The 122,200-nt window shown below is 37.6% G+C and overlaps 3 protein-coding genes and 1 long non-coding RNA gene across 5 annotated transcripts; 1 reads left to right on the top strand and 3 right to left on the bottom strand.

Moving 5' to 3' along the window:
• Window positions 1–1,031: 1,031 nt before the first annotated feature.
• LOC124636157 lies at window positions 1,032–9,614 on the bottom strand. Its single transcript, XM_047172094.1, has 5 exons — window positions 9,602–9,614; window positions 8,082–8,236; window positions 3,778–3,930; window positions 2,671–2,833; window positions 1,032–1,237 (listed from the first exon to the last, which is right to left on the bottom strand). The coding sequence occupies exons 2-5, from the start codon at window positions 8,157–8,159 to the stop codon at window positions 1,119–1,121; spliced, it is 513 nt and encodes a 170-aa protein (XP_047028050.1). The 5' UTR covers window positions 8,160–8,236; window positions 9,602–9,614; the 3' UTR covers window positions 1,032–1,118.
• A 1,044-nt stretch (window positions 9,615–10,658) lies between these two features.
• LOC124636158 lies at window positions 10,659–16,510 on the bottom strand. Its single transcript, XR_006985102.1, has 3 exons — window positions 16,498–16,510; window positions 14,978–15,132; window positions 10,659–10,826 (listed from the first exon to the last, which is right to left on the bottom strand). It is a non-coding gene; the product is annotated as an uncharacterized LOC124636158 (long non-coding RNA).
• Window positions 16,511–16,553: 43 nt separating this feature from the next.
• LOC124636156 lies at window positions 16,554–33,749 on the top strand. 2 transcript variants are annotated; one of them, XM_047172093.1, is made up of 8 exons: window positions 16,629–16,875; window positions 17,427–17,594; window positions 17,917–18,076; window positions 18,409–19,320; window positions 24,153–24,267; window positions 25,611–25,796; window positions 29,045–29,198; window positions 31,106–33,749. In XM_047172093.1, the coding sequence occupies exons 5-8, from the start codon at window positions 24,187–24,189 to the stop codon at window positions 31,198–31,200; spliced, it is 516 nt and encodes a 171-aa protein (XP_047028049.1). In that variant the 5' UTR covers window positions 16,629–16,875; window positions 17,427–17,594; window positions 17,917–18,076; window positions 18,409–19,320; window positions 24,153–24,186; the 3' UTR covers window positions 31,201–33,749. The 2 variants fall into 2 exon arrangements, with proteins under 2 accessions (XP_047028048.1, XP_047028049.1); XM_047172092.1 differs by lacking the exons at window positions 24,153–24,267; window positions 25,611–25,796; window positions 29,045–29,198; window positions 31,106–33,749 and having other exon boundaries at window positions 16,554–16,875; window positions 18,409–18,878.
• A 2,700-nt stretch (window positions 33,750–36,449) lies between these two features.
• On the bottom strand, window positions 36,450–116,206 carry LOC124636566 (visual system homeobox 2-like). Its single transcript, XM_047172702.1, has 9 exons — window positions 115,673–116,206; window positions 97,482–97,535; window positions 89,523–89,543; window positions 83,598–83,688; window positions 82,932–83,058; window positions 52,075–52,258; window positions 38,699–38,829; window positions 37,858–38,040; window positions 36,450–37,413 (listed from the first exon to the last, which is right to left on the bottom strand). The coding sequence occupies exons 1-9, from the start codon at window positions 115,956–115,958 to the stop codon at window positions 37,273–37,275; spliced, it is 1,218 nt and encodes a 405-aa protein (XP_047028658.1). The 5' UTR covers window positions 115,959–116,206; the 3' UTR covers window positions 36,450–37,272.
• Between the last annotated feature and the right edge of the window lie 5,994 nt (window positions 116,207–122,200).

The raw sequence follows: 122,200 nt of genomic DNA, 5'->3' as shown, positions 1-122,200 counted from the left end.
CTGATGTGCCGACAACTTACCTAGATTTAGCTATTGTACCTCTACACTATTTTTATACTTGTAAGCTTATTCGTTATCTACGATAGTATTGTAGTAAAAATAGAGAGTATATGTTAAAGTTATTCTGTAACTATTGTAAATATTTGCTTAACAATTTATGGTTTTAGATATGACGGACTCGGGATTACTAATATTATTAAGCTGCCTATCTATATAGGGTTTTCATAAAACCACCACAATCATTATTTATAGAGCTTTCTATTTATAGCCTTTTTCAGTCAGCAGCAGTCGGATATTGTTTTAAGACTTGGTTACTTTTTAATAATATCGTCGCAAATTTTACCGTCAAAATTTATCTAAAAATATAAATAATAATATATGTGCACTTACTCACCATACTGCACGCACTACATGTCACAACTTTCTGCGCATCACCCTCGTCGTCTTATATTTATAATATATTGCTTGGTGTGCGCCATTGTGGTGAAAAGCGCGCAATTTTCCGCGCGGCGCGCACACGACGTTTAATTGTTCCCCCGCGTGTCTGCGCAACTTTGACGTAACGTTACTGAATGAAGCTTTGTTCTTTTGTCTGGTGATGATGCTGCTGATAGGGTTAAGTAGACCGTCTTCATTTAGAAGGAGGAGATTAAGCGAGTACGCAATTCCTCTAATGTAGTGCCTCTTTCTAAAGTAATTTAATTAACTAAGTATTGCAATGGTTGTGTGGCTTGTATAGTTTGGAAAGACAATAGTTATGACACTGAACAAAACCAAGACATTGAATTTAAAAAATGCTTTAAAAGGAACCACTACAGATGAAAAACTGTTACTGAAAAGAGTCACAGAATTGTAACCGTTGTGATAGCTTATTGCTTCAAACTGCGTAGGTAAACAAACATCTGGAGGCTTATTTATTTCTAGACAGGTATTATCCATATTATTCCCAGTATCTTAGTATCCTTGTCATCAATCATTTCAAGCATATTCCTCCCAAATACTCTCAATAAAAAAATAAAAAACCAAAAAGCTTCCTATAAAAATATAATTTAATTAATAACTAATTAAACATAAATAGTGTTAACATTAAAGCCTATAAGTCTATATTCGAATCGTCTCTATACATAGTAGTACTGCGTCTTCGCGTGCCGCAGCATGTGCTTGTTCGCCCAGTAGTTCTCCAGCACCAGCTCCTGTCTTCTGCTGTTCACGACCACCGCGAAGTATAGCAGGAGAGCTGAAAATAGAGAAATGATACTTTAGATTCTGATATATTTATGATACGTTTTACGAATGTTATAATTAGGAACTCAGGTCATGAAGAAAATACCTTTGTATTTGTTAAGAATATAAAAAATCTGCCTTGGATTTGGTTATTCGATTGTGCTATAGCCTGTTAAGCTATCATTGTCTCAAAATTTTGAACGATATAAGAGGCACAAGCGAAAATAAATTAACTAAGACACTGGTCAAGAGAGCCTTTTTAAACTCAACTCTCTTTTTCTAATACTCAAAAGAAAATAGTAATACGATTCTTATGAAGAAGACATTGCATTTTTTGAACATCACAGAAAAAAAAATTACATCACAGGAAAAAAAAGAAAACCGCTGTCGGTATTACTGGGGAGGAATTTACGAAATCTTACAAAATCTCAACTTTTGGACTTAATCTACACTTTAATTTACACAAGTTCATTGACCTCACGTCTACACTTACACCAAGAAGTGTCTTATCGTAACAATAGTTAAGTACCGACATTGTTTGAGGTTATGCTCGGTGCGTTCGAAACTGGCGTGAAATGGCGACGCTGCCTGCATTTCTATTGTAATTGTGGTCGCCCTTTCTTATCTGCACATTGTTGTACACAAAAAAATAATGTACAACCTAACTACTAGTATGTCACGCCCTGGGATGATTGCGGTTAAGCAATGGTGAAAGATGTTTAGAAAATTGGGTCCTTTCCTAAGCGGTGAGGAGACACTTTTGTTTGAATATCATGTAGTGTAAGCAAGACTTCTCTGATTTAAGGATGGGATATCATCATGTGGGTACTTTTCTCGCTCTGGAGCGTAAGAAGGTGTACGAGTCTTACCATGACTTACCGTCCATTTGACTTTCAGTATACGGGACTGTAGTAGGTAACTTGTATTGTCTACTATATGAATAGTCCATATTTTTTTCTTTCAAATGCGGCTCTATGGTCAAGTTAGGATGCATTTATCAGTTAATGTCATTTTAAAATATCTAGACATAGTTAGTTTTTTAGAAAGACATAATTTACTTGCATGATAAATTGATTGTGTAGGATCGATTCGATCGATCGATTCGATCACATTTTAAAATAATGTTAGCTGCTTAATCGGGGAATCCACATTATCTACAGAGCAATGACATTCATAACAATTATTGAATTCAATGATACCTACTAAATGTCATATTCATTTCTGCGTTATAAGTCGTAAGAGTATATCATCCATGAATTAGGTAATCGAAAATGTAAAATAAGTGGTTCAGCGACCAAAAGATAGTCAATGTCCAGTATTTACTTTTAATTACCATTCAAGAATGATCAACATTTTGATGACGATTGCCTATTGTAAAATGCAAAAACGGATTCACACCAACAAACTCACCAGCTACACATACAGACAAACACACATAACTCTCACCTGAATAAACAAAATACACGGATATAACAGCACTGGCTTCGGTGATGGTGTCGACGTCTCTGTTGAAGGTGAGCAGCACCATTCCGGCCACCGTCAGCACCAGCAGCACCAGCCCCTTCCACCACGCCACCACCAGCCACGGCCACGTGAACTGCGGCTTGCGCTGGAAACATGTGTGAAGGCTTTAGATAAACAGCTCGTGGAATGTGGTATTTTTTGGAAGGTATTGAGGAGGGCCTTTATGCAAGACATCAGACACAAGCCGGTATCTGAAGTTTCAAAAAATGTCAGTGAAAAGCTAATGTTGATTTTGCGAAAGTGAAATTCTCATATAGCAAAAAACAAAAATGTTCGGTTGAGCTGTACATGCATGCGAGCAAAATGTCGTCTATAATAATTGAGATGTGCTAAGGGAATTAGGAATCTCTGTAACTCAACCGAATTTTTAAGCAGTTTTGTTTGCAATTACTAGACTAGACCAGAAACTCAGTAACAAGCCAAACAAAGTGATTTGTATAACTGGCATGAAAATAAATCTTTGCCATTCACACTACTGTAAATAAATAGAACAATACCTATAGTGTCGATACAAACAAATAACATCGTCAGCCGTAGGATTACAAATACTTGAGATAACGTAATGCCACACCTTCTTATAATCACTATGCTTACTACATTATGAAGATTGTGCAAAATATTAGTTCCTTTTGATATTCTAGTTAGGTACAAGTTATTTCTGATATGCAATCTTGTAGATAAACTCATTTTTAATTAGATTTGATGAAGTAAGAATGCTAAATCCAACTTAATAAGGTTATCATGTTTTGATATTTATTTCAGCAGATCAGTTTAAAGGACAATTTAACTTTCAGATTATCTGGTAAACCACCACTTCCTTTTCTTAAGCTTGACTTTGATTTCAATCCAATTACGATCGATTTCTATAACCGAACTATCCGTTGCTGTGCGATTAGAGATTGAATTTTGAACTAGCTCCATCAAACTGCAATCTCTAATCGCCAAGTATTTTCTATACTTGGCGATCCACCGTTAAACAGTTGTAACTATAACATCACAAAATTAAATCAACAATCATAAATTCCTTACCTTAAAAGCGCCATGTATAAGCAGGCTGCCTATAAATATCTCCACCACGGCCAGTACAGCCAGGGTCGCGTAGAAGATGAGCCGGGTCTGCGGGAGGGACTCGCTCATCACGGCGAGGGGCGCATAGATCAGCACCGCGCATACTGACAGCGCCTGTGAGAGAAGACTGGTTAGTAGACACTTCAGCTGTTTGTATGAGATAGTAGCTTGTTTGTTTGTTTGGATAAGGATTAAAGTACTTATTGATAATGGGTCTGATGTCTAGTCGTGAGCTGTGTTCAGTTGGTACCAGAATGTTTTATATAATGAAAATATGCGGATTTTATTGCCCGTTCTTCTCCATAGGAAAGGAAGCTATGAGTTATACTCTACAGTAGGCACTTTACTAAAGGTAAACAAAATCATAGGACAATGAAATGCAGCTAAAATGAAATACCTACTGTTAATAATACCAATGACGTAATCGATTGAATCATTATTTTAAGCAGTACAAATGATTTTTTTTGTTTCTACCCTTAATTTAAAGCTAAAAGTATAGGCATTCAAACGAGACCATAAACATTTACTGTAAATATTGTATCTTTCCCAATCGTTGTATTTGTATAGCGCAAGGGGTGATTCCATTTTTTGCTCGCGAGTGTATATTTGCGTAAAAATCCATATCAAGATAGTTTACCCTTAGAAAGTTTGCTACTCAAACGGATTTTATGTTCGCCTCCTGGTTCTAAGGTAAGTACTGGCTTATTGATTTCCAGCCAAATCGGTTTAGCCGTTCTTAGGATATAAATGATGTAACTCACGGCCAGTTTCTTCATCAAAAGATAAAGTTAAAGTAATGTCTAAAGTAAAAGTAACGGTCAAATTCATTATTTTCAAGGCTAAAGTGACAGCAAAACTAATAGAAAAATTGAATTTGACCGTTACTTTTACTTTAGACATTACTTTGACTTTAACTTTGGCTTTAACTTTTAATGAAGAAACTGGCTGTTAGTATTACAAAGTCAAGTCATATTTTTTTTTGGCAGTGGGAAAATCCTCATAGACTTCCCTCCACCTGGGGTCGGTGGAGGGGGTGTGCCAGACTCTTACCGGCTAAAAACCCACCCAGTGTTGCCTTCTATTACTTACCTATTGTCGAGGGCACGGGTATCGCCAAAGCATTCTTCCGCACCCCCGACAGGTATTGGCCCGCCAGATGTTCAAAGGCGAAGTCAAGTGATATTATACGCCTCAGAGTAATCAAAGATAGACTTAAAGTAAAATTAAAATAGTTTTAAGTAGTTGGTAAGAATACATAGCACGCGTATCAGTTTTTTTTTGTTTAAAGCGTAATTAAAATTAGTGACACATTAAAACCTTGAAAAACCAAAGTTCAGAGTCAAAATGTTAGTCGTTTATTAGTTTTTTGACTTCATTCTTATCTCCCTCTTGTTATATACGTCAGAAAAGATAGCATATGGCACTTAGTTTAGTTTACCCAGTATATGAGCTGGAATTAGATCATAAGGAAGTGCTCTCCTTTGTAAAGTAAATGATCTCGATGGGTCATTGTGAAAACAAACGTAAACAAACATTATGTCACGCCTTTAGTACCACATTCCATTAGGACATTCCTTTTCGTTAAGAACGCAAGTGAGTCCTATAAGAAAAGGAAAAAGATGTTGGGTTTATATCAAAGGAAATGCCATCATTTCCTATATAATGATTTGAAATTACGATTCGTCATTCGACGTTTTGCATTAAGTTCAGGTAAAGTAAGAGTAGTTTTTCAAAAAACGATACATATTTACTACATTTTTCAGACTCGTTGTATTTCAAAGATGTTTCCAAAAAGCCTAAATATATCTCACAAGCAGGATACATTGTTTACAAGACGAAACAATGCTACATAGTACGCTACATAGTAGCATTGTTTCGTCAAACAAACACAAATGCAATGGTATCAAATAGATAGGTAATCAATAATATATTTTCTTTACGCTACCTACGAATGAAATCAAAATAAAACCTGCAATCCTACTAACCTCGCACAAACCAGAAGCTAGATCCTTCTAGATCACCTTCGCTAAAGGTTAAGGGTCTAGCGATCACACTGTGGTTTATTACTAGCTATTACTAAGTAGCACACGTGATGCACTGGGTAATAACGTTTGTAATTAGTGGCTTATCAGACGCTTGTGTCTACAATCAATTTATTCCTGCACAGTTTAGTAATGCTATCTTTCACACTTACACCTTATGGGTACTTAAAATCTTGACTACCTATATTATTTTCACACTTAGGTATGAAATTCATTGCTGATGAATCAATTGTCTGTCTGTGTGTCTGTTGTTATTAAATAGCGTAAATAAAAACGATTATTTCATGAAGTTACTGAAGAATTTGTTTGCTTGAAAATGGCTCACTGAAAGAATTTGAATTGAATTGCTATTATGATTTAACAGAGAAAAATAAATAAATATTTACATGATCAGTTGTCTGACGGAATTCGAGCTCTAGTAATGAGAGAATCAGTGAAAGAATCGAATACCAATTAGAATGATTAACCTAAGACTTAGGACGCAATTAACTTCATATCACGTTATTTTATGATCTAATTATCGTCTTACGCAGTTAATAGAAAGTGTGAGATCAGCACTTAATATAATTGAGGAAGTTATAAAGGACATCTTATATCTAGATGAACGCCATATTTGGTCATGTTTACGATCGTACTGGTGATATGTAGTTATTTTACACTAATGGCTGTTTCAAATGGTCATGTTCTATCTGATTGGCTATTGCCATTAATCTTTAAGTTAAAACTCTATTCAAGTAGGTACTTTAGGTTTGCGATTTTCTCATTAAGAGCTCCCTGCAAAGTTTTAGTGGGCCGATAGTTGGGGGCTGATAAATCACTATGGAGATTAATAATGGTAGAATGCATATAAAACGATTAAATATTAAGTCGGCATCAAATCGACTGAAAACTACTAATATTATAAAGCTGAAGAGTTTGTTTGTTTGTTTGAACGCGCTTATCTCAGGAACCACTGGTCCGATTTGAAAAATTCTTTCAGTATTAGGTAGCCCATTTATCGAGGAAGGCTATAGGCTACTTTTTATCCGGGTTCGTGCCGAGGTTCCCACGGGATGCGGGTGAAACCGCTGGCACGAGCTAGTAAAATATATTTTCCAATCATCGCGTTGTTTGACCGCTGACTGTTTAGTCCGCAGTGTACGGGTACCACCATTTAATACTTGAATGTCCTCGAGTTTTACTATTTATATGTTTGTCGATAACGTAACAATATTGATTCATATAGGTATTGTTGTTTATAGCATACCGTTAACTTGTAAAATTGCGCAAACAATAACTGTTATCTGGTTCCAGTATTCGCGTTAAACTCACTCCCAATCGGTACTTGACTCATGTTCCGAGAACTTATGTATGTATCGATTGTTAATATTTTATCGATATTATTTTTTCCTCTACTACTTACTCAGGAAGTAAAGAATTATAGTCTTTTGTTGTGAAGCGACTTTTAAATGACTTTTAATTATCTGCTTATGCACTAAGTAGCTAGCGCGTTAAATCAGGTGCGATAATTATATTTTTTGGTATTCACGTGGATTATCCGCATGCAGAATTGATGCACCCTAATGCACCCTGATGCACCCCTGCATAAAGACTTTGCCATGATCTATACTAATATGATCAAGTTGAAGAGTTAATTATTTATTTGCTTGCTTGAGCTCGCTAATCTTAGGAGGTACTGAAACGATTAGTACTTTTTTTTCAATGTTAGATAGTCCAGTTATCGAGAAAGGCTACATATGATCACGCTAAGACCAATAGGAGCGGAGCACCGATGAAGAATATTTCAAAATCGGAGGATTTTAGACAGTAGCACGTGGACGAGGTCGCGGACGAACGCTAGTTTCACGAATAAAACTGGAGCATTAAAAAACAAAAGAAAACTATTGTATTTTAGATTTACAAACGTCAAGTTGTTAATTAATCACGTCTAATTTTAGTCGCACTTAGCATAATTAGTTCTAGATAATGACTGAATTACACATATCTATGCAATCATTGCTTTAAATAGTCTGCAAGTCTACATATAACTTGGACAACACAAACAAGTAAACCTTCATACCGTATCCATTGAGGTACCAATATATCGTCCAAGAAATCTTTATGGATAAAAATATAGCAGACACCAACTTCCAATGAAAGATTCCTTCATAAGAAACATAAACACTGATTTATATCACTTAACCAGCAAGTAATGCTAGTTTAACTTCACACTTGGATACTAACTGTGTACACTATGCCGATGATCTTGGTTCCCAGCTCGAGGCTGAAGCAGCAGCAACAGTTGTCCACATCCAGACACATGTTTGTTTACTAATTAATCGAGTTAATATTATAATTAAGTGACAATTGTCCGTGTCGTGTGGCCGGCGCCGCTCGTACTCGCGAACTGATTAGATTCCCTTAACTCGCACTATCTGCCGCGTAGGGTGTGAGGACCAATTATGAGTAGTGTGTTAATCTTTGCACATACTATAAATGTTAAGTTGTAAATGGAATTTACGTTGAAATGTGAGTTTGCACTTTTTGGGGAATTTTAGTGTTATGCTGAATTCTTGCATAGATTTTTCAACTATTAGTAAGGTGTCTTGCCGAAATAGATATGTGAGTAGTCGCAATTTCACCTGCCTATCATATTTAATTAGATAACTGTGCTTCGTATATGAATTAACATCTTAAGGTTCCTTTTCACTAAACAAAAACTCGAGCGCTCTCCCTACAGAATTCAGCTAGTGAGATAAGCACAGGTACATAACGTAAGGTTACTGTATACTTACTGACTCACAAGCGCCGGTCTAAAATAATTATTTAAACATTTATCCTAATGCACAGAAGTAGCAAGAATTATGCAGACATAAAAATAAGTAGGTATCTATATACTTAGAGGGGTCCTACATCCGAAGAAGGACATACATAAAGGATTGTGAAGATGACGAGGAAGTAAATCTTATAAGATTTACAAAGAAAATCTCGCTTTATTCATCTTAGCAGTTTGTTAGTGTTTACTCATCATATCAGCAAGGTCATGCCTAGCACAGGTTAAGGTTGCTACGTCTACTGGTTGCATAACTTGTGACGTCTGACACAAGAGTGAGGATGCAAGGGTTCTGACAGCCGACACCACGAATTACTGCAGCGCTACTCCTTAATAAGGAAGTCACACAAATCGTCAGTTTACAAGTGGGTCTCTAGGTAAAACGGAACTCAGGAATTGCATGCAACTGCACTCGTTTTGACGAATCCGAGTAATGTGTCATGCACTATGTAGTAGTACTGGTTATCGAGATGTATTTTCTTGTAGATTGATTCTGTTATCGATAAAAAATCTGTATGTTGTAAGTCTACGAGTACGTCTGTCGTATTGTTAACACTCTGCGAAGGCCGGAGAAGGACACTTAAAATTTATTTGGGTTTCGGAAGTTTTTCTTGGAGATGTGGTTTAAGACTAGTCTTGTGTATTTCACACATTCTGTGGCAGTCAAATACAAATATTCAACATTCAGGTACTCTAATTGCTTATCTGGTATGCTGCCGATAACAGAACACTTTGGTTGCTTTGGTCATCAGTGATAAAATAGTCATTAAACTGCAATTACGTAGGTGCTTCCCGCGACCTTTTGTTTTTTGTTTTATATTACGCATGAGATAAATTGTTAAACAAAGCTGAAGATTTATTAATTTACGTTTTATTTAAGACAGTACCTAACTTGATCCGGACTTTAGAAAACACTTCTATAGGTTGTGACATCGGAAGAGCACGGAAACGATTGCGAACACCCTAAAACTTATCGATAATCGCTCAACTCAACAATAATTAGTACAAATTGGACAATGCGAGATATCGAATCAGGTACGCAACCGGCAACAGTAGTACCGCGATGCATCGTTATCAGTCGCGAAATCATGGCCGCGATACAACAACATTATAGTGATAAGGCACCCTTGACGCCGAGCGAACGTGATCGCTAACATTCATAATAGCCAGTAATAGCCACACGGATGGTTTATAAATAAATCTCCAAAACTCGTTACGCTAAACAGAGATGGGTGTGCCCATGATCGATAAATGCTGCTACTGCGCCACTCTACACACGGGAACTTTGATAATTGGATACGTTTACTCAGTAAGTCCTTTTTTTATTGTTATAATCCCATTTTGACAGTTTCAGATTAACGATACAGTTTTCTTTGGCAATGTTTGTTTCCATTTTCTTTATTATATTATAACATAAATTCCTGCCATTAGAATGATTCTGTAAGTGTAAATATTACCTCAGATAGTGCATAGTATAAACGTGGCTCATCTTATTATTCATAATACTCTGACGTAAAAGTCGTAAACTGAAGAATTTCAAGGTAACATTTTCCTAGCGCCTGATGTTTTTCCCATTGTTTATCACACGTGAAACAGTTATTGCTATACTTTAAATGAAAGGAATAGAAAACAAAAGAGAAGCTATATAACGCTATAACCTGGTTTATTTATTATTCAAATACTTAGTTTTAATGGTAACTTTGACTTAAAGTCAATGGAATGAAATGGCATTATTGGTTTGAGTGACCGCGGTACACAAAGGATAAATACAGAGACCAAACGAACAAAGAAAGAGCTAGCTTAAGCAGCCACCTAATCTACTTAATTCCATTACTAAACACACACCTTCTATCCGTTGCTGTGCGATTAGAGATTGAATTTTGAACTAGCTCCATCAAACTGCAATCTCTAATCGCCAAGTATTTTCTATACTTGGCGATCCACCGTTAAACAGTTGTAACTATAACATCACAAAATTAAATCAACAATCATAAATTCCTTACCTTAAAAGCGCCATGTATAAGCAGGCTGCCTATAAATATCTCCACCACGGCCAGTACAGCCAGGGTCGCGTAGAAGATGAGCCGGGTCTGCGGGAGGGACTCGCTCATCACGGCGAGGGGCGCATAGATCAGCACCGCGCATACTGACAGCGCCTGTGAGAGAAGACTGGTTAGTAGACACTTCAGCTGTTTGTATGAGATAGTAGCTTGTTTGTTTGTTTGGATAAGGATTAAAGTACTTATTGATAATGGGTCTGATGTCTAGTCGTGAGCTGTGTTCAGTTGGTACCAGAATGTTTTATATAATGAAAATATGCGGATTTTATTGCCCGTTCTTCTCCATAGGAAAGGAAGCTATGAGTTATACTCTACAGTAGGCACTTTACTAAAGGTAAACAAAATCATAGGACAATGAAATGCAGCTAAAATGAAATACCTACTGTTAATAATACCAATGACGTAATCGATTGAATCATTATTTTAAGCAGTACAAATGATTTTTTTTGTTTCTACCCTTAATTTAAAGCTAAAAGTATAGGCATTCAAACGAGACCATAAACATTTACTGTAAATATTGTATCTTTCCCAATCGTTGTATTTGTATAGCGCAAGGGGTGATTCCATTTTTTGCTCGCGAGTGTATATTTGCGTAAAAATCCATATCAAGATAGTTTACCCTTAGAAAGTTTGCTACTCAAACGGATTTTATGTTCGCCTCCTGGTTCTAAGGTAAGTACTGGCTTATTGATTTCCAGCCAAATCGGTTTAGCCGTTCTTAGGATATAAATGATGTAACTCACGGCCAGTTTCTTCATCAAAAGATAAAGTTAAAGTAATGTCTAAAGTAAAAGTAACGGTCAAATTCATTATTTTCAAGGCTAAAGTGACAGCAAAACTAATAGAAAAATTGAATTTGACCGTTACTTTTACTTTAGACATTACTTTGACTTTAACTTTGGCTTTAACTTTTAATGAAGAAACTGGCTGTTAGTATTACAAAGTCAAGTCATATTTTTTTTTGGCAGTGGGAAAATCCTCATAGACTTCCCTCCACCTGGGGTCGGTGGAGGGGGTGTGCCAGACTCTTACCGGCTAAAAACCCACCCAGTGTTGCCTTCTATTACTTACCTATTGTCGAGGGCACGGGTATCGCCAAAGCATTCTTCCGCACCCCCGACAGGTATTGGCCCGCCAGATGTTCAAAGGCGAAGTCAAGTGATATTATACGCCTCAGAGTAATCAAAGATAGACTTAAAGTAAAATTAAAATAGTTTTAAGTAGTTGGTAAGAATACATAGCACGCGTATCAGTTTTTTTTTGTTTAAAGCGTAATTAAAATTAGTGACACATTAAAACCTTGAAAAACCAAAGTTCAGAGTCAAAATGTTAGTCGTTTATTAGTTTTTTGACTTCATTCTTATCTCCCTCTTGTTATATACGTCAGAAAAGATAGCATATGGCACTTAGTTTAGTTTACCCAGTATATGAGCTGGAATTAGATCATAAGGAAGTGCTCTCCTTTGTAAAGTAAATGATCTCGATGGGTCATTGTGAAAACAAACGTAAACAAACATTATGTCACGCCTTTAGTACCACATTCCATTAGGACATTCCTTTTCGTTAAGAACGCAAGTGAGTCCTATAAGAAAAGGAAAAAGATGTTGGGTTTATATCAAAGGAAATGCCATCATTTCCTATATAATGATTTGAAATTACGATTCGTCATTCGACGTTTTGCATTAAGTTCAGGTAAAGTAAGAGTAGTTTTTCAAAAAACGATACATATTTACTACATTTTTCAGACTCGTTGTATTTCAAAGATGTTTCCAAAAAGCCTAAATATATCTCACAAGCAGGATACATTGTTTACAAGACGAAACAATGCTACATAGTACGCTACATAGTAGCATTGTTTCGTCAAACAAACACAAATGCAATGGTATCAAATAGATAGGTAATCAATAATATATTTTCTTTACGCTACCTACGAATGAAATCAAAATAAAACCTGCAATCCTACTAACCTCGCACAAACCAGAAGCTAGATCCTTCTAGATCACCTTCGCTAAAGGTTAAGGGTCTAGCGATCACACTGTGGTTTATTACTAGCTATTACTAAGTAGCACACGTGATGCACTGGGTAATAACGTTTGTAATTAGTGGCTTATCAGACGCTTGTGTCTACAATCAATTTATTCCTGCACAGTTTAGTAATGCTATCTTTCACACTTACACCTTATGGGTACTTAAAATCTTGACTACCTATATTATTTTCACACTTAGGTATGAAATTCATTGCTGATGAATCAATTGTCTGTCTGTGTGTCTGTTGTTATTAAATAGCGTAAATAAAAACGATTATTTCATGAAGTTACTGAAGAATTTGTTTGCTTGAAAATGGCTCACTGAAAGAATTTGAATTGAATTGCTATTATGATTTAACAGAGAAAAATAAATAAATATTTACATGATCAGTTGTCTGACGGAATTCGAGCTCTAGTAATGAGAGAATCAGTGAAAGAATCGAATACCAATTAGAATGATTAACCTAAGACTTAGGACGCAATTAACTTCATATCACGTTATTTTATGATCTAATTATCGTCTTACGCAGTTAATAGAAAGTGTGAGATCAGCACTTAATATAATTGAGGAAGTTATAAAGGACATCTTATATCTAGATGAACGCCATATTTGGTCATGTTTACGATCGTACTGGTGATATGTAGTTATTTTACACTAATGGCTGTTTCAAATGGTCATGTTCTATCTGATTGGCTATTGCCATTAATCTTTAAGTTAAAACTCTATTCAAGTAGGTACTTTAGGTTTGCGATTTTCTCATTAAGAGCTCCCTGCAAAGTTTTAGTGGGCCGATAGTTGGGGGCTGATAAATCACTATGGAGATTAATAATGGTAGAATGCATATAAAACGATTAAATATTAAGTCGGCATCAAATCGACTGAAAACTACTAATATTATAAAGCTGAAGAGTTTGTTTGTTTGTTTGAACGCGCTTATCTCAGGAACCACTGGTCCGATTTGAAAAATTCTTTCAGTATTAGGTAGCCCATTTATCGAGGAAGGCTATAGGCTACTTTTTATCCGGGTTCGTGCCGAGGTTCCCACGGGATGCGGGTGAAACCGCTGGCACGAGCTAGTAAAATATATTTTCCAATCATCGCGTTGTTTGACCGCTGACTGTTTAGTCCGCAGTGTACGGGTACCACCATTTAATACTTGAATGTCCTCGAGTTTTACTATTTATATGTTTGTCGATAACGTAACAATATTGATTCATATAGGTATTGTTGTTTATAGCATACCGTTAACTTGTAAAATTGCGCAAACAATAACTGTTATCTGGTTCCAGTATTCGCGTTAAACTCACTCCCAATCGGTACTTGACTCATGTTCCGAGAACTTATGTATGTATCGATTGTTAATATTTTATCGATATTATTTTTTCCTCTACTACTTACTCAGGAAGTAAAGAATTATAGTCTTTTGTTGTGAAGCGACTTTTAAATGACTTTTAATTATCTGCTTATGCACTAAGTAGCTAGCGCGTTAAATCAGGTGCGATAATTATATTTTTTGGTATTCACGTGGATTATCCGCATGCAGAATTGATGCACCCTAATGCACCCTGATGCACCCCTGCATAAAGACTTTGCCATGATCTATACTAATATGATCAAGTTGAAGAGTTAATTATTTATTTGCTTGCTTGAGCTCGCTAATCTTAGGAGGTACTGAAACGATTAGTACTTTTTTTTCAATGTTAGATAGTCCAGTTATCGAGAAAGGCTACATATGATCACGCTAAGACCAATAGGAGCGGAGCACCGATGAAGAATATTTCAAAATCGGAGGATTTTAGACAGTAGCACGTGGACGAGGTCGCGGACGAACGCTAGTTTCACGAATAAAACTGGAGCATTAAAAAACAAAAGAAAACTATTGTATTTTAGATTTACAAACGTCAAGTTGTTAATTAATCACGTCTAATTTTAGTCGCACTTAGCATAATTAGTTCTAGATAATGACTGAATTACACATATCTATGCAATCATTGCTTTAAATAGTCTGCAAGTCTACATATAACTTGGACAACACAAACAAGTAAACCTTCATACCGTATCCATTGAGGTACCAATATATCGTCCAAGAAATCTTTATGGATAAAAATATAGCAGACACCAACTTCCAATGAAAGATTCCTTCATAAGAAACATAAACACTGATTTATATCACTTAACCAGCAAGTAATGCTAGTTTAACTTCACACTTGGATACTAACTGTGTACACTATGCCGATGATCTTGGTTCCCAGCTCGAGGCTGAAGCAGCAGCAACAGTTGTCCACATCCAGACACATGTTTGTTTACTAATTAATCGAGTTAATATTATAATTAAGTGACAATTGTCCGTGTCGTGTGGCCGGCGCCGCTCGTACTCGCGAACTGATTAGATTCCCTTAACTCGCACTATCTGCCGCGTAGGGTGTGAGGACCAATTATGAGTAGTGTGTTAATCTTTGCACATACTATAAATGTTAAGTTGTAAATGGAATTTACGTTGAAATGTGAGTTTGCACTTTTTGGGGAATTTTAGTGTTATGCTGAATTCTTGCATAGATTTTTCAACTATTAGTAAGGTGTCTTGCCGAAATAGATATGTGAGTAGTCGCAATTTCACCTGCCTATCATATTTAATTAGATAACTGTGCTTCGTATATGAATTAACATCTTAAGGTTCCTTTTCACTAAACAAAAACTCGAGCGCTCTCCCTACAGAATTCAGCTAGTGAGATAAGCACAGGTACATAACGTAAGGTTACTGTATACTTACTGACTCACAAGCGCCGGTCTAAAATAATTATTTAAACATTTATCCTAATGCACAGAAGTAGCAAGAATTATGCAGACATAAAAATAAGTAGGTATCTATATACTTAGAGGGGTCCTACATCCGAAGAAGGACATACATAAAGGATTGTGAAGATGACGAGGAAGTAAATCTTATAAGATTTACAAAGAAAATCTCGCTTTATTCATCTTAGCAGTTTGTTAGTGTTTACTCATCATATCAGCAAGGTCATGCCTAGCACAGGTTAAGGTTGCTACGTCTACTGGTTGCATAACTTGTGACGTCTGACACAAGAGTGAGGATGCAAGGGTTCTGACAGCCGACACCACGAATTACTGCAGCGCTACTCCTTAATAAGGAAGTCACACAAATCGTCAGTTTACAAGTGGGTCTCTAGGTAAAACGGAACTCAGGAATTGCATGCAACTGCACTCGTTTTGACGAATCCGAGTAATGTGTCATGCACTATGTAGTAGTACTGGTTATCGAGATGTATTTTCTTGTAGATTGATTCTGTTATCGATAAAAAATCTGTATGTTGTAAGTCTACGAGTACGTCTGTCGTATTGTTAACACTCTGCGAAGGCCGGAGAAGGACACTTAAAATTTATTTGGGTTTCGGAAGTTTTTCTTGGAGATGTGGTTTAAGACTAGTCTTGTGTATTTCACACATTCTGTGGCAGTCAAATACAAATATTCAACATTCAGGTACTCTAATTGCTTATCTGGTATGCTGCCGATAACAGAACACTTTGGTTGCTTTGGTCATCAGTGATAAAATAGTCATTAAACTGCAATTACGTAGGTGCTTCCCGCGACCTTTTGTTTTTTGTTTTATATTACGCATGAGATAAATTGTTAAACAAAGCTGAAGATTTATTAATTTACGTTTTATTTAAGACAGTACCTAACTTGATCCGGACTTTAGAAAACACTTCTATAGGTTGTGACATCGGAAGAGCACGGAAACGATTGCGAACACCCTAAAACTTATCGATAATCGCTCAACTCAACAATAATTAGTACAAATTGGACAATGCGAGATATCGAATCAGGTACGCAACCGGCAACAGTAGTACCGCGATGCATCGTTATCAGTCGCGAAATCATGGCCGCGATACAACAACATTATAGTGATAAGGCACCCTTGACGCCGAGCGAACGTGATCGCTAACATTCATAATAGCCAGTAATAGCCACACGGATGGTTTATAAATAAATCTCCAAAACTCGTTACGCTAAACAGAGATGGGTGTGCCCATGATCGATAAATGCTGCTACTGCGCCACTCTACACACGGGAACTTTGATAATTGGATACGTTTACTCAGTAAGTCCTTTTTTTATTGTTATAATCCCATTTTGACAGTTTCAGATTAACGATACAGTTTTCTTTGGCAATGTTTGTTTCCATTTTCTTTATTATATTATAACATAAATTCCTGCCATTAGAATGATTCTGTAAGTGTAAATATTACCTCAGATAGTGCATAGTATAAACGTGGCTCATCTTATTATTCATAATACTCTGACGTAAAAGTCGTAAACTGAAGAATTTCAAGGTAACATTTTCCTAGCGCCTGATGTTTTTCCCATTGTTTATCACACGTGAAACAGTTATTGCTATACTTTAAATGAAAGGAATAGAAAACAAAAGAGAAGCTATATAACGCTATAACCTGGTTTATTTATTATTCAAATACTTAGTTTTAATGGTAACTTTGACTTAAAGTCAATGGAATGAAATGGCATTATTGGTTTGAGTGACCGCGGTACACAAAGGATAAATACAGAGACCAAACGAACAAAGAAAGAGCTAGCTTAAGCAGCCACCTAATCTACTTAATTCCATTACTAAACACACACCTTCTGTTCTTCCAGGTATGGGCACTACTAGAGCTAGCGATCTACTGCCTCCTGGTGACGCTGGCGCCGCTCGGCAAGGACGGGACTGTGTCGGTGCACAAGTATGTTCTGTACATCACTGCGGCTTCCGTTAGTGGGATACATCTCATCTGCTCTGTGCTCCTGGTAGTCGCCGCTTATAAGGTAAATATTGACGACCAGAAATATATAAGAAATATAAAAATAATATAGGTACCTGCTTACTTTGTAGTAGAAAGAGTCATGTTAGAAATTTTGCGGCTAGCCAGCTCATAATTTTTATGTCCAAAAACCTCCAAGGATTTACGTTGAAAGGCACGGCTAATATGAAAAGTATAATGCAACTGCGTAGTGAAATCTATCAGTAATCTACCACCTAAAAAAACAACAAAAACAAGGGATGATTGGCATAATAAAACCTCACCTATTTCCTCATAATACTCAGAACACTTCTCCTACTCTCATAAAACCAACTTACCTGTTCCAGAAACTAGCGTCCCTAACGTTACCCTGGACGATAGTGACGGGCATCATCACCGCCATATACTTCCTGCTGTCGTTCACCGGCATCAGCCTCGTACTGCAGGACGAGGGAGAGATGCTGGAGGTCGAGTCCATCGTCATCTGCATACACCTCGCCAGGGCCTGTGAGTATAGGCTGCAATACCACTTGCAAGATTGACACCCGGATTAAAGGGTAACAGGGCACACCCCTCTAACGACCACAGGATAGTCCATGAGGATTTACCAGCTGTTAAAAAAAAAGATACACCAGTTAGTTCCTTAGATAAGTAAAAGGACAAGGTCCCTCGAGACAGTTTCACCGGTCAATACGACGACCCAGAGGCATCTTTGTTTACTAATGGAACCGAAACAAGCATACAAGTGACGACAAAGTACATGAAAAATGCACTCACTGCCCTGGTTTTTGTATACGTCATAGGTAGGTACTTTAATCTTTAAATTATTTTTGTTTCAGTTGTCTCTGTATACTGCATCATAGTAGTTCACAGTCGACACAAAGAAATTATGCACCAAGATGACGAACTGAGGTTTCAACATTCAGGGAGAATTTATCATCCTGTGAAAATCGAAGATCATGTTCTATAGTTTTTGAAACTAGGACGGTTAAATGATACTATTGACTACAAGTTTTTACACAGGGTACGGAAATCCACTGCTGGTGGGTGAGGGATGAGATTTGATGATACCTTCGGGAAAGTGATCATGATGATTGACAGTAAGCCGACCTCAGCATAGTTGGGCAGAGGATAGAAATATAGAAACAAATAAATATTTCGTGTCGTGTTTTGTAACGTGAGAAAAAAGCGGGAATTGGAATCAAACTCTTGTATTCATTCATCATTACTCAATTTATTCCAACTACTGTACTGTACTTATTGTATCCTATGTTAAGTAAATAAATTATACTATTGTTACATTTTTATACCCCTGCATTTTGTTGTTGTGTTGTTATGTATTTTATCTTTATATTTTTACTATCACTCTTAAAGTTTTCATCAAAATATGTTTTGACAGAAGAAAAATAGCTACAGTAGAACGGAACGCCGATGCTTACGTCACTCAGACGTCATGGCGCCATACAAATTGTCAAAACAATTGTCTATCCTTGTCGCACTTAGTATAATCAATATATCTATTTCACGAACCCGCCGAATTTTAGATAATTAATTGGATAGTAGAGATTTTTATTCAGTCTGTTGTCGGTCCGGCTCAGTGCGATTTGTTTTGTTGTAGTGTATATATTTATTAAGTCGCAAAATTAAAAGAAGGAACAACACCAACACATTTTTTTTGCTAAATCGCAATTCGAGCTACAAGAGTACCTGGTGACTTGGGTAGAATTTCAAAAAGGAGGTTTTATCTAGTCGTAAGTAAAGATAATAATATTTCTTTCTTTGTACAAGGTTACGGGGCGTTTGCTCTGCTGATAATTTTTTGCCAGATGTTTACTTTCCGGTTATATCTCGTTTATTACTCCTTGATAGATGCTGCTTATTTTTATTAGTTTTTATAGTCTTTTTGAATTAATGCCTTTCTATCTTCTCTTAAAATTTTAATTTTGTCGGTTCAAGAGAAACAAAATTGGGCAGATTTTAATAATAATTAATCTAACTATGTGTGAATATGCCATTATCACTTGTTGAGTTGATCAGCTAAATGAGCCTGTGTCAATGGGCACTCCCATGTCACAGTGGGTGTTACTAGGCACAATAACATAGAAAGTGCAGGATCTAGGTCACATCCAGTTTGGACAATACATCAATAAAAATAATGAAAGTGTCCGACACAGTGACCAGTGACCCTATACATTTGAGCGTATAAACAGATTCTAGTTAGTGGTTTGAATTTCTAATAGTTTTTTTTTTAATTAATTCTGCTAAAAATGTGTGGGGAAACCAGCTTAAGTAATAAAAATAAAACATAAATCAATGCTTAACAAGTTAATATATTTGCCGCTGCCTGGAACGTTACCATAACTAAAATACAAATTTAATTTAACTGAGAGATTATTGTTTTGTTTAAAGTGTGACAATACAGATAAACTTGTACTATGTTGGTTTAATATTTTCTAAGTAGTGCCTGATATAGATATTTTACTTTCTTAAATATATGTATTTGTATGCATAAAAAACCTCATAATATTATGTTTTTAGCAATGCAGTTTGGGGTTTGCTGTTTGTTGTTGAATTCCAAGCTTGCACAAATGAAAACTCTTTATATTCAAGCCCTAAACTAAAGATATTACTGTATGGCAACATACCAGATGTTGTTATTTTCCCACAGTGATTTCCCACAGTGATACAAAAAGCTCTCATAACTTTCAATTGATTGAATATTTATAGAACACTGTTTAAAATCAACATGCCTAGCTTGAATGGCTGTCTTGATTATTACAATTTACAAATTAAATAAATAACTTTTGTTATCCAGACAGAACAAAACAAACCATATTTTAAGCAAGGTAATCTAATGAGTTATCTTAAATACTTGCCACACTCCAAAGACGGCAATTAATTATGTCCAATAAATTCCTGACAACTTTACAAGCAACTTATGGCCATTACTATAACTTAAGATGTTATCTAGCGAGCATTAATTCTTTTCAATTGGTGACATCTCTTGTTATGGTATATGAGCACAACCTTGAATTCTTCAAATACTGGCCGTATGCGCCGGCGCCGAGTGACGACACGCCTACAGTTATTATTAGTGGCCAGTACTAGGCGTACCTGGTATGCTAACAGCCTATTGAGCATCTGCATTTTTTTCATATACAGAGTGTTCTCCAAACAAAGGATACTAGTTCAGTTCCCATCCCTGAATTAGCCTTGTAACGCCAGACGGTGTGTGTACAATTGTGTCCATAGTGCCAGAGTTTAATAGTGGTGATGTCACTGACCTTGCTTTAATGTTCTGTTTCCATTTAATCCGATTTTTTGACTCAATTTAAGATTCAATTTAGAGTTATGCGATGTCGAAACATTTCTAGGATTATTCAAAAATTTCGAGGATTATTTTGTATGTGAAACAGGGAATAGGACTTTATTTATTTATATACAGTAAATATTTATCTCGTATTTGTTCGTCCTGCACAAATGCCACTGTAAGAAAAAGTTTTGGAACTATAGTCACGGTATCGAAATTATTTCGAAATGTTATCTTCAACTGATGCATTCTCAGCCAAAAGAATGGTTGAATTCAAATTTTAAAATGACGGAGATTCTGGAAAATTGCAAGGGGTGTTAAAATCGATAGGAACTGCGATATCCCGCCGCCCGGCCTCGTGACGAGCACTGATCCTCTGAGTCACCCGTGTCTGATAACAGTATTGCATCCTATTGCCAATGTACCTATTGCGGGATATTAATCACATGTGGGAAAAACATATGTCGTGTTTATTACTATCTTCAGTGGGGGCTGTTCAGACATTCAATGTTATTGTTAACAATAATAATTTTGGGTCATTTAATTACCAGTTACCAAGGATAGGCACATAAAAGTATATTACAGCAATAAAGTGGTTACTAGGTGTGGCCAAAATCCGAAGCTGACACTTATAAATTGAGGCTAGACAAGGTTAGCTAAACGACGCGAATGATAAAAGCACTTGCCACAGTCATTCATTAAGGATACGAGTACAAATTAATTAGCAACATGATGCCAATTTTTTAAGCTACGTTATGGAAATAGGTCGTAGTCGGCAGACAGAATATTAGCTGTCAAGTTTACTGTGTAGCTTTTTCTTTCGTGATCATGGCAATCTCTTTCGCAGATTGAGTGAAGGATGGCATACGTATCCTCTATTTACTGGTACGTATATAGTAACGTTAACGCTGTTTATAGGTCACGGCCGGTAATAGAGCTAGATCTAAATTTAAATATTCGCTAGCAAAAAATCTAGCATGGTATTTGAAAGTAGGCTACTTGTAGCGGCATAAAAGCTCAACCTGTAGGTGAGGCCAATCAATAATGAGAAAGACGAGGGCTGTCCTTGATAAGTTCACTCTCATCACTAGCGGGACCTTCGAGCTTGGTGCAAGCCACAGAATGTAGACGATTATAAAAATTCGTCTATTTGCTGTTTAGCTTCTCTTATTTCTTTCTACCTTGAGTGAACTTCTTGACATATGAGTTAAAGTCTCATTACAGATTTCAGGAACAGGTGGTGGCTTTAAGCAGAGATCTATGTACATATGTCGTTATATTTCTACATGTGAATTTTACTTCCCTCTGTTTAATTTATACTACCGTTCATCTATTTCTGCATCCCTGGATAGTCTACCAACTTCCCAAACAAAGTTTCTCTTGCATTCATCGCTTCGATAGGATTTCCCTAAAAAGCTGTGGGTTCTTAGTCGCCTCACTGCTATAACTTGATGCACTTTCGTAATTACATTGTCAGACATGTATTTACTTGAAAAAACTTAAACCAGTTAAGCTGTTTCAAAGTTGCTTTGTTGCACCTTTAGTTCAGTGTTACAGTGACAATGGCTGCAAACGATACCGCGTAAGTCACTTTGTTTTCTAAAAAGCTCTTTCTCCTTTTATTACTTTGTACCTACTTGTTATTATTCTTCAATTCAGTGATTAGTCACATATCTGTTCCTATATGTAAAGGTCTAAAGTTAACAGTCCTTGGGCCTATTTCAATATCAATAAATCGAGTGTCTGCTCTAGTTGTTCCATTGTTTAGCTGATCGATCTTTGGTTTGCGTGATTGCGTCAGACTATAATCCAGGCACAGTTACTTAAATTAAATCACACCCATAACTTTTCTGCTGACTGTACTACTAAATTTAATTAAAGACTGGCTTGCTTATACCATAAAAGTAACTTTGTAACACTGGACTTTACTTACTATGTAATAAAGGATAAAAGGATATAGAGAATGACTTTTCAGAGTTTATAGATCAGATATACTTTCTCTAAACAATTTCAGTAAAAGTAGCATTAGAAGAAATACAAATACGCAGAAATTCTTAGTATATCTCATATAATAAACCTCGAGAAGTGATCTTCATGTGACCGACCGACTCCGGGGAGTCTGTAGGTTAAGAACAAGGTTACACAGGCGGACTTTACTACTTCAGAGAACCTCTTTCCTTTGTTTCATTAAAAACATCTTTGGGGTTTGAACTCTAGACTGCAAAATAAAAAAGTTTCGTCCGGTTTCTCTTGAAGCTAGCTCAGGTTTTGGAGAAATCGGATAATTTAGAAACAAAAGAAAGGCGTAGTCAAAACAAAATAAACATAGTTACAATGCAGCTCACGTCCCATAGCAAATACTGATCAACATTCCCATATAATCCAAAAATAATCAATAGAATCTGAAACGCCTTAATGCTTGTCAAGGCATTTGATAATGTGTTTATACATGTTATGTATGTACAACATGTATTTTGTGCATCGATCTGTTGACTCTCACGCTGTGACGTCAAATGAGATTGCTGGCCATTAGTTAGTCACGATTCTGATGAACTGGGGTTTTGTGACGATCGGGTGCCTGCGTTAACACTAATTGTTTAATTCATTTGAATAGAACTACAGACGCATATTTTGATTGCACAAAACCATGAGTCACTTGTACAGGAGTAACTAATTTCTATACGTTTAGGTGCTACCAGTATTTTTTTTTGTCCAAGCCAAGGAGTGATGAAGGGATACTTCTATGATAGAATGTCGAGTATCGATGTTGAGGATAAAGTGAATTGAGAAGGAAGATAAGGAAAGCTCACCTCGCCATCCTACGGGATACATTGTAGATATACCCAAAAATAATTATAATCAATGCTAACATTTAAGAAGTAGGTATAATTCTCAGAAAATATGTATAAACACTCCAATTTATTCAGTTCATTGTTGATAAGTTTGTTGACATGGTCACGTGTAACTCGCACGTTTTATCGCTATTCAAAATATAACAGTAGATTGCCGAAAACTCGTGGGAGCACTTTATTTTATAACGATGGTTTGGCATTAAACGTTACGTTCAAAGTTAGGTCATCGGGCTAAAAATATCCAACCTGAATTACTTTTACCGCTGAATTACGCAAGGGCTTTCCCTAATGCAATATTGAATCACGCAAAGGGTACGGGGAAGTGTAATTTAGAAGTAATACGTCAGAGTGTGACGTTTTGTCTGCCGGCGCCGGCGCCGCCCGAGGCTCGCTACTCACGGCAGACTCGCTTACATTCCAGTTGCCGCGCGCGCGTCCACGAGGACAGTTCTACGATGGGTGTGCCGCACATTACCTCGTTCTGCTGGTGCATGGGGCTCGAAGTTGGCGCCAAGTGCGTCGGTTTCGTTCATCTGGTAAGATATTTGTGCTAAAAATTCCTCATGAATATTTATGATAATTTTAAGTGGCCGCTGTATAAATAGAGCGCTTCTTTCCGCGAATACTATTATTACAAGATCGTTGCCAAGGTTAATTTACTATGTGTTTTTTCGCGGTTGTTTTGTGGATGCTATCATTATTCAGTTTGCATACAAATGCCTTAGCAACGGTGTAAACAATTATGCAGACGTGTCCATTGTTTTAATCTTTTACGACTTAGGTTTTGGGGTTTTGTTAGCACTTGCCGAGAATGTAAGCTTAGCGATAACTCATAATAATTAGAGACACGATTTTGTCCGCAGTTAGTGTTATCTGACACACAGACTTAAGACAGCCTTGAGTTTTTTTGCTCAAGTTTTGTTTACAAAGGAATTTGACTGTATTATCATCATATCTGAGCACATTAGGCTATAACTATGTAGAACTATGTAGAGTGGAGTCGACTTGCAGCGTGGCGACAATTGTTTTCGCGGATTTCGTTTTAATATTCAGGTCCACACTTGAGACATTATGTGACATGTCGCATTTTTAACGAGCTGTTTTTGTCTAGCTCATCAATGTGCTAATGAATTCGGTGTCTCCATACATTCAACGGTACACAGTTGGTCTGGTGCACTATCTTTAGATAAAGCAATGCCAACGACGCGACTCCAACTAAAAGAAAGAAAAGTTGACCCTGAACAGTCTTATCGTATAACTCGTAATCTGATTTAGAAGATTATATTTCGGCTATTTATTTACATAGCAATGCGCTTTAGATACTCCATTTAGGTCTTAGATAAGCTTGACACGCTTTAGATATTTGCTTTTGTAAAAATTCAATGCATAAACAAATCGATATATTTTTGAGGAGGTGCCAGTGCAATAATTGCTCAGTCTTAGAATATGTAGTTCCTATTGTATCTAGACCATTTTTGACCTTCGAAGACTTACTTAGTCCAAAAAGTGCACAGCTTCAAAAAGTCATGTGAGATTGTGTAATCACAAAAAGAGAAAGGAAATAGAGTAGACTTGTTTATTGCACAATCACAAGCCGTTGACGACAATATACCTACTCGAAATATTTTCTAGTCTCCCTTCAGATCTATCACAGATGTCTTCTCCCGAAATTGCTAATACAATACTGCCAGTTTGCAAAACGAAAGAAAATCTTACAGTAAAATGCCTTTAACTAGCAGTGGAACGCTATAAAGGCTGATGATGATGAAAATATTATAGGTACCCAGATGAAGTAAATTATACCTCCGCTATTGTTCAAACAGCAGAGCTGGCAGAGCTTGTTCAGTGAAAGATTTCTGACTATGATGTTATATTACAGCTGGTATCATTGGTGCTGATGATCCTATGCTCGGTGTTCGCGGAGAACCTGCGCGCGTTCGTGGGCACGGCCGAGGACGCGGGCGACGGGCTCTACTCCACCTGGTACAAGATAGCCGTCACCATCGCTGTGGTGACAGTTGTTCATGTCGTGCTGGCGTTGACTCTTATCTGCTCGGTTATTAAGGTGAGTTGTTTTAAACAAAAGAGGAGGAAAAAGTACTGAAATAGAAGAAAGGAACATACAATGCCTAACAAGTGCGTTATCTTCCATTATGTACATGTACGTGCTGGGACAAAAAGTAGGCTAACGTAAATGTTCATAATATTTGGCAGCAATATTCGAGGAAAACTTATGAATATGTTAAGAATATAAGGATAGCATCAGCCATAATAAGGGTCAATTCCCACTGAAAGAGCAGCGGCCGTAAGAGCACGGACAATCACTTGCATTTACGGCCGGCTGCTCTTTCAGTGGGGATTGACCCTAAGAGATCTACTATAAAAAAAACACCTCAAAACTTATAAAATACTGATAAAAGAACTCTTAGATGTCCCAAGGAACGCTTTAGTTTACTTTTTATCCGGAAAACTTCCAATGGCACTCCAGTGAAACCACTGGCGGAAGCTAGTATACTTCAGTGGCGGATTTACCAATAGGCCAAGTAGGTCAGTGCCTAGGGCGGCAGATTTAGAGGGGCGGCAAATTTACCAATTTTTTTTTTTACAGATTTTTTTATATAATTATATGAGTATGTGATCATGAATTTTAAAATATTCCAATAGCGTTTCAATAAAAATAAAATAAAAAAATCCGCTCTCTTCGCTCGCGGTTTTTTCATCATTTCTGGTCTATTTTGCGCACTTTGAGTCCTCAATCTAACAAAAAGTTAAAGCACCGAACTAGCAAAAACAACTGACGCTCTACGCTGACGATTTCTAAGCTGTTTAGGAGGTGGAGGACTTTCGTGTACTAAAACTCAAAAATTTTCGCGCTCGCTGCGCTCGCAGCTATTTAACTTTACACTGGTTTTTTTCAAACTTGTTTGAGTATTTTTGAGTTCCAAGACTCCAAAATTTCGCGCTCGCTACGCTCGCTTGACAGTGACTTTTTTCTAATTTCTTTAGGTATCATTGCGTCCCAAAAATCACACGCGCTGGCTACGCTCGCGGCTTCTTGTCTTTGCAGTGGTTTTTTTTCACATTTTTTTTTTTTTTTTTTTTTTGCATATCCAACATTAGATGATTTATTTATTGCAAATTATTTATTTATTTTTCACATTTGATTGGGTACTTTTGTTTCCCAACCCTAAAAAATTTCGCGCTCGCTGCGCTCGCAACTTTTTTACTTTACGGCGGTTTTTTAAAACTTGTTTTGGTACTTTACTGTTCCAAAACTCAACAATTTCGCGCTCGCGCTCACGGCTTTTTCACTTGATACTGGTTCTTATAAAAATAGCTAGAGCTTTATAAGTTTGCAGTGATCTGTCTCCGGTTTCTTTATGTTAAACCCAGCGAAAACTACCATTAATGATTTCTACACGATTTTTAAGTACTTCAATTACAATTTTAGTCCGTGATTATATTTTGTCGTTTTTTTTTTTCGGGTGCCACCTGATGCTACGCCGCCACTGATCACAGCACCCGAACGAATGAACCGATTTCAAATTAGTTTTTTTTTATTACAGGTTTTTTACGGGCGAGTGTTCTTGGACATGTTTGATGAAAATCGATTGAGCTGTTTAAAAGTTACAGAGGTTTTCCGCTTTAAAGTCGCTGTCAAATAAACTTGTTAGGTCAACATTAAACTCTTCGGTACATAGCGGGTTGAAAAAATAATCTAGTAAGAGTAACTGACAGAAATATCATTAAGTTCACAATCATTAGGGGCGGCAAAAATTGAATGGCCTACTAGCGGCAAATTTCTAAAGGGTATAATTTAGGCGATCACCAAAAATATTTTTAAGACTCTAAGCTGAGGCACCAAATAAAATAAACAACTCCAAAAAAAATAAATTGACTTTATTAAAAGGGCACTAAAGTATATAATATTATGATCCAAAAAAAATAAAATAACATCAGAAAAATCGCAAATCTCGCACAAATATTATTTTTGGTTCCCAAAATGGATTAATGGTCACCAAATTCTATCCAACTAAAAGATTAATATTACTACCAAAATCAAAGTTAGTGACGAAAACGAATCGCTGCAAAACCGACTCCACGTAGTCTTGTCTGCTAGAGTGTCCCTAGAGTGCAATTCAAATCCGCGTAGGCGCAGAGGGGCGAGGCGGCCTGCGAGCTGAGGCGCAGGTAGTTTTTAAGGCTCACCACCGCAGCTTCGGCTTGCTGGCCGGCAGGGCCGGCCAGCAAGCCGAAGCTGCGGTGGTGAGCGTGAAAACCATCTGCGACGATAAGCTCGCATGGGACCGCCGGAGCCCCGCAGTGCCGGAGCCGTGACAGAAGCCATGCTTGCTGCATGTTGCGTGCTTACATTTTACTACTGAGTTACACACAAATTCATATAACAATAAATAAGCGACGTACGTTTGGGAACCCCAGTATATTAATTGGTATTTGGGAAATATTCTAGCGATCGTTAGCTTTTTTAGTCTAACAAAAATGACCAAATTAGGAGTCATGGTATTACATAATTGGTAACATCTAAGTAGTGACAATATATAATATTTGGTCTAAAGTGTATTTTAAAGGCGTCCATATATTTTTTTACTAGTCAATAATACGAAAAAATGGTTTTACCTAATAATATTTTTGGAAACGTTATTTGGTGACCATTTATCCATTTTGGTAACCGTTTAGAATTTTTTTGGTAGTAAAATAGGTACTTTTTTGGGTGGTGTTTAAACACAAGCCATTTCTAAATCCGCCACTGGTATACTTGTATTGTATTGAGATGATCCAGTCGGCTTGCCACTGATAGATTAATGGCTCCGGTATCAATGAATCATTTAATTGGGTCGGTTCAGTGTAAGTCTGAATAGCCTATGTGGGTTTTATTTAGTAGTTTCCGTTATATTATATTAAAACTGTGAAAACAATGCCCATGTCTATTTATAGTTTGTTGTTAAGTGTATTAATTGCACGTGAGTATTGAATTTTCTTAATTAAGGGTTTTTCTGAAGCGTATGCTAGGTTTCCTAATAACAATACCAATCTAAATTGCCTAACCTATAGATCTAAAGTTTTATTTATCTGGTACGATACGAAGCTCGGCGTTTGGGTTTTTCTAGTTTTGCGATTAAAACCTAAAAATAGAGTAGAGTATTCTATTTTCAGCATATAATAACATTATTATTATGTATGTAATGATGTTTTTTGCTTTTTTTAATTAATCTCGTGATTTGAGGCATATCCTACTTTAATCAGTGCAAGTACATGAATAACTCTGCTAATAATATACGGTTCTACTTCCAGCGCAGCACAGCAGGCATCAGGCTGTGGGTGTGGGTGATGTCGGTGCTGCTGGTGGCGGCGCTGGTGTGCGTGGTGGTGCTGGCGGCGCTGCACGGCCTGTCGGGCTCCGGGTCAGACATCTTCCTGTCCTTCCTCGAAGGAGTGGTCTTCTTCGGTAAGTTATCAAACGAGGTTGAATACTTTTATAGCTTTCCACATGTATTCTTAAATGACGTCATACTGTTCACAAAAATATGGATTTGTACGAGAACATGCATTTATAAGATCTAGAGGCCAAGCGCCAAATACGGAAGACCCGACCAAAGCCCTCCTACAACTACACAGTTAATTCTGATGCTCAGTTATTTTGTATGCCATGTAATCGGACCTTTAGATCGAAGTTCGGTTTTGCTAGCCACATTAGAGCCTATCATAACAACGACCCGGGTTAGACATTTAGGAGTCGCCGTCGCCTGATGCGGCTAGGACGACATGATGATGGTATTCTCAGGTAAATAGTTCACATGGACCCTGTCGGGCACAGCAAAATAAGCGAGTTAGGAGAAAGGAAGCTCGTATTGGCGTAGTTAGCAAATAAGTTAAAATATAATTTTATATTTAAACAAGGATACTTAATCTACAATGTAAAGTTGAAAACTGTGTGTGTTCGCGTGTGAGTGTGTATGTGCATTGTTCGCGTGTGAGTGTGTATGTGCATTGTGAAAGGTTCTTCTCTAACCTACAGACACATGTGTTGTTGGAGAATTTGTTGCGCCACTTCTTGGTCCCAGCAAAAACACATAGGACGTGTGCAGGGTGGGCGTTTTAGGGGCTGCTTTTGTAAATTCCTGACAAGCAATATTTCTTACCGTGTTGTCTTGAATGCTTAATTCGTCCCAATCAATACTGGTTTTTGTTCTATTCACAACCAAAATTAAACAACCAAATAATAATCTTACAGTCTAAAAATAGACTATACTACATAGGTATATTAAAAAGATAATATATTCGCGAGAACAAAGTGATTAATACGTACTTCTACTTAAAAGAAACATAATAAGCAAAACTAGTTTCAAAGCAGAGTTTATTTTTTATTTACAAAGTCAGCCATCAAATGTTGTCACGGGGTCACCTTGCTTACCTTTTGAGGGCGAAGAATAGATCAATTTTTGCCCGTGTTTGGCTTTGTGCATTCAAATAATGTTCAAAAACATCTTCTTAAGGTTTCCTCATTTCCTGATTTACTTACCTACTTATTTTATCTAAGTCTGTTTAGCTATTAACATTTTAATTAATTTGAAGATGATGAGGATAAGAACATGTTCAATCCATTAAGAGAGACGCAGCCAGGTGACCTCTCGTATCCAAACTTAAAACTATTACTTCTCTTGTGGATAGATTGTGAACTATTTCTTCATACTATTCTAACAGGGTAAAGTCAAAATAAACGCAGTTATGCCAATGACTTCCAACCTACTGCACCAATGCACTTTATGTTCCATTTAACATAGAAATTGTAGCGACGGCATTCCAAGCATTGTTTAATGAACTTTGATTCTAACTTTATGTAAAATAAGGAAAATGATAGGACATACAAGGAAAACTAAAAGAACCAACACACAGCCATAACTCTTATATAGAATGATATTATGAGGATATTATTCAGTCAAAATCAAAAAATTAAAATCAATTAATCAAAGCGAACTAATTAAAGTATTTTGGTCAAACCTTATACGAAACAATCGTCGAGCTAGACTGAGTTTGTGATAAGCGACACTCTAATGTTATGTAGGTATTACTTCAAAAATTGATAAAGTTAATTTTTATATTTCTAGTGTTTTTTGTCGATATGCGTTTTTTTATTATTCTTAGCTCTAACTAACGCTATATGGCAAATTCAATGATACTGAAATAGCACATACTTAACACATTTTAAATAAGTGTAATTGCTGTTTTCTTCGTCTTTAGTTGCGTTTTAAGAAAAATATTGAATGCAGTTGTTAAAATGTCGCTGGTCGAATCTTACCAAACACCTCATTTAGTGCAGCTGAATATATATAAACGTTCTTTCCTTTTTTTTAGGTGTAATGGCTTACTGCATCCTGTGCGTGAACAGCTACTACCTGATGCTGAAGAGTGCTGAAGACATGGAGGGACCCAACAAGTCCATGTACTAAGCCTTCACCCTGGATTATACTGGTCAGACTCTATGATTTGTTTCTTTTTAAACGCGATATGTTACAAGATCACTGTGAAGGGTTGCTGACGTCACAAGATGGCGTCGTTTTCTCAACAGATGCGGCCGCGCTGGTGGCGCTAATGTACGTGCAGTACAAACTTACTTGTTACTTGGGCTTTTAATCGCCGTCTAATTACACACTATGTATGGTACACCTTTCTCTACAAAGGAATTTATTCAATAGCACAACTGATTTACGTTTTATTATATTTGACATTTTATTGGCAATGCACGAGTAATGGTGCTAGAATTATTTTTATTCGACTGTTAAAGAAGTCATACCGCGACATTTTCTTCGAGGAATTAGCACTCTTATTGCACTGAGTGTCTGTAGCAGCCATACACTGATTGGTAAACATTTTGAGTTGTGAGTTGCACAAAGTAATTCAAATCATACGAATATTGTTCTCTAAAAGAAATCTTTATGAATTTCTAAAAATGCTGCAAAGTTAACGTTTGCCTAAAATAACTGAATACAATTGAACAGAAGTGCTAAATAAAATATAATAATATTATTTTCTACTTATTATACTTTACTGTAGCTGGAACAAAGTGTCTGTTAGTCTATGTGGTAGGTACATAAGTGTTGATATTACATGTTTGTGTCGCCCTGCTGCGTTCAACCTACCTTAATATTAATATACGACAAATATATTTTATTCAAAATCTGTAGGGACCTATATACTTCCGAAAATAAAACTCTATTTCAAAGAGAATGGGATAAAGTTAAACTATGTTAACTATGCCTACGTATGTTTTGTACTGTGCTGAGGCTGGACCCTAAATGGTGATGTCATTTTATCGTAAAACGGAATGTCAGACAAGGTTACGAGGCTCGAATAAATGTATTATATGATTTATATGTATTGTTCGTTGTTTCACTTCAAATCGAATATTTTATTTTTGTTCTTTTTTTAATGTACCTTTTGTTTTATATTAAGACAAATGCATTTATGGTATGCAGCGGGGCTTAGTTTAAGTATAACATTTTATATTAATTTAGGGGGTGAGCGGTCGCCTAACATTTTTAGTTTATATTTTATGTTTCTTTTAAAACAAAAATTGATAACACAACCCCACCGATTTTGGTACAAATCCCACGTGGAGTAAAAAAATTGTGTGGTCTCTATTGTCTGAGTTATACAAAATAAACTAAGTATGTTACGCGATCGCAATGTTCATCCACTTTTGAATGCTTAGATATTTTACTGTAGTGTCTAATAATAATCTATAGTTTAAGAATATTACAATTTTAACTATTTAAAGGGCCAACAATTCTACCTGATGTTACTTATTTCAAAAATATTTTATGGAATGGCACCTTAAGTGAAAAATTAATAAATTATTAAATCTTGATTCATATATATATATATTGTAATTATGTTCAAAAAATATAAAATTGATTCCAAGTTACGCGGACGAAACCGTAAGCATTTCTAGTCAAATGTTTGAAACAAATACATTTTATACTTTTACTAATAGTTCTTTTAGTTAAACTTGAATTCTTGCTGGTTCAGAAAGTAATACTTCTTCAATTCCATTCTTGTTTACTATAGTTTTAATGCAGGAAATCGTACTTATGATAATAATATTATGTGCCTGAATGTATTTCATCTCATGATGGAATAAACAAAATAGATATGTATAAGTAACCTGGAACGCCAAGGTTTTATGCAAATCAAAGAAAAAATCTCATATACTGTAGTAATTTCTTATTATATAACCACGGTAGTGTCAAATTGACCTCTTAGTAGATAAATAAGATAAATGCGTATATAATGTATGTTCAGTCCTAGTATAATATGCTACGTTTTTGATAATTTGCATTGCCAAGGCGTTTCGGTTTATATTTTAGTACAAACAAGTAATTCTGTATATGTAGCGATAGTCAATTACGAGAATAAGTGCTCCTTAACGATTGCTTCAAAGTTTTTGACGTGTTTACATAGTAAATGAAAACGTTCATTTAATAATAAAAATATAATATACCGAACATATTCTGCATTCATACTGTAAACTTGGTGTTGAAAAATATAAAAGTAAAAACTAATGAGTATATTGAATTTATTTGTTCTAAAGAAAACGTCCTAAAACGTGTCTTACAAAATATATAACTTACTTATATATTTTATTGTAATTAAAAATGGTGCATACTTTTTTCAGTGTAACGTACACTTTTCTTCAATGTGCCAATCTCAAAGATGTTCTATTTACAGTGCCGAGATTTCTATGTAGGTTTAACACGGTGACTATATTGACTTTTGTACCTCATATTATATATTCAGCTATGAGATTCAATTTAATATTGATTTAACATTGTTCATGCAACAAACTCTTATACACCGTGCATTTTATACTCTGATACTGTGAAATCCAAAAGGTACAGTTACTTAAGTGTACTTATAAGCTATTGTGGACTATATATTGTACGATGGTACGACAACCATATTTATTAAATTTGCTATTTCATGGCTTTGTTTTGCTAAATATCTTGTTTCATTTTTAACCACACCGACGCTGTTATCTACTCATGCAGTTAAAATACAATCAAAAGTTAATTAATGACGACGTAGTGGCAAAACTATAAAATCAGTTATTGTTATTTTTGACCTTTCTATATTTAATGCAATTATTGATTAGGATTACAATTATTAAACAAAAAAAAAACGATTGCTTAAAATAATGATAAGATCGATTGCTCATTGTTAATTATTGTTCGAACTTCATTATTTGACTGAGTTTTTAAATGTAAAGTCATAAAACGAATGTTGATATTTTGTTAAGTCCCGTACGTACTCAAATTCAAGAGAAAATAAAGATTTTTTATTATTAAAAAGTGGAGCAGAGGTAAGAAAGAAATAAAACCACCAAAATATAATTTATACATGTTGTTTATTCATCGGAACAACTTGAATTACGATGATTTTCACATTACTTAAGTTGCTTTAGATTTGTTTAATTTCAATAAATATATTACAACTCTATGCGTAAGTACAGCAGCAACGATACTTGCTTCTAACTTTATTTATTTATAACCTATGAGAACGTGTCGATGTCGATACATGAACGTAGAACGTCAATATGACGTTGGAGGCTGAGAATTACTTGGACTGTAACCCTAATATGTGCCCAGCCCATGAAGTTAATCCTAGGTTCAACAATTCTTTTCTGGAAACTAAGTACATTTCAATTAAGTCGTAATACAGCAGTTTTGCTCAGTGTTCATATTATCACTGATAGATTTGTTTCGTTTACAATATAAAGTGCGTTCTTCAAGCGGATTGCTATGAGTTTTAATGTAGGCGCATTCTTGAGCGACTAACGAGGACACGGTTTATGCGACCAACATATTTAATATAAAAAACTGAAGCAGTTATGATTTAACAAAACAAAATTACTTAGTCTTTACTAAAGTATTGACATATCTTTCGTCCCACTGCTGGGCACAGGCCTCCTCTCACATGGAGAAGGACATATCTTTCGAGTTATTGAGTGAACCGCCTTTATTTCGGTAGGCCTTTTTAAAAATAGTTTGAAGAACATTCTAACAAAGAACACGTAAGTACAGAGCTACAGATATAATAAGTATTAAGAAAATATAGATATTATAGTCTTTATGGAATGTTTCGATGTTCATTCGATTCAATAGCGAGTCCTCAAAATATGGATCCCATTTAATTTAGGTTAGGTCATAGTGCATGATCTAAGCAGGCTGGTTTTCATTCAAGGCATTTTAGTCTTAGGCGATCATTACAATTGTAACTTTACTCCCATGATGTTACTTATGTAATTAACTTACGATTGACAATGGGCAAATCAAATTTTAAACCCCTTAGTCCCCTTTAACCCGTAAGTCACTTAGGTATACTTAGATAGATTAGTGGTGGATGGTTTCCCAAGTATTAGAACTCGCTGTACACATTTAGAGCCAATATAAATACAATATGAAGTGACATGTGCCATGCCATCGACACGACAGAACTAGTGCTGACACTAAGGCGGCCAACTTTCCGAAAACTGAATGCGGGACTTAACCTTTCGTGAAAAGGGGGGGGGGGGGGCATTGAAAAATGATCGGACGGAACTGATAAAATAAAAACCGTAAGCAAAAAGCTATAATTTAACCTATCAATATCGTGTCACAGCGTGCACTAATGTCTTATTTTCAAAATCATTAGGCCTCACGAGTTCAGTAATAAATAATAATAATAAGCCCTGCAGGGCATCTGAGGCGGATGACGGGGAGTAGCGACCCCGCGGGGCTATATATCCGAGTGCTCCAGGGAGAGTATACTGTCCCCCATCTCCGGCCTGCCGGAGTGAAGCATGACGGGGGATAGGTCTCCCGCCTCTTGGCTTGCCTTCATCGGCCGGTCAGAGTGGAGTCGCTAGAGCAAGGTTAGTCCTGCTCGGAGGGTAGGTGCCTCGTGGTAAGTGGCGAGTGGGCTGGTGATGCTGGACCCACAGGGAGCGCGTGATCTGCGTTTAAAGTCCGCCGAGGTATCCTCACCCTTCTCAGCCGCTCATGTCCCTGTTGCCCACTTGTTGCTTTTCAGTGACTGATTCCCGGGGGCCCAGTAAGTGAGTTGGCGAGTCTCCACCTGCCATTTTAACATGTATTTAATACATTGTCATCGGCAGGTGCCATAGTTCCCGTAGTTTCCCCATTCCTAGTCCATTAGCATCCCATCACAATAGCCCAAGTAGTTTTCATCCATAGTTAGCAATAGTTTAGCACAGAACCGGGGATTGTCCTTGGGTACATTTCTATAGTGTATACAGGGATAATCGTCGGTTTTGTGTCACCATTTCATTAAAGTTGTCTCAAAAGGGCTTCAGCGTGTTGGCTTCGGCCCCACGTTCGCCTCCCAAAAATCCGGGACTCTATAGACCCGAGGTCTGGAAGAGACATACATATAATAATAATGTCTGGACACATTTTCACACACGGTCGGTTAGCCCCATGGTAAGTTATTAATTAACTTGTGTTACAGTAGAAATAAAGAGAACGAGATTATATTATAGGTAATCTGTGTGTAGAAAAATAGGGATGCGGGACATGCGGGACGCATACAACGTTTTGCGGGACTATTTTACTAATAATTTCAAAACGGGATTTCGTCAAGCATTGCGGGACGGTCCCGCAGAATGCGGGACGGTTGGCCGCCTTAGCTGACACCGGGGTTCACTTTCGTTGTACACATTACTACTTACAGAGATGTGTGCTTCACACCTAGAGATATTTTGTCACTGGTATTCACGGAAAAGGTAAGTCACACAGTTATGTAGTAAATACACAATTGGGAAATCAAAGGAGGATGCAGGAAATTCGAATTTTCATAATTATTTACAAAAAGTTTTTTTTTAGATAAACGATATTGAATAAATCCAGGAAAGCAACACATATCTCTGTTGAAAGAAATAAATAAACATATAAGTTATATCGAATTGTACTAACAGATACCATAGCCAATATAAAGTAACGACAGTTTGAACTTAGACACGTTTAGTTATAGCTAGTTGATTTACATAGTCTTTTCCTTGCCTCCGACAAACTTACACTACGCACAAATATATCTAAGTAATATTAAGGAGTCATCATACAATATTATTGAAGGCATACGAGTTGGTGAACTGAGGAATCACGTAAATTTTCAATTAAGTATCATTATTAAGTGTGATAATGACATTCGACGTCTTAAGACATTGTAGCTGGCTGATCCCAATTATTTCGTACCAGTTCACCAACTCGCATGACACATTAAATCTAAGCTGGGGAACTTTATACATTGCATTCGGTCTACACAGATAAATACTTAACTAGGTATTGCACGAGACGGGGCTACTAATGTACATAATTACACGCGTGACTCACGCACTTCCCTACCACAGAGCAACTGGCACTCAATGTACACACACAATCTTTCACTGTAGTCTAGGGAATACAGTAACGCAGCACTGATGTTTCGAGGTTCGCGGGTGTTTAGAGGTGTTCCTCGCTGGGTGGTGGTCAGTATAGATGGGCGAGCTGGTGGTGCGCGGGCGGCGGCGCCTCGGTGCCCACGTCGATGTCGGCGGGACCCTCCTCCTCCGCGCTGCCGGCGCGAGGGACCCGCACCTGCAACCCACAGCCTGCTCGTAAGTATTGCAGCTACGACACAGGTAAAGTGACTTCATCAGTATGCGGTTTAATTAAAGTGGCTGTTGAGATTTATAAGCGATGGAATCTGTTAACCGTGAAAGAAAATCAAAAACGTAGATGAAATAGACTCTCGATATTGTACCCAACGAGAGTCTCTTTCCTTGGCATTGAAATTGAAATTTTTCAGAGTCCGATAGAAAGGAATTAACAAACAGAAACTCTTTTGGGCAGAAAAAAAATGGGTAAAAGTTTAAATATTGTATTGCAATTATCAGAACTGCACGGATTAAATAGGCCTTGTATACAATCGGTAAGTAAAAGATACGATTCCGTAATGATATTTCGATATAATATATTGTAGTCTTTCGCTTGATATTATCACATAAACAACATTAGCTAGAACCGCTCCCACAGCTCCTAGGTATATCCGAGTTAATATAAACTGTGGTTTACCTGCAGCAGCATGTTATGGTTGAGTATCCTGGCCTGGTGCTCCTGCGCCTTGGCCCGCAGACACGCGATGCTGTTGTTGCGGAAGGCCTCGGCGTCCTCGTACAGCTCGCGGCCCGGCTCGGGCGACGCGCGCCCCTTCGCTGACGATGATGCTGTCGTCGAGCTGGCTGGCGAGCTCTGTGCCTGCGGGGGGAAGACAAGGTTAGTGTTTGGATCTGGAGCACCTTCATATCGGACACTCTGTCGCTGTTTCATATATTTTTTTAGCTTACAAAACTCGAAATCCTTAAAATGTGAGATAGGCTAACGTGACATTGGCTATATATTAAAATTAAAGTGTCAATTTGCGGTTTTTAAACATCACAATTCAAGAAAATCCCAAATAAAATTGGGATAATCTTCACCATATGGAGGATGACTTTAAGAAACCATATTTTGATACTACCACGTCTAAAAAAAACAGAAATAAGACGTACATATTTAACAAACTCAACAATGTTAAAATGTAATCTCTATCTAAGTATAATGCTGGAGCTATCGTCAACAACAAAATTCCCAGCGACCTTATACCGTAACCCCACACAGATGGAAAACTTCATAGTCGGAATTTGTTTTAGCTTCAAATCCTACAAATCTGTAGTTTATACCGCTAGCTTCGAGGTATGTAGGTATCTATGGATTTTTGTTACTCTTTCACGCGAAAGCGTATGGAAAAAAATCGACAGTATTACCAAGGTAGGTATCAATCAGAATAACATATACTTTAACTCTGTGGTAGAAGTATTTCCTTCAAGAACTGGGCGAAACCACCAACATGAAATAATAAAGAGTGTATCCTCACCTGAGCATCATGGTTATCATGGTGGTGCGAGGAGGCGGAGGTGGGTCTCTCGGGCTCCGCCTCGGAGCCCTCGCGCTCCGACCCCGACTCCTTGAGGTGCCGCGCCGCCTCGATCGACTTGCGGTGCATGCCTGGGGGCAGAGCTAGTGTTGTCATGTGGACTGTAGGTAACAGATCTGCTAGTGATATTGTGTGGAAGAAAGGTGCACTGTTCTTGGGACTTTGACTTGGGATTGCTCTTGAGATCAAACTGTTTTATATAGAACTAGCTTCTGCCAGCGGTTTCACTCGCATCCCGTGGGAACTACCCGTACCGGGATAAAAAGTAGCCTATAGCCTTTCTCGATAAATGAGCTATCTAACACTGAAAGAAATTTTCAAATCGGACCAGTAGTTCCTGAGATTAGCGCGTTCAAACAAACAAACAAACAAACAAACTCTTTAGCTTTATAATATTAGTATAGATTAGTATAGATTAAAACGTTGTCATATTGTCAACAATTTTTATTATACTGAGGGGCTTTGATTGCTCCGTCCTCAAATAAAACGACTTAATATCAGATTACATGAAGATCTTAACTTTTCCGATAGTGACCACAGAAAATATTTGAAAATCTTTTTCAAGTGAATTGCTTTGCTGTACACATGTGTGAGAACAGAGGTAATGTTATGATGTGGTCAATAAAACTACGGTAGCTTGTGATTAAAATAAAAGTAATCGACAGCTCTGCATGAGAGTGAAAACATGTATAAATTATCATGAAACTACATGAAATTCGTATGATTATAAACTAAAATCGTTCCCCTCACTTAAAATTATGATATCATTGTACATTCCGGAATAGATCCCTGTTTTACAAAACAAAGGATTTTTGAGTGTTATAATTTGCTATCCTGAGTTTGTTAGCCTTTCCAAGAATCTAATAATATTCACATCGTCTCTCGAACACTTCTAACCTATCTAGACAGAGTTAAATATCTTACCTACAGCTTATCAATGCGGAATTTTGTCTTTATTGTCCTAAACCTCGATACAGAAAATCAAACGGTTGTTGTTCTTGTTTCATATTAGTTGTTTGGTATTGCTTGTCAGCATTAAGGAATATGAAACAGCATAATAAAGAACCCTAAGCTAGACATTATGTAAAACTTATTCATCCATACACCTTCAGACTCCACGTAGGTGCTCTTCACACTGCCCCGCATCACGCTGCATCTTGCGTGTCGACGCACCTACGCGCGTTCCTGCGGGAGTGCAGATCTGCATCATCGTGCGGGTTTTTCACGCACTCACGCGCGTAGGTGCGTTTTGTAAATTCACGCACAGCGAGTTCCATTTTCAAATATACACGTCACGCCCATTCAAAATCACGCGCGGCATTGCGGGATTCAGTGTGTCATACCTTGCGTCTCGCCCCGCACCTACGCGCGGGGGTGCGTGTTTCTCCGCATGTATGTGCGTGATCCGCATGAACGCGCGTGGATGCATTTTCAGTGTGTTGGACTATGCGTGTTTTCCATACAAACGGAGATATTTCCATACAACGGAAAAAAACGCATCCACGCACTACGCTGCATCATGCGGGGCAGTGTGATAATCGCCTTACACCGCAGCGTCGCATAAGAAGTAACTTTTACGACTGCAACCCTCGACTGTACTGAGGGCAACATTGTCGTGACCCTCACCACAGCACAGCATCCACCGTCGCGTCAGTACGACGTGAAATGTTAATGAATGATATGCGCGCGGTGATGGATGGCGCGCCCTGAGGAATTGCTAATACGCGCACAGACGTTACGAATGTGCCGCGCGTGACGGCACCTCCACTGACGACACGCGATTTATTTCATTATTTACTGCTTCAAATATTCCGAGGTTGTGTTCAGTCATATTTATGAATGTGTGATCTATATTTTTTGGGATTGAGAAAGCTTTTGTCCCATTCATATGTTATGATAATCTGTGAAATGAGTTAAATTGACCCTACATCACTATCGATGTCAATTTCTTTTTTTAATGATGAATTGAATTAGCGAAACAATTCGCGTAGAAAGTCTATGTTACACGCAGCATGCAAATAAAAGTAACCAAGTGTATTACTATCCAATCGCATATAGTACAAGTTATAACTTTCAAGATGCTTTATTAACGACTGTTCCATGTGATCAAAAATCAACCTGTATCTTCAGAACATAATTTTCTTTTTCTTCTTCTGATAAATTCTCGCTGACTGAAAATAAAACAGAAAAATATCCTGAACTCTCGTCCTAAGCAGTATTAAGAGCAGCCCTGGTTTAATATCAGTGCGGTAGTATTTTTACGAGCGCAGCAGCGCGGCGGCGCATATCTAATCATGTCGGTTATTTACGTCGTGTCTGATGTACTGCGTGCAGTACATTCTAGCACGATGCAGCCTTGTTGTTTAAAATACCTCGACGTGGCAAATATTACATTATGAGGAATTATGAGGACGATGCTCTATAAATCGCTGCTCGGGTGACTGGGGATGAAGTATGAATCCATGCGAAGACATCGAAGAAACCCTTTTAACAGTTTGACCAAGTAACAAGTATAAATTAAGTTGGAATATAGGAGACTTTTCTTTTATCACGGCTTTTGACGAGTTTTTTTTTTAGTCACAGTACCCAATATAAGCACGGTATGTTCCTACAAGTCGCAAAAAAACAAAACCTATGTACCTACCAATATGATGGTCATGGACATAACATTCTTTGATATAACCTATAATCAGAATTTATACTCAGCATAGTATTATTTCAGATATTTGCAAGAGCTGGCTAGATTTTAATTCAAGAATGTAAAAAGAATAATAACGAGTTAGTAGTTTAGCTTTATCAGACTAGAAGATGCAGTTGAACTAGAAACAAGTTTATTCATAAAATCGCACTAACCGAAATTGAAAAAAAACCCACAAAGCACTATGTTTATTGTGTAAAAGTATCGGTTTTGCTTTACCTCTAGCAAAAAAATAAGTTTATTTGGAACGACGTCTCGGCAAGATGCCTAGACAGGAAATACGATTTCCCTATTAGTATTCAAGAAAACTTTATTATTATTTTTTCTTTGCCGTTAAGAGGAAAAACTTTTAATAAATCTTTAGTCCATTTCTTGTTCCTTCAAATATTTTCCATAGTTTTCTTAATATTTACATGTTTTATGTATTCAACAGCGTGTTAAGCATCGAATGTATTTAGATGCACGTATCTATGCTTTTAACAAGATAGATAGGCGTGGAAGACTAAATAATCTAAGGAAACATAAAGACATATCCATATCATTCGGAACTCGAAATCAAATAAATAGAAAATTAATACATGACATATGTGGTACAGCAGTAAATAGACCAATAGCTATTATCGATGAAACGATTCTTCTTATCAATTCTTATCACATAGACAAATTGAAAACCAACACAATGCTTTTTTAATCCGATTTTTTCCAATTCATTTTCAAGTTAAAAAAGTTCATCAATCTAAGTTGCATATAATTGTTCTATAAAACTACGTAGAGGTGTTGAGTGTAACACTTGTAAATATTGTCCGATTTAAAAATTCTTCACGGTTTTTTTGATCAGGCTACGGAAAGATGTTCCCCAGGAGAAACGGATAGTTGCTTATAAATCAGAGAAATAGGTGCACAAGGAAATATAGTGTTATATCTGCCATTTTCTGTTATTTGAGTTAGACGCATACCACAGATTAGTCTAACTAGGTAACTAATTCATTGTTCACATAAAAGAACTACGTGGACAGCTCACAGCGCATTGTACCTTAATCAATCAAGCAGTAACAACGTTAAGTGAACATTAGCGCGGCCCGATAGCGGGGCGAAGCTCCCGGGGCTCCAATACTATGTGATTTGTGTGCCATTAACACAACTTTGTCCATTAGCAGCGGCGCGCTGTAAATCCACTTGATTTAGAACACACTGGTACTTGCTACATGTACGAGTTTGTACAATGGAGATTAATTAAGAATGCGTGGAGTTATCACACGGTTTGTAACAAAAAGTAGCGCGAAGTGAGGCAGTAATGAATGGGATGGTTGCAGGCGCCATCTTGATGAATACGCGCTCAAGAAGCTTGCAAGTAGCTGAACTGTTGAATGAAAAAAGCCAAGTTCGGCTCCAAATCCTATAGGGATGTTCAACCCGTTCATAATTTGTATGATACCGTTCCTTTTTTATTTTTGAAGTCCTATGCCTATGCCTAAGATGCAATTCAGACACACTTTTTTGTTGATTACCTAATAAACATATAGCTATTTTTTTAAGTTAGTGTTAAATAAATAATGTTATAACTTTTCTAAGGGTTTTATATAGATTCTAAATAGATAAGGTAAACGTACCAATACTCGTCGGATTTCGGAAATCGCCGACTTTGAAGCGCTACTGTGTGTTAAATATTCAATAGAAAATGAAAATTTTTGCATGACGTGATAGAGTGTTTATTCGTTATTCTAAGTAACTAATGTTTTTTTAATCATTTTCATGGGTTTATGTAGTTTTATTTTATTTTTTATTTTATTTTATTAAGGCAAAAGTAAAAAAAGGGCGATTTGTACCAATAGTCGTCTGATTTGTACGGATACTCGTCAAATATTCCCAGTACTCGTCAACTTTTAATGCGAATGTAAACTCTCTGCTCTTGAACATAAAGTTCAAGTTATGTACATTTTTTTTGTGCTTGAATTTGTTAAGCATACTTATACCTTTGAAACATTACATTATGGCATGGTAAGGTACGGTATTCAATAAAACAGATACATAGTTGCATTTTAATTTATATTCCTATCTATCAGACGCTTGGAATCACAAAATCAGTCTATAAAATATATTTCGTAATCAATCATATAACCATGCAGTCATGTGCATATGTAGCACGAGTAAAATTGTTACTATTAAAATTGTAAAATAAAATAATTAGTTTTCACAAAAAATAAAAGCCTCAAAAAAAACATTTATATAGCTTTCCGCGAAATAATTACTAACATTCATAAATATGTAGGTAAGGTTGTCATTCATCAAAACTTATGAATTGCTTAGCGCATGCTAAGTACGATTTGAAAAAATCTCTATAGACAGTTCAAAAAAAATTGTTTTAAAGGTATGAAACAAAATTCTGATTACAACTAAGCGTTCAAACCCAATAATAATAATATCTAATAAGCCCCGCAGGGCATCTGACTCGGATGACGGGGAGTAGCGACCCCGCGGGGCTATATATACCGAGTACTCCAGAGAGAGTATACTGTCCCTGTCCTGCTTCACTCCTGCTGGCCGGAGTGATGCATGACGGGGGATAGGTCTCCCGCCTCTGGCTTGCCTTCATTGGCCGTCCAGAGTGGAGTCGCTAGAGCAGGGTTAGTAGCCTGGCTCGGAGGGTAGGTGCCTCGTGGTAAGTGACGATTGGGCCGGTGATGCTGGACACACAGGGAGCGCGTGATCTGCGTTTAAAGTCCGCCGAGGTATCCTCACCCTTCAGCCGCTCATGTATTGCCCTCTTGTTGCTATTCAGTGACTGATTCCCGGGGGCCTAGTAAGTGAGCTGGCGAGCCTCCACTTGCCTTTTAACAATTATTTTATACATTGTCATCGGCAGGTGCCATAGTTCCTATAGTTTTCTATATCCTAATCCACTAACATCCCAACGCAATAGCCCAAGTAGTTTTCCTCCATAGTTAGCAATAGTTTAGCACAGAACCGGGAATTGTCCTTGGGTTCATTTCTATAGTTTACTATAGCTTTCCGCCCGCGGTTTCACCCGCGTCCCGAGATAACTGCTTCCCGTAGCCAGATGGTGACAAAAACAATCCTATGTCCTTCCTCCTGGCTCTAAACTACCTCCTGGCTCCTTGCCAATTTTCAGCTAAATCGGTTCAGCCGTTCTTGAGTTATAAGTGGAGTAACTAACACGACTTTATTTTATATATACAGGGATAATCGTCGGTTTTGTGTCACTATTTCATTAAAGTTGTCTCAAAAGGGCGTTTTAAATTTTCTTGCTGCATCTGATGTTGTGGCCCCTTGATTTACTGCTTCTATGACTTATAAAAGGCCCTCTTGCTTCTAGTGTCTTTCAGTCATGATCTGCTATTAAAATTACGACCATGCAATCACTAGGTACATACAATTTTAAATAAAAAATCTTACTTAAGATTACTCTTTATCCATCGATATCGAATACGACAAGCAAAGAAGTGACAGCGATGGAAGCTATGTCATCTTAGTTTTAAAACTGATTTTAATATTTTTTGCGTAAAGACTAGTTGAATGACATAATTTTTATACCGGCGCTATTAAGGCACGTTAGGGAGACGCGGTACAATACGCGTGACGACATGCAGTTCTTTCAAACATTTTACATTCAAACATAGTGTAAGAACAGTCAATTTTTGCTTGCCACAAATTGAAATCTTGTATTTCAGTAGTAGAAACAAAGGCTAGTGGAAGTTGTACCCAAAGCGGTAGATATGTACCTATTTCTTGTCCTTAATCGAATGGCGGAGGCCTACAGCGGCCAATATTTACCTAAAAAAAACACTTGTAGAAAGTGCATACTCATAGAAAACAGGGGATTTAGCCATTAAGAAACATATTAATTGAATCGAATAACATGACTGTGTACGTGCATCTAGAACCAGCAGAGTAAAATTTACCCCTAAGAAAAAGCTTAAAAGAAACGCAGTTTTATCAACACATGTAGTCTAAACCTTAAATATATTTGTTCTAGAGACTTAACAATTTTGTAAAAGTCCCGATATTAGCTATTTATTCGCATTTTGTACTGTAAAACACAAAATATCCTCATTGTGACGACTTTAGGTGCAACTTTTGAGCATGTTCCAGTAGTCGTCAAAATAATTCTAAAATTGACGGGTTTTGGGTCAAATGGGAGTTTTAAAGTACCAATACAAGTCACATTAAAAAAATATATCTTCTATGTTAAAAGTATTCCAAATTGCATATTAAATCCATAGCAAATAAACTTAACTATCTAATTAAACAAAGAAACATACCACAGACCCCACTGGAGTTATGTAAATCAAAAGACAAAACCACGTGCTGAGTTTCACTTTTGACAGCTGAACTCCACGAAAAAACTTTTTTGTTAGGGCACACACGTTTCGAATAACATATCTTAGACGCCATGACTGTTAAAACCCCGTATAGTCATTTCAATTGTGCAATATATTATCAACAATATGTTGACATATAAACCGGCCCATTTTAAGTTCAGTAGAAATAATAAATAAAAGTTTTTAGATTAATTGACGACTATTGGGGCATGACGACTTCACCCGCGTTTACCTTAAGTAGTTAGATAAAGAACCAGAAGTTAAGATATTTACCTACTCATATACCGTATTTAATGCATTTCAGCACTTGTATTTCTACTTCCAGCTTTAACATGATTTCTGCCATTTTACAAAATCGCTCGTCACCTAAGTATCCTAAATAAATAGTTTTCTTAGTTTCGAGTATTCCGTTCAGCTCAGTCTTTATTTAATTGAAGTATGGGTATGTGATCGAATGGTATTGTGACTTTTATTGACAGATAACTGTTTATTACTTTTCATTTCGTTGAATCAATGCACAGCATTTTAACCGGGTTACAGTTATGTTATATGACATTTATTCAGTGAATTAAATTAGGTAGCTACATTTTCTATAGTTTTCTAAAGTTAAGTTTAATTCTATCTACACTTTTGTTCAGTTTTACCTTGATAACAAGTAAGAATCCCTTTTCTACTAAGAATCTCTCTGGTCGTGATAGCGATTCTAAATTGGCCTTCAAGAAGATCTCGACAGCTTTCACAAGCTCTTACTTTGTATGCACTCTGTTCAACATATTTCAAATAACAGGAATACTATTCTTTTTAATATGGATGCCATTACCATCTTCATAACTTTAAAAAGCAGAATCTAAGTGGCTTTTATCAATTGTAGCTTAGCTCTCTGTGAGAGGCCAATAAAACTCTTGGCGGTAACTTCCGAGTGTAAACAATAGCTTCTAGAGAATATTACTTAAATGTGACTTATCATTGAAAAGTAAAGAGCATCCAAATCAAAGGCAAGCCACTCAGAATCGTCACTTCACAGCCGGCAGCGGCGACAGACACATTTGCGCACTTATATGATTTACTGTAGTGTTGGCGAGGTATAGAGTATAAAGTTCTGTGGCAGAAGCGGCGTGTCCTTTTGTGTGGCAGCCATACTTTTCACTTTAGATAATGGTTTAGTGTCGTCGTGGAGATGAAAGCGGTCGCACAAAGCGAGTGCTTAATAGGCAGATAATTCAGTAACGTGCTCTCGCGTGCATTACTATCCATTTGCCGATGATGCGTGATGCGACTGCAGATTGCAACAGATTTGATGCATTGCTAACGTTCGTTGCAAATTGTGTGAGTTTTAATTACTCGAAGTATGATATTTTATAATGACTGTGACTGCAAGTCAATTTGTTGTTGAAGTTTTAGCTAAACTTAATACTCAAAAGGTTTTGTTCCAGTTGAAAGTGAATTTGAAACGACGACTGTTGCAGCATTTGAAATAGATTTTTCCTAAATTATAATTACTTAGGTAAACATTAATTGGTAATTGCTCAAAGCTATTACTTTCTAAAAACAGACGTGTTGTGTGCTCTCTTACATAAATAGAAGTAAGTATATGAAAATATTATAGAATAAAATTATGGTTATCCCGGTTATCCTTATGTAAATTAATTACCGTTTATTTACTTGTACCATAAATACTCGGCAGCTATATTTATCATGAACGCCAACAATAGCGGAGTGCAGTGGTCACAAAACGCCCTCATTACAACTACCTAGCGCGCGTAAATACAGTCAGGTACAAAAACACCGGCCGACTACACTTAAGTACATAATTAATATGTAAGCCCGCTGCCAACCCTTAAATCAACGTTAATCAAGGCTTAGACAATACGGCCGCCATCTTGCCGCCCCCTCCCCCGGCCCGGGCGGCGCGCGGCCCGCCCACCCCGCCGCCCACCACAGGGAGCCCCCCCTCGCCGACGCAGGCTTTAGGGGAGAACTTAGGCTTTATTAATTCATATCTGTAGATCTCGTTTCAGTTTTTGTGCGGCGTCTTTATTATTGAAATGAACGTGTTTATGTTGTGATCACGTCTTGTGAGCTCGTGTTACATGATACCTCACTTGTGGCTGGGAATTTAGTGTCTTGTTTGATTTTTTAACATCTCGTAGACGTCTCGTAGCACAGTGCTACGAGGGCTACGAAGTGTCTACGATGAATCGCCGTAGTCATTTTAAAATAAATATCTTACTTTAAAATATTTAAAAAATATGTAAGTACTATAGTTCGGCCATTCAGAGAATGCGTTCCTGACACGTCGCGATTGAACTGACGACGTAACTTTGCAATGGCGTTGCAGTTACGATAAAAATATTTTTGCTGGTTGTTTACCGTTTTAACAATTGAGGAGCATTAAAACAACATTATTATATCAATAATCAATGAATGTTATTACGTCGTCAGTTCAATCGCGACGTGTCAGGAACGCATTCTCTGAATGGCCGAACTATAGTGTGATAAAGTTTATTGATAATTTGGTTAAGTTTTTATGAAAAATATTAAAGAAAATAAAACCTAACAATAAATAAAAAAAACTGATAGATAAATCACTGAGCAGCGAAGGTCCCTATATCACACACAAGATAATATTTCATCCAAATAAAATTAGTGTAGAGATTCTCAAATAACAAACAAACAGCGGCACACAGACAAACGTACTTTACGTCTCCACTGAAACAAATAAAACCTCCTCATAAGCTGTCAACGGATTCTTGTTTTCATACCATACACAAATATATTTATTCACATCTCCCCACTCTTCTGTAAGGGGTGTAAGGTTTAGAATCGCGTGGTTGGTATGTCAGTTTATTTTTGTGTTTCCCAGAAGCCTTTCCGCAGTGAAAAATGAACATCTCTTGTTGTTGGGATTAAAAATTATACGTCGCTTTGTTTTGGCGCGGCCGTCGCTGCGTCGCTCCGACGAGAAGACATTTTGTTCTCGTTTTACCTTTGACAGTTTAGATTAGTTTGGGAATAAACTGCAACTTGTTGACCTAAATTGAATCGTGGCTTCAGCGTACCTATGGATGCGAAAGGTTGATAGTAGGTGTATCAACATTTTTTACACTGTAAGCATTTTTGTCCCTCTTAAATAATCGCCTCATTCTCTTCTTAAATGTTTAATTATAAAATGAAATCAGTACAATCACAAATGACTGTCTGTTCTGGTAAGACTCTGACAAGAACAAGTTTACTTACTTATTCCGTAACTGACTATCCAAAAAAGTTTATACAATTTTGAAATGGTCTCTTTTGAAAAAAACTGCAAAAAATCATATGGTAAAACTAAGTTAGTGACCAAGGCTTGCTAAGAGAAATCATAGTTATGCAGTTAATTAAATAACATCGACACACACCTACATATCATTACTTCAACTTAGATCTTAATTAACCTACCTAATTAGCTTCACACTAATAAGTCCTAAGCACCTAATTACTCTAGTCTTCCGTGACAATTTTGTTCAAGAGCGAGCTAATTACCGCGATAACAATACGTGTGTGTTAGTGTGCGTGACTCACCAGAGCTCGGTGGTCGGGAGGGAGGGGGGGAGGGCTGCTACGGCCGCCCCCCATCGGCCACTGCTCGCGACTCTTGAACAAAATCATCACGGTAAGATACGTGTCAGACCACTGGTTGGAGATTGCCCTACTGTACTGCCCAATGGGAATCTATTGATTTGGTGTTTGAGCAGGTTTCTAGTGGATATCGATATTGGTGATGGAAAGCAAGAGGTTCTGGTTGGGGCCGAAGATTGTCAGTCTTGTGATTTATAAGACATGCCTAGCGTTATGTATCTCCTAGGTCCTGGCCTAGGTCTGACGCCTAGTGGGTTATTTATCAACTTTTCTGTTTCTATGATGAAACTTTTATATTTTAGCTATCTTTTTAAAATTTGTAGTGATACTCATTACTGAAACTCATCTTAATTTGCTAAGTATTAAACTAAAGTATAATCTAAACTTACCTTCCCCGAAGTATTCCCGACTACGGGTTCTAAGTGATCTACAGAAACTACATTATTTATATTCCATAAAAATGCACATAGTTATATACCGAGTGCCTGTAAAAAATCTAAAGTACTTTTATCAGCAAATATTATTGTGCATTTTTATAGAAAGAATATTGTGTTGTGTGCTATATCGGTCAAATAAGAGAGCAGGGGATCTTTTTAATAATCTTAAGTAATGTGATACAAGCCAAGAGCAACTTTTTTGGCCATACAGATATTTTAATTGTTCGGGAATCGAACCCTCGAATATGTAGTTATCTATACTAATAATATAAAGGTGAAGAGAGAGCTGGTTTGAATGCGCCCTCTGGCAATGGATCGATTAGAAAAGAAAGATGACATTCTTAGATAGCCTATTTATCAAGGAAGGTTATACACAACAATGTCAGTAAAAGCCTAAAGCAACAAAGTTGAAACCAAGTAACCACGAATCTTCTTCAAAGTAAATTGAAGTTCTAAGTGAAGTCTAACTAATCATAAGCTATGAGTGTAATTGCTTTTCAAGTAGTTTATTTCTTGGCAATATCTACAAGTCAGAATTTCAGGATATTGATAACCTGAAAGGTCTATCAGTACTTACAAAAGCCGGCAGGACCAACGGCTTAATCTTTCTCAAAGCACGGAGGGATTTTGGTTTGCAATAGCCGGACATCCTTCTAACTGGGGATAGTTGCTTAAAAGCTGTTCCATTCATGTGTCTGAGACGATTTCAGAACCAGTTATTTGTCAGTCTTTACTTGTTTCTCATTTTATATAACCTCCTGTATGGATAAGAATATCATAAAAGTCCAAGTCGAACAGTGCACTGTGTAAGGTAACTATATTATTGTGTATTCCGTACTAACAAACCATTTGAAACAAGGCATTCAAAAATTAATACATAAAATATGTTAATATAAATGAGTTTATTTCATAGCAATAATCATTTGGTAGCTTTTTTCCAATTAGATTGGCGTCGGCTTCCAGTCTTACTGGATGCAACTGAGAACCCGTGTTTTTCACGGAGCGACTGCTTATCTGGCTCCCACAAGGTAGTTACTCGGCCAACTCAGTACCCCTTGGTAAGACTGGTTGTCAGACTTACGGGTTCTGACAAACTGCTGCCAAAGATCTTCAAATTATTTTCAAATGACAGTTTATCGTGCCTTTGGAAACATTTCATAGCAATCAAAGTTTCAATAATATAACAATGATTAGGAAACTCTCCGTTACTTCGACGACAGATCTGCTAACAAGCAACCTTAAAGAGTATTCATGTTAAATGAATTCTTGTAAAAAGTTGGTGTACAACAAAATAATATTATGTCCACTGAGACTTCCTTTTCATGATTACATATTTTACTAGACTTTGTATCACATTAAAATGTACCAATTAAATTACCTAACGATAATTAGGTATAACAGTATAGGTATGGCTTTACCTTATGTAGTTGCTAAAGGAAATAAACTGCTTATACTAATGATTTTATTGAATGATATATTAATGATTTATTATTAAAAAAAGTCGTGGTAGCCTAATGGGTAAAGGACCAACCTCTCAAGTATGAGGGCGCGGGTTCGATCCCAGGTCAGGCAAGTACCAATGCAACTTTTCTAAGTTTGTATGTACTTTCTAAGTATATCTTAGACACCATTGGCTGTGTTTCGGATGGCACGTTAAACTGTAGGTCCCGGCTGTCATTGAACATCCTTGGCAGTCGTTACGGGTAGTCAGAAGCCAGTAAGTCTGACACCAGTCTAACTAAGGGGTATCGGGTTGCCCGGGCAACTGGGTTGAGGAGGTCAGATAGGCAGTCGCTTCTTGTAAAGCACTGGTACTCAGCTGAATCCGGTTAGACTGGAAGCCGACCCCAACATGATTGGGAAAAGGCTCGGAGGATGATGGACTAATGATTTATTGTTTGTGCTTAAAATTTGATATATTTTTTCAGTAGCCGCAAGGATAGCAGCCCAGTTATAGTGAAAGTTCATAGCTTCATACACACCACGTTATTTTGACAGTTTGCTGCCGAAAACTCTGTAGCTTGAGCACCAATGACTGAAAATATTTGGCTTTTCAAGTGCATTTGCCAATCCGCTCTATTAACGCTCACTCTTTCTCTGTGTAAGAGGAGTCCTATAGGAGTACCCTACAGTGGGACAGTAAAAAATCTGATAACAAATGTATGAAACAAATGGTTTGTCACTACGTTAGTGTATAAGTGTGTAAGTGGCAACAATCAGTCTCACCGAACTCACCGAGTAGCCAAGGCGCGACGGCGTCGTTCTCCTTGGCGCTGTTGAGGATGGTCTCCGGCAGCGGCAGCGAGTGACGCACCATGGCCCCGTATAGCCCGTACTCCGCCATGATGGTGGAGCGGCCCCAGCACTTCTCCGTCTTGCGCCATTTCGCACGACGGTTCTGGAACCACACCTGGGGGACATGGAGCTGGTTAGATTGTGATTGTCAAATAGTAAAAATTAAAAAAAAATATATATCTGTCTCTATATCCCTTAACGCTTAAATCCTGAAAACTACGCATTTTTATGTAGATAGAGTGATTGAAGAGGATAGTTTAGGTCCATTCAAGCACGGCTCGGTAAGTAGTATGAGAAATCATAATTTTGGTCTCAACCAAAATTTTAAATATATCGTCGTCGTCCTCCGAGCCTTTTTCCCAATCATGTTGAGGTCGGCTTCCAGTCTAACCGGATTCAGCTGAGTACCAGTGCTTTACGAGAAGCGACTGCGTATCTGACCTCCTCAACCCAGTTACCCGGGCAACCCGATACCCCTTGGTTAGACTGGTGTCAGACTTACTGGCTTCTGACTACCCGTAACGACTGCCAAGGATGTTCAATGACAGCCGGGACCTACACTCTACAGTTTAACGTGCCATCCGAAACACAGTCAGTGGTGTCTAAGTGGTGTTTAAATATATAATAATATTAAATATTTTTTCAAGGTTTGACTCATCAACGGCCACTGAAAGATTTGGGTGTTCAGTGTTCGTATGTCTTGCTCATTACGATTGAAAGACATATTGGTACATTAAAATCATGTAAGTTTAGTCAGTATACTTTAAATAAGTGATCTATTAAAAGGTTATTAGGTGTTTGCTAAGTAGGAAGTAGCTACTGAGTAAGGAAAAGTTCGGTTAAACATTTCTGTTTTATTTGCTTAAAATAGAATTATAATAACCCGGCATGATTTAAATAACTGAAGTTACCAGTATCCATATCTCGGCTGAACTCGGAGAAAACCTTTGTAAATCACAAAGCCTTCATTCTAATTAGAATGAGCGATCGAATATAACCATTAGAGCGCTGTGGCTCCCTCTAGCGAGATAACTAAGCATGGAAAACAAACCAATTATCGGGAACAAAACGCAACTAAATTAAATTTTCAAATTCACCGGCGGAGCGGCCACTGTTTGTACACAGTGCTGAGCAGGGCTGACACATAGTGGTGACTGTGTCTGTCTGTTTGTGCATAAACCATAGTGTGGATAGAGAGGAACCTAGTCTTATTTTAGTAGGTGGGTTATTTTTTGTAAAGCATTGAACTCACTGTACTATTAAAGTGCTATAATGATATTGTGATTTGTAAGTTAATGTGAAATTAATCACATTTTGGCTTTATAATCAATTTTTAATATTTGAACCTCCTTTTGTTCTTTTTTCTTCAAGATAATACTACCAAAGTTATTTACTAATTTGAATACGAGTACAAAAACATAGTAGAGTACAATATTGGTGCTCAGTGGCAGCCCTGGGCATGCGGCAATGGGCGGGCGCACCGCACCGCCGCGCAAAACGGTTAATTTCTAATTAAATTTGTTAATTAAGCCCGATAGCGGCGCACTCCGCACAAATTAATACCGCTGTATCATATTACTATGAGCACTGTCTTCCTATGTGTATATACGGAGTGTCTTATGTACTCTGTGTGTAGCTATGTGTTGGCATAATATTTGTATATATTGAAGCATATATAAGATAATGTAATTTTCAATTGTTTCTGTTGGTAATTAAAGAACAACCGTGTCAAATCGATTGCTTTGCACCGTACAAGAAGAAAACAAAGAAAAAGAAAAATGAGAATGAAGAAATGTTAAGAATAGATTAATTTTGTTTGCTGAGAGGTATTTCCACATCTGTTGTCTTATTATAATAAATTCTTATGAAATAATATTATTCTTCTTTCAGAATCGTAATAAGATAAATAAGATTTTTGAATTTGAATTTTAATGAACATAAATGTTTATTTCATGGCCTTTATTTACCGGATTCATTAATCATTGTTTTAATTTTAACTGTTAAATTAATAAGTGAAGAAGAACATTTTTCAAAAAGATATTTTGTTTACCTCCTTAACGAATCTACAGTCAGCTTACTTTTCTGTTTATAAATTAAATATTCCGTTACGAAAAACGTAAAGTCAGATCAATTTATTTATTGAACTCACACAAAAATCACTTTGAAACCAATACCTACGAGTATATAGTCAAAGAAATCTATCAATTAATATTGTAATATTTTTCACATACGGATAATCGTATTTCAGACATCGTTAGCACTGACTATTGTCGGTATTTGGTAAAACCTGAAAATGTTATAAAAAATATTTTTTTCATGTCTGTTGCTTTATTATTCTGCTAGTCAAATCTACATTAAGAGTATTTCAAAGTAAAATGATTTGTTTGTTTACATTGGCATTGCTACAGAGAAATAATTTTAAAGGTATTAAATAATCACTCGCATTTTTTCTGCAAATAGTTTCTTACTACTAGTAACATTCGTCCTTTTAATTACATTATTTCACTTGATTCCTTTTTAAAGAACTAAGAGGCACCGTGGTAAACGACTCCTTTATGATAAATATTATGTCATGCCCCTTAATCAATTTCCAGAAACATATTATTTTCCGAAACCTAAACCGGCACTAAGAACTTTATATTCCAATCACCTATTAATAGTCCTAAGAAGCTTCTCATCGAAACATCAGCAAATATGAATGATTGCCCAACCCCAGTGCTCCAGTGTGCACTGGCACAGTTGCACAGCGTGGCTGAAGTGCTGCTAGATGCAGACTATAAGTATTGCAGACTATTGCAGACTCAGCATGTTGACGTATGGTAATGTCGGCCGAATCCGACGCGTGGGGGAGTCGTGAGCCCGAGAACGTCTCGAGAACACTGAATATGTAATCCGGTTGTGATGACTGTTGTTCCGTGTAATCGTTTGTAAAATTAAAATGCGTAGGTTTGAAGCTAGTTGCAGGTTCATTAGATGTGGACTGAATTTCTGTGTTCTATTGGATGTGCCATAATCTGCTCCTGTTTTTTTTCCAGCAAAATATTGAGAATAGTAGAGTCAGCTTTCATTATCTTCCTTTTCTATTTCGATTGCTGATATTGCTATCAGCTGACATTCTATTATATCTGGAATCTAACTACTGCTACTAGCACTATCTCTAGGTGTCACTTGATATCAGCATTTCCTGCAATACTCATTTCCCCAACCACTGCCTACACCATGTAAAGCTCAACATATTCCACTACACATGGAGTATTAGTTCGGGTTCCGGCGGTAGAACTATATTGATTGGCCGGAGCGCCGGCCTGACAGACTAATTGTTGGAGATCAGAATGCACTCGCTGCCATGCCAGGGGTCACTGTACTGCAAGGATAAAGTTATATAGGTGTCAGTGCACACTAATGCATTGAACTAGTGTATGCGGTGTTATAATCTGTGACACGAGTCGAGAAGTCGAGAATCTGTGACAATTATGTAGATTTTTACATTTCTTCTTGACAACAGATGACAAGTGCATGCTAACAGTACTAAGTAATCTGATAATATAATACTTAATAATTACTATATTTTTAAGCACAGTACTAATCACAACGGCAGACAATAGCACCACCCACACTTGGTATACTACTAGTCGTGAGTATTGATTCCGGCAACTGACTACTAATTGTTCGGCAGATTAACGACGCGAATATGCGAGCTAACCCGGGGGTCCCTGAGTATACATGGGGATACATTTCGTCTGCAAACTTACATATTACTTAGTTTGGGTATTGCTGAGAAAATTAATTAACTGTTATCTTTCAGCGATAGCTGTTAGAAGGAACAGACCAAATTAGGAAAATTGTAGCTGAAGAAGTCCTAGTAACATGTATAAACCTAATAAGAACCTTTGTTGAAGATTTGTGATTTTCATTTCCTATGTATTCTTTTCTTTTAAATTACGATAAATGCTGCCATAGTACCTACCGATTAGTACCTTACCTTATTATTAAAGTCATCAAATATTTATTGACACACACAGCATAACATATGCATAGCATAGTAGATATAAAGTAAGTATATCTTGTTTAAGTCCCCTAGAAGTTCTAACCAAATTCACAAGATTATCCGGGAATTACCAGCATTAGGCAGTGATTGCTTGTGGACAATTACTAGCTGTAACCCGCGGCACTGCCTGTCTTACGGGGGTTTACTTCATTGGCACGAAATTAGAGAGCTTATCGGGCTTACAGTGGCAATCAGTGCGAGGGACACAATGGACGGAAGGGTGAAGCCTGACCACTTGCGACGGATTACTGGTGTTCGTGCAATCTTTTTGAAAAGCCGAGGTCGCTTGTAGATAAAGAAATAAGGTAAACTTATGTAGACAGATCTATGTAGGTATGTTATAGAGAAGATGATGTTCAAATGAAAATAATGTGTAGGTAAAGGCATGGTCTCTACTTTTCAGTATTTTTCTATCCATGGCATAACATTTTGCAATCACAAAGAGGGGCAGAGATAGACACATATGGTATCGATCGGCAGTAGATTAAAATCTCATAGCAGGTAGAGTAACGAACGCCACACTCAGCACTATTTAATTAATTCGGCGCACAACGACGGCCGCATTCCGTCGGATCTCCGAATTTACTAATTAACATACGCTCACAAAGGTTCCGCGTAATTGTTAATTTGGCAGCACATTCGCGCCCTTTAATGATGCGTAACGATGGTGCGGGGAATTGCGCGCTCCGACAATTTATTACTCGTATGTGGCAGCCACCAGGCTACCCTGACCTCCCGCCCTCCCCGCCGGAGTACCCAGCCCGGGCATCTGAGACGCGCGCCCGGTCGCACGGAGGGGTCTACCCCCGCTGGTCGCATTTAGGGTAGTATTTGTAATGTTGCTTGTGAAACAATTTGTCGGGCGTCTGTGTGATTGCGTAGGCTCGTATGTTGTGAGTGCTACTTTCGTTTGGAAACTAATTTTAAAATTACCGTTTTGTTTTCAACATGAGCTGGTAATTTAGTTTTTGCGAAAATGGAGCTGAAAACAGAATTCCTTCACAAAAGTCAGAAAATAATGCTTGCGTTACGTGAATACCTACATTACATATTAGCTTTAGAGCTTTTTTTTTTCAAGAAATGCTTATTTAAAATGAATTTCTTTTGATCCATGGAAATACTACACTGGAACTGATTAGAAGTATCTATATACCTTTCACTGACTGAATCTACTACGGGGTACCTACATGTCTTTAAGATTTATGAATCAAGCTAAGTATACATATTATAAAATAATCAATTTATCCAAACTTCCCCCGTTATGAATGTCTACCCTCCAAACTTTTATTTTACCAAATAACATGTTGTACAATCCAATAACACTGCAATAATATCACTTAAGCCGACAACGATGATGCATCCCCAAAACAGCGACATCCCGGCGGACACAACACTTGACATAATTATCAGCAGCCTGTTACAAGTTGCCCCACACTCGTCTAGTGCGCGCTAATCCTTACTCAACAGTACAGGGGATAACGTCGCAGTGGCAAGTGAGCGCCGGCCCTTAGGGACACGCAACATTTGGGACTATTAACACATGTTATTGTTAACAACCCCGATTGATTAACCGACTGTTTGTCATTGTAAAGCGTGCTGAGCGACGCCGGAACCGGTAAAAAAATAGTACGTCAAGTTATTATTTAAGTTACCAGGAAACGCAAATAATACAGTTAACGTTATATTTAAATCAATTACTTGTTCTGACATATGGTCATGTATAAGTTGGTAGGGTCTAATAGTACGTAGGAATTCCAAAAGAAAAAGTAACATCGTTATTTTTCAATAATGCAAAACATAAAAGACTATTGATTGGCGTTATAATTTCCACATAAACATTCAAATCATTAATATTAACGAAGTGTTTCCAAACAAAGTGTTGGCAACATTCCTCGCTCACGTCTACAGCGGCCAGTGGCTCGTACAGCAGTGATTGTGAGTGACGTATCAGCGTCTAGTCACGGCGGATGACGACTCGAGGCGTCATTAAGCGCAAATACCCGTCGCAGACCACTGACAGTTTAAATAAAGCAAGTGAGCTCCACAAAGCACTTCTTATTTACGTACTGCATAATTTCATTTCTTTGGTCGTGTTTGAATGGAGACGCGCGGGGGGTTGGGGCGGGCCCACCAATCACGTGCAGGCGCGGGCTAAATGGAGTTGCGAGAAGCGAGTCTGTTCCCAATTTGGCGGCAATTTGCGGCACAATGCCGTCATTCTGTTGTCGGCGACTCGCCTTAACAGGTTGTTATTCAATTTGGGGTGCGTCGGACACATTTTGATTAGTCAATAAGTTAATACGCGGTTAGCTGTGCCAGGCTAAGTGACGCTTTCACCAGTAATTGGGTTGTATCTGGAGTTACGCCTACTACTTATTGGGCGATTTCCGCTCATTTGTGCTCTTGATTAGTAGCTTCACGACTCGTGCTGGACATATTTTTCATTTAATGTCAGGCAAATTAAATTTCTACTATTTTGAATCAGAAATCTGACTGCTTCTGCCATATTTAGTGTTTCATGAGGTCCAGGTATGTAAGGAAGGTCTAGATTTTATTTGAAACTTCCAACAGCCATGTTGTCATTCATTCAATTGGACATTATTTTACACACCTTTATGTATATAATTTTGATAAGTTCATACACGGACTAACTAAGTATGAGGAAATAAATAATTTATATGAATTGAAACGGAAGTTCAATCGTTTCCAAAAATATTTAAAAAAATAACTCTCTTAAAAACATCAAGAAGTGCTTGATGCTCAAAGCAATCGGTAACCAGTTCAGCAATTTGACACAAACACCCCCCTCACTCCGCTCCCTGCCTCCCCCCCGCTGAATCAATACTCCCCCCGGTTATACTTCATAAGTTTTATTACCACCGGACCCTCGCGGTCAGACTGATCTTTAAGCCTATTGACTTATTACATTACATTGGACTCTGAAAAACTATGGGATAACTAGGTTTCAGGGTATTTCCTTAACAAAATTAGAAAGCCCATTGCAATTGTTCGGTAAACAAAATACATATATGAGAAATCTGCTCTTCTCATCCAAGCTCTTCTGAATTTATTATTGTCATTCTGATGACTAGTTTATGCCATCAAAGTTTTTTTCGTTATAAGTACTAATCTGTTAATTAAAAACCTTAATATGATAAAAACAATATTGAACGAGAACTTGGTTGAGTAATATGACACTTTCTAACAAAGAAAGTAAGTTAGAGAATCTTTTCTTCTAAAAAAATAATTCTAGAAATTATCTACTACCTGTACCGCTGATGACCTTATGATGTTGGTATATCATAAATGAAATGATACCCGAGGCATGTTCAAATTCACCCTAGTTATGTGGTTATGCCAATGTTACCGTTGCCAGCCTTCAACAAAAAACAAACTGTTATACTTGAAATGTTAATTAAACATGATTGAGAGGAAACGGAAGCTACTGAAACATAATAAAAAGGCAGTAATATGGAGGTAAATACGTCGAGTCACGAGCAACAATAGCGCGTCGGTAATAACATAATAACTATATGAAAATATAATGCTAAGCAGAAAATGAGCGGCCGCCGTGTAAAATAAACAAGACGCCACGTCGACGGCAAATTACACGCTTGTGTGTGAGCCGCGGTGCGAGGCATGAGCGACAGCGGGGAGGAGGAATAAGCGGGAGCGGGCAGCTGAGAATATAATACAGTCTGATGGTCTTTTGATTTCTACTGGTAATTTTAAGTGGACTCTACATCTCATAGGTAAGGCAAAGAGACAGATCAAAAGTAAGCGTAAAATGCTAGTGACATCTGTTTTATTTTTTCTTTTATTAGTCACTGTTTTGATATCTTTAGTCAGACATTATGTGTAGGTGAGTTTCTACTATAAGATTTGCAAAGTACAGAAGTAGAAATTAGAAAACACAGGCTGACGTTTTATATACGTTCATCAAATTCCCAAAAAACAAGAGGTGTTTCAAATAATAAATATTTAGGCCAGCAGGCACGACAGCACAGGACAGCTGTGCTAACTAGGCAACTAGCGGCCGTGAATAAGCGATTTCGGGCAATTGGCGCGGACCGGACGGCCGGCCCGTGTCCGGCGCGCAACCGGACCGCTCCCGACCAACCGGCAATTTGCTAGCGACATAATTACGCACACAAATTGACGGAACCATCGTGAATGGCGTACAGAAGGACTAGTATTTGAAAACTATTCGATACACAAGAATGATGAAGCTCATTATTACAAAATCACAGGTTCAATAGTTTGTTCCTTAACCAAATAAATAGGCCAGTTATAGTATAGCAAGTTTTTATCATTCAACATCGTATATGCTCGTGGTCGACGGATTAGGACTATGTTGAATTTAGAAACACGAACATACCTAAGTGGTTCGCAAGGAATAATCTTATTCATTTTTATATCTTGAAATCTACTATGCAATTGTGCTGAGTTGTACTTCTGAGTATCTATTCACAGTGTCATGATGATCGACGCACGTCTAATATCGAAGTGTTTGTTTGACGAATCAAAACGAGATCGAGTAATTGGGTGCGCGCCTGTGATTGGGCAGTTACTTGTACTCGTTAGCTCGACCGATACAAGCTGTCATTATGTAGCGACATGCCTGCTTAATTGACAACATCTCAAACATAAGCACATAATTACACGTATACTGTAATTTAATTAAATCGCGCCGACTTAACGCTGCGCAAGAAAAACCAATACAGCGCACGTGGTCACACACAGTTTTTATCAATCGCACTCAGCATTCCATAATCTTATTTTAAAAAGGTACCTACTTGAAAGCGAAGCAATCGGATTACGTGCCCGGACAGATTGAGCCGGGACGGCCACGTCTAATATGTTTTTTAATTACTGGCAACGTTAGCCAACTGAATATGATACGCGATTATCATATTCCCGGGATTTGCTTGAATGCGGGACGTTTCAATAGTTCCGATGCGATTACGGGAATTAATACAGGCCGCGAATTAATGTGGATCACTATGAGAGCTCGTGCGGACATATTGCGAGTGTAGCAATTGGATTATTATTGCAGCGTGCCAATATTGGCTGTCGTATTTGTACTGTTTTACATTGTACAAATTGTAAAGCCTATTTCATGAATATCGATTTCATATCCATCGATTAGGCTTACAATGGCCAAGCTCAAAAATAAATAAATGCATTTTTAGACTACATCTTCAAACACGTGTAAGTTTGTCGTGTTAAGACAAAGAGCATGCGAGTGTCCCTAAGGTAACGATATACAAACACACGGTATGATTGGACAAACAGCCGGCCGATTGTCACGGCCCACACTTGAGCCAACATAATCACCCACATTGTTACAATATTAGCCTAACTGTGCCTGTTTGGACTATCTCACGTTTTTTACTTTAAGACACATTGATATATTGGCTTAAGTGTGTCGAGATGGGTTTAATTGTTAAGGATATCTTGTGATTTTAAAGCTATTTGTAGTCAAAAGGAATGTAATCAAAACGTTTTTTTAACCAGATAAAACTGAATCGTACAAAGGAAAATAAATCAACGTAACGCTTGTCAAAGTAGCATGCTCATAATTAAAATCGGTGTAGCTCGCGTAGCTCGTAGCACGCTACGAATTGCTACGAGTGTTACAATGTAACGACCTATCTTTTGTTTTACATTCCATTATTAATTTATTAGTATGACATTCAATTTGTAAGATTTAACAAAGTTTGGAATACGAAGATAGAGGAATGTACCAATTTTGTCCGAAACAAAACACAACTTTTTCACAAAACAGTTATACAAAGCCGTTAATGCGTCTAGACTATCTAGGTAGTTACAATATAATCACAATAAAGTCTCCTTATCCATATGAATATTGTAATTCATAGTACAAAGATATTTAACACTATTACTACAATGCGTTTCTGATAGGTCTGACGCACAAACCTGCAAAAACTATCGCACCGTTGGACTACACGTGTAATAAATTCAATGATAATAATGATTAGTCTACGAGTTCGGGACAAACGAGTCGCCTCCATTGTGAAGTTTTTGTGTCCACTCGAGGCACTAGCGAGGCACTGGCGAGGCGCGCCGCTCCGCCCGTCACCGGCACAAAGCGCCTTATTATCTCCATATTATTTTAATATTGTTGCAATGCTACAATAACTGACGCGCATTATTTATCCTACACACTAATGAGCGTGTAGGCACCTTACCCCGCCAACTTAACAACGCAACTCATACAACACAAGCCAATCGATTTTAAACCTTCACTGCACACAATAGGACGTTGTAACATTTCTGTGGCAGCATTATAAAGTTGGTTCTGTCGGACAAAGGAGTGACACGGGGTGCATCTCGAAGTGTCAGGAGAAGTTTTGAATGAAAATAAATGTGTAATTATTATTAGTGGAATATTGTCGAGTGTTCGAGGAACGGGCGTGTGTGGCCGCCGAGAAATGTCGAGTGTTGTGTTATTAGGCCTCGACCGCAGTTATGTACGGCTCTAGAGAACACGTAATGCTATCGAGCGGTTGAGAAACCAGCTATTTTGTTATTATTTACTTAGAAAAAGATACACATAATAAGTGTTATGAGAGAATAGGGAACAGAACATTTATTGCGATCGCTTAGAGTTTGGAGTAACATTTCTTTATTTGATAACTCAACGACCAAAGGCGGTTAGCACGCATGTCACTTTATCAATCAATAAATAAAAGTTTGCATAGGTAATTGATTTCAGAATCAGGAGTTTACAAGTAGATTCTTTAGTAGCACATTTATGAAAATCATTCTATATCTTGCATTGTATACGTACTCATCCACCTTAAACTACATAACCACACTATTATGTAGTCAATTTTGTGAAAGATTGTGGGAGCGCATCGCATGGCGTGTGCAGCCACCATGCAGAGTGCACGCTGCAACAACATGGCGGCCACGTCATGCGAGCTGCACCCAGTAATGACGTAATGACTGCACTACAATACACAGGTAAATATGTGCAGCAAATGGATGGAAACCGTGTGAACAACCATGTATTGTGCTCCTTGTATAATGAGGTAAGATGGTGTGGTTATGTTAATAGATATATTCACAATTCTTCAGGAAGCGGCAGCTTTCCTTCTTACAGCACAATGGATTGGATTGCTTGTTTTGTGATACTAGTTTCATCACTTATTTGTTATATAATTAGAGTGAAAGTAAACAAAGCTTAACATAGATTATACCAACCATTTTTTCAGTGTAGGGACTATTCAAAATTCAGCAAGTATTGTGTGACTATAAAATTGGACAGAAGTGTCGTCTCACGCGGCACCTGTACCCCTATTACGATGTTTATCCTCAAGAAAAGTGTTGAGAACACTTTGAAGAGTTTCGACGGCGAGTCGAGTCCGAGTGCGTGTAGAGATGAGAAAATAGAATAATGAGCGCCGCCCTCCCCACGGACCGAAAGGGCTCCAATTGCTGAATAGTTTTGGAGCAAACAACCCTTCAGCCAACCGTCCAATTTGAAGACCTGACACAAATTGGACACGACCTTTTTGTCGGGACACGTGAATAGCAAATGTACACGCACTTGTACTTTTTGGGTTCAGTGATAGCTCCTCTTGTAAGATAAGGCTAAAACTACAATGAAGTAGACCGCAGAATATTGAAGCAGACAATATAAAACACTTTGTTTGAATATACTAGAATTTCGCACTGAACCTGTGATTGAAAGTACCTGCTAGCACAAACATAAAATTGAATTGATTTTCTATTATGACTAATTATTAATTTATTTAGAGGTATTTATTCACCTTACAAGCTACAGATGACATAGGTATCGGAAACGCTTATGAGATTAATAATTTGGTACTTTCCAACACATTTGGATTTACAACACATCTTCGTCATTTATTCTCTTCACGATAACATCTTTTAAGATGGAAAACCAGGTCTGTCGAAAACGTGCCTAACCTTCTTTAACACAAAAACGACAGTTTACAGAATACAGTTTAGTAAACTTTTCAACCGACCGAAGAGTATCAAGTAAACGCTCAAATATTGAACCCTATCTGTGCAAACAGCGCGGTCTGTCCGTTTGTGAGTAAAAAGGCGCTGGTGTCCACAAACAGATCGCGAGGGCCCTCGAGGACGGGCCGCCGGGCCCCAGGCCCCGGGCCCCGGGCCCCGGACACTTGCGGTGTTGACGATACACAGGAGATACAAGCATCTTCCGATTTACAGGTCTTAGAGGAAATGCAAGTTTTGTGGAGGTATATTGTTTATTTACTACTCCTCTTCTTGCTTGCTTGTCCGTTGTGAGTTTTGGGTGTGATGTTTGGGTTTGTGGTTTGATACTCTTTTAAAATATAGCATGGTACTTATGTTATACTAAGTTTTATTTCACAGTTTATGTACACAGGATACGGACAAGAAGAAAGAAAAATAAAACAGATAGTACAAAGGCCCAGCTTATATCAGTAGAAATTTCTTCCAGCAAGCCCGTTATGAGAGAGTTAGAATAATAAGAGATATATATTGATATACTGATTTAGTTAAAAGAGCAAGCATGGAGTTTCTTGCCTGTTCTTCTCCAAGGGGAGATACTTTTTTACTAAAATCAATCTCATTTTTATTCCTGATATTTCTTTACGGGATAGCACGTATGGTGTCTCAAGTTATTAATACTTTTATAAATACAGTGAAGTTGGTTGACCACGATAAATGAAGAATGCCAATAAATGCATGTCTGCATGCATACGCATATGCACGGAAAGTTATTAGGCATGATGTCATGAAGCACCGTCCGGCAGTCCACACGACATAATGAAATAGTTTTTCTGTTCAATAATTGTCCTGTATGAAACTTGGCAGAATGTATTGAGCTTATGGCGGTATCTTTAAGGTTATTAAACTAAAGTCTTAAGTGTACTTTTAGTACGCAGTTTAAACAGAAATTCATTACATGTAACCATAGGGTTGCCTTAAATTGATAGGCCATTAATACTTTTATTTCGCTATTAGGAAACAGAGCGTAGGACCTCGGAGGTGATCTGCTATCCCACCCCAACTTACGTTGTATGATATTTTGAGAATAACCAATATTTTTCCTACTAATGGAAGTCGTTATCATGAAACCTATTATCGTTATCACCAAACAAATTAATGAAAAATATGCTATTAATTGCAATAAAGAGCAATCTACTAAGTGCATAGCACACAATGCAACAGTTGCAGGCTGCGCATCGACTGTCGCGTCATTAATTAACCTTTGTTAGAATTATTGTTAATATCTCGCACCTGTGCCCACAATGCTCAAGCAATTATACCAATAATAATGTAATGTATGAGATATATAGTACATAATCTATAGAACATTAACGTAACGCAGTAGCTACAGCTACACCTATGTATTATATCAATGTATTATGATCTCTTAAAATATTAATAGATAGACACAAAATGCTCTGCTATATACACTGATGCTAAAATATTTCTTAGAAAGAAATACTATGAGTATTTACGTACAAGGAAAATGGGTGAATAAATGTAGTGTATATATTGCAAGCATTACAGGGACTATTTGGTCAGACAACAAAGGGCGTCACAAAAAAAAAACTATTTCAAACGCACAGCGGTCAACACCCAAAAAAAAAACAACTTTCCCCCAAACATACAGAAAAATACATCCCTCTTCCTCATTAGGTACATAACCCAACAGTTCAGAACACAACATAGTAAGCAGTAGTAGGTACATGAAAAGCCATAAACTATAGGACTCGAGTCACCAGTCTCACCGCGGGGCGCAGTAACCAGATTACAGAGTATATCGTAAGTATGAAACTGTTATTTACTGGCCAGCACGGACAGTTGCGCTTATTGGATTGTCCACATTATTGTCTTATTTATTGCGTAAGTTAATATATGTGTGTGTGTGTGGGTTGAAGGTGTACCTAAATATATGGATTGATAGACAATAGCATTGATTAATCTGTCATCGTTGTAGATGAATAACTATAGAGAAAGGGTGTGAAAAATGAAACTATCGATGGATTTTCTGAAATTCGATAGGGCTAAAAAATGTGAGATTGCGGCAGATAGACAGAAAGTATCTTCATTGTCAGCTAGTCTTCATTAGTTTTAGACTACCTACCTATGCACGAATATTTATTTTTGCTTGATATGTTAGTTACATCATAGGTACCTTCATCAAACCTTGTGGTACATTTGTTGTTTTACAAAATGTGGACACTTGTTTAAAACATTGGAATAAAAATGCAAGTACTTTCCCTGTCTGTACCTATTTGTAACATGCGTATAACATAAGACAATCGTGGTGCAATTTAATTGTTTTAATGTATCAATACACAGCGTTGCTTGCACAGTTGTAATTAGCGCATTCGTCACGGCGCATAATGCACGCGGGTCGTAATTTATAATTAACCACACAATAAGTAACAGGAATATTAATAACAAAAAGTCAAATATATTTCTGTTGGTTTGTCGAAGCGATCCATTGATATGGTGCTCCCACATTGCCGTTAGAAAATGTTTAATAACGTTAGTAAACATTTGTTAGCAAACATTTAATCACAAATAAATTTTCATGTTAGAAAATGTTTAGTAATGTTAGTAAACATTTTATAAGGGTGATGGCGAGATAGGCGGTGCGGTGCGGTGGGGGTTAGAGTTGCCAAAAATCTTAACGTTACCGCAAGTCTTTCCGTCACACTTAAAGATTTTCTAAATGTAGTGTCTCGTTTGCCTATTTTTGCCCCAATCAAATTTTGTAGATATTCAAATTCGGAACTGTTCATTCTTATAAAATCTTTTAAGCAACCGTCAATACCCAAATCCTTGAGATAGTCTGTGGCACTATATTTTCCTCTAGCTTTTAGCGTTTAACGCATCCAATAAGAGCGCTTTTTCTTCTTTTTTAAACAAAAAATAAAAGCTATTCCAATGAGCAAATCTTCTTCCATTTCCGTGTAGACGTCCTCGGCCCTCAGAAGGCGAAACCAAACTGCGAGTCAATACTAGATGTTATAAAATGTTTAAACATTTTCCATCAATGTAGGAGCACTTATAACATGTAACAGTTTCTAACAAAGTGCAACAATTGTTAACATTTGTTAGTAAATGTTTTGGTGTTATAAAATGTTTACAAACATTTTATAACGGCAATGTGGGAGCACAGATACGTGCTAGTAAATAGTCTTTTAGAATGTAACTAATGCATTCACACCATTTTCGTTTCAAAAAGAAAGTATAATGAGAAAGTCACTGAAAAAACATTTCTTGATATAGATATTATGTCTACTATGCGAAAATCTAAAACAGAGGATTGCTATCAAGAAATTTAAATCTATCTCTTTAGACCAGTTTCTAAAATTCAATTGACAAATCAAGTAATTTTATCATAACGTAATTAAAATAATCGATTAGTTACCGTTTGTTTGTACAAATGCGCGGGCGCCGTAATCAATTATCAGTTACGGCGTAATGCAGGCAAACACGCCGTGTCTGGCTACTGAGTGCACTCTGCACTTGCATACATAATACAATTCGAGTTCATGAATACAATTTGTAGTTTAAAAACGCTTGACATAGGTACATGTCAACAAAACTACAAAAAAACCGAATTCCATGAATGGATTATGTATTTTTGTTTTACTGAAATATAGTGATGAAACATCGCTAATATGTTGAATCCATTGCCTACCTACTTATCTCAAGCAAAAGTGGGACAGTTTAATTAGAGACTTGGTCTAATCGACATACAAGATTAGCAAACTGCCTCCCTTTACGATGACCTGCCAAAAGTCTACTTATATAACTCTATGATACCCTTATAAAACTGCGTTGTAAAAACTATTTTCCAACTATAGCATCCGTTTATAGTAGCTCATCATACGCTGTACGAGTACCTACGTTGATGCTACTTAATATTTTTGTAATACAGTTAAGTGTTTTTGCGTTACATACTCAACTAAGTACTTAGCGTTTTGTAACGGTCACGTCAAAGGTGTTGATTAATACTCGTAACATAATTATAATGATTATGCAAACATAAAGAGAGCCATTTACGAAATAAGATCCAAATAATTAAGTATCTCCTTAGAAACCTGCAAGTTATTGCTAAAAGAGGTCAGTGTTCGTTCACATAGTTGATGAAAAGCAAAAGATTGCATAGTCAAACGTGATATGGTGAACCAATAAACGAATTAACTAAATTAATTCATTTGTAGAATAATTTAAAATTAATAATTCCATGTATTTAATGGTTACACAAACAAAGATAAAACACTAATTTAATATTCGTGATGAAGCGAATCAAACACCGCGACATTGTGTCAGCGTGAGGCGTGACAGCGCCACAATGCGCGCCGTGACACGTTACATTAGTTATAGTTCGGCCATTCAGAGAATGCGTTCCTGACACGTCGCGATTGAACTGACGACGTAACTTTGCAATGGCGTTGCAGTTACGATAAAAATATTTTTGCTGGTTGTTTACCGTTTTAACAATTGAGGAGCATTAAAACAACATTATTATATCAATAATCAATGAATGTTATAATTTTGTGCCAAACTGAGTGTCAAATAACTTGGTAAACAATATTTTTCTAAATCTATACTGCGCTATTACAAGGTTATGTCAGCGGTTTATATTTTGTAGTGCTGTGCTAAAAATAACAGGCAAGTATCGTAATCTGTTCTTATACAGTTATAATATAAAATAATACGTTTTGATTTTCTTTTTAAGAATTGGAAAATAATGGACTATAAGACTTAATTATAACGTTTATGAAATATAAAAATAAAACTATGACCAAACCGCATTTTTATACTTAGATTAAAAATGGTAACCCCAAATGGCGTTATGGGCCGCCATTTTGTGACGCTAAAACAGTCGTCCGTTGTCGTTTCGTGCGCATAGACCACGTTTTTCAAGTGTTTTCGATCTTTTTTTATTTGATTACCCGGCTTTTGTTAGACCGAGATATCAGGATTGATTCTGTTATTGATAATAATATAATTATACATGTAGGCGAAGATGATGATGAAGACACCACCTCCTCAAGCAAATCGGAGTCTGATTAATATTCTGTTCGCACATTCAATTCAATGTACTTGTAACAAAGAATAAATAAAACAATTTTATTATATGAATATTACCTTTTTTTGGTTTCCACTTAAATAACTAAAATATAAAACAAATGATTCCGCCAATTTAAAACGAAAATAATCTTAAAATAATGCGGCGGTTCATTTTGAAGGAACGGTAACGAACTCAGTGTTATGTTGTGCCCATCACTAGTCGTGACTAACTGATAGGTGTCAGGAACGCATTCTCTGAACGGCCGAAGTTATAATGAACTGTGCGTGACACTCGCATTGTTCCCAACACTAATCGATTATAATCGATGCACCAATCGACTCATTGTTCACTCGATTCATCGAATTACGATCGCACTTTTATTACTTGTAACTTAATTAAATGTGATCCATTTGTGGGAGGTTTGGATTTATTTGGACATTTAAATGGCGGGGAGCGGGTAATTCTAATTAATGGCCTAAAGCTTTCTCAAAACAACTTAATCTTTTACTCTAGTCGGTAAATCGAGGCGGTCACTACAGAAGATTGCTCATGCATTTCAGTTTAGAGGTAGATAAAACTTAGATTGTATTTTTCCTTGTTGTTTGTAAGAGCATATTCATATTGGTTGTGCTCCCTCGAAGCAGCAATAAAGCCATTATATTTCCGTGCCACATCACAATGGCATGTCCGCTACATCTTGCCCGGGCCATCAGCTCTGCTAGCCCCAGTCATTTGTCTGCAGCTCGCCGGGTTGGGGGGCGCGGGGGTGCGGGGTGGCGGGGGTGAGAGGAGCGCGGGCGGGGGGACTATTATCAAGTTAGTGTCGCATCATTTACCGGATGCTTTACATAAATGATTCAATAAAGAGATGCTCCATGTTCACAACTATTTATGCTAGTATTGGTAGTTCAGTTCTTGCTTCTTTAAATGGTAATGATAAAAACTTCTCATGATCATGCATATTTGTATATTTGCTTCATATCCGTGCGGCAGAATAAGAAGGGCTTACAAACGGGAAATGCTAGGTGTGTTGTGTTTCTGTAATCCTCCCCTGCACATCTAAACATCCATACTAATGCATGTGAAAGCAAATCTGCTTATCGTGTGCTAAGTTGGCGCAGTCGGTATAAGTAGGTGCAAGTCGAGGCGCACTGAGCGGTGAATAAGAAGCCAGTAAACAGTCTGGGAACTTAGCGCGCCCGTTAAAACTTGTGCCTCGCGCCTCGTGCCTCGCCTCACTCGGCCGAGGCACACGGAGAGACTACGATACTACGTAATTGGTTTTTTATTGAACTTTAAAATAAAGAAATAGTTATTCAGTTGCGTTCTATTGTTAGTCGTTGTGTGAGAGTACTAAACATCGGACAGGATACTCAAGATAAAACTTTGTATTTACGTTCCTCGGATGAATTCTGGAATGTAATAAAATATGTCTGATTTTACTCAGCACTTTCCCAATCTGTAACAAGAGTCATGGACAAGGACTCGCATGTATGAAGTCGATATGGTTTTGCATGACTTTCATGATTGGAAATTTGCAATGGTAAACCAAACACAACTAATGTATAACATAAGGACTTTACATCTGAACTAAACGCACTAGTGCTCTAACTTTATAATTGAGAGCTGGAGTCGCGCTGAACTCGTGTCGTCGTGAGCGACTGTTTACTGCACCTGGACACGCTTCACCTAGTTATTGATCTTATACGATTTAGCCAAGAGTTTAAGCACGAAAATCAGGAGTATAGGTTGCTTACTATACTTAGCTTAAGGATAATGCTTTGTGCAGGAATTTAAACATAATGATTGCACGTATTTATTATCTACCCCTTCCTATAATTGCTAAAGATTATTTGAATATTGGAATCCAGTAAGTGCTATGAAAACTATATCTTCATAATAATAATTTGTCAATTGCTAAACAGAGATCCAATTCAATGCCTAAGGGAAAGTAGACGTAGAAAAGTTATTGGAAAGAAAATCCTAGATACTTTCTGTCTTCTGAATAACCATTTTAACCATGGATAATACTGGATATTACTTTATGAGTACCTACTGGAATATAACGAAATAACTTTATTACAGTAATGCGTTGACACAACCTACTCATAAAAGGCTCAATTCTATTTACCGTCCACAAATATAATCACGATCCATCCAATATCATTAAGAGTGAGCTGAAGACGTCCACGTTTGTGACGTCATCACAATGGACGACAATTGTGGCTGTGGCACAATACATTGCATTTTGGCAACTCATCCGCAATCCCGCTAAGTGAGGAGTGAGTCGGTGGACAGCAATCAAGCGAAGCGGTCGATGCCACCGGACAACGATGGACAAATATGTTTGATTGGTCTCCTTGTGATGTTGTTAAAGTAATTGATAGTAACATTAAGTGATAGGTCATGAAACTCACTGAAAACGATTTTGGTGTCTCAATAAAGGTTTCCGATAAGCAGACCAGGGTCTGGGTTTGTACTCGTATGTTTGGTTAAAATAAGATAAGATTCATTTGGGATACTCTAAGAGTCCCTAAAATCCAAAATTTTTACAACATCGCTTATTTTAAACTACGCAAAATGCCAAAAATCTGTTTTTAGAATGAAAAGGACTATTTGGGAAGTCTGTTAAATACTTCATGTTACTTTCATTTCATTGCATATATCTCTCTGACAACAATGTAAGCTATCTCTAATATTTGATTTGATTTGTTAGATATCCATGATATCTTTATAAGGAAAATTATATAAGTAATACGATGGACATTGGACAAGCATCAGTATATTATTGTTATATCCTTATAAGTCAAATAATACGACGGACACTGCAATTTACTTATCGGTTCGTAATTCGTAAGACAAAAAACTGACATTGTTCAATTTATTATTTAAACACTAAATTGTTATTGATTAGAAAATTCAAGTTATTGACATTACCTACCATGAGATAATATGAATATGTGATGAAATGTAGGGTTATACGGTTTTTTACTGCATAGATATATTTGTTTTTATGCTTATATTATAAAGCTGAACAGTTTGTTTGTATCATGTTTGCCTTGTTTTGTATACTGGTACCACTTGAAAACAATTTTCAGTATCAAGGAAGGCTTTATAAGGTTACATTTTGTCTAGGTACTTGAAGTAGTTCTCACGGGATATAGTTGAAACCGCTCGCTGGCAACTTTTTTTTGAACTAGACCCTGTTTACTTGTCTATTGAAGTGATCGATTACAAAAACAAATCGGCAACAGTAAGTATAGACCGTTTAACAAGAGCTCCGCGGGTGTCCGGGAATCCGCATCGTTAGTCCGGCGTCCGGGCCGCACACGGCGCGCGTCCGGCACGTGTCGCGACAATTATAACAAATGAGCATTTTTTAATGATAGTGTTTCCAGTAATCGTGTTAGCGCCTCGGGCTTACTGAGTTAGTTATTTCTAAATGTTACTTATGGGACTTTTGGGATAGATAAAGGCGGAAACTCTGTTTAAGCCTCCTTGCTTTAAAAATGTCTGTAAAGTGAGCTATGTTATTTCTAGCACAACAAGCGTTACAAGGGTTGTTCTGTTATGCTCGTATCATTACTAATAAAAGCAGTCGTCGATTAATTTTCTCAGGTTTTCATTACATGCAGATTTTTTGGTTTTTGGATTTCTGCTAGTTTCCATCGCAATACCACTGCAACTTCAGTCGCCACCTAATCTGAATATGTTTTTATCATGCCAAGTCTAAACATCAGCTCCTTTCTAAACACGATACTTTCAACAAACAAAATACGCAGTAATTACAATAAAATAGGCCACTGAGCTGCCACAGACACTGTCCAGCGTATTGTTATAGATCATTATCTCTGCAATGCGCACGCGTCGCCTCGCTCCCACTGGCTGAGCGGTGGCTGCGCGTGGGCACGGTATTGTGCTTGTTTGTAGTAAAGCGGGGGATTTTGGCCGGCTATTTGTTGCTAATTGCTTCTGCGTTGTTGGGCTAATGTTTTAATAACTCATTTGTGTTTAAAAGTAACAAGGGTTGTGGTGAACTGAGGACATGAGTAGGCAGGTTAGTTATTTTGAAGAGTGAGAATTTGAAAATTCAGTGACACTAGATTTTGATTGATAGGTTATTAGAATCTATCGCCTATGCGATAAAAGAAAATTTAAAAACTTCAGTTAACCAGTCAAGATAATATTTAGGTTTATAAGCCATTTAATCAATCAGTAACCAAATATCTTCCCTTTAATTAATAAGGCAGCAATTAACTTAAGCTATTACTTATCCCAACCACTCAAGCCAAAAAAAACCAGCTTAAACAAATCGCAAGTTCTCACAAATCCCAAACCCCTAATCACATTGTAACACCATAAACATTCCATGAGCATGTTCGTGGGGGCGCCGAGCGGGAGTCATAAGGGGGTCACTCGAGGGTGTCACAAGGGTGTCATAACTCGCGCGCTACTGCGTCGCTTGCGCAGAGACGAGTCATTTGTCTTGTCATATTAACGTCATTTAATTTTAAAACTATGAAATGTTTTTGGGTATAATCAAATTAAGCCATTTGTAAGTTTTTAACGGGTAATGGTGTGAAGTTAAATGCTTGAAGGGATTTTAAAGTTGTAGTTGTTTGTTAAAGGGATGCTTAATTTTTTTTTATATCATAAGTGCAGCATGTAATTACACTCACTCTATCGGTAGACGTATTAAGTGCCATCGGTATTATAATAAATTCAATATGTGACCAGTGATTATGTATAATATATATTTAATCACTATGGCTGTAACATATACAAAAACAAACCAATGAAAACTTTCGGGTAAGAATTTATTACATCATGTGACTTGTGTTACTCTATCTACCTTTTGCAGGTTTTCCTGACGAGTTTCTAGAAATAAGTCACATATTCAGGTATTCAAAATTCTGTTAAAACCAGAGGACTCTTACAAATTCTTAAGACTATCATCGTTCAGTATAAAGTTATTCCACTTGTCTTACTATCCAATGAATATGCGTTATAAAATAAAACGGCAGTCATCGCAAACATCCATTAATACACATTACAAGTTTTAACTCGTACCAGTTCATTATTAGGAATTAGGGGACAGGCGAGGCCGGGCGGCGGCACACTCCCTAGCCGAAATGCTCGGGGGCGTGCTTTTACCACGATACAAGCAAACCTGATACATTGCAAATTGAACTCTATGTCTGAGCTATAGGGGTGGCATAAAGTGTGTGTATAAGTTGGTAGTAAGATAATTTATAGTTTATCTCATAAATAGATTATTACAGTTGAAGTGGTGATATAAATCACCAGTAATGCGATTGTATCGAGTCGTTGTTTGGTGATGTTTTGCGGTTATTGAATTGTTTTTACGTTCACATGTTGGGACGCCATTTATTTCTTGTAACCGAATTAGTGCATTTTATTTCGGATGAGATTTCAGCGTAATTTATATTAATAGTAACAATTACTGTAAGGGAAATGTAATAAAATTACTTTATATATGGAGAATTACTGCAGTGAGTTAATGAAATAAAGAGGGATTGATAGATTTACCTATAATAAAATTAATTAGGTACATAACATAAAAATCTATAAAACCTTAGTGGGTGACCCTATTGCCATTTGTATATGAACATTTTATTTGTAATATGAACATTTTATGCATCCATTGTCCATCTTTGAATTATTTTTGTAACGCCATGTTCAGTCACTGTCAGTATATTTTCATCTTAACTTTGATCCTCGAACTCTAATTTTATGAATAGGTCCCTACAGTTACAAGAAAGCATATAAAATTAAATGGATTCTTAGGCGATTTAAACTTAAAATTATGAAAAATGATCTAAGTTACTCATACAATAAAGAAGCAGCCCCTACATTGACAACGCAGAGATGAGCACAATGTTTGTACAAGTTGTAGCGAACAGTGACAGCCGGTCCAATCGCCGCCGCCACTTGAACAAGGTGTAGAGGGGGCTAATACCGGATTATACTTCACGAGAACCACGAATAAAGCAGTTAAGCGCTTTTTCATCAATTCTAATTAAGTAGATCTTTTTGCTAAGTTATATGTAGGAATTAATTTCTATACCGAAATAAGCAGATAATACTTATAGGTATGTAGTGGTAGCAGTAATCTTATAAATAACGTTGTCTCCCCAAACATATGTACACCTCTGCATTTAGTACCTACTTGTGTGTACTGTGTACCTACCTATATCCTCTTTTTAGTGAGCAATAATAAATATCCATCATTACGACATACATTTGTACACGTCGGATTCAAATTCAAATTCTTTATTTGCAGAATATGGGTAAGTAAACAAGATGTTCTTAAATGAAATTATAAATTGCCATAATCCGGCTCGCGCCTTGCAAATATAAATACAGATTAGGTACAAACGAACAGAGTAGTAGTTTTTGAGAGCATGTAGATTGCATACGATTATTGATTTCCTTTTTTGCATAACATTTCCACATGTGGTTTCCAATTTACCTGAGAATCAATGTTTACTCCCAAGAATTTTGTTACATTTACTTGTTCAAGCAATCAAGAAGTTTTTATTTCTAAGTACTTCAAATTTGCTTGCTCATAAACTAAGTTTGTAACGAGGCCAAATCCTATAACTTTACCATAATTAGAAGAACAGAAGAAGTAGTCTTGTAGTTGCTACGCTTGTTTCATCTTTATGTGTTACGATGGTTACGATTTATCTACCTCAGAGCTACATACATAGATATCGGAAAAATATAATAGGTTTGAATTCAAATTGCAGGCTTTACGAACACATTTGTCACACAGAGGCGTGGAATGTTTCAACAAACGGAACGTTCCAATCAATTACATTTGCGATCTAATAACCGCGCGCGATACAACCAAATAAACGTGCAAATAAACCGAACTGTGCCGTGATACAGGGCAAACAGAAGGATCACAACGAATTAATGAAATACTCGTAACTTACAAGGTTAGCCAAGGATAAGAGGAACGGACAATAATTATTTTGTTTACAAATAGGTATATAGGTAATATTGAGGAACTAACGTTGGTCATTAACTTAGTTGTAACTATTGTGTGAGATGAAAAAACCTAAATCTTCTCAAACGAAGCTATCCCAAAAGAAATCTATAGAACCCTTTTCATGGTTTTATTAAGCTTTGGTTACTTATGTTGAACGAGTGTTAAGTAATTAAAGTCTATCTCTGAAGTACCCAAGTAGGGAAATCTTTGTCACTGTAAAATTGTTTCACATATCGGCAAATCTAACTAGCGATTAATTCAAATGATCCTTATACTTATAAGCTAGTGGTCCTTCTGCGGTGGTTGTGTTGGTGCTCTGAATAATCAGTTGGCGGAACGCGGCCGGCCGGCTAGGTGGCTATTACCGGACGCCGGCCGGCCCCCGTGTCCGGCACGCTAATTGCTAAATTTGCCCCGGAAGGGGGGGAAGAGGGGTGACTACCCCACCCCCGGCACATTCCCGGCCGGACCTGCTTACAGACGAGTTTATCGGCTCTATAGAATATTTAAGCGTCACGATTATTTCTGTTACTTACGTATTGCAATGAGCTGTTTCATTGATAAATGGTTTTGTGTACATACTTACGAATATTCGGATATATTTTAGTTTTGTTAAAGGTTTTGGGCACTTACTACCTAAATGAGTCCATGAAGGTCCATGGTCACAGTCGTATGATTAGGCTTATATAGAAATTGAGAAGGTGCCTATACTTCTTTGCTGAGTTTTACTTATATTTGTGTCAAATATCGTTTTTAATCTAATTAAAATTGCTGCTTTTGAAAACTATTATCAGATAGTAGATACCAAACTGGGTAACTTTTAACCTGTTGAGGTTGTGTGATTAGATAGAACCAAGGTGATCGTAAAAGTCTGAAACTCAAAATCCAATTCTGGACACTAGGTACACTAGAACATATTCACCTCATAAATAATAGTAAGCTACTATCATGATTAGACGGAGTATTGAGGAGGTACATAATATCGGCGTATCGGCTTTTCGTTACCGGCTGAAGGGGCGTAATTGCCGCGAAACGCGATCAGTCTCGGGCGCCGGTACGGAACGGATCCGACACGGAACCGGCAGTGTTGCGAATCTCATTGTGGGTTAAATATCATTTTCACCTAAATTAACTGTTTTGGATGGCTAAACTACTTATCGTTTTATAGAGGAAACAGTTTCAACTGTTACTGTTACTGTTACAGCCTTTTTATCGTCCCACTGCTGGGCACAGGCCTCCTCTCACACGGAGAAGGATTGAGCATTAATCACCACGCTTGCTCAATGCGGGTTGGTGATTTCAGACTATAGTCCAGGTTTCCTCAAGATGTTTTCCTTCACCTTTTTATCAGCCATTGGTGTCCAAGATATACTTAGAAAGTACATACAAACTTAGAAAAGTTGCATTGGTACTTGCCTGACCTGGAATCGAACCCACACCCACATACTCGAGAGGTTGGTTCTTTTAACCACTAGGCCACCACGAACTAGCAAGCCTCTTGCCTATTCATAATTTTGAAATTATGTTTTGGAAAGCTGTAACTTTACATTGGTCACGCTTTAAGTTGACAGTGAAAGGGAAGGTATTTATTGACGATTTTAAGATAGTTCTTACTTTTGATGCAAAATACTTTTTAAAATATTTTTAAAGCAAAAGCTTCGAAACAAAATTAATGTGCGTAGATTAATGAAAAAAAACACGGTTTTCAAGAATGTTTTTATTTAAATATAAAAACTGTATTTTTTAGCTGTATGATCATCGTTAAGTTTGAATTTATTTTGTGCCAATTTCCCGCCGTCATTGTAACATGGTTTTTACAATAAATAAATAGTGTAACTTTGTATCACTAATCTTGTCATGTTTTTCAAGTGGTTTTGAGTATTTTTTTTAGTTCTTGTTAATGGTTGTAAGCCTGGAAATAACTGCAACTGCACGCAATGGTCGTTTCGGATGCACGGAAACCATTTTCGTAATTAGGAATTTGGTAATAGATGTAGGTAAGTAGTTACTTGAGTATGTACCTACCTAACTTCAGTACCTAATAGGTGTAGGTACAAGTTACACGAAACGCTATCCCGCAGGTAAGCAAGCTACCGCTACTCTAATATCCGCAATAGATCAGGCAGCAAATTAGAGAAGTGCAGCGTTCGGCCGAGTGCGGATATATCCGCTATCGGCGCGTAATTGCCGAGAAATGTGATCGCTCGCCGCCCGCCGGCGACCTCCGGTACCGGGTTACCGGCACACTGTTGGGAACCGGTATTAGTTATATATCTAGTGAAATATTGGCTGTTAATGGAGTGTAAGTATATTGTAGAATATTGTGTCGTCTTGTTATTGAGCAGAGAAGATGTTTTGTTTGTAACTTTGCTCTGATGGATGGGCGGATGGATGGGTAGGAAGGAATGAAAAACACATGAAGATATTGTATGACATATGGAGTTATTAGTTTTTGTTCGTTTAATAACCTCCATAAAACACACAAATCCTGGTTTTATTTTGGTAAACCAAATAAGTAGGTAGGTACTTATAGCCTACGCCAAGTGTTAGGCCTGAAGTCTTACTACGCTCTTAGGTATAGATTTTTGATTCGGGTAAGTTTAACACTTTTTAAAGCTTTTGCCTTTTGCTAAACTTTTTCGTATTTCGTGCGTGAAACAATATAATAGTACAATATCTTTTTACATTTGGTATAAGTAGGTACCTAAACAGGTGCCTAATACCTACATAACCATGTCAAAATGAAGTCAGTAAGTATGAGTTTTTCAAAAACCTCCTTTCGCTTTTACATTTTCCGTTATACTTATCAGTAGATGGCTAGGTAAAGTTAAAATGCACAGAGGTTTTTCCTTATGCAATAAGAAGCTTTCGCACTGAAATGATAAATAATTAGGTACTTAGAAGCCTGTTTGATCTGAAGATGCCGAGACATTAAGAACACAAAAGCTAAGCACGTTTTTAATAAATAGCCTATTTACTTATACGACAAAACGTTCAGGAGTGATGTGATAGGGAAATATCCGGCAGATCATTAGAGAGGTAACCGAGGCCCGTCGGCGCGCGGATATCTCGCGGATATTGCGCTGAGCGCTATCGCACATCGTACTCGCTATGAATATTCAATCTCTAAATTAAATAGGATTATTTATGAAAAAAAAAATCGTCGTCATTTGATTAGATAATTAATCATGCCCATTTCAATTTATCTGTGTAAATAATACTCGAATGAGTTATTGGTTATATGTAGGTAGTAGCTACTTAAACTAACGAGTTGTGCGAGAACCACAATAGCTTTTCAAAAAATGTACACAGTTCGCTCAGACTAATGGCGTTACTATTGATTAGTCTGTTTGTTGCACCTACGTAGTTTACAGTTTCATTTCAGTCGCAGACAGCTATACTTACCTGTGTAGTACATTACAAACAAAACGGACGCAAAAAGACAGCCCGAGCCAAGACAAAACCCAGTCCGCCATGCTACTAAGAAGGGCGGAGCTAATAATACAAATGCACAAAACCCGAACACAACAATATCCTAAAGCCAACTAATTAAAATAAACCTTAACAGGTAATCTTTAGGATTGAGATTTGAGTAGCCTCTGCTGGTGGTTACAACGTTCTGTCTCGCGTTACATGCACAGAAGTGGCCAATCAGGGCGCGGTTGCCATAGCTACGCGCAGTTGGCGCGAGTGGCTGGTAGATGGCGCTGGTAAAGGCCTTACCTTATAATTAATGCATTGGATATTTAGTTGTGAGATTACATTCCACTTTAGTAAGTGGGACTGTATGTGTGATAGTTTTATAAAAAACAATTTCTTTTAGTGAGTGTGCTAGTCGACCAGTACGTACAGTGACGACTTTTTCAGTATCTAGGAGGGTATCGATAATTTATAGGTAATAGTTAGAACTAGACTCTTTATAGTTTTTGATGCCACTCAATTAACTGGCTTGTGGTGTTTTACTTTTCCCAAGACTGCGTAACTCGCAACCGGGTGAATTTGAAATATTCGACTGTCTACAGAGACCCCTGCGATAAGTACCTAACCACGAAAGATAAAATCGTGTTAACGTAAATCTAATAAGAAACATAAAAGATTTACAAAGTCTTACAATGTATTAGAAAATGATATTAAAGTATCCGTACGTTCGAGACGTTTGATTGCATAATAATCCATTTATTGCAACGTCTCACAAACTCCGCGCCCCAAAATTGGGGAAACCTAATCCCCAGAAAGCCATTATACCGAAAATTCAACTACCATCACTCATAACTTTACACTCACACTGGAAAACGTACTTTCAAACCTATGAAATAGATTTCATTTTGGTGTAAGTCGTAAAATTTTCCTGCTTGAGAAAATTAAGTGGCAATAAACTCTACGCGGTCAGATTAGGGTTTATTTTAGTTTGCTATGAGGAGTACGAGTTTGGAAATGAAATTTTCATAAATGTGCGGGTGTCGCGGGGGCGGCGGCGGGCGCGGGGCGAGGGGCGCGGGGCGCGTGGGGGTGGCCATATTTGTGTTTTCCCCGCAGCTTCCGAGTAGGGAAGGCGCGACACTTGAGCGTTGTTGTGTGTTACCGACTCACGGAAAAACTATTAATAATAATTATGACTAGCAATTACTCGAACAACTACCTAACGTTACGTATGTAATGCTGTACAGCTCCGTGTAAAATCATCACACGACCCTACTCGACACTTTAATGGTAAAATTAATCAAAAGTTAGCTTAGTGTTTATGTTACAAGAGCTTCCTTGGTATTAATTCATTAGTTCCATCTAACCCGAAGCAGCTGAACACTAGATACTGAATAAATAGACCGACTAAGACTTAAAGCGAGACAGTTGTTGAAGCTTTCTAACTTCTATCCGCAACGTGTCCTGATGCCTTCGTGTGCTATGATATTTACAACATTAATTTTTAGTTTATAAGAAATAAACGATCACGAAGACAATACTTAATTCACTTATTTTTTTTTACAAAAAAACACAAAGCAAACCATAAAATCATTAGATTTGCGTTGCACAAAAACTGTGCAATTCAATCGTGCGTGCGTCTATAATTGTTGTACAAAAAAGCTTCCTTCCGCGAAATCTTGGCAATTGTTTGCGTAAAATATCGTATTGCTCGGATCGGGTGTCGAATCCACGTCAACACGACTGATGCGGCCTGACGGGTACTGCGCTGTAGGACAACAAATGCGCACCGGGAACGCAAAAAATACGGGATTAAGAGATTACTTCAGCATTGTGTAATGGTATTGATGTCCAAATTAAGTATTAGATGTTGCGCTCGCCTCGTTGAACTGGCCAATTTGTTGGATTTTGATACGTGTTTATCTGTCCGATTAACTAATTATACAACAAAAAATAGCGCAAGTGACCATATTTTAATTTGGAGAAAATATAAGACCACTTAGGTACGCTAAAACTTTTTCTAAAGCAAGAGGTATATTATTATCTTTACATAAAGTTGAGAAGGTAAATCATTTTCTTTACTAGCTACTTAACATCACTTTAACCCATGAAGTCAATCAAATTAAAAAAATACGGGACTTCTTATTATAAGTACTAGATAGAGGGTCTAATAATTGGGTATGTATAAGAGAAATATCCTCATCTAGGCTACAAATAATATGTCTGAAAACCTAAGTAGAAACCCCACACTAAACGTAAATAACTCAATGTTACCTATGGAGACTATTTACTTGTTTACCCATTACTCGTTACTTGTTTACAGGTTCTCATGTTTTCTGTACTTATCACAGAACCTTCGTTGACAGTTAAATCAGCATGATTGATCAATCCAGCCTATTCTATTTTGATTAGATAAGTTCTTGAAATCAACTTTTATACAACAAATATAAAACAAAAATACATTTTAATTGGTACTTTATAAAACCGAAAATAAATAAGCTTTCAGTAAAAATAAATCTAAACATTTTCTATCGTAATTCCCCGGTATTTAACCGTCATTAGTTGTTACGGCTCTGCGAGTGTCACGTTACTCGGCAATCGATGGCAATTGACGTAATCACTACAAAGGAAGGTTTTTTTCACCGTGACGTACAAACCAACGTTATTATTGAGAGCACCATTGTTAATGTGGGCCGACTGTTGTGATCCCACCAATTGTTGAAACGTCAAGAGAAATTATAAAACGACTATTCCGATCAGCTGTAAAAAGGTAGGCATTTGAAAGCCATTTTTTTGTAAAAATGTGAACGCGAAATATGTTTATTGAAAACCCTTTATATACAGGTAGCTACGACGATCTAAATAAATATGTACTTTTATTTATATTTTATGGTACTAGCTTGCTAGCTTGTGAAACCAAGTTTACTCCTTGAAATTCTTCAGGGCTTAAGGTATACTTAATAGGTTTAATGTTGTTTAAGCAGTCTTCAGTCGTTCTGATACCGGCTAAATACCTATCAGATCTTTGTAATATGCGTAGGTGTAAACATTCATCTTCTATCTAAATTATGGGCAAACACAAACTATCGGCCGACTAAAAGTTTGCAGTGTGTTCTTTTACTCAATTAAGTACCTATTTAAGATAATACTTCTCAAGTTTCACATACATGTAAACATAAACACGGTATGTAACATTGATCTGAAGCTGCACTGACCTGGATCCTGTCCTCGGGCAGGTCTGTCTTGAGGGAGAGCATCTCGCGCGCGTACACGTCGGGGTAGTGCGCGTCCTTGAACGCCTTCTCCAGCTCGTCCAGTTGGTACGACGTGAAGATCGTGCGGCTGCAGGGGAGAGGGGGACAGGTTAGAACCTAGGTTAAGCTTAAATGCATGGAGTCTTCTATTCTAGAATTAAACTTGTACGCAAACACCATTTTCGCAGTCAAGCCAAGCGCTATTGCTTGGAGTGTCAATATTAGTGACCAACATAAAGCTGTTCCTTTTATTTTCATGTTCGGTTTTGTTCACTAATAAGCTTCAGTTTATGTAAACTGAATAAATAGTTTATGTACTTTGACAGCATTTGAAGAACACGTCAAAATATACAAAAGTAATCTCTCTTTGTTTGGGCTTTACGTATTGTGTGTGAATTGTTAATTGACTTAAATAGACCGGGCATTACAGTCATTAGCATCTGTAAGAAATAATCAATTTGTCCAGGACACTAAGTAGGTATTCACATAAATAATTGAAAAATGTACCTGTAGGTAAAATATAAATCACAAAAGGCAAGTTTCTAATAGTAGTTTCTATTTTTCACAATATTCAATGAAATTAACAAGAAAACATAAATGCGGAAAATAAAATGGAGTGTCAATTACCTGTGTCTGCGTTTTTTCTTCTTTTTCTTGCCGTTGTACCCGGTGAGGCCGTCTACTGTGAAATCTTTCGCCGCCTCCAACGACGACACTCCTGACAAACAGAGAACTATCGTTAGCACCATTTGTGTCGGTCGCACCGGTCGGGTAACGGGGCCAGCAGCCGCGCAAATCGTCTCCCGCTCACAAATCCACTTAACAAGTAGTGTGACAACGCGACACAGAACCGCTCGGGGGTTTGTCACATAATTACCGAATGTGATTGCCAAATGAATTAGTAAACAGACGCGCGGTGGCGAGTTAATAGAATAGATCGAGCGCATCCCCCGGGACCGACCACCGACCCGCGCGGAGACACACGGGGTGAGGGAGGGGGAGGGGGGAGTGTCGAGCCCTCCGGGACGACGGGTAATTGAATTTGGCGCCAATGAATACGACAATGAATTATTAAATTTAGAGCGGTTCCCTTACGGACTTCCACCGAGAAACTGCTTAGAGTTGCAACCTTGTTGCACAGTGTACATTACTGCGCGACACCTACAGCTCTGCGCATACTCTACGACCAGTCGTCGATGTAATGTAACGAGCAGTTAGCAGTCGCCGTGTGTTATTTGTTTGCGATGGCGCGTGACGGATCGCAAATGGTATGTTTTGTAAAGGGTGCGAGTTTGTCAGACACATTATGAGGTCAAACGATGTGTTAATGTTATTAATGTTTTGCAAGTAATTGTTTATTATTGCAGCTGGACGAAGTGGACAACGGACTAGTCTATATATTCTACAGAATGCCAGGTATTTTACTTGTTATTGGGATCCCAAAGAAGAAGAACTTAGGTGGTAAGTAGGTACATACACCTTGTCAGAAAGCAAAGCAAGATATACCTGACAAGACATACGTACTTGAATAAGCAGTATCTTTCGAACTACATAACTTTCCTAATTTCTTCATCATGCAAGTCTAGAAACACAGAGCGGTTCTGCACCTTCCTCAACAGTTAAGTATATGCTGGTCAGTAGCATGTGTGCAATTACCGTCGTCCGTGTCGCGCGTCCGATGTGTCCGCGCAATCTATTGGTCACACTACCGCGCTATAACCCGCTGCTGCTAGCGTTTTATACTGATAGAGGTGATGTGAAAGGCCCACGATACCTACTAAGGTATATTTTTTATAGTTTAGAAACTTGAAGTTTCTTAAGCATAATTTTAACTTAGACTTAAGGAAAATGGATATTATTATACAGGTTTGTTTTCACAGCATGGATGAGCAAACTCAGTTTTATTTTTAAATTTTATTTATGTATAACTAGCGACCCGCTCCGGCTTCGCACGGGATAACAGTATTTCCCTACTATTTAATGTATGTTATTGTACATATAAACCTTCCTCTTTAATCACTCTATCTATTAAAAAAAACCGCATGAAAATCGGTTCGTAGTTTTAAAAATTTAAGCGTACAAATGTACAAATGGACATAGGGACAGAAAAAGCGACTTTGTTTTATACTATGTAGTGATACTGCTATTTACTTTAGTTTTACCAGACCTTAACACTAGTCGAAAAGCGTGCTGTGTCGCCAAGCAATACAATTTCAATTATCCTTTGAAATGATTTGGTAAACAAAGATTTTTTTGACAGATATTGAATGCTATTTGTGAGTGTTATTTATCTTGCAGCTTATGCAAAGGTATAACTAGATAAGCTATAGGTACTTGGAAATAAAACCTATAACATACCTACATATTTATTTAGGTATGTGCTAAACGGTGTATTTATTTTAAACAATAACTCAAAGTTTTTTTTTTCAGAAGAAAATTATTTTCGGATAACACTTGAAAGTTTCTTTTGGTATTTAAAAGCAATTTCATGCAATAAAGAGTGTATGGGTTACAATATTCTCTCATTCCACATTGCAAAATCCTGTAGTTTGAAGTTGGAAAATCTTGGACAGTGGAAATAATCGTTGTAAACAAGCTTTTATCACAGAAGGAAATTCAACTTTTTGTCATCACCCAAAATATCAGAAAGTTTATTGGTTGACGACTACTTCGCAACATCGGTTCTAAAATAAAACTGTAGCTTTGCAAAAAGTATTTATTCTAAAGGATATAATAATGTACGGCATAGAAAAAGGAACGACGTGAAGCCATGGTAAGCTCCTCAGTAGTGTTGGAGCATACAGGGTATCGTGACGAGGTAATCACTTAAACTGTGTGGCAATACACTTCGCGATCCCTCGGGGCTGCTCGGGGGCGCTCGGGGATTGTCGGGGGCGTTCGGGGGTGCCCGGCGTGTAGCTCTCAAATGTGTGTTTTATCATGCTGCAATATAACCTAAGGTGGAAAACACCATTATTGTATAAAAGTCCAAATAGCTGTAGGAATTGGTAAATGAATAAAGTTTTCGTCCGATAGTGTCTGATTAAATATCCACCTACCTAATAAAAAACCGCCCAGCCTGTCCATTTAAACCGTTATATAACATTACGACTTGTTTGATTAATGATCATTACACGGAATTTATGCACACAATTCTGCTTAATTTATGTTCAAAACTATGCCTGAATCTTAATCAGAAACCATCAAATAGTAGGTACAAAGTGGTGTTCAAATAGTCAATAATTTATTTGCTGTAAGTGACTCTGTTGAAAATGTTTGCAATGATACCATATTACAAAAAAATAAATAAAAAACACTACCTACTTACTACTTTTTATTTATTTTTAGAAAAATGGAAGATGATTCTATGTGAATACAAAAATGTCGCAAAAGCTTAAAGATGCCAGTTCAGTGTAATGGCTCTAAAAGAGGCGCACTAAGATCTCGTGAGAGATGCTCACGTTTCTCCTCCTAGTGGAACAAGGAGTGAAACCTGCCGGAATATTTGCCATACATTGAGAAGGTTATTAGGTACAGAAGTACACTGTTTATGTGGTAGATAGTCGTGTATTAGGTACAGAAAAATGATGATGTAATCCAAACTCGGGTGTATCGTTAATTATAGGCGGGCCGGGCACGTGCGTCCCACTACCCACAGGCCTGAACAAAACTGTATCATTATAAAAATACGGCGATCATTACGACACGACGCCAACGAACCAATAATGTATGCGTTAACACGATTTATACGTTCAACCCACTATCGACCTTCGGGGTAAATATATAGAGTTTATTTTATGTGGCGGGGGAGTGTAATTTGGAGCTGAGCGCCCTCCCCGGAGCCGCGAGGGAGGACGAGTGCTGCCGAAGGAAAGCTACTTGTTGTGAAGAACACTGCCACTTTCGCCGGCGGCATTGTGCTCCAAATGAAAATGTGTTGGAAAAATTATGTTGTATGTAAATACTTAGGTAGGTCGCACTTTATGTTTCTGTGGGAGGGCTAAACGAGGCACTATTTTGCAGTCGATTTTTTTCCGCTGGCTTTTCCTGCTCTGCACGCCATTTTACATTGGCAGCAAATGGTATATATTTTTTTATCAAACTGCTGTCAGTAATAAATAATTAAGTTAATGGTCAGAAGTCAGGATTAATTCGTGGCTAGTGGAATTTGTCTCTTTCACATGATACATCAGGAGTGACATGTAAGTATGTGAGTGTATCTTAACTTTGATTTTTTTAAGTTAAAAACAATAATTAGTCACCCTATCCTAGTCATATACCTACTTAGCTAAATATTCAATCAAACGAAATCCTAAATGCCTTGTTAGTTCTAGGCCAGGATAATCATGATTACTTTTCTGTTTTTAAAAAAAAATATAATTAAACAAATGGGCAGTGAACACTGCTCTTACAAGCGGAAAAACTTTGTTGTGTTAGAGAGTTTTTTGCAGCCTGTAAAGAGAGCTGTGAAGAGTTTTTTTGTGCATGTGATATCACATTTCAGTAGGATGACTATCTTGTCCTGTATAATTGTTTTCGGAAGGCATTTAGTTTGTGTGTTCCGTACGTTAGTCAGAAGCCAGTCGCTCTAATAACTAGTCTTACCAATCGAGTAGCCTGGGTTACTGGGTTGAGGAGGTCAGAGAAGCTCGTTTCATGTAAAACTGGCACTTAGTTACTAGACTTTGACTAGAAGTCGACTTTATCATAGTTGGGAATAGTTTATATGCCTAGCCATTTTTCAGCTATGTTGATGTGAGCTTGCAGTTAGAATGATTTAAGTACAACTTTATTAGCCAGGTTTGATCTGATCGCAAAGTTAGGGGTGCCCACGGGAAGTAGTGTATCAAACACGTGAATATTTCACACAAAGCATTTCTGTATATATTCCAAATGTAATATATCTGGCGCGGCAACAGAGCGAACACTTATTGCATATATTGGGCCAATCGCGACAAATGCGACAAACGCGACACGCGACTGTCGCGAGTCGCGCACAAATTGCCAATCGTCTCGCGGCCAATTTGTCGAGATCAGCTGACGATTAGATTTATTTCTCGTTCAGACTCGTAATATCACGTCAAATATGAAGTCAAAGAAGGCATACTTTATGCAAACCTTCTTCAAAATATTATGAACATAAACTCGAACTCAAGATAAGTCACTCTACAGTAAGTCTGTAAGACCACGGCTACAGTGTAGCCCACACTTTTATTAGCGTTAAGCTTCCTATCTGCTATCCTCTTGACTTGCACATGACAATGTTTATGAAGCATTAATCCTAAAGAAATTATGGTTTTCCATTTTCACGCTTACTAACTACTACAACTTATAAAAGTTTATAAGTGCGGTACCAGTTGATGTTGATTTTCCAAAATACAATATTTAATTGTCAAGACGACTATACCTAAGTCAAGATTTCACTTTTTAATTAAAATGACGTCTAAAAAAGACTTTACAAGTACCTACATAACGCGCTATCACGTAAGTTGTGAACCTTCTATGATTCTCCCTGCATGTCGCACCGTGTGCGTACGTGTTGCGTGCAGGCGACGTGCCGCGGCGTGTCGTCAGCGTACGTGCAGATTTGCCTACACTCGCTTATTGCCTGTATTTGCCTACGTTGCGCTGCCAGAGCTGAGTTAGCTATGTCCCTCCTTTTGTTATTTCGGGACCTTTTTTATTTGGAATTTTATTTCCCTCGAAAAGCTCATGTATTTAGTTTTTATTTTACTTAACAATTAGGTATGTAAATATGTATTTTCATTTTTTTTTTCAATTTTAAGGGCAGCAGTTAGGTATGTTATTTTAACTAGCTATGTATTATTAATTTTATCATTCCACTGTCAATAAAAATTTGAAAATATGTAACAAAATACTCATATACATAGTATGTGCATTGACAAGTCTGTAGCCTTATAGATAGTATTCAATAATCGCGATAATATTTGGAGATAAAGTAGCTGCTGATCAGAAAGTCTTCCATTTTAATTGGAATCCTTATTTCAAAATAAAACGATGACAAGCACCGTAAAATATAACGCAGCTTAGCGAGTACCGGCACCTCCTCAGAGAGACATCGCGACAACAAAACGCAAAAATAAAATCCCTGAGGATCTAATTGAGGCCAGATACGGTTCCTCGAATCGCTATCTCGTTCAAATAAAAAGCTTAACAAGAATGCTCGCAGGTAAAACGCTTACGAGTAACGTGATAAGACGTGATGCAATTAGGAGGCCTACGAATTGGCAATTTGCCGCGACAAGCCAATTGACGCGCTCATCGCTTATTTGATTCGACGAGTGTCGCGCGACAAGACGCCGCGTCTCACAAGTGTGTATGTAACGTTTCTTATTACCTTCGAGAGGTAGATTTCTAAATGTGTAAAATATGTAAATTGGCTGAAATTATACACAGGGCAATTACAAGAATGACCTTATAAGGGGACAAAGAGTTAAGGCATAGGTTACCACCGCAAGCAACTACACATATGTACTTAGGTACACTTTGTTAGTAGGCAATAATATAGGTTATCAACAAATAATAAATTACCTGAATAAAACTGTCGGACCGCTACGAATTACATGAAACAAATAAAAAATAATAATTAAAACCGAAGAATAGGAGAAATCATAAACATGGAGCAAACAGGCCAGGACAGACATCTAAAACATGCTACAAGCATTAGGTACATGAGCAAAGGTACACCAAAAATAAATTATAGAGTACATAAAAAAGGAGACAACAGATATTTTTTTAAAAATCTATTTTGTGTTTCGAAGAGACTGGACTTAAGACAGATTTCGCTGATAGTATGGTATATTCCGTTAAGGCCATACGTTATCTAAGTGCGAGCGCACAATGCGCGTCACCTCGCCTCGCGGCTATCGCATTACGCGCGTTCCCGCGCAGGTGTGAACAAAAATAGAGCAAGTCTGGTCTCTCACAATGCGCCACAAAGCTCCGAGCAGCGCAGATATTATGATCTTGATCGCTTTGCTCTTATTGCTAGCTTTTGGTCAACCAGTTCTCTCTTGTTTTATAATTCGAGGCCCGGTTTTAAGGACGTTTGTAATGGGATGGTTGCTGAGTCAATTTTTGTATTTTTGGCAAGGTTATGGGTCTGATTGTAAAGTTATATCTGCCAAGGAGAGCTTGTTCATGTGGTCATTATTCGGAAATTAATTTCAATGATTGAATTAAATTTTACGAAAACGTTGACTCGGATTTAAAATGGTTTTTTAACAACAAGATCAATCGCAAATTTTACTTTGTGAACTATTCTCTATAAATACACGAAATATAGAAGTGAGAGACAAAGTATATTGCGCGAACAGAGTATGAGCTGCACCGAAACAATCTATGGAGTATTCAGTGCTGCAGATTTGGTTACACGAGGCTGTTAGAACCAACTGCACAACTTTATATCAGAGCCGTCAAAAATTGTGATAACGTTAAAGCAGCTTGTAGAAGCGTGAAGTAATTAACCGACAAAGTAGTCAGTAGCAGGCCAGGCGCGGTAATGAGCAGCCACTCAGCCAGGACACTAGCCATTATAATTGCTAATGCCCCTCTCTTCACTTTGATATTTGGAGGACGCTCACAAAAACCTATTCCCAACCGACACCTCCCTTAACACAAGGCACTAAAGTCCATTTTCCTGTAACTGACCTGCGTTCGGCAAAGTAAGTCATTATGCGATCAGTGGCCTTTAAAGAGGGAGGGGGAGGGGGAGGGGGATCTAATCGTAAAATATTATTGTCGCCTTTATAGGAAATGGATTCGGAGCGGCGTTTGTGTTACAAGTGTTCACCTTGAGTTTGTTGTATTTACTGACTAGGGCCACGTGTAAGCCACGTTGGTAGGATTCGTTTTAAAAATCCACAGCACGATTTTGTGGTTTTGTTTTTACGTTTAATAGGTTGTGGTTTTTCAATAGTTGTTGAGGAACGCTACTATAAATACTCTTTTAGGACAGTTACTAAGCAGCTCAGCTCTTTCAATGATTGGATTTTGAAAGCATTGACATCGTCATTAACTAAAACCATTCGACAGATATAACCAGCTCAATCGTCAATACCATGAAGTGATGGTATCGGTGTCACCAGCGACCGCACGCGACCTGCCCGCTGGCGACCACGCCGGGCTATGAACACAAGCCAGTAACCAAGTGCCGGTTACAGTGTCCGGCCAGACCACGCCCCTCGCCCCCACCGCCTCCCCTCACCAGGGGAGGGGGCACGTCATATTAGCTTTTAGTTTGTAACTTCGCCTTGTTTAGAACCTTCACGGCAAGCTATTGTGTGGAGTAACTAGGGACACGGTATCGAAGCAAAAGTATCGATACCGTACTCATGAGTAGAATCGATAACAAAGTATCGTACTCACTAAAGTATCGAAATAAAAGTATCGATACTTCAAGGTATCGAGTACTTTTTAGATCAAAATTTGCTAGGTCAATATCAGTTAGTAAATAATGTCAGTTTTACTTCAGTTCAGCAGGACATAAAAAACAAATGGTATTGGTACCTACACAAATTTAATAGAATAATAGAAAAATGGAAAATAGAATGAATGAAACAAATCGAAAATGTAGCAAAAGGAAACAATATTAAGTTGAGGTATACTAAAAACTAGCAGTGTCCCACGGTTTCACCCGCGTAGTAGATTAAAGTTCCCATTCCTCCTCCGTAAAGTCACTTAAAAATAGAAGTTTGTTGAGCCTTTTTGGAGATAAGCGGTTTCGAATTTTTGTGATGGTACTTCCTGCTTTAGAAAATAATCGTTCTGAAGGTACTGACGTCGCAGTGATTGATATATATTCATTCTCGTGCCAATTAATATAATTTTGGGAAAACTACTTTCATATCTTCCTATTGTTTTAAGGGATCTACTGAAAGTGGCGAAACCTGTGCCGATAAGTAGTAGCTTAATTCATCCTTCATTTCAGGCTGTGATGAAGAACTTGCTTTATTATTCTGTTTTTTAGTGTGTGCCAACTTCTTATGGTGGCTCCAGAAATCAAATGTCGTTTCTTTTTTTAAGACAGAGTGTCTTAAAACATTTCAACGAGTGAGCTAGAAAGCGCTGTTAAATTAAATTCTTCGTTCGATACGATACCTGGGAAAAAGTACTTATTGAGTAAAAGTATCGACTGCAAAGTATCGAGTACAAAAGTATCGGTATCGAACTGGAATGTACTCGATACCACAAAGCATCGATACTTTTTTCGTGTCCCTAGGAGTAACTGTTGAGTAATCTGTGGTTATGCAGACTATCTACTTGTATATTGCTAAATATATAGTTAAGTATGAATAATTAGATGTCAGAGATTACAATAATTGCCGATGATTAAATTGACACTCGGATTAATTCAACTCCGACGCTGTGGTTGGTGATTGTCACCTGTTTTGTACACTTTAACAACTACTCACATTATTTTTTACTAAAAACACGGTAACACGGTAGAGTACAGCCAAGTCTTAACAAGCACACCCTATTTGTCAATTGTTTGCACCTGAAAAAAATGGTGTGTTGGAATAAATATGTAGCAGTTAACGAGATGTGTTGCGTCTTGCGGGGGTAGGCAGAGAGGCAGAGAGACACAGTGGGCATTAAAACGGTGCAATTGAGCGCGAGTGAGCGATGAATCGTCCGCGGCCTTTTAAATTATTCCTCTCCGGTAAACGCTATGTAATTGTATCGGCTTGTTGACACTCCTCTTTCTTATGTATTAGGTAACACATAAATACTGGTCCTGATAGATCTTCAGATAAAAGGCCTTGAAGAGAATGCATTCATTTATGCAGACTTAAAGTGATGAAGTAAGTCCACTTATATGTTGAATATTTTCGTACATATTTTGCTACTGTATGTGAATTGCGGAAATACACTACAGTCTTAAACTTTCAGAGAATTAAGTTTTTGAATTTGCAATCCTTCTTTTATTGACTTACCTTGAACCTCAGAAATACAAACAAAGAAGTTTCCCCACGACGCCAGCTTTAGCTCACACAAAACTATTTACTTTACAAATTGGACTGTGTACCAAGATATCCTTACATCATTACTAGGGGTGGTTCAACAATATCGTTTTCAAAAAATTGCGGAAAGTGGCGCGTAACGAGCCTCGGGGGATGCTGGCCGAAATGATTCACCCCCGCGCCCCTCCCCCGCGCCGCGTCACGTTTCACTTGTTAAGCGACAAATTATAACAGCTAATGCGTTTATGTTCACAATTTTTAGGTTACGAGGCGAGAACTTGGCTGTTTATTTTGAGATTGGTTTATTAATTTACGGGTCATAAATGAAAATAAAATGAAATTTTATCTCGTTTTCTTGTCATTTTGGAGGAGAGGACTTTTTTGATGAGACCTAAGTATGAAATATTTGTATTGCCTAAAGTTACGAATTAAGTTGGATGAAGAGCTGGTTACCATCACTGAATTATATTTTATACTTAGGCATAGCTGTGTTAGCGTTTCAATGCTAATATTGGACATAACGAAAGCCGTAAAATATTGATATTTTAGATTGCCTGAAGCTTTCATATTTCTATGTACTTACATATGTTTGTACCTATCAAGACTTCAGACTAGAAAATCTTGAAAATGGGATTTATTTTGATTAATATAACAAATTAGACAGTATAAATGATTTTTAATTTTAACTGACCGTCAGATTAAAAGTTGTTGTACCTATTTAATAGCCATACTGCGCAACACTTCTTACATAACACACACTTATGTCACTATCACACAGGTGTACAGAAATCTCTCCAATACACACTAACTATAGCTATTGAAACAATACAATTTAATTGAATTTCGGTCATTTGATGTCGTAAGCTAACGTAGAGACAATATTTACAAAGACTTGCACTAATTGAGCATTGTAACCACAATTGGTTATAAATATTCTCCAATTAATATATTCGTAGTGCGTAATAAAGTGTTTGTGAACAATGCTAGTAATTAAGATGTTACAGGCAATATGCGAGTACGTGTGGTTTAATCAACTTATTGTAATGAGCAATCATGGGTCTGACGACACCTGTGTTTTTAATTACTGTGATTAGTATGGTTTGTATTATAGCCTAGTAGCAGCTTCTATAGAAAATAATATCTGTAGTTTACGATAATAATATTTTTTTCAAGTATAGCTTTACAAAAAAATACTACTTATGTTTCATCTTAACATGCATGTAGAAATAAAAGTGTAAGTTTCTACTAGGTAGCATTATATCCTAAAAGGGTGTTGCAGTAGCAACCTAGACTCAGTTTTTCAATACTTAGGTATCAATCAAGATAGAGCTATTTAAAGAAAATCACCTGTATGTAAGTACGCACTAGTTACCTAACTAAATTATATCTTTAGTGATTCTTTCGGGTCAAACGATAGGTTTTTATCTATGAAGTACTTATTATGATTTTCTCTTTTAGGGAAGAATGCCTAGTCCCACACGTGGTGTCTACACAAGACATCCCACGCTGCAACCGGACACCGACACAATTAGCGCCACTCTCGTGTTTGTGCTACACTTGTGTCGCTCTAGCCGCTCTAGGGACACCCAACAGTTGTTGCGTGTTGATTCATTAGTGATATACCAACACTTGGAGCATGGCATTGCAAATAAACTCAAGAATAAGTAGGTATCGCCTATTTAGAAGCTAATGACTTAGGAGCTGAGTAACTTAATTTAATTACAAATCAGTGACTATGGTAGGCTAATGTGGCACTAATCCCTGATGAAGAAAGTTTATGAGGACAAAGAGATACACGTATGTTTTTTATTTTCTGGAGGAATATTAATATTAATTAAATAAAAAGTTGTTGCTAGATACTTAATTGTGTTGTTAAAATTTTGCCCCAAGCAAGCCACTTAACGCCACAGTTTAAAAGCTATCGGCCGTTTTTTTATTTATTTGTAAACATTCAATAAATTTGTACTACCAAGTTATTTACGTAACCCTCATCCCTAACCTCAAGAATACCTCGGTATTTCCAATCAAGTTGCTACATCAGTTGTATCAGAGCACGTTGTGTCGCCGCAGTAACCCGACACGCCTCGTCAGAAGAAAGTGCCGAGTGGCCGCACTTTAATATACTGCCTGTTATTACAACTTGTCGCCACTTAATGTGACTAAACACTGCGGCTCCTCAGACACTCGATACTACATCATCACCTACTTAACTCTTACATTCTGCCAAGCCATAATGACCTTTATGTTAAAAGAATAAGAGCGATCCAGTGTGCGGCTGTTACGCTGGTGATAAGGTGTTGTATCCACAGTCGCTACTCGTCTCAGTTTGACAGCAACAAAAAATAATTTCCTCAATGTTGGTGTTGTGGCGTTTAGTACAAATGTTTTGGTGTAATGTAGACGCTCTGCGGCGCGGTCACTGTCAACATGGTGACAACACTTCACAGGTTTACATGGACATTATTGTGACGCTGCTTTTGAGGAATGTGTTCGTAACTTAATTAGTTTGTTTAGCTACTTCACAAAGGATTGTATTCCAACTTATTAACTTTAGTGTCAAACAGTAGATTGCATAGAATCATAAACAGTCAGTTTAAGTCAATATGTGGGTCTTGATAAAAGAGTATCCCATGTCTGTTTAAGGAAGCTAGGAAATTCGCAGTACTACTGGGTTGAGGGAGAAATTAATCCGGTCCTGTGGCCGAGCCATAAATAACTCTCATTCCAAACAAGATAAGGGCTAATGTTATAGGTATACACCCTTTAGTTACTTTCAGGTCTCTTTCAGAAAGAGCTACATTATAGCCAAAACAAGTCAAATACTGGCCAACTTGATGCAATGAGTCCAACGAGGTGGACAGCCATACTTGCGACCAATGAGGTCACAGCCTCATTACACTCGTGACTTTTATACGGCACAACACAATAGACCCCTAATTTTCAAATTAAAAATGTCTGCCGCTAAACAATAGCGCCAAAGCGGGCATCGCAGCCAGGACCCGCTCTGCAATTGTTTTAGAAAACAATAAAACTTGCCGCCATGATGGAAATGTCAAAATCCACTCGCGGATTCCGCCCCGTGGCGTTCCAAATATGAAATTCCCGCACAGAAATGGCGGCGGAGGCAATTTTTACAAATGGCTGCCGGCGGGAGCCAGGTTTGTTTTCTGTGACGCTTTTCATGCGTTCTGGGGTGACACACTCGCCGCCGCACGCACCACGCACTCTGCGGTCGCAGTGAAAAGAGACGCGCACGTCGCTATCTATTACCTGGCTGCTTGTTACCGTCTGATCCACTGAGGAAAACACATGTCTGGATTACTTCTACTCGAAGATATCCACTTTCATTTGTCACAACCCTTGACGTCAATTAATCTCCTCCAGTCTCCGCGACCTCCGTTATATTAAGTAATTTGAACCCCAGTTTAGATCTTTATTTAGAAAACCGATTTGCATTAACAGAATATTTTCTAAAACCTCACGTTCTAAGCGAATTTGTTCACCAGTAATAAGACTGAAATATGTCCGTCGAGGGCTAATGAAGGTTAGACTTTAACCTTATATGAATAGGGTTGAGTTTCCGATAGCTAATAGATAGGTGTATGATTTGTGGTATTGGCTGGGTCGAGCGGCTGCGCGGTGACGTTTGGCGTTTGCCGGATTCATTACTGAGACAAAGGCAGGGGGTGAGGAGCCCGGGTGTGTTAGAGGGGGGCTCACACGAGGGATGCCCTCCCCCGGCCCCCGCGCCGCCTCAGCCCTGCCGCACAGCCACTTTCCTAAATCACCGGCAAAATGTATTGTTCGCCATAGTTTCAGCGACGCCTCTAATTTATAGGTACTAATCGTCGAGCCACTCTGTTAATCAAAATACTTCGGAGATCATTGTTCACGGGCTGTTCATTATCACGAGTTTTGTCTCCGCGGTACAGTGAGCTCGGGCTCTACACGTCATCGTGCTCGCGTTAACGAATACCTATGTTCCTCATTTCATTTACAAGCTTACTGGGACTTCACCAGATGTAATTGACCTCAATAAATATATTTCATGAATAGATTGGACATGTAAATAAGGGTCAGGATAGAAAATCAAAAAGCTAGGAAACAAAAAGCGTGTTCCTTAAATTGTGGCAAAAGCGGGGTAATTTATAATTACCCCGCTCGAATGAAACAACGATTGAAACTCGAATGAAATAACTATTTCGACTCGAATGAAACAACTATTTCGTGTGAGTCCCTACTTAGTATGATGAAAAAAATTCTATTAGGGAGGTGCCTCAGAATTAATGTATATCAGTAAACTTTTAAACTTTCTCCCTTAGCTTTTTATAAAGTAGTTATTATATGTCATAATAAAGATGTGGCAAAACTATCTCAACAACTTCCTTGAAAACCGCAAGCAGTTTTATTTTTTAATCCTTAGTTCTATTCAAAGGGACGGTGAGGGTATTCGTCACTGCAGCCGTAAAACAAACGTAACGCGTTCGTTTCTTGAGTGTAAAACGTAAGCAGTAGTGTAGTGACTTACCGGAGAGGTGCGGCTGCGCCCCGGGACTGTAGGGCGACTTGATCTGCGGGAACCCTGCAACAATTACATCCATTAATTAAGCCACAAACAACTCCCGCCAGGAATTCCAATTTAAAAGTGCTCGCTGCCTCAGATTCAGCTCATTCTACTGGTTATTGCATTTCGGAACTAAATTGCCAATTACTGCTTGGACTTCTTTTATAATTGTAATTTTCTTGACTTGTGTAGGTACCACGGCGTAGGATGTCTACAGTGTTTACGATGCGACTTACTGCTAAAAGTGTGTATGCCTAGTAATACGATATATTTCAGTGATAACGTACCAAAATTCTGAAGACTGAATGGGAGTTCAGATAAGGCTGAACTATTTTATGTAAAGTAAGTTCATACCTTTTCAACGAATATGATACAGGTAAGGTATCTAATTCAATCAGAAGCTTATGTGATAATATTTCCATTACAATACTTTCTTATCACAAAAACTCAAATAAAATATACCAAGTTAGCCTATAATAAAGTAAATAAGTAAGTACATAACTTAGTACCTAAATAAGTTAGGCGTCGAGTCTTTACTCGAAGGTATTAGAATAGGGACTTTCAACTAAAAAATCTTCACCAATACTTAGTTGGCAAAACGCTAAAAGACGTGCATCATAGTGAAATCGTGTTACGTTTCAATATTTACAGCAGAACAATAGCAACTAGTACACTATTGGGTTACCATCACCAAAAACTGCTGAGCAAGCACAGACAATCGGAGACGCGGCCATAGACAATGTGCGCGTAACTTGAACACTCCTCTATTGAATTCAGTGGCGCACGCGCACTCAGGGATGCCAACGATATCATCGAAGACTAAACATCTAAATAATTATTTTGAAGATCTCAAGTCTTTAGCGGGAAGAAATAGTTTGCAATTTTCATATACAGTTTCTAGAACCTACAAGGTCATTTTCAAACGAAATGGTCTGGTCTCTTAAACTGCTGTTGTCTTGCATAATAAATTCAACTGCTCCTTCCGAACACTTCATCTTGCGGGTCCTAAGCTAAGTTAGCCTAGCTGCACTCTTCTAACCCGCAAACTTATATTTTTTCCAAAATATACGGTGAAATTCAATTTAATTGATAATTCAAAAAAACCTCCGACACAGTTGGCAGCCCTACCCACTTCAAACGGCTGTCAGTTACCTGATTGTCGTACAAATTTAACAATATTAAGAGAAAAAACGCAACAAAAGGCGAGTTAAATACTTCCTCAATTATGTGAGGTGTAAGATAAATAAAGCCGAGAGCACACTGACCGCATTCTAACCGAACAATGGTGATAGTTTCGCGCACTTCCCAGCTTTGTGCACTTGGGTTAAGTCAGCTTGAAAAGTGAGCATTAGGAAATCATCTGAAAGTCTTGTCTCCGTGAAAACACATAGGTTTCTTTTTAGGGACGTAACAAATTAGGTGATATTACGTGGGATTTTTATTGCTATTGTATATTTTTTATAATTCTGCATGTGTGAAACACAGTAGGCCAATTTTAGGAATACAACAATCGATCAAGAAGCATCTACTTATAAAATAATAAAAGTTCTTGACTTTACAAAGTGGATCATTACCACTTAAGCACGTTGTTGACATTGTGTGCTCATGCGCAGACTATCCCTATTGTCTTAACCTCTTGTAAAAAACTGTGTACAGAGGATGACACGCTTAGCGCTTGTCAATAGTGATATCGGACCACTTGGTGACACGCTGCCGATACTAAACAATGTTCTACTAGGCTTCGTTGCTTAACCTGTCTTGAAAGAAACTTCAAATTGTTCGTGTTGTACTTTGGGAAAAATGAATAACTTATTAATACTGACATAACATTTGATCAAATTACTCAAATTGATGAAGTATTAAATTATAAGGATAAAAAGTCAATAACGTTCAACATTAACAAGGAGATCTCCACACAACGCACCAATTACACATCAAACATAATTAAATATAAAAATGTTTACTCACAATAGGGCGAACTAATAGCTTCAATAAGAAAGGCTCATCAATCGAGCGCCATTGTCGACTGCTATCAAATTCCTTTCGTTTAATTAATACAAATGTTAGGGATTTAATTGAGTGTCAGGCCCACTCGAGTGAATCAGCGGCCGACAGCGACTCAACTAGAATAAGACGCGACTCAGTAATGACTCATCATGATTATCTTATTTCTATCGACACTCTGACGCTGTCAGCTGTTTTGTCTGTCTGCTTAATTGTTATAATGTTAGAAATTCAACCGGCGATATGTTTTACATGACTTATGCTGACAGATTGCTGCAATTGGCTGACACAGTTGTTACTAAACGTAAATGCAGTGACTGAAGATAATATTGTTGAAATTGTTTTATTATCCGATCAATATATAATGTAGTTCACGATGTCATAAACAAGACGAACTATTTGCCAGCGACCTCAAAAGCCAGCTTAACTTGAAGCTGACTATCAAAGTGCGGGCTAAAGTTTCACCCTATAATAAAATTAGCCTTAGCATCCGACAGATTGTGGGTGTAAACTGCTTATAATGTATATTAATTTGCCGTTAACCCGTGTCACAGTTCATTAGCGCGCGCTCCACGCTGCCATCTTGGTATAAACGTCACATTACGATTCCGGACACGTTCCGTGCAGTTGTTGTACTCGCGTGCACTAGGTCTGCTGTAACGTGCTAGCGTGCCTGCTTACCTCATGTTACTGGGATTTTTCACCTACTAGTATTTAATTAGGAGTCGAAACTATGTCGCGGATTACCTAACTTTTCTATTCCTATTTAGGATCTTCTTAGTTTTGTACTGTACATAATATATCTTGGACCAACTACAGTTCTTCCAATAATAATAATTTAGAAAATAAGTTAGTAAGTATAACATTTAAACCAAAAGGCAAATTAAATATCTAACTGGGGAAGGAAAAGCTCCAAGGAAGCTCTGACAATTGGTTTTTAAACGAGCAATAAACTTGATAGCGGATAGGAGTTGTAAACAATTAGCATTCCGGCCGCATTACTGAACTATATGACGCCAATAAATTAATATCCAATCGACTCGAGGGTTACTTAATTGAGCTCGGCTGTCACACTAAACTTGTAATCCTGCAAGAATGTTCTGCACACCACTGTGCAAGAAGCGACCAGGGAAGCAAGAACCCAGGCTAGACTTGCAATTTACCCTCAGTGGGCCGGTGTAGAACAACGCGGGGGAGGAGAGTCAGGTCATGCAACGCTGGTGGTTATAATACCGTCTAATGCACGGAGCTATTTCAATTACCGCGGCGGGCAGGCCGCGTGCCCTCCGCATTTCGTCGGCTAATCCTCTAACAAAAGAGCTCTTATAATTTGAGATGCAAGCTAAGTTCGTGGTTTAAGGTAATTGAAATTTTATTGCAAGTGTTTTGATGGACTCGCCATTCATTGAGTAATGACGACCAAATGTTAGCAATATTGGACCATCGTAATATGATGAGATTTTATCGGATGCTGGTTTTGATGATTATAATCTTGTTACGGGTACTTTTGTCCTATTCTATAGAGGGTTTATACCTAAAAGGTTCCTCAGAAAAAATATGTAATTTTTGGTTTCCGTTATAACAATAAAAACTTCAAACCGGTCAATTAACCGCCACTTCATATTTCCTCAGCGAACACGACAGCTACAAAGAAAACAAACTAATTGAGCGGCGTCAGGCGTCAGCACTATCTAGTTGTGACAACAACACTCGCGCTGCCGGCGCGGGCGCACGCTACACAAACACCAGCTTCCGCAGAACTACCGCAAAAACTTGTCGAGTGGAACTTGTGTCATTATGTACTACAACTTATTGTGTTACTTTTCCAACGAAAATATTACATTTTAGGGCCCCCGTTGAAATAATAATGACCAGTCAATTTTGACACCTTAATGAGGGCGTGAGAAATATGGAAGGTACATATGTTGGTCTGGTGTGTTTTAGTTCTGCACCAAGGGTAAAACATTTTTTTTTGTACCCACCAGTCTTAAGATCTCCTTAATCAGATAATGTTTAGCCAATACCAATATATCAGGAAAATATTAATTTAGCACTTAGCTCAACCAATTAAGTCTTTCTCAAAGAAAACTTCAGAAATAATGAAACATATGGATACCTATAAGAATGAAGATTATATTCAAGTAGCACTTAAAATGTCTCCAACAAAATTTTTACAAGTTTCATCCAACGTACAAAAAATGTCTTTCATTCTCAATATCAATAAGATTCCACTTCCTCTCTCAGCTTGTCTAGATGGCGCTATGAGCACAATGGTGACGTCACAAAAAACCCATAAAATCCTATTTAAATAACAAAACACATGGAGTGTGACACAATGGCACATCGTGGTACAATAATGTAGCACTTCTATCATCGCCTTTGTGCCAGAGGTGGGTCCCTGTCACAATATTTTGGGTCGTAAGGACCGGTGGGATTACAATGGCTTAGCGAAAGGGTTAAGGTAACCGTTGTAAGTGTTGAGCTGCCCCGCCTATATGCACGGACGTGTAATTTTGTAATTATTTGCACTGGCTCTGTTATTATGCACGCATGTGTATGTTTAGCTATTCTCATTGTGACGTCACATGGAGTCTGTATTGTAGATTATGTAAAAAGATAATTGTATGCAAGGACCTACATAAGTATTGCACGGTGCAATCTGTTTGATATACCTATGGACCCCAGGTAAACATTCGTACATGTTTAATAAGTTTCTCATTTCAAGAAACTTATAACCGTATTACTCAACTCTACCGACCAATATAAGGATTACTACAACTTCTAGGTACCTACTATTTCATAAATAACTTTTCAAAAGCTCGTTTATAACGAATTACTGAAATAATTCCAACAGAGTTTTAAATGATTTAACCAACAAAATACGTCGCAGCACGTCACAGAACTGAACAAATTAATCAATTAACTGATTTGTAATTAGTGCCACCGATTGTATCTGTTCAATTATTATAAAACAAGCGAAAGCGGATAATTTATCGGGACCATTGGAGGGCACAGCCCTTGTTCCTACTGAAATCATTGACTCAATACAATCACCAACTGACAAACAGATATCAACCCAACCCCTATACAGATAGAGCTCATTTTAGTTCTCGTACAGCAGAGAAAATAATAAGACATGTACACAATGAAATTAAGATCTTATTATGTAGGTGGTAGGGTTTTGTTTCGCTTGATTAGACGCCGGGAAAGAAGCCGCGGGCGGCGGTGCGAACGGTAGTGATGGCACAAATCGCACTTATCGCACATTTTCATAATTTGATATCAATCGCTATTTGTTTTGCTCAATTCATTTTTAGAGATGAGAGATGTGTATAGATTAATAACAACCAATATTAAATGGCGTTTAATCTTTCCAATAAAAAACACAAATTTTAATCATCATAATTTAGTTTTGATACAATTTTCAAATTCCAATATACTATAGTTCGGCCATTCAGAGAATGCGTTCCTGACACGTCGCGATTGAACTGACGACGTAACTTTGCAATGGCGTTGCAGTTACGATAAAAATATTTTTGCTGGTTGTTTACCGTTTTAACAATTGAGGAGCATTAAAACAACATTATTATATCAATAATCAATGAATGTAGTTACGTCGTCAGTTCAATCGCGACGTGTCAGGAACGCATTCTCTGAATGGCCGAACTATAAACTGTTAAGTACATTTTTTTATATTCTGTGGAAATGATTCTAGAGAATTTTTATGCATTCGATTTTGGATCATAATTCTAAAATCCTAATTAATTCTGACATTTCGATAGAGAGAAAGGTAGCAGAGAACATCACTAGGCAGTAGGGGGGTCGAGCAGTTAATAGCAGGCAGTTAGCGACCTTTGTACGACGTGTGAAGTGAGCACTAGTACACGCCACGGAACAGCACCACCAGCCACTGATGACCTCCCACGTCTCCCGTCGCCGGGCCGGCGCACGCGATAGCGGGGATCAGCCAGCCACCAGTGCAGCTCAAGCTTTTCTGGTCACAAGTCAATACTGTCATAAGGCCAGACAAGCATGACCCCCGCTCCTGCGGCTAATGTAAGAGCGAATAAGTTGATAGGCTCGGCTTCGGGGCTCAGCGTGCACTGGCCGCGCGGAGTATAGTTGCCGCGAGCGAGCCCCAGGCGAATATCGCACTAGCTTGTTCGCTGTTTTTTTACATGATCAACTAATTTTGTTCGGTTACGAGAATTCTTATTGTTCGGTTTTTTGGTGCTTGCGCGTTGTTTAGATTTAATTACTGCGAAACTTCAACGACTGAACGGCTTTATTCCAAATTTTCTATGTTTGGGTCTAAAATTTTCTCTAGTTTTGACTGATTGCTGAGCTACGTAAAATAGAAAATATGGTGTAGCATTAAATTGAAAAACCCTTTGAAAGCTCCTCCAGTCTAAGCTGAGAACGTTGCCAAAACTCGAAACAAACGAGATAATGTGATCTATATCCAAAAAGTTACGCAACAGTGAGCTGCGTCTAGACGTCGACATGATCGGGCCACTAGCTCAGCATTAGACAAACTAGATGCACGCCCAAACTTGCCAACTATGCACACTTGGCACTGACGCGCCTGAGGAGCCGCTGGGAGGAGGGGAGGGACGGGGGGAGGATGTTATCACGAGCCTAGAGAAAACGATAAAAAAAACAATTGGAATTCACGCCGCCAGCGAGCTTTGATGTCCTCGTAAACACACACACACACACCACAACACAATGTTCTCTCTACAACGGAACACACATACAACATCTCCTTTAGGTGCTCCGCTAGGAGATCAATTCTGCTGAAACTGGTTTATGTAATTCGATGGAGACACAATTTGATTTGGAACAAAAGGAAATCTTTGAATGTGAAACTTTCACGACATAAAAAATAGGGACCAATAAAAAGGTCCATACATAATGTGCTATATCGATGACCTAATGCAACGGAGCAGTGGAGATAGAAGCCGCAAGTAAGTACTCAAAGCATTGGGAATGTTCAACTTGTTATTATGTAACATATATTACATAAAACCTCCTCTTTATTGCCAGAGTAACAATAGGTATTAGGTATATGTCGTGCAATATCCGCGTGATATTAGCCCGACGCCGGCGGTGGTCGGTGACCGCATTCCGACCAGTCCCGCAATTAACTAGCAATTGACAGCCCATGCCGACCCACTTATTAACGACCCATTTTACTCACAGATAAATTAATTAGCTGATCCTGTCCGTATTAGGAAAAATTAAGACCTTAGTAATGACTTTTAGGTGGGGCAAATCGATCTTCATTGTGTGCCTAGGCCTTTTCCAGGCTATATTGGGATAGGTCTCATCATTTAAATTAAAAGAAGACGATTGATGGATTTCCTATCCTACTTTGCCTCCTAACCTACCCTGATTTCGAGTTGACAAAATACACGAGCTTCTTATTCCACTAAAAATATGTATCAATTGATTATGCCGTAAATAAAATGGATTGAAACTATTATATATATATATATATATATATATTCTTATCTTATCTTATCTTATCTTTATTTATCAGACAATACACAGTCCATTTTGTTAGTAAAAACACAACTTAAAATTATTGTTAGTAGTTAAACATAATTACACAAATTTACCCTCACGCTATCCTCACTACCAGCTTCACAAAATGCCTAAAGATAGGAGAGTACAGATTCTCCGCCACTGTTTTTAAGATGCTGTTGTTACTAGCCCGAATCCTAGTTATTATTGATGCCGTTTTTTTTTCTTATTAAGGCGTAAAAGTCATCGGTTCGATTTTCCGCAAACATTTCCGACGCACTACAGAAGCGGGGTAATCCCAACATCATCCTAAAAATATTATTATATTGGACACGCAGGGCGTCTAGCGATCTTTTGGTACAGCTGATCCATAGACCCCCCGTGTACAGACCCTGACAGTACGCTTTAAACAGCGTAATTATGTGTGTATATTATGTGTGAAAAGTTTTACTTCCCCAACCAAAATGAGGTCCCAATTTGTTCACCCTTATAGAATATTTCTTATAATTCAGCCGTTCTTAATGGCATCGTTTGGTGGGTGTTTGTGGCCGGGATTGTGCGCCAGTTAATCAATGAGAGTTGTCCGTGGGCCTCATTAAACGCCGCCTCATTGCCTCGCTGAAGAAATGCCAGCCATACAAAGACGAGAGAAGCGATCCCGCCCCGGGCCACACCGGGACTCACTTATACAATCCGACGAGGAGAATGATGGAGTTTTCATGAAATGCCACCGAAAGTATAGTTAAACACCGGGCAAATTATCAGGTTTGGCAAATGTATCTAAGGTTAAATTTGAAAGGAAAAATAAATTCTTAATGGGTCAAACAAAAATAAAGTTACCAAAATCGAAGCAGAATCTCAAAATCAGTAGGTGTTTTAGATAATTAAAATATTCAGGGAGATGAAGATTTGATAACGATAACATGTCGATATGGTTTTCTTATCCCCCAGTATTTTAACATTTGGAAGTCGAACAAGTAAAGTGTGTCGTCCCCGGTGTACCCCTGGGCTGTCGGTATCTGTAGGTGGCTGGGCTCGGCAGAATCGTTTGTAATTAATTAACAATAAGCGCCGCGCCGCGCCGCCGCCGCGGGCGCTTCCGAGCCGGACGCACCGTGCCGCAGCCGTGCCGCAGCCGCACCGCAGCCGTACCGCTAACGCTAATAGAGCCAGCCTTCGCTTTCAACTAAAACGCGACCCTGTTTCATAAACTTATGTTTTTTAACAATTATTGAGGCATTCTTGAAGGCTCAAAAAAGGCAACGAAAATAAAATCACAATATTTTTGGACTCCCAGTAGCCAATTACCAAAAGATGGTTGTATTATGCATTTCTGTAATCCAAAAATGTTAACAATGCTAATAAATAAGGAATCCCAAAGTTAGACAATTTGAACAGCAATCGCACAGGCTAAAGTGCCAGTAAGTTTATTCTGAAATATGTACATATCGCTAGATGTAAGTTGATTATTTTTCTTCAAATAGGACTAGCCCTTTGTCGCTTCTTCTTTGCACCAAAACTTGGAGAAGCCCGAACTGGAACAGTGCTTTCAGTTAACTGTAAAGGTAGGTACCATGACACCTTAATTCACTGCAAATTAGTCTAGGCTTTAAGACGTTGGCCAGTTTCGGTAAAGAACGAATCCTTCAGTGAAATTTAAGCAACAACCGTCTATGTATATGCTAATTAATCCAATTTAGACAAAAACGCATGGACGTTAAGCGTCTTCAAAACATAATTCTTGATCATGATTCATTCTTGACACTACCCTCGGAAACAAAATGGTGCTAGTAGAACGTGCAGACGAGTGAACGAGTTAATAACCCAAATAACAGTAGAGTTAATAAAGCACGCCGCCTGAGCTGCACCTCGCACCAGATATTCGGAACATTTCAATGAAGCAATTTAACCCTCGCGCCACTCTCGTAAACAAAAGCGCATTCCTGGGCGATGGCTCAAACGCCCGCTCCACGTATTGTCCGCAAAACCTGCTAAATGCTAATCCCGGAACATTCGACCCCGGCCCCCTCACCCCCGCACACCCCCGCTGTCGTCGCTAACGCCCCGCTGGGCTCAATTCTAATGGAGTTTTTTAAGAAACGCAGAATAATCGTTCCGAGAAGAAAATTAAGCCATCTTGGGTTAAAAAGTCCAAAAGTGGAGTGTGTCGGGAGGACGTCGCCGGGGGTAAGGCGGGCCGCGCGGGCGGGGGGCGGCGGGGGTGAGCTATAGATTTTTTGGGGTGCGTTTTGTCGTCGCGTGAAAACAAGCGTTTAGACGATACTGTTGTTACAATTATGTACTCAGTAATGTGATACCTGCCGCATACCACCGGTGTGCTCAGAACATATCGCTACACATGCACGGCACACACATTATTACTTCTAGGAGGATTTAGTAATAATGAAACCTAAACTGTCAAAACTAATTTGAAAAAAATATACAATCAGAGTCATCCGGTCATGTTTTGTATCACAGGATATCTAAAAATAATAATAATTTTCTAAGTTTATCAGTTATGAATAGAATTAGCTAGAATAACAATGGTCAAAAGTCAATGTTACAGAGTTACTTATGTATAATGCAAATCTTTTATTTAAATAAATGAATTACCCATTTAACACAATACTAACTGAAACATTACGACCGGGATTAGCTCTCAGAAAAATATCCCCGTATAAATATTTCCATCTTTCATAATTTTCGTGAAAACGCAATAAATATGGTCGATTAATAAATAAATAAGTACCTTGTATAACGAATTCATTAGTCGCTTACGCTATAACATTTACATAATATTATACTAGTGTGCGCTAAATAAGTCATTGTAAATAACTGCCCAATTTATATTCAGCCGGCATTATCATAATCGGCCCTTGCTTTGCGAGCCTGGCTGAGGAAACGAGATGAAACATACCCCATGGGGTAAGTTAGAAAGGGAAGGAGCACTGCTATTTGGTTTCAGCTGAAATATGAGCGAGCTGTTTGGTTTTTATTGGAGTTTTCAGCGCATAATGGCGACGCCAATAAACACATACTCAACACTTATTGATGCCGATACCAAATGATTTATTGTGCGATGTGTGAAGTAATTGGTCTCTCCCTGGATGATACGGATAAATATATTATATTTTATTAATGCTATAAATCGCGAGGTATATAGGTTAATAGATATATCACATATCTACAATGGAGGATAACAAAAAATCTAGGTACAGATTAAATTGTCACGTGCAATAAAAATACTTAGTATGGTTGTCTTTTCAAGTTAACATTACAATTTTAAATGGAGAGCAGTTAAGCCTTTTGCTCAGCGAATAAAACGGTTTATGTTAATTTTAGTACTAACTTACACTAACTTATGTTTCAGTTAAGTTCATTTTATTTTGTTCACAAACCGGATATGAATTAATGTGCTTAAGGGTGTAGGTAAGTGCAGTATTTTTTTCTTTTAAGGTTTATTCTTACAGTGTGCTATTAACAAATAGGTAACTAAATTTTTCTGTTACATGTGGCAACAGAATGAATGCCTTCGGTGAGTGCAAAATAACTAATAAATTAATGAATAAATAGATCGAAATAAAATTAATATTTGGAGCTTCTAAAAGAAACTTGTTCTATCTGACATGAGGTCCCACATACAGTCGTGTAACATGGTGTCGCGAGTTAGTATTTAAGTATATTCTTAATTCCGTACAAAGTGTTGAGCGACACTTTACTCTAAAAAGTAATACGCGCGGGAAATCTCGCACCTCTGAGAGGTCGAGTGTCCTCTATTATTGTTACAACCATCACACTCCAAACTAAACCCTATCACTTAATCACTAAGGTCTAGATTACCCTGACGTGTGGATAGTTTCGTTTGCAGGCTAATTAGAGGCGAGGGAGGCAGCGCTGTGACTAAATAAATTTGAACCCTAACACCCACCACTAGAATATAAATTGGTGTTCACGCCTGACTTATTGTTGCCTTGCTAACTGCCAGACAAACTTTAATATGTTTGTTGGTTATTTTGTGGCGGAAATAGTTTTTGTAGAGATTTACAAAACTATGTTTCCTCTGCTACAAAAATGTACCTATAGACGATTCTGTACCTTTAGATCAACTCCATCTCGCCTTTGAATTATGTCTGCATTTTGTCAAAAATTCCTGTCTGTGATACGACTTGATAGAATTTTATACTGTAATTTACTGTTCAGTATCTTTTTCGAATATATATAAAGACAAGAAAGTTAACATATTACTAACAGACTACATTTTGTATCATTACGTTCATGCCTACGCGGTGCTACATTTTGCTACGCCACGGCTACGGCCTACGCTTCGTAGTAGCAACATTTTCAATACATTGTTACTTCAACTTTAGACTTTATACCTAGATTTGAAGTCATTTTCTTGGTATTTAATCAAGATTTTTGCATCTTAAGGTGTATGAATATGAATGTGGATGTAAGCAAAGCTGGGTGTGTATGGTAGTTGTGTGAAACTAGCTATTAGAGTCGCGCGACGCCGCGCTTTGTGCCGAGGTGTCGGCCCGAACGCTCTCCACACCCTCGCCTCACGCATACATGCACGAACACGTGTGTATATAGTACACGTGTGTGAGTGCGGAGGTTGTGCTGCTTTGTTCGGCAACACTAATTGTTGTTGTATCTTTGATTTGTTGATGTAGTGTGAAGGTAAATCATCTGTGACATGTGTATGACCAAAAGGTGTAAAGGTAAATAGGTACTTGTGTTCAATATTTACGAAAGACTTGCTTACTTGCTTTTTAGTTAGCAGTGTAATTGCTGATCGTAACTAGCTTTTTATTCAAGAAAAACTGGTTTTGTAAACATAATAACTTCTGCGTGTGGTGTTATATTTCAGTACATTCAGTTACAATCTAAATGATGATTATAACTTTACCTAGTGATCTTAGGTAGAATGCAGGCATAATTTGGTACCTATAATTACTTCTTGTATTAGGGCCTACTATAGTTATCAATTGCACCCCCAAAATTGTACACTTAAGTAATTGATTGGAAATACTATTAGTTATAATGAATGCATGAAAATGATTATGATAAAGCTTGTAAGAGCAAACTTTTGTATATTACTCGTTACGGTACGGTACGGTGCGATATGGTGTGCGCTGCCGCTACACCGACACACGGCAACAAATACAGCGGTACTGATGGTACTGATCTACTATCTGATCATGTAATCACGAGTGTGTGTCATTAATTTTTATCAAAGTTGAAGTATGTTTATTAGCCATCCAAGCATTTTGATAAAGCTTTTCTGCAATATAATAGATGTAGTTAAATCCACTCGCGCAAGGTTAAATGTTATTTATCCATGGGGTGCAAAACCTGATATGATCTGTGTCTGATCTAGAGACTCCAAACCTCTACATTAACAAAACTGTTCTGCAAATCCAAATGTTGTAGTAAACAGTTTTCATGACTTAAGAAATAGCTTTTAAAAGTTACCAGCTAACATATTTTTTTATTCACCTAGATTGATTAGCTACGCCTCGTCATAAGTATAAGTAAAATATCACTTATGTACAAAAATCGCTGATCTAGCACCATAACCCGCTACCCGCTGACACTAACACCGCAGCTCAACAAACTGGTTGGTAGAGAAGGGTTAGCGCACGCACACACACGCACCGCTGCAACTCATTATGTAGTGCGCTAGTGTGCGTGCGCTGCTTATGCGAACCAATAACCGACAACCCTTTCGGGTTAGCTGTGTTCACCACTGATTGATATACTGTGCTAGTGCCTGGTTGGATTATTATTATATTTTAGTGTACTAGACAAAATTTGTAAGTGATAGGTAAAGAAATTGTACATCTAGCATACTACGCAGAAGCTACGGATCAGCTACGACGTAGTCTAGTAACTGGTGGTAGTCTTTGGCAGTTGGTTAACAAGCACTGCATTGTTGTTACAACGTTCGTATCAAATAGACACTAGGTACTCATTGTAGAAAGACACCTTGGCCAGAAGCTTGCTATGACTATCGTAATCGGAATATGTCTACTGTCTACCGTCTATACTTCATTTGAATCTAACTTATTAGTATTCCTTTTTAATCAGTTTAACGTATTATTTCCCATCTTGTATTCGCTTCGCTTTTCTGTCATGTAGTGCGATAGTAAGCTACAACGATAGCGCATCAGTGAGTGTGCGACGCGCCGGAGCGGGGGTCCGCTAATATACCGCGGTAATGTGCTCGTCTAATTGTACGATCGATACACAACCAGACAACGTGTGACCCACATCGCGCTTCACAATACTACTGCTTGTGTTACTCTACAAATACTAATTAGGCAAAAATACTTAGTAAAATTCTCTTACTGTTTGTGTAAAAACAGAGAAGTCGTCTATAGAACCTCCTACTTTTTGAAACGCGGTTATTAATAAATTCTTATTTTGTGCGTGTGTGTAGATATTTTAATAAGGTGTGTAAGCAGTTTGACTTTGACATATTTAACATAAGTGTGACTTCGGTGAAAAAGAGTTTAGCATTGAATTTCTTTAAAAATTAAATTATTTGTTCCCATCTTTCAATTCAATTTCTAATACTTAACATTTCCCTCAAAAAATCCTGTAGCAAAGTTATTGGTTTTGCGTTTTTAATTATTGTTTTTTTTTTTTTTTTTTGTTTTTTGCTCAGGCGTTATAAGCAGTGTGTTGAGTTTGTTCCACTGTCCTTTTTTATGTTTAACTAGTTTTAGAAGTGAAGACTTGTAATTGGCTGTCAGTTAGTCACACAATTACCTATTATATGTACTTAGCTGTAAGTCTTCCATGCTCATAAATAAATAAATAAATAAATAAATAAATAAAAGTTGTAGATAGCGAAGAGCTTTAGGTTCGAGTGTTAGGTTTAAGTCTTTAGGTAAGAAGCTAGTTATTCCTCTTTAATTGCCTCTTTTGACTTTACAAAACTTACTTTAACTTTACTTAGGTAAACGTCATGCCAATTTCATGTTCATGTTAACTAAGAATTCACAAATGTAGGAAACTCAATCTCTAATAATTTCCAAAAGCCCTCGTTCTGTACTGAAAGTAAACAAGGAGTTCTCATGTTACAGCAAGCTGTCACTTATCCAGCATTCAGGCACAACATGAGTCCCTATGAGTCTAGCAGAAATGACCACTAATTCTCTGAATACCCTCATTCTGATCCGTTGGCCCTTTATCACACGTGTGGGGACAAAGGAGGCTTTATCTTGGCCTCATTGTGGCCCACAAAAGCCTATTCTGGAAGGTGTGAGCCGGAGCACTCGGCTTTCAACCACTATTTGTAAGCTGTGCTCGTTTTTTTGGCGAGGTGTTGGATTGTCCCGGGTTCGAGTCCGGGTCTAACGCTCTTTCACTGCTAAGTAGGTGTGTGAATATCTTTTGTGCACTAAGTGGATGCGAGATGTTTTGTGTTCACATGAGGTTCACGCTTACCTTTAATTGATTTCATCATTGTGTTTTGATTTTGTGTCTTGTCTGCTCAATGTTTGATTATCGGTATGATCTTAATTATGATTATCAGGACGCTGTATTTATTATGCTAAACTTGCTTGTGATTCTGTGTAGTCTATTAGGTAGAGGGGAGACGAAACATATCTTAGATAGGAAACTACCGATGCTAATATTGAGAAAGTACACCATTGTTGTGGGTTCCACAGACAAAGAGAGACAATCACGCCTAGAATCCGCAGCCTTAGTTTCAAATAAATATTACAATATTTTCTTTACCTGCTTGTTACGTTTATTTTTATTGGTGAAAAATTATTGTAACCAGAAAAATGTTATGGAGAAAATAATAATGCCTTCACTTTTGTCGAGACTTTATGGCAAGTAGAACTGTACTAAATAAATAGGCCTCTCTCTCTGCATAAGTAGGCCTATAACTCGATCGGTTAAATGTAATGTGTTAATTGATTGGTCCAATCAATTAATAAACGGGTAACCTCACAATAAAGTAACCAACTAATCATTTATTAGATGAACATGATGATTTATATCTCAAGTAAGTCTTAAATCGTATATTAATGTGAAAGTTAATGTCTACGTTCAGAAACCCGGCATGTAGGAAGCAATAAGTTGGAAGAGATTGGTTGTGAAGCTGCGGTTAATCAAATATTCTTATTCCTACGAACAAAAATCACAATGATCAAAATTGTCTTAATTTGATTCACTAAACTGCGATGTAACTATTGTTTTAATAAACGGTATGAATGTGATAAAGTAAATAAAGTACCTAAGTTTTCTTCGGTAAAATAACTTAGAACTAATCAAAACCGTCCCATACTTAACTAAAACAATAACGAGCTACAAGATAAAACTAAATACATGATCAGTGTACTTAAACTACTTAACTTTCTTAAGCCCACACTCGGGGTAATCGCGTACTTATAATATGGGTAATCGGCAGTCGGGTCATGAAGAGCGGCGCGGGCGCAGCCGCTATCGTGCGAGCGGTTTTGTTTCACTGCACGTGTGATGTTCACATACTTACATATTATCATAAAGTATTATTTTATTTATTTATAATACCTTTTGCACAAACAGTACAATGGCGGACTTAATTGTCTAATTTCTGTGTGTTATTTTGTCGAATTACATGAAATGTAATTGGTTCGTTATACGTTTTGCAGTTTTCAATAGGTATTACTCGGATATTTCGTCATACGGGCACATAACCAACGAATAAGTAATTAATTCAGATCTACTGAAGTTAATGCTTATAGAATAATTGCCTAGACGTTCAGATTTAAGCAGCGTATAGCTATTTGCATGAAGCCTTCTTCAGTAGGTAATATCCAGTTGATATTTACAACTATTTTAGGTAACACACATCTCATTTCTGCGTACACAGAACTATAATCCAGATATAGCGATAAAGAAAATAAGTAACCGCCAAGCGACGGAAAAGCTGATTATCATCTTATGAGCGTATACAATATGTAATTACAATAAAATAATATCTTTCATTTATATAATAGTAGGTAACAAGGTTTTCCTCATTCAAAAGCTGCCCAATTTGCATTCATCACTCTAAAACAAGCTTATTATAAAATTCATTAATGATAGGTATTATTCACAATCATAAAAAAACTCTCATAACTTTAACCTTAAGATTATAAGAAAGAATATTATAGATGTAGAATTAACTGGCTATTTCCTGTAACATCTCGTTACTAATTCCATTGTGACTCAGAATTGCCTGACTAACACTTATTATATTGATTTGGTATCATTAACACCGCCGGTAGATACAAAATAACGGTCCAATAAGAAATCAATGGATTAACATTGTAACAATAATTCTCACAATGCTCAAAAATAGATACACATTACAACTCGTTATTTTTGCTAATGATCTGAATGGAATCTAAAAAAGGATGAATCTAAATAAGGATGTATTTCTGTTAAACTTAGGGATATGTTTTTTTTATAACAGGTTACTCAATACTGGATTATTTATTTATAATTGTCTTGTTAATTATTCAGTTTATTATAATCTTATTAATAGGAAACTAATGTGAGATTCAAACAGTCAGATATGTCCATATTCATGCGTGTAACCGTGAGCCGCGCGCCGTCGGCAAACGACTGACATCATTTAAACACGAGATTACGAGTAGATGTACAAGAAACACCTGAAAATGTTAAATTTCAATATCTTCATACGTATAATAGTGTTTATTTCTGGTGTCAGGAAAATGTCTGTGTGACATTGCTTAGAATTTTCTAACATACTCTGGATATGAAATCTTCTCGCATATAGGTAGTTTCTCCTAGTTCACGGGAAATCTTTTCCATAAAGTTTTCACAGGAAATAACCAGAGCATTTACTTTTATTTTACAACATTGGGTTCTCTCTTATACAATATTAGGTATAAGACTTCTCAACATCTAAATCTTCCTCTTTAACTTTAACTGGTTCTATCATTTTCAACCAGTTTAATATAGTTCTTATCCATCTTAAATTGCCTCGACTCGTTAAGGAGCTATATCGAGTATAATTCTGAGTAATGAGTATCTATAAGTAGTGCGGTAAGTATAGTGAGGTGTCTGGCAGTCGGTCGCGGTAACCGGAGCCGGCGGCGCGGGCAAAGCGCTCATTGTACGCTAATTAACAAATAACACAAAACGCTAATTAAACCTCACAATACGACCAGCCGCGATAAATGCAAGCCTGAGTTCCTACGGCGAGGGCACACCGACGGCGAGGTATAACCCAGGCTACTGCACAAATGCAGCTCTCGATATTAAGTTTATGACTAGGTATCATGTTCTAGGATTTAATGGTTATAGCACTGCCTGTTTCAAAGTTTAACAAACAGTTGTAAAGGTATCCCCAAATGAAAGAAAGGGTGTGTTGTACCTAAGTATGGACTGTATATTAAACCTAATGTATTTAAGTATACACTCACTTTTGCTTTGGAAGCTTTACCTAGGAAGCACCTGTGAAGTTTACCGATGGAAACGTAATAATATCAATTTGTTATGAAACTTTATTCTACAACTTCTAGCCAGCTGTTTGGTCAGGTTCTTTCTAATCTATGTATGGTGTTCCAGGCAGCGAGCTGAGCAGCTGGTGTTGTGTGAGACGTGGCTGGACTCACCGGGTGGCGGGTGCAGCAGCGGCGGGCCGGGCAGGAAGGCGGCCGCCACCGCCGCCTGCGCGTTGAAGGCGGCGGCGTAGGCCACGCGGCTGGCCACGGACGCGGGCAGCGGGAACTGCGGCGTGTAGCGCTCGCGCTCCGACAGGTTGAGCACGCGCTCGCCGGGGCCCTCCAGGTACCGCTCGCGCGCCTCGCCGCGCTCCGACAGCCCCAGCAGCTCCTGGATCGCGAACGGCGAGCGCTGCGGCGCGCGCGGCCCAGACGCGTTCGCGCTCATCGCTTGCATACTGAGCGCCCTTGCTTAGCGCACCATTACTCTATCTCTGCTAGCGTACATCTGCTTCTCTTATATTTTATGTTTCAATTATCACAATGACTTAAGTCGCCTCTTCAGTATGTTGCTTAGTTCTATTTTCTTTAATTAAAAATCGCACTTTCCTAAAGTTTATGTTTCACTTTTAAACTCTATTAACTACTTATTTCCTACATAAAAATTAGACCTATCTTTTTAGGCTCAAAATTTGAAAATTGAGAAAAAATATATTAGAGTTTTCCAAGGTGGTGGAAAATTCGCGAAAAATATCGTTATGTTCTATGTGAGTCGCGACACGAGCGCTCGCCGCGGCGTTTGCTGCGCTTCTGTGCGCGGCGCCGCCCGGCCACAAGTAAAAACGAGAAAACCCCCCTTGAATCACCGGCGGCGGCGCCCCAGTGCCCACACGGCGTAACAACCGCGCCGCTCAGCGCACGTACGCCCTTATGCTCCTCAGCTGTGCGCGACCCGGCGCGGCGCGGAGCGACGTAAGCGCCGCGCGTCCTGGCACACATACGCCCTGTAGCGCCGTGCACCACCGCCCCCCAGCCCGCGCGGGCGGGGCCTACTAATAGCCAATACGGATATTTTGTTACCGCACTGTATTGGCCAGATTTCTTCGCGGAGACACGCCTACTCAGCGGCGTGCTGCCTGAAATGGGACTCTACCGCGACTTGTTAGATACTAAAGTGTGTTGTAGTGTGGTGGTTGATTTAATTTTGATTAATTGTAAGAGATGAATAGGCTCGGGGAGCTCGGGACGCGCGGCGGGGGGGGAGGCTGCGTGTGCTCATGGCCTGCACTATCAATCATTGGTCGTTTGCGCCCTGAGACTGCACATAATGAAGCGCATACGAACTGCACCTCACATGCACATACCTATACGTAGCTACTACTCTTTAATTACAAGACACTTATTATCATATATCAATATAGCTGGTATCTTACACAATTTTATTAATTAAGATACTTCATTAAATTATTCAAATTTTGTAAATCTGGATCCTTTCAGGTATTCAGACACTTTGGTACAGTGACATTTTTTCTTTGCACACCTGTCTTTTAATTCAATAACTTAGTTATAACGAACTCGTTGTTTATTATCAAATGTAATTATAAGACTGTATTTACTTACCTACATGAATAGAACTTCATTAACAGAATTATTGATTTATTAAAGTCAACATTTTGCAATACAGATGGCGCAACAAGCGTCATTTTAAATGTGAATTATAGTAAGATGTATTATGCTAGAAAGTGAAACTTGATATTACCTGTTTTAAATTTGCTTACTTTAACCAAATAGATAAAAAGAAAATCTGTAAACCTGATTTATGAAAATAATATCAAGAGAACTAATATGTTATTTTGACTACTAAATCTGACATATCTAAAATTACATTTACTTATAGGTACATGAAAAATTCTAATAATCTGATATCTCTATCTATCATCAATATCATCAATCTATCATCAAATAATCTGACATCGTATTATAGAATTTATAGGTACCTGAATTGAACTGAAATTTAATTTCAGATTGCGATGAAAAGTACCAAAAAAACAGAATTTTGTCTTACTTAATAACTTTCATCATGAAGAGAATTTTATAGTCCCTTACTTTATGATCAAAAGTGTGAATTTATATTGCTTTTATCTACTGAAATCCAAAAAAGTGTGAAGAAAATACTTGAAATCGTTTGTTGAATTACTTCTAATGAACTCTGTAGACCCTTAGGTACAATAGGTATACTGAAACTTTAGGTGACTGACCATGTGACCACCTACAGTCCGTCGGCCAATTTTTTCATAAGTGAATATTTTAAGCAATCATATGTGAGAAAACTTTCATGAAATTATGTTTTACATAGGGAAATTAATCACAATGGTAACGTCACTATTATTTTAGTATTTTTTCCCTGTTACTGGGAAAACTGAGTTGTTTGGAAAGAAAGAAAGAAACACTTATTTGCTTAAAGCATAGGTGGTACCAGTTTTTACAATGGTTAAAAGTTCTAGTTACATTCTGCCTAACTTGGCATGCAAATATTTATACTTACATAATAATTACTTTTTTTTAAAATATTCTATTATTTTAATTATACAAATTATAGTTGCTTAAAATCTACTTAATATTATTCAATATAAATATTAAATTTGGAGAATGAAAGTGTTAGTTGTTAACTTAAAAAGCTGCTTAATCTGTAAAAGCTGTAACTACATTGGCACCTTATCAACGCGCTTTGAATATCTATATTACATAATCTTTACATGCCTCTAATAGTAACTTTTACCAATTGAATTGAATAATATAAGGTAATATAATAAGGTATGCACATAAATTATATTATTATTAAACTGTTACCATGGATTAGGTACTTGTATGCTCCCCAAGCATTGATTTTGTTAAAATTCAATAAAGCTTAAATAGCCATACCTAGTCGTATATGTAGATAAAGCAGTTATATTAAAAGGTTAACCCTCAAACCTGTTTGTATATTTTTGAAAAACTTTTTTAGGTTTTCAGTGTCAGTAGCTAACCTACACAATGAATAAAATTTTACTTTACCAATACCTATTAGAACTGTAAAAAATATTATCACATTAAAGTATGTACGTAATCATTAGACCGCAACTACCTACATAATAGGCCAAGTTGCTATGCAGCCTATAACATAAATACCTGTCTATCATAATAGTTAGCTGATCACCTGTAACAAAATGCCCACAGTTACAGGTGTCACAATCGCCTTTATTTTATTGTAAGCTGAAGCTCATAGAGAGTGATTAGTTAAACCTAATACCGCACTAGCTGAAAGGTATTATTTGTTGGCAGCACAATGCCTCGGGCAGGCATTAAGGTGTGTTCTCACGCGCTGTGTCCGGCGGCGCGGCGTCGGGAGGGGTGGGAGGGGGGGAGCGGCTCGGGTGTCGCGCACAATGCTGCGCCCGCGCACGTCAGGCCCCGCCTTTGTGCTGTGACAAGCGTGACGCGTTCACACGACGCCTTTATCTTGTTGGCGATGTTTTGTGTGCTCTATGGCTTTGTGGACAAATATTGTTGGTGTCTATTACTGCCTCATGTCTGACGAACCACGCGACACGTGTGCTGTGATGTCTTTCAAGGCTGGTGTTAGATTCGCGACTGCGGGTACTATATTAAGTATTTGGGTAAGCACTTAATAGGAGTCACTATATAATAGAGCTACACATATAGGTACCACAGTAGCAGCAACTGCCGCAGTAACCATTTTATTGTGCTGCAAATGATATCCCAAATTTAGTTGAGGTGGGCACCATATGTTTTTTATCTATGTCGTGCCCACCTCACATATATTATAGCCATGTGTAGCATCTTCACAAAGGTATTTATTATGATGTATTTATTGTACTACTGCAAATAACATTATGGTTATGCACTTAACAACTAATATAATATACCTGTGTGCTTTAAAGCGCATCACAGTTTTGGGTTTTCATGAGAAAAACTTAATATTTACTGGCTGAAATCACCAATTTTTGAAATAACCAACCAATTGTTATGGCCATCTATTGGTCCCAAAATCATCTACACAAACAGCCTAGCTCAGTTTGTTCGCAATGCCAACCAGGAAAATTATCTACTAACATAGTAATAAGAATAAAAAATTAGTTTAACCTAGCCTAACACTCATTCTTTTTTTCTCTTTTCGTTTCTTTTTGAACTGTAAAGCACAACGCATGCGGTGTTTACCTTTAATTAGGTGTGCAATATTAGTATCCTAATCTAAAGAAAAATAAGTTATGCATGGTTAGCTGTAACACTTGTTGGTAAACCATTAATAAATAAATCATCAAGATATACCACATAACAAATACTTGCCAGAATGGACGCTACAACAGCAATGTAGGACCTACCGTCGCTTATCAATAAATTGGTCGTTGGCTTTTATAAAACTTTATGAACAATGCTAATTATTTTCTTCTCTTCAATAACGTTTAGTAACTATTTTTATACATAGTCTTTTTAGACTATTCTTGCTATTCCAATTGATAAACTACTAAAAAATTATGGAATAATTATTTACAGCTTCACACACCTTTTTGGATACATTTCTTTTTGACTCGGCTCAAAATGGATTTTATATACATATGTTCCTAAGAACTAGCTCACTTCAGCAAAATCACATCAATTACGTATGTAAGTTAGTAAGTCAGGTTTAAGGCTATGTACTTCAGAACTCAAACAGTAGGTTTTCACTTGAAGGTGAGTGGAAAGTCTGGTTACTGATCTGCTACTAATACCTATGAATTATAAAGCTGAAGAGTTTGTTTACTGGAGCGCGTTTAGCTCAGGAACTACTGGACTACTTCGAAAAATTATTACAGCGTTACCTAAATAGCTTGTTTATCGAGGAAGGCTATTGCTATAGCTATGGCTATAGCTTAAGTCGTTTCCAAGGGACGCGAAAACTGCTGTTGGAAGCTAGTACAAACATTACACAGCAAATAATCTATGGGAACTCATTCACAAATGAAAAACAGACTTCGACAATAACTTCGCTTAATGTCATATCATATGATATCATTTATTGCATTCCATAATGTAGACCACTGCTGAATTTATTTCCAAAACCCTCTGCTAGATACTTACTTATTAATCCTTCAACCCAAAAAAATGTGTATGATGTTCATGGGTATTAAGTTATTTCTTACTGTCAAGTTTCATCAAAATCCATTCAGCAGTTTTTCGTGGAATAGGAATCGTCAAACATATGTAGGGCATTCATCCATCCAAACATATGTATGAAACCGAATAAATCATTAAACAATTTTTAAGGTTGTAGCATGTACTTTAGCCCAACACTGTAACGTCAGTGAAAAGATAAGTACAGCCTAGCCATGAATAATACAACATTGTATCTTTATCTTTCAATTTTCAGCAGCTCTTTATTTTTTGACTATTGACTTTTATTGTTACGTTTACTCACAACATAAAAATTAATTACTACAAAATCATCATCATCATCAGCCTTTCGCAGTCCACTGCTGGACATAGGCCTCTCCAAGTGCACGCCACTGAGATCGATTTTCGGCTTCTCGCATCCAGCATTACTACAAAATAAGAATTTTAAAATGTAGTTTCAATTCACACCCAATATGATTGAAAGGTGGATGGGAGACAGCAGATGGCAGTTGAGCAGTGTTATCTATAGGCACCTAGGTATTTCAATATAATAAAGAGATTATTTTTTTGTTTGGCTGTAATTACTCTAAAACTCCTGAACCGATTTGAACAATTCTAGCACTTTTGAGAAGGAACTCACTTTTGAGAAGGAACTCACTTTTGAGAAGGAACTCTATCAGGGACAGGTGACAGGCTATATTTAATCAGAGTACGTGACGAAGTTCTTCCTGGACGCAGAATTTTTTATTTTACTTTCCTAACGTAACAAAATCATTTTCTAGGTATACCTACAGCACATAATATAAGAAAGTAAGTACAATTTCATATTCAATACGGTACACAATTTAAAGTAATTTCCAAATGAAAACTATCTAAAAATGAATCTGTTGCTTGCATTTTAATCAAGTCACGCTATTTGCCATTACTATTCATTAAGTGCTTGGTAGGATCTATTCCGATTACACTCACATCCAAATAAAAACCGTATCAAAGTTATAACCAACTTAAAAACTATTTTTTTTGTAGGTAATAATATATCACGATAATTCCCGAATGTTTATAAATGCTTATAAAAACTCTTCAGTTTATATTTATTTTGCTTAATATTCCGTAGGTAAGGCCTTTTTAAAAGACTTTTCCGAAACAAGTTATAAGTTAAAAGAAATGAAAAAATAGACAATTCAGTGTACATAGGTTACTGCTTCAGGCTGTTTGACTTAGGTCCAACGTACAAGGTTTCTTAAAACAACTATTTAAATTTTCACATTCAATTTTCTAAATAAATAATTGTTTTAAGAAAACCGGACGTTCATGTTGTCGTATGTCGTCGGTGAACTTGGGCTCTTTGCAGTCTTTGCAATCTTATTCACTGTTTTTCCAGTTGAGAGTTCAGTTTTTTAGTTGCTCTCAATTTCTGCGTTGTTCCCTTTACCCTTCCATAACAAAGAAATAATTTTCTAGACCCAGCTAGTCCTCTTCAATAATAATAGGCGTAAAAAAAATAAACCCAGAAGTAACCTCCTCTATTCCACGAGTATTTTATGTTGT

The sequence above is a fragment of the Helicoverpa zea genome, chromosome 14 (assembly GCF_022581195.2).
Source record: "Helicoverpa zea isolate HzStark_Cry1AcR chromosome 14, ilHelZeax1.1, whole genome shotgun sequence".
In the NCBI taxonomy this organism is placed as follows: domain Eukaryota; kingdom Metazoa; phylum Arthropoda; class Insecta; order Lepidoptera; family Noctuidae; genus Helicoverpa; species Helicoverpa zea.
This window is presented reverse-complemented; position numbering and strand designations above follow the sequence as displayed.

Coding starts and splice junctions, on each gene's coding strand:
- LOC124636157 (XM_047172094.1), bottom strand. CDS start 8,159: ATGTGTCTGGATGTGGACAACTGTTGCTGCTGCTTCAGCCTCGAGCTG. Junction 2,834..3,777: donor TTATACATGGCGCTTTTAAG/GTAAGGAATTTA, acceptor ACATGTTTCCAG/CGCAAGCCGCAGTTCACGTG. Junction 1,238..2,670: donor CGTGTATTTTGTTTATTCAG/GTGAGAGTTATG, acceptor CTCTATTTTCAG/CTCTCCTGCTATACTTCGCG.
- LOC124636156 (XM_047172092.1), top strand. CDS start 16,795: ATGGGTGTGCCCATGATCGATAAATGCTGCTACTGCGCCACTCTACAC. Junction 17,595..17,916: donor TGGTAGTCGCCGCTTATAAG/GTAAATATTGAC, acceptor TACCTGTTCCAG/AAACTAGCGTCCCTAACGTT. Junction 18,077..18,408: donor CATACACCTCGCCAGGGCCT/GTGAGTATAGGC, acceptor TTTTTGTTTCAG/TTGTCTCTGTATACTGCATC.
- LOC124636566 (XM_047172702.1), bottom strand. CDS start 115,958: ATGCAAGCGATGAGCGCGAACGCGTCTGGGCCGCGCGCGCCGCAGCGC. Junction 83,689..89,522: donor GGTCCGACAGTTTTATTCAG/GTAATTTATTAT, acceptor TCTGTTTGTCAG/GAGTGTCGTCGTTGGAGGCG. Junction 37,414..37,857: donor ACCATAACATGCTGCTGCAG/GTAAACCACAGT, acceptor CCTGTGTCGTAG/CTGCAATACTTACGAGCAGG.